Source organism: Peromyscus maniculatus, chromosome 1 (genome assembly GCF_049852395.1).
Source record: "Peromyscus maniculatus bairdii isolate BWxNUB_F1_BW_parent chromosome 1, HU_Pman_BW_mat_3.1, whole genome shotgun sequence".
Lineage (NCBI taxonomy): Eukaryota > Metazoa > Chordata > Mammalia > Rodentia > Cricetidae > Peromyscus > Peromyscus maniculatus.
Genome location: NC_134852.1, coordinates 39,095,184 through 39,239,362, shown reverse-complemented (window position 1 = coordinate 39,239,362; position 144,179 = coordinate 39,095,184). Strand labels below are relative to the sequence as shown.

General features: G+C 41.8%; 1 protein-coding gene and 1 long non-coding RNA gene across 6 annotated transcripts; both read left to right on the top strand.

The window, feature by feature from the left end:
* Positions 1–29,264: 29,264 nt before the first annotated feature.
* LOC102913081 (uncharacterized protein C2orf78 homolog) lies at positions 29,265–35,526 on the top strand. 4 transcript variants are annotated; one of them, XM_076576997.1, is made up of 3 exons: positions 29,265–29,443; positions 31,283–31,623; positions 33,425–35,526. In XM_076576997.1, the coding sequence occupies exon 3, from the start codon at positions 33,433–33,435 to the stop codon at positions 35,236–35,238; it is 1,806 nt and encodes a 601-aa protein (XP_076433112.1). In that variant the 5' UTR covers positions 29,265–29,443; positions 31,283–31,623; positions 33,425–33,432; the 3' UTR covers positions 35,239–35,526. The 4 variants fall into 4 exon arrangements, with proteins under 4 accessions (XP_076433112.1, XP_076433107.1, XP_076433108.1 ...); XM_076576992.1 differs by having other exon boundaries at positions 29,305–29,443; positions 31,283–32,044; XM_076576993.1 differs by having other exon boundaries at positions 29,309–29,443; positions 31,283–31,558.
* A 36,218-nt stretch (positions 35,527–71,744) lies between these two features.
* LOC143274327 (uncharacterized) lies at positions 71,745–120,022 on the top strand. 2 transcript variants are annotated; one of them, XR_013052929.1, is made up of 4 exons: positions 71,745–71,995; positions 74,049–74,101; positions 113,339–115,470; positions 117,827–120,022. It is a non-coding gene; the product is annotated as an uncharacterized LOC143274327 (long non-coding RNA). The 2 variants fall into 2 exon arrangements; XR_013052928.1 differs by lacking the exons at positions 113,339–115,470; positions 117,827–120,022 and adding an exon at positions 89,841–92,034.
* Positions 120,023–144,179: the final 24,157 nt, after the last annotated feature.

Here is a 144,179-nt window from a genome sequence, read left to right as displayed (position 1 = left end):
GTTGTCCAGTGGCTAACTTTTGCCTCAATGAAAGTTAACTCCATATGCTGTTTCTTCAATGCTGGTATTTTCTCTGAAGTAGATTGGTGTTGCCAGGAGCTGACATGTCTCATAATCATAACAAAAAAGAAAAATTTTCTAAGTTATTAAAACATTTAAATGCCATATTCTGTAGATCTGAGGGGTTTGAAGATGACCTGTCTATCTTAAATATATCTGCTGAATTTTTAAAACATACCTAATGTGACTACAAGTTCTATTATAATGTCTAACTACTAACTTTCATTTCTTGATATCCTAATAGTTGGTAATAATAACATTCAAGGATCAGAAAATTGCATTACATTGTTAAATGAACAGTATAAGTACAATTAATAATATACATATAGCATTTTCTAACAAAATCAATTTCAATGTATATAATTTGTATATAAAATAAAACTTTCCAACCCAATGTAAAGTATTTAAACTAGTAATTGTCTTTTTCTTTTCTTTGTTTTTAAAACAAGAACCTTAAATCTAATCTCCTTTGCTTAGTCTTTTTCCTAACCCTTGACAACAACTTGTAATCAACCCCCTTAAACAATTAAAATTATCCCAGACCCAAAACCCATTAAAAAGACCAAAAAACCACCCACCCCACACCATTTCTTTGGGAATGTAGGCGTCATATTCTTAAAATTGCCCCATGCTGGGTATGGGCGAAGGTATCTTTATTCTGAAAAGAAAAATTTTAGGTTAATTGTCAAATTCTAGGAAAGGTAACTACATCCGTCATTATCCAGTCTGTGTATAATGCCAAAGTTCAGGGTTATCTCAAGTCCTTATTCAAGTAGTCTTTGAGACTGGATCATCTCAGGTAGCCATCTCAAAATTGCTCTGAGCACTTTGTAGTCCAAAGCTGATCTGTACATGATGTTTGTCAGCTTAGTGATATTATTATTGTCCACATGGAATTGTTGTTGTTGTGGGGCCCCATCTTCTTCCTGGAGACTTCAGTTGATGTTAGGCCTGGCCATAATTTCCTGCAGAAAACTGATAAGAGACTTGAACACAAAGACATATATATGCAGCTAATTGAAGCCTTTTTTTTAAAGAATTAGTTAGTGCTCTATATAACCTTTCATATCTTAACAGAGTTTAAAATGTGTATAAATATATATATATATAAATCTTGTAAATTTTGATATAAAATTTATACTTTAAGAAAAGTTTAAAGAATCAAAATAGAATCAAAGAGGTGAGATTAGTAATAGAATAGTCCCTTAATTAATTTGGCTTTTCTCCTGTCCCATAGCAGAAAATGGCGCTTTTCTTCTGGCATGATACAGGGAGTTTGCATTTTCCTTTTAACAACATGCTTGAGTTTAAAGAAGGAGAGAGCCATTCTCCAACTCCAAAGTCAGCTTTAAATTGTAATTGAACTGGGACTACTAGAAGACCAATAGTGTTAAATCTTTAGAGAAAAGCAGAAACAAACATTTAGGAAGACATGAATTTTTTTTTACATAATATACCCATACGCCATATCACTCTGTTTCTTGGGATAGATGATTTGTCCCTTTTCTTCAGTTGTCTCATTTGTCCTGTGTCCTTCAGATTCCTTAACCTTCATTCTCCTAAAAGACAAAAACAAAAACCTTTCCCCAAGACTAATTTTGGTGATGTTCCTTTTTGGCAAGTTATTATCTGATTAAATGAAAAGGCATGTGTTACTGGTATAAGTTAGTTTAAATTGGATGTTCATGCTGGTTGATGAACTATCACCTCCTCTAATTAAGAGGTCTCTCCTTTTCAAATCGAACCTTTATCAATTTTGATGCTAATCTTCTCCTGTAAAAACAAAAGCTAAACCTTGTCCCCAACGTAACACATATCCTGGTTTCCATTCTGAGGTTAGCACATCCTTAAAGTATATACGCTGATTTAATTCTGTAGTTTTTTTCCTATTATCCAAAGTCTCTCTGCAGCTGTTGTTCCTTTCTCATTGGCATTGAGAAAATTCAAAGTTAATACAGCATTATGCAGTCTATTTCTGGGGGGTTTTGTTACCCCTTTCTGTTTATTTAGCATATCCTTTAGAGTTCTGTTGGATCTTTCTATAACTGCTTGACCTGTAGGATTATGTGGTATACCTGTAATATGCTTTATATTGTAATAAGCAAAAAACTGTTTCATTTTAACAGAGACATATGATGGAGCATTGTCAGTTTTGATTTGTGCAGGTATACCCATGATGGCCATAACTTCTAGCTAATGAGTGATTACAGAATCAGCATTTTCAGAACTCAAAGCAGTTGCCCATTGAAATCCTGAATAAGTATCGATGGTATGGTGAACATATTTCAATTTTCCAAATTCTGCAAAGCGAAACACATCCATCTACCAGATTTCAATCCTCTGACTACCCTTTGGGTTACATCCTGCTGGTAATGGCATTTGATTGTAGAAGGAACAAGTAGGACATTTCTTTACTATTTCTTTGACTTGTTGCCAGGTTATGGAAAAATCTTTTTTTAAACCTTTACTATTGGCATGATGTTTTTTATGAAATTCTGAGGCCTCCAGCACATACCCTATCAATAATTGATCAATCTCATCATTGCCTTGTGCTAGAGGGGCTGGCAGACCAGTATGGGATCAAATCTGAGTTATATATAAAGGATGACTCCTTTTCCTGATTGTATCTTGTAATTGAATAAATAGTGAAGTTAATTCTGAAGCATCAGGGATAAATTCTGCAGTCTCAATATGTAATACCACTCTTTCAGCATACTGAGAGTCATTTACTATGTTGAGAGGTTCTGAAAAATCCATTAATACCAACAGAATAGCATACAATTCTGATTTTTGAACTGAATTAGGACTTTGAATCACTTAACTTAAATTTTCTGATGTGTAACCTGCCTCTCCTTGTTTTTGGCATCTGTATAAAATGTACGAACTCCAGATCTGGGTTTTTCTCATAAAATTTGAGGCAAGATCCAATCAGCTCTCTTTATAAGATCAATTCTATCGCTTTTGGGATGTTTACTGTTAATTTCTCCCAAAAAATTACTGCAAGCTCTTTGCCAAGGTTCACTTTCTGTCCATAATTTTTCAATGTCCTCCTTAGTTAAAGGTACGACAATTTCTGCTGGGTCTATTCCTGCTAATTGACGAAGTCTCAATTTTCCTTTCCAAATCAAGTCAGAGATTTTTTCCACTTAAGTTTTAAATTTTTTATTTGGTTTATTTGGTAAAAATATCCATTCCAGTATAATATCTTTCCTCGGGCTAGAGAGATGTCTCAGAGGTTAAGAGCACTGACTGCTCTTTCACAGGTCCTGAGTTCAATTCCCAGCAACCACATGGTGGGTCGCAATTATCTGTGAGATCTGGTACCCTCTTCTGGCCTGCAGTAATACATTCTGTATACATAATAAATAAATAAATCTTTGAAAATAATAATAATAATAATAATAATAATAATAATAATAATAATAATAATATCTTCCCTCAGCATTAATATTCCTGTAGGAGAATGCCTAGAAGTTAAAATAACCAAATGCAATCCAGCTTTGGATCAATACGATCCACGTGCTCTTCATGTACCTTCTTTTCTACCAAGGCCAATTCTTTCTCAGCTTCAGGTGATAATTCTCTTGTACTATTTAAGTCCTTGTCACCTTCTAAGGTTTTGAACAAATTATTTAGTTCATCATTTCTTACCCCAACAATAGTTCATAGATGAGAAATATCTACAAATAATCTTTGACAATCATTAAGAGTCTGTAGTCTGTCCCTCCTAATTTGCACTTTCTGGGGTCTAATTTTTTGTAGTTCTATTTTATTTCCTAAATAATTAATAGAATCTCCTCTTTGTATCTTTTCAGGAGCAATTTGTAATCCCCAGTAAGGCAAAATTTTCTTTGCTACTTCAAACATTCTTTCTAAAGTATCTGCATTTGAGTCATGTAGTAAAATATCATCCATATAATGATAAATTATAGATTTAGGGAATTTTTTACGTATCACTTCCAATGGCTGTTGTACAAAATCTTGGCACAGAGTTGGGCTATTCAACATTCCCTGTGGGAGAAACCTACATTGAAATCTTTTAACTGGTTGAGAATTATTATAAGTAGGCACTGTGAAAGCAAATCTTTCTCTGTCTTTTTCTTGAGAGGGTATTGAAAAGAAACAGTCTTTAAATCAATAACTATGAGAGGCCATCCTTTTGGTAACAGAGTGGGCAAAGGAATTCCAGATTGTAGAGAACCCATTGGCTGAATTACTTTGTTAATTGTTCTAAGGTCTGTTACCATTCTCCATTTACCAGATTTCTTTTTAATAACAAATACAGGAGAATTCCACGGGCTGGTTGATTCTTCAATATGCTGAGCATTTAACTGTTCTTCCACCAGCTCTTTTTCTGTTGTTAAAAGGCCATTGCTGAATCCATACAGGCTTGTCTGTTAACCATTTTAAAGGTAGAGCTGTTTGGTGTCTTTGGAAGATCATCAGTTGTTGTGCCCTGTTCTTGTATAATATGGATGGCTGGTGACCACTCATTAGAATAATATCTTCTAATATTTCTGTCAGAAACAGGTGCTAGTTTATGATTTGTTTCTGAGATTGGAGGGTTGTTAATCTGAATATTCCATTGTTGCAACAAGTCTCGACCCCACAGGTTCATAGCTATGTTAGTACCATATGATATTAATTTTCCTCTCTGTCCTTCTGGACCTATACATTCGAGCCATCTTGCACTCTGTTTTACTTGAGATAATGTCTCAATTCCTAACAGTTGAATGTTCACCGCCTGAAGAGGCCAAGTTGGATGCCAAAATTCTGGTGCAATTATGGCAACGTCCGCACCTGTGTCTACCAGACAGACAACAAAACACCATTAATTTTATTGCTAATTTTGGTCTTTGTTCATTAATAGAGGTTTGCCAAAATTTTTTCTTTATGTTTTCTCCTGAATTTTCTATTCTCTCTGTTTCATCATTCTGACCAGCATGATTTATTCCAATAGGCATTTGGTTATATAATTGCTCTGAGTAAGGGTTTCCTCTATGACTGCACGAAAGGTTTGAACTGGATTTGCTATGAGGGCCTACATGAGGCCCCTCTGGGAGTTTCCCGAAGACTGAGACAAAGGTGTCCTAGCCTGTCCCTTGTTGATCTACATTCGTTGGTCCAGTGTTTTCCCTTATACACCTTCTGCATACTCCAGAAGAAGGGGGCATTCTGTAGCCATTGTTCCTTGAAGAAACTGTATCTAGAAATGACCTGTTTACAGTCCCTTTTCAAATGTCCTTGCATTCCACATCCAAAACATCTAACATTCCTCAAACCTTTTGAAATTGTTTCTCCTACCCACATATCATCATGGTCATGAGCCTCAACATTGACCATGTCTCTAATCCAAACTTCCAAAGGTGCAGATCTTGCCTTTAATGGCCTGATAATTTTTTGCATGCTGCATTCGCATTCTCAAAGGCCAAAGATTCAATTATTTTCTGACTAGCTTCTGAATCCAGGACCATTCTCTTTACTGCTGAAGACAGTCCTGTAAAAAATCTTTGAAAGATTATTTTGGGCCTTGTATAACCTTTGCAAATGACTCAGTTTTTTTCCCTTGGTTCTTCAACTCTGTCACATGCATTCAAGGCTGCTATTCAACATACAATTAGGGTTGGGATATCATATAAACATTGTGTTTGTACTGAAGCATATTGGCCTTCTTGAATAAGCTGATCCTGGAAGACTTGTATTCCTTTATCCCTCTATTGTTTTTCTGTTTTTGCCTCATCTCTGAACCACATTTGCCACTGGAGCCTTTGACTGGGTTCCAGAATAGCCAGTGCCAGCTCCCGCCAGTCCTGAGGTATAATCCTACTATATGTTGACCAAGAGTTTAACATTTGCTTTACATATGGGGAATGCATGCCATAAGATACTATTGCCACCTTAAACCTTCATAAATCTAACATTTCAATTGGAACCCAAATATTTTATGTAGTCATTGATTAGGCAACTGCTTTACGGCTACTGGATAAATTAAGGGTGACTGTGTTAAAACAGGCTTTCTTTCTGTAACCTTATGATCCAATCTTGAAACAACTTCACTGTTAATTTCTTCTGTCTGAATTTGAATTTCTTTATGATTCATTTTTACAGGTTTAACAAGTTTTTCTAAACTGTTATCCTGGCACTTAAATTGACTATCTTTTTAAATAGTAAAATGGGGATAAGCATAGTAATAAAATGCATGATTCAATCAACGTTAATCTTCTCATATAGTTGTTCCATTGTCAGACTGCCTAAAATTTCAAACAAAACCCAATTTTTTCCAATGTACACATAAAAAACATTTTTAATATGGTAAAATTTTCTCTTGTAAATAGTTTCCTTTAAAATACCTGATGTGTTAAGTGACTTACCAAGTCTGCGTAGAACAGTAGAAATCCAAGGAATTTCAAAACAGCTACCTAGTGTCCGAGGTGTGAATCCAGAGAGAGAGAGAGAGAGAGAGAGAGAGAGAGAGAGAGAGAGAGAGAGAGAGAGAGAGAACGGAGAGAGAGAACAGGGGAGAGAGAAAGAGAGAGAGAGAGAGAGAGAGAGAGAGAGAGAGAGCAAGAAAGCATAGCCACAAGTTCTGACTAAAAGGTTGAATCCAGCCACATGTTCCTGCTTGATCAGAGTCAAGTCTTGGCTCTGACTTCCTTAAGCTCCGACCACATGCTTTGGCTTTACAGGCAGGGGCCCTGTTCGGGCAGGGCAGGCCTGAGTTGTTTGTAGCACTGGATTTAAGCAAGTAGCTCCAATTGAGTGCAACTGCCTGGGGCTACAGTCAGTCCAGCCTGAGGCCAAGCTGACCTGGGCCGGAGCTGGCCCAAGCTAGGGAGCTGGGCTGACAGGAACTGCCACCAAGCCAAGCAGTTTTTAATGGATTTGTGGCATGTTGGGCACCAAATGTAGATGTAACTAACTGTCTTATTTAAAAGGAAACACAGAACCAATGCAAAGAAGAAAGCCAAGAGATCAAAGCTAAGAGCCTTACCCGCCTGCTGCAGCTAGCCTCTCCAGCCAAGACATCTCTCTGAAAGAGAGCTACTTCCTGTTTGTTTGTCTTTATATAAACTTTCTGTTCTGCCTTCTCATTGGTTGTAAACCCAACCACATGACCGCCTCTTCACTGCCTGTTTGTACAGTCATCCAGGTCTTCTATGGTTGGTATTGAGATTAAATGTGTATGTCTCCAATCCTGGCTGTATCCTTGAACACACAGAGATCTACCTAGCTCTGCCTACCAAGTGCTGGGATTAAAGGCATTCACCATGAATGCCCAACTCTGCTATGGCTTGCTATTAGCTCTGACCCCCAGGCAACTTTATTTATTAACATACAAATAAAATCACATTTTGGTACAAATAAAATATAACCATACTCTTGACATTTTAATATGTGGGAGAAACAGCTGACATCCTAATAGCACAAATCCAGACAATTCTTCCCCAAAATGATGGAAGAGCCTGGCTTGGTCTATGAAAGCCAGCCTGCTATCAGGAGGGGGTTCCTGCTTGGGGCTAATCTGAATCCTTCATAGCCTGCTACTCAATCAGTTTGGTGCTATACTACGTTTGGCTCAAAACTTAAACAGGAATGAAACAGCTTTCATATTATAGGAAGTCCTAAGGATATTCTTAGCCAACCTCTCCTGAGGCTTAAGCCCCCTTGTAGATGTATCCAACTATCTTATTAAATAAGAAACACAGAACCAATGTAAAAGAGAAGGCCAAGAGGTCAGAGCTCAGAGATAAAACCTTATGCTTCCTCCTGTGGTGCTCCTACCTCTCCGAAAGAGAGCTACTTCCTGTGTGTTTGTCTTTAATATAGTTTTTCTGTTCTGCCTTCTCATTGATTGTAAACCCAAACATATGACTGCCTCGTCATTGCCTGTAAGTACAGCCCTCCAGGTCTTAAAGGTGTATGTCTCCAATGCTGGCTGTATCCCTGAACACACCGAGATCTATCTAGCTCTGTCTACCAGGCACTGGTATTAAAGGCATGGGCCATCACCGCCATGCTCTTGCTATGGTTCTAATAGCTCTGACGCAGGGCAACTTTACTTATTAACATACAATTAAAATCACATTTCAGTACAAATAAAATAGCACCATACCCCCCCTTGGCCCTTAGCATTTAGCAGGAATATGTCTTCAGGGAGTGCCATTTTTTTCATCCATGCAGGATACCATCTTTCAAATTACTGAACTTACATTTATTTTCCTGGAGATCCTGTCCCAAAGTTTTAATTACCATATTTATGTATTACCTCTTGAAAGCCTTTTCTTTTCTTTCTGAGCAACAGAAAGATAGTAGGAACTGACAAGTGGGGACATGGAAAAGAATTAGGAGTAGAGGGTTCAGAAACTAAAACCACTCTAGGTTGTTAGAGAAAATGAGTTTATTATGACACTGAATGAAAAATAATGTGCAAATGTTAAAAAAAAATAGAAAACACTGAAATAATGGGAATTAAACACAGAACACATTTCTAACTAACTATCTATCTATCTATATATCCATCTCTCTTATCTATGGATCTCTCATTTTTGCTCCACTCTAAGACTTCTCAGTAACACGGGCCCAGTGTTCTACTCACCTGGGTCTATGCTACTACAAGAACACATTTTTTTTTTCAGAATGGTCTACAACCAGGAGCCTGGAGGAACCTTCCAACTTTCAGTAATTGCCATTTGGAATGTGTCACATTATCTGACAAGTGGTCAGTCATAAAGGAAACTGGAAGGGTGAAAGACAAAGCAGCCTACTGTCCTATGAGAAAAGACACTCTTATTGCAGAGCATTGCCAAGCACTACAAAACATGAAACAATCTGCATGGAGGAACAGTTCTGCTGAGCTGGGCGTGTAGCTGCAAGCTACAGCACTAGCTCAGTGTAAAAGAGGTCCCAAGGGAAAGTGCTGACCACTCATGTGAATGCAGGAGGAGGGCTAAACAGGCTCCAGGGTCATTTTCAATGAGGACTGACTGACAGAAACTGTCATAGTAGTGCTTGTTGAGGCAGTTAGAATAAGAAAGGTATATAAATGCACACTACACCCATGCCATGAGACAGTCTATGAACCCACCAGTGAGTGCCCAAGGAGAATGATAATAATCTAAACCAAAGTGAGGAAACACACAAGATTTACCCATATTGATTCCCACCAGCAGGCTTGTACAACCACTTTGGAAATCAATATAGCGCTTTCTTTGCTGTGGGATGGTCTGTATGTCAAATTGCTCTGATTGGTCAATAAATAAAACACTGGTTGGCCAGTGGCCAGGCAGGAAGTAGGTGGGACAAGGAGAGGGGAGAATTCTGGGAAGCGGAAGGCTGAGGCAGAGAGACACTGCAGCCACTGCCAGGACAAGCAGCATGTAAAGACGCCGGTAATCCACCAGGCACATGGCCAGGTATAGATTTATAAAAATGGGTTAATATAAGATATAAGAACAGTTAGCAAGAAGCCTGTCACAGCCATACAGTTTATAATAATATAAGTCTCTGTGTTTACTTGGTTGGGTCTGAGCAGCTGTGGGACTGGCGGGTGACAAAGATTGGTCCTGAGTGTGAACAAGGCAGGAGAACTCTAGCTACATTCTTAGAAAATTGGGAATCAATCTCCCCCAAGATCCAGCTATACCACTCTTGGGCATATACCCAAGAAATGCTCAATCATACCACAAGAGCACTTGCTCAGCTATGTTTATATCAGCATTGTTTGTAATAGCCAAAACCTGGAAACAACCTAGATGCCCTTCAACTGAAGAATGGATAAATAAATTGTGGTACATATACACAATGGAATACTACTCAGCAGAGAAAAACAATGACATCATGAGGTTTGCAGGCAAATGTATGGATCTAGAAAAAAATCATCCTGAGTGAGGTAACCCAGACTCAGAAAGACAAATATGGTATGTGGTCACTCATAGGAGGATACTAGATGTGGAACAAGGATGACTGGACTGCTACTCATATCACCAGTGAGGCTACCTGGAAAACAGGACCCCAAGAAAGACACGGGGATCACCCAATGACAGAGAAATGGATTAGATCTACAGGAACAGCCTGGACATGAGTGGGAGCAATGAAGGGCGAGGGTCGAGGGAAAGAGAGCGGGAGATCCCAGCTGGATCAAGAACAGAGAGGGAGAACAAGGAATAGGAGACCATGGTAAATGAAGACCACATGAGAAAAGGAAGAAAAAAAGTGCTAAAGAGGCCCACAGAAATCCACAAAGATACCCCCACAAAAGAAAGCTGGCAATGGTCAAGAGACAGCTGGGACTGACCTACTCTGGTGATGGGATAGCCGAACACCCTAATAGTTGTGCCAGAAACACCATCCAAGGACTGAGGAATGTGGATGCAGACATCCTCGGAGGCCCCGGATGGAGTGCTGGGAGTCTAATTAGTGAGAAAGAGGAGGGTTTATATGAATAGGAATTGTTGAAACCAAGGTTGGATAAGGCAAGGGACAAATAGCCAAATGAATGGAAACAAATGAACTATGAACCAAAGGCTCAGGGGCCCCCAGCTGGATCAGGCCCTCTGAATAGGTGAGATAATCGATTGGCTTGATATTTTTGGGAGGCATCTAGGCAGTGGTACCAGGTCCTGGGCTCATTGCATAACTTAGCTGTTTGAAACCTGGGTCTTATGCAGGGACACTTGGCTCAATCTGGGAGGAGGGGACTGGACTTGCCTGGACTGAGTCTATCAGGTCGATCTCAGTCCTCAGGGGAGACCTTGATCTGAAGGAGGTGGGAATGGAGGGTTGGCTGGGGGGAAGGGGAGGAGGGCAGGAAGGGAGAGAACAAGGGAATCTGTGGCTGTTATGTAGAACTGAATAGTATTGTAAAATAATAAAAATAAAAAAGAAATCCCAAACTGTCACTTGAAACATAGGCACTAAACATGAAATGTTATCAGCAGGTTGTATTCATGTAGTCATATTGGATATGTGCTGAATTTATATTAAAATATAAGAAGTAACAACTTACATAAAAAGTAGTGGGGAACAGGGGGAGTTAGATGACAAAGGGATTCTTAGCTAAATAATGTTCTTCTCTATGAAAGTCCTGATATGTCATTTCATTAAGAAAGCTCAGAGTAGAGCCAAGCCTGGTGGGCATGGAAAGAACCTACAATGACAGCACTCTAATGCAGAGACAGGCCAGTCTGTGTGATTGCAAGGCCAGACAGATCTAGGTAGAGACTCTCTCTCTGTGTCTACATTAAGGAAGATCTGCAGAGAACAGAACAAAGGCACAGGCATGAGAAGCTGTCTAAGGTTCTCCTACTTTAAGCACTACTGTTCTGGGACACAGGTGTGAGGCAGTGCCACAGCAGGAATCAGAACAAGACAAAGCAGGGCAAAGAAGGCTGTTGTCTAGGTTAGAGCAAGAGTCAACGTGGATCAACTAGGAAGTCCATGCCAGCACAGGAAGAACAGGCAGCTCACTAAATGAGTGCCATCCTATCCTTTAGCAAGAATCATTCTGAACCATTTGTTTGGGATATGTGAGGGAAAATGGGTCTCAGACTCTCCCAGACTGTACAAACAGGAGTTAACAAAGATCTTCAAGGAAAGCCACACAGATTCCATATCACCCTTTTCCCATTTTCCTCTTGCTTCCTATAGAAATTTTCCAAACTGCACCTTCCTTTGGAACAGAATGTGCACTTCAGGACTCTGTGCCTGGGCTGAGGAATGCCATGCCCTTAGCAGGAAGTGTGTGCAACTTCTCCAGGGTCTCCACCCCAGCTGTGAGTGCAGCATGGCTCCTGCCATCAGACTCCAGTGCTTGTTGCCAGCAGCTCATGGACAGTGCCTACCCCTACGTACCAGCTGGCACAACCATGGTGACTTCACTGACTGACCAGGGCCAGATCTCTGCCTCACCACTCTCCTATCCAAGTGTTCTCCAGGGGGATCCCACGGGAAGCACTGACCGGTGGCGAGCTGCACTCCAGGACTTCACTGTAACTATCACTGACCAGAATACCACATTCTGCACCTTGTCTAGGACAGCCCAGGGTGATAATATTTTAGATCCCAATGCCTTAGTCCTCTCCTATCCAACACTTTCTGCCAACCTTGTGCAGGCCACACCACCACAGGTATCAAATCAAGGATACAGCCTGGCACCTTCCTACCTGGAGGGCAGCCAGGTCTATTACAATGACTTCAACAGCCTGGGCCCTCTGATGACTGGAGAGCTCAGGCAGTGCCTGCAGGCCTGTGGCTCTGTGTCCTACTCTGGGGGTCAGGCCTCTGCCCTGCAACCAGCGATGGTGATGATGCCAAAGGAGATTCAGTCAACAAATGTCCAAACACCCTTCTCTACCTCTGCCATCTACTATCCCCACCTGCTCAAGACATGCCAGACACCAGTCTTCAAGGTGAGTAGAGCCAGGAGGGAGGACTGATATCAGCACTCAAAGCAACACAGCTCAAACTTTCAGGAGTGAATGTCCTCAGGGAGGAAAAATGGGAGTCCTGAGAGCTCAGCCTTGTTCTGGTTCACCATCCCCATCTTCAGTCTCTATAATGACTGACAATGCAGGGCAATGAGTGGCATCCATCCTCCATTAAGACATGTACAAGGACACCACCACAGACACACATGTCACTGACCTAGCTAATCAGTCCCATGCACCATTACACAGCAATCGCCTCCTTCCTAATCTATTACTCGGGGCTGTAGAGGACACCAAGGCCTTTCTTTTTGCTAACACTTTATTTTCTCTCACTTGAATTCTGACTCTAGAGCAGTGCACTGAAAATCTGTCCTAGAAGAAATATTACTTGGGGATTCCAAGTGCTGGCCCTGCTGTTCTCTTTCAAACATAAGTGCATTGAAAGTCCAGTATACCTGGTATATCAGAGTACAACTGCTAAGTTGAGCAAAGCTTCTCTCTCATTCTCCCTCCTCTCTCTCCTCTCTCTCTCTCTCTCTCTCTCTCTCTCTCTCTCTCTCTCTCTCTCTCTCTCTCTCTCTCTCTGTCTCTCTCTGTCTCTTTCTCCTTCTCATTCCCCCTCTCTCTCCCTTTTTCTTTTGCTATGGTTATTCAGAGGTCATCCAAGGCTATGCATGATCAATAGGTTATGTTCTAAACTACAAAGATAACCCAAGCTAAAGATTTCACCTTCTTAAACCAATTTTCAAATCATCTCTATGGCTGAAAACACTTCACGTTCAATGACCATCCCACTTTCTTCACCCATGTCCATGCTGTTGGACACCATGCTTGGTTCCCTAATATTCTTGAAACGGTGCTACAGTCAACACTGATGGGCAAGTACCTCTCTAATATATTGAGTTCTTTCTTTGGAAAGGCATATATGAAACATGTGCTGGGCCAGGTTTTGGCTTTTGGAGGATCCTCCACACTGACATCCAATCAGGCTGGAAATCTTTCCATCCTCTCCAGCATTCCATAGCATTCCTTTTTGCGAACTCTCTCAGGGGTGGCTGTCATTTCTTTTTTAGTTGGCCTTGGATAGGATCTAGGAGGTTCACTATGCATTTCCCTGAATCTTCCTCAATCTGAACCATTGAATGTCCTCACTCTCTTTGAAGAAATTAGGGAGGACTGTCTTTCTCTTTGCACTGTACTACCTGGGTTGCCTTCTTTCTTATGATTTATGTATTTTATCTAATTCTAAATAATCTAATATTAATCTTCTTACTGGGGTAGCAACAGCAAAGATGTCCTCCTCCTCTCTAGGATCATCTCTCAAATAAATGTTTCTTTTTTTTCTGGGATCAAATGCTTTACTTCCCTGCGAGACCATCTGTCAACTACAGCCAGGATTCCTTGAGTGGCCCATGTGTTGCTCCATTCTCGTCTGTCTGTGAACATTCAACACTTTGGCACACTCTGTGCTCTAATATTATCAGGGATACTCACACTATTGCCTCTGAGGCATTTGGCACTTCTTTGAGGGGGTGACACACAGGAAATATAACCAATTGATTTGTTACTTTGCTTTTAGTTTATGAGACAGATACTTTCTCCATAACCCTGCATGTTCAGGAACTATCTATGTTCATCAGGCTAGCCTTGAACTCACAAACATCATCCTGCCTCTACCTATGCCACTACCTTTGCCTCTGTTTATGGCTCTGCCTCTGCCTCTGCCTCTGCAACTTCCCAGGTACTGACCCTGCCTCAAGAGTGCTGAGACTAAAGGAATGCTCCAACAAGCCAAATGGAATCAAGTCTCTTTCGGTCTTTGTGGATATCCAGTTTTCCCAGTATGATTGGATGAAGAGGCCATGTGTAAGCGAACATGCATTTTTGGTACATACCCAAAACCTGAAGAGATTTAACTGAATATGTTTACAACTGGAACTCAACTCAGACTGATGTTTCTGAATATCTGCAGTTAAAGCAGAGTTCCTAAGAATGTCATCCAGCTGTTGTAGGGGCCTAAGTGCAGAGGTGCACTGAAAGGAGGGGGCATCCCACTTACCAGGTACTGGTTCTTCCTTGACTCTTTTTCAGTGATGAAAAGGGAGACTTCCGTGAAAATCACACCTCAAGCCAGATATTCTGTCTGCTGCAGAGCAGAACTCTGCTACTCCTGCACTCTGGATTTCCAGATGAGTACACCACCTGTTGATAGGCACAAGTCATTAACTGCCCCCATCCACAACCTTCAGAATTCCTGGCATTGCCACAAACCCCATGCCTGGAACAAACAGAGAATGACAACCTGCATGAGATGGCAGCAAATCTGTCATTGCCTCTGGATGCCTATGAGTGCACGAAAGAACACCAAGACCCATCTCTCCTCCCTTTAGCACACCCTGACATGTCTGCACTTCACTGATGCTGGGAGCCTAGGTCAGAAGCTTGCTTCTGACAATACCACATAGGGAAGCAGCAGTCTTGGTCAGGATGAGCCCAGGTTGCACATGTGTTGGCCTCCAGCATAGACTTGCAGACATGACTACACTGGTGGCAGATGTTCACATTCCTCAACTGCTCAACTCCTTCACTGAACTACATTAATTCCAGGTTCCCACAGTCACCCAATCTACAACCTCCATAGTCATCAGGAGCAATCACTTCCAGTAAAGATAGGGTATCATCAGCACATCATTAAACCATTTGAGGAAAAATGAAGAGAAAGTTTCTAATCTGCTTTAAGGAGCTTCTGTGAGCAGAATCCAATGTTAGGCTCTGGTGGAGGGAAAGAGGCTGGGACCAGTGTTGTGCCCAGACAAGGGGCTATTTACAACATGGCCAAGCAAATAGAGGATAAAGCTCAGAAAGCCATACTCTGTAGGCCCAACAGACCAAGGGTTCATGGGCAAGACCAGACAAAGAGAACTAGAGAAAACAACTCCAAGAAAGCTGAAGGAGCTTAAGCCATGAAGTCATAGAGTCACACCAAGAGGAAGCAGGATCTACCTGAGCTCAGCCATGATACCTGTAAAAAGCCTCAAACCAACCTCTTGTGCACATGCTGGAGTCTGTGAAGGTCTGTCACTCACTGTGGAAGAAGGGAGAGAAGAAAGCTGGCATCTCCTGAACTTTCAACTCTTTGTGCTACTCTGTGTTCTAACAGTATCAAAGTTTGTTACACTTTGGCCTCTGAGGCATTAGGCATTCTCTGTTTCCAGGGTTACATATAATAAACAGAATTCATTTATTTACTAACTCACTTTTAGATTCTTGAGACAGGGATCTTCTCCATAGCCTAGCATGTCCTGAAACTATATGCACTGCCCAAGTAATCATTGAACTCACAAAGATCTTCCTGCCTCTACCTCCTCCTCAGCCAATGCCTCAAGAGTGCTGGGACTAAAGGAATGCTCCAACAAGCCAAGTGGAATCAAGGTTCTTTCTGTACATGTGGATAACCATGTTTCCCAGCAAGCCTCAATGAAGAGACCATTTGTAATTCATGGTGCATTTTTTATACATACCTAAAATCCAAAGAGACTTAGCTGCATGTGTTTACAACTGGAACTTAACTTGGATTCATTTTTTTTCTGACAATCTGTTTTGTTTCAGTTGTAGGCTGTACTTGCTACAATGTCTGTGAAGCACTGACCTCTAATGAGGTAGGCTTATGCTATGTTGGGGACTTTGTGCTTTTGTGGTGAAGTTTTTATTGCTTTTCTACTTCTAAGAAGTAGGGCATCACAATTTTGCTGAGCGATTATATTCAAGCTGTCAATATAGTTTCATCATGTATCTATCTTAAAAATATCTAAACCCCAACTACTGTGTAGGCCCCAAATTGTCCATTCCAACAAAGGTTATATACAGAGTCACCCAATTAGAAAATGCTAACAAAGACACCATGAAAAGATCCCACCTTCTGTATGCAATGATCCTCACAGGAACAATTTGCGAATAATAGAATGATGAATAGCAATGGCTTAGGAAGGCCTCTGGTTTTATCTCTCTCTGTGTGTGTTGCTTTAACTACAGACATGGACACTGCCATGAGACTACTGTGCTTCAATTTACACCTTAGGAACAATAGAAAGGTATTTGGACAGATATATTCCAATCTTGATATTATTATTTTAATCTTTATGCTTTCAAATAAAGTATCTCATAGAACAATCCTCATTAAATAAATCTCAGGAAGCATTTTTCTTATTAAAGCTATTAATACAATGCTCTTCTTATTTGGAATTCTTCTCAGTGACTATTAATTCTCATTGTACTATTCATTGAATATGTTTTTCTTAAAATATGACATTGTGTACTGAGCCAAGAAACTCGGTTACCTATACCTACTCATTCCTTACCTCTCAACACAAATCTTAGCAATTGTTCTGCTCCATAGAATTGCCTCCAGTGTCATGAATGGAACCATGTAGGTGTGTGTAATCTAGGATTGATATATAGGGACAGCATCAGGAGATATTTGTCTGGGATTGGATATACTTGGTACAATAAGATTATCTTAACTTAAAAGAACTCTCCTGCAATCACTTTGACTGCATTCATCACTTGACGTGAAATGAATGGTGTGTAGACATCACACATTCCTTATCCATTGCTCTGTTATTGGACAGCAAGATCAGGCCCTAACATAGATATTCCTGGAAAAGGCTGCAATCTGCACTGATGTGCAAAGCAATAACATGATCAATTTCTTGTAATAGTAAGGATGGGATATGTGGAAGACCAGGTGTTGGTGTTTAAAGGCTCTCCACACTGAAATTCATAGAAGGTAGAATATTTCACATTACACCCACCAACTTATTGGTGTTTCATGTGGAAGCAATTCTTAGAAGCCCCCTACTTTCAGTTAACTCTCCAATTCTATTCTCAAAACGACCATTTTCCACCAGGGCCTGGTGTTCAAATGCAAGTAATGTCTAGAACGACAAGTTTTCATGAATCTCCATGGCTCCTTCTACTATGTACAGTTAAGCTTCACAGCCACAGAACTGGCTATCACTGCGTCCATCTCTTCAATTACTTTCTAAGGTCTCCATCCATCTAAGGAAATCACTTCTAAGATATCACAATGGGATGTTCACTTGATTTTGGAATAGAAAGCCATGCTACACTATTCTACCCTACTGCTCTAGCTCTCAATTCCATTGGGCTCCTACTTGCAGGACAATCCCGGAGCTTTGGGTGGACTGCTTTGTGCATGATCCATTTATGAATACCAGCCTGCCATCTCACCACAGCCACTAAGTCTCAGCAGCCTAAACAATGTCAACTCTCTCCAACAGCAACAGAAACAAATACCAAAGGAAGAACAGCAAGGAGTCAGACTGTAGCAATTACATCTGCACCTGAAACTACATTAATCTCTTACAAAAGCAAGGTTCAGAAGGGATAATAGAGACCCAGACACTCCAGTGAATGAAACATTAGCAATTGTCTTCCAACTGTGACCTAGAACCTGCTCACTCAAAGGAGATTTTATGGTGGATCATATTACAAAGATAAGAATTCCCTTCTGTGGATGTGCACACATATCAAATTGGAGAGTTGTTGCGAGTATACCTAACCAATGTGCATTCTCTGCACCAGTGTATACATCTCTCTTGACATTTTACTATATGGGGGAGGCAGCCAACAACCTAATAGGACAATTCTTGAGCATTCTCCCCCAAAATGATGGAAGAGCCTGCTTGGTCTATGAAAGCCATCCTGCAATCAGAAAGGGGGTTCCAGCTAATGGCAAGTCAGATTATTCATATCAGATTGGCACTATTCTACTTCTGGTTCATAACTTACAACAGGATCGAAATAGCTTTCATAATTTGGAAGGACCTAAGGACCTTCTTGGCCAACATATCCTGAGGCTTAAGCCCACCTCTGGCACTTAACATTTAGCAGGCATATGTCTTCAGGGAGTGCCACTTTCCACCCATGCAGGATACCATCTTTCAAATTCTTAACTTACTTTTACTCTTCTTGGAGATGCTGTCCCAAATCGTCAGGCACTTGGAGGATATAATGATACCATCCAGGAAAGACTGATTTCCTAACAGGGTGCCTAGGGTCTGTGAAGACCTACCACTGCCTATTCTATCAGGGGACAGGCTTCCTGCAAAGTCACACACTAACCAGATTCTCTAACAAGGGGGGCAAATCTTGTCCTCTACAGCTGGAAAAGATCCAACCCTTAGAGCTACAGATTCCTCACTAGGACAGAATTCACAACAAGGGTAGGTATGGATAGGAAGTCCTATCTTAAGAAATAAAAAAGTCTTTGTATTCTAGATCCTAGACTTCTATGACAAGTCTCTTTAACTCCTAGTTTTCATGACTCTAGTAGGGCCATTGTGGATCATAACATCTCTTAGGACTCTGGTAACATTAACCCAACCTCTTCTCACTGAAACAAATACAAGAGCATGGCCACCATCTGCAATCCACTTGAGTTTATGCACACATATGACACACACCACAACACTGAAGAAGCAGGTGCCTCACTCTCTTTTCCTGAACAAACCAGGCCACTGAGAAGGCTCAGAATGAGCAAGCAATCTCTGACCCCAGCACATTATCTCTAATGAAAACATATATCCAGGTTATTCTGTGTGTATTGCTAAACACAACATGGCATGTGCTTACTTTGCTCTCAGAAGTCAACATTTTACATGCATGTTTTCTATCTATTCTGATTTATGGACTTCAGAAGCCCACTAGCTTGGCATGTGATTTTCTTCCTGAAAATTTAGCCAGCACAAGTATTATCACATGTGTGTCTCCATAACCATATCTAATCCTACAGTGGGGGGGGGGGACAAAGGTCTTCTCACCTGACATAGAACACCATTGATACAGCAAGAAATAATTCCACCCAAGTCAACAATAATGAACTTGCTAAATACCAAAGTTATTTAAAAGTGAATGGTGGATGAGTTACTTGCACCAGGTACCATGATTTAGATGTAGCTGCACGAAGCAAAACCTCACATGTGCATCAAATAAAGAACAGGAAATCCCTAAGTGCTTTTTCATGATTGGAAGCCATCAAGACGAGTGTGAAAATTGTCTCCCAGGTAATGCATTAAAAACTTCGAAGAGCTTAAGGAGGATTCCTGTGCAATTTGCACTTCAGTTTTTCTAAAACTGGGAATTCTAGCTGCTTTGAGTCTCATAGGATCCTCAACCTCCACAAAGAAAGTTACAGTGTGGAGGAAGCTGTTACTCAACAAACAGGGATGGCCCTGATCTCTTGGCTTTCCCTCTGTTGGCTTCCTTTGGTTGCTTTACCTCTTTAGATCACCAATGTGCACATTGGATTGAATCGTGCACAACTACCAAGGCCTCCCATAGCTTCCAAAAAACATAACAAACCATAGGATCAGCAAATGTACCAAAGACCCATAGCACTCCAAGGATCCAGTTGAATTCATCTCATTCCTAAGACTAGCATGAATACAGGCCCATCCATTTCTGGGAACTATACCTCAGAGACCACCCACAATGTACTCTTCCATCAACAAATCTATCCACTGTTGCCTTTTCAGAACCTGTTTTTAACAGGAACCCCAAAACATAAAGAATAATAAACAAACGGGCCAGAAAAATGCTTATATTTTCATATTATTTTGAACACACCTGAGGGGCCATGCTGACTACTGCAATTGAAGTACCAATGCACACTGTCCTACTGAGCTTTTGTTAATATAACACAAACCAGAGTGCTGAGGAAAGACAAAAAATCAACTCAGCAGTTGCCTACCTGATTTGAGCTTCTAGGAATGACTATGGAACATGATCTTTAATAATATTTGATAGACAATGTTGGGCAATGTTGGGCAATCCTATACCAAAACAGTTGGATTAGAAATATATAAGAATGGTCACTGAGCAAGCCTAAATAAGCATGCCAGTAAGCAACAATCCTCTGTGGTCTCTGCTTCAGTTCCTGCCTCAAGGTCCTGCCTTGTACTCTGGTTTGGATGCCTAGACAATGGGCTATAAATTATAAGCAGAAAGACACTCAATCCTGCCACAATTTGATTTTGCTCAGTGCTTTATCATAGTCATGGAAATGCAACATAGACCACACACAAACACACATATACACACAATCACAAACACATACACACACACACCCCAAAACAAAAATTCTCGTGCATTCTAATGCACTACATTAAGAATAGAATCCTCAGCTCAAACTGTAAATAAAAAGAAGGCATAGAATAATCCATTTAAACACACAAGGAGACAGACAGCTCACCTACATTAATATGTCCACCATAAATAAGCCTTGGTTAAAGGAGAAAGTAGAACTTTCCTTGAACACACAAACTACAGGAATTAATAACCACTCAGTCATGATTTAAAAGATGACCTGTGTGGGAGCCCATTGTCAGATTCCTCGTGGCTTTACCAGCAGGTCCTCATAGAGAGGATGATTAGGACCAGGGGCCTGAGTACAGGTGTCTGAGGTGGTCTGCACTTGGCTGTGCTGGGGGGGGAGGTCTTTTGCTCCACCCCCTTGGCCTCTCTATAAATACCCTGGGACAGAGACAGTTGGTGCTCATTGGAAAAGGTTCCAGGCCCTCTTGAGGCTATCCTTTATTTTCTATATGTTTATCTCTGCAATATGAATCCTTCTATCTAATATTTCCTGCTGCTCACACTCAAGAAAACTCTGGGGAACTATGGGGTTGGTGGGTAAACACCCCACAGACCTGAAGATGACTTATGCACTGAGAGAGAACAACAGCCCTATGAAGTCACAGGGTGAAATAAACTGCGCTACAAGCGTAAAGAAGCAAATGAATGTTTGGGAATTGACAAACTGCAACATCATGTGAATCAACAGTCACCCATTAATCTGAACTCTGAATGATAATGGGGTCAAATATCTATGAAAGTCTCAAGGCCATGCCTGATGGAAACCCATGTAGGCTGCCTGCAAACCTTCTCTTCTCTCTCTAATGCCCAGATCCAATCCCACAAACTCATCCTGAGTTCTGTAACAGAACACACTTACAAACCTGGCCTTCTGACACATGCTACTCTATAAGATGGATCCCACAGCTATATCCCTTGGGCAACAAGTAGGAAGAGGGGAGAACAACAACACTCAGACATCCAATCCTTCCAGTCTCTAGCCTGCTCCATTGCCTAGGATAACAACCCACACACAAACTGAGCATGAACATTTTAACCTGGTGCCTACATGGAGCCTTAACCCCTACAATCAAGGGTCGTTGGTGTGAGAAGGTATTCTGCAGGTTGATGAACGAGAAATTGGAAAACCAACAGAGCCACAAACCCTTTGACTTCATCTGTCTTGCCTGAAAATTACTGTAGGACAATGGTGACACAGAACATGGTGGAGGAGCCAATCAATTTCTGATTTAATTTAAGGAACACCACAAGAGGGAAACTATACCCAACACCACTTGTATCACAAAGAACCAGGAATGAGATAGCCCAGTGTCTTAGGCTAAGGGCAGACACTACTCATCCAAATATAAAGTAAAAAATTACCAATCAGTGTATGTATTGTAGCTATTAGCTTAGAATTTCATGGTACTCTGAACTCAGAGAACAAATGGGTCTCTGATTCATGTGCCAGCACTCACAACCCTTTCCTCCCATTGGGTAACCATGTTCAATTTGGTAAAAATAAGTGTACATTCATCTTATTTTACTTTAATTCATCATATTTGGTTATTATCTCTTGAAAACCTTTTCTTTTCTAAAGAGGGACAGAAAGGGAGTAGGTACTGAGAAGTGGGGACTCGGAAAAGAATTAGAGGGAGTAGAGGTTGGGGAAACTAAAATCACTATAGGTTGTTAGATGAAATAAGTTCATTGTTACATTGAAGGAGAAATAATATGCAAATATTTAAAAATAAAAAACACAGAAATGAAGATGGCGGACACAAGCAGACGCAGGTAGGCCTGTGGCAGCGGCCCACGGAGGTAGACGGGTCGGCGGCAGTGGCTGACAGGGACATTTAGGCCCAGCGGCAGCTGGCGGAGACATTCAGGCCTAGTGGCAGCCCACAGAGGTGTACAGGCCCTGCAGCAGAGATAAGCAGACGGAGGTGGACGGGCCCGGCGGCGGAGATAAGCAGACGGAGGTGGACAGGACCGGCGGCGGCGGCCGACAGAGACATTCAGGCCTGGCGGTGGTCCACAGGTGGACAGGCCACGCGGCAGAGACAGGCGGATGCAGGTCGGCAACTTGCAGAGGTGGAAGGGCCGGTGGCAGCGGCTGACAGGGACGTACAGGCCCAGTGGCAACCAGCAGAGACATACAGGCCCCGTAGCAGCCGGTGGAGATATACAGGCCCCGTGGCAGTTCACAGAGGTGGATGGGCCCTGCAGCAGTAACAAGCAGAGGTAGGTAGGCCCGCGGCGGCAGCCGGCAGAGACATACAGGCCCATTGGCTGCCCGCAGAGGCAGACAGACCCAGCGGCAGTTGACAGGGACATACAGGCCCAGCGGTGGAGACAAGTGGACGCAGGTGGGCCTGTGGCGGTGGGCCACAGGGGTGGACAGGCCCGGGGACAGAGAGGGGCGGACACAGCTTGGAACGGGGACGCCCCAGCCCCAACACCTGGGGAAGAGGCTATCTCCGTGGGTCAGAACCAGGATGAGTCTGGACACTCCGTCTGGGGACAACCCAGGGCCCAACTGCTGATCCTGTGAAACCCAACAACTTGGAGGTGTTGGTGAGACTACCCCGCTCAGCTGAAACCCATCTGGGAGAGGATTCAGATGCCTACAGTTTGAAGTCTGAAGAAACAAGATCAGCTGAGGAGTTGACCAATGAACAAAACGTGACCTGGGAACACAGAAGGCGGCGCTACCCAGTCACCAAACCAGATCACGAGAATCATAAGTATATAATTCACCGACTGAAATCAGCTGTCCCTGAAGAAACAGCCAATAGCACCAATTTAACCAAGAACCCCTACTAAACCAAGACTAAAAATTAGAACAAGAGAGGCACTCTCAGACACAGACACCACCTGCACCGCACAGAGGAAAAGATGAGTAGACGCCAGTGCAAAAATACAGGCAACAACATAAAGACCTATATGGCAACATCAGAACCTAGTGATTCTACACCTGCAAGACCTAAACATACCATGACAGAAGAAACAGAAGAGATCAACCCTAAAAATGACTTTAAGAAGATGATAGAGGCCCTTAAAGAAGAAATAAAACATTCCCTCAATGAGGAAATAAAAACTTTCCTTAAAGAGGAAATGAAAAACTACCTTAAAGAGGAAATAAAAACTTTCCTTAAAGAGGAAATGAAAAACACTCTTAAAGAGGAAATAAAAACTTCCCTTAAAGAGGAAATTAAAAACTCCATTAGAGAGGAAATTAAAAACTCCCTTAAAGAAATGGAAGAAAAAACGAACAAAAAATGGGAAGAAATCAAATCAAGCCAAGAAAAAGCAATTAAACAGATGAAAGAAACATTCCAAGATCTGAAAAATGAATTTGAGACAATAAAGAAAACACATGCTGAGGGAATGCTGGAAATAGAAATCCTGACAAAACGAACAGGAACTACAGAAATGAGCATAACCAACCGATTGCAAGAGATGGAACAGAGAATCTCTGACACTGAAGACATGATAGAGAAAATAGATTCGTCAGTCAAAGAAAACACTAAAGACAAAAAAGTCATAACACAAAACGTCCAGGAAATTTGGGACACCATGAAAAGACCAAACCTAAGAATAATAGGGATAGAAGAAGGAGAAGAATACCAACTCAAAGGCACAGAAAATATATTCAACAAAATCATAGAAGAAAACTTTCCTAACCTAAAGAAAGAAATACATATGAAGATACAAGAAGCTTACAGAACACCGAATAGGCTGGACCCAAAAAAAAAGTCCCCTCGCCACATAATAATCAAAACACTAAACACACAGAACAAAGAAAAAATATTAAGAGCCGCAAAGGAAAAAGACCAAGTAACATATAAAGGTAAACCCATCAGAATAACACCAGACTACTCAATAGAGACTATGAAAGCTAGAAGATCATGGACAAATCTCATGCAGATACTAAGAGACCACGGATGCCAACCCAGACTATTATACCCAGCAAAACTCTTAATCACCATAGGTGGAGTAAACAAAATATTCCAGGATAAAACCAGATTTAATCAATACCTGTCTACAAACCCAGCCCTACAGAAAGCACTAGAAGGTAAAATTCAACCCAAAGAAGCTAAACACATCCATGAAAAATCAAGCAATAGATAATCCCACACCAACATACACCACAGAAGAAACAAGCTGGTGTAGCTATCCTAATATCTAGAGAAAAAGGATGTTTCAAAAGAGAAGAAGTCTTGTGGCAATGCCTCAGTGGTCCAGGTAACTACCAGAACTCGGAAAAGTTGGTTGAACTTGGGATTGACTGGGAGGCCAAAGATTTAAAAAGCAGAAGATTCTCTCAAGACACAAGTTGTGTGATAATAGTGTGTTTTGTGTGTGTGTGAATGAGAATTTGTAAATGTTGAATTCTAGGCTTCGACAATCATTGTCAGTGCAGATTAAGCTGCAAGTATTTATGCTTTAAAACTTAAATTATAAAGCTAGTTACGTCTTTCTAACAACTAGTTTTAATGTTTATGAGCATATTTTACCTACATTACCTTTTCAGGATGTTGAGAAAGATGCATCACAAGCAAAGGCTGGAGGCTGGGGGCTAGATGGTTTTGAGGAAGAGGTCTTGGTGGACTCTTTCATAGAGCAAAGGGAAGCAATGCCTTCTGGGAAATGAGTTAAGTTTTAATCTAGTCTTTAGGATTAGAAGTCAAAAACAAAAATATTAAGGAAAGGAAAACCTAATTGATCTTTGAAGTATTGTTATATGGAATTGAGTGGGACTTTTGAGGCCTTTCTTCCAGAAAACAAGGACTTGGTGGTCAGGCCTATATTAGGCCTAAACCTTGTTGCCATGTAGTTGTACTTAAATCATTTCAATGGAAAGTGTCTTAGTGATTGGAACTTCTAGTGCAGTTTGGAGTTCTTCCATTTGAAAAATGTGATATTTGCATGGGATTGTTTGAATCTTGTTTTCTAGTCCCTCCCCATCACCACCCTCGTAGTCTGAAGGTAGATTTTTCTCTTGATAAAGAAACAAAAAAGGTGAACATCTTGTTTGTAAATAGGTATCTAGTAACTAGTGGTAATCTTGAAATGGTAGAATTCTTTAAAGCCTAATTCTAGATAGCCTTAAGAAAATATATCTTAATTACTTTTGAACCTGTATTCACCTTGTTTTTTTTTTTTTTCAAATATCTTAAGTTATATTTTCTTTTTCAGAGCTGCTTCTTATTTGGGGCTACTTTTTTTTTTAATTGAGGCATAATTCATAAAAGGGTATATTGTTTTGATGAGACTTTTTACAACTGTGGCTGGATGTCTTTCTTTAGTCTTCCAAGAAGGGCCATTTTACTTTTTTAGAGTTACTTTTTAAAGTCATGAGGTCAACAACTTGGACTACTATGCATGTAAGTGCTAATGCAAATTAAAGCCCAAGTTGACCTCCAGCAGCAGTTCATTCTATGTTGACAGTGAGAGAACACTTTGCCTGTTAGGATACTGTTACTCGTGGACTGAAATGCTGAAGAAACCCCTCCCCCTATTTTGTTTTTTTTGCAAAAATCAAGGTATATTCTAGGGTTTCCTGGTTGACCTCAACAGATAAACTGAGATGATAGTCTTAGTTCAGAAATGATCTGAATGTAGATTTACAGTCTACGTGTACAGCTGGCTAAGTGAGATCGCTTTCACAGTTCTGCATGTATCCCATCGGCTCCTCATTAGTCACTGAACTCTTAAAACTGGTATTGTAACATTATTACAATGTTTTGCACCAATTTTATAAACTTTACAGTACAATATGTGTTCCTTTTCTGAGGCAAACCAAAGGTATATTTCTCAAGGTTCTGCTGCTATCAGCAGCGTTGATGGAGGATTTCTTATACATTTGTAATAGATAGAAATAAACCAGAAAAAAAGAAGAAAAAAAAGTGGTGGAGGAAAAGGTGAACACTGCAAGAATACTCAAAAGGGCTGAGAGTTGCAAACGCCAAGATTGGCTTTGCATAGTAAATGGAATAGAACAGCTCTGAACTATAGCTTACTTTTCCTGGTTTGGTCTGACAGAATGATTGAATGCTTTTGTACAAAAATCAGAGCCTTAAAAACAAGGATTTGGTGAGATTGTAAAATGGTGTGCCACTTTGGCAAAACAGTCTGGTGGTTGGTCAAAATGCAAAACATTGTTACTCTGTTACTCAACAATTCTACCCTTAGAAATATAACCTCAAACTACTGAAAATGTGCACCTATGAAACATGTACATGAAGGTTTACAGCAGTGTGTTGCTAATAGTAAAAAAGTTAAAACAACTCAAATAGCTATCAAATACTGGAGAGAAATAAAATGTGGCTTATTCATACAATAGAATATTATTAAGACATAAAAATGAATGAGAAACTGACAGATTAAATGACTTTGGTGAACCTTCATAATTTCATTTGTAGATCTTTCCATTTCTAATTTATAAATACATTTGGGGTTATAAATTATAAATGTACTGCCTCCTGTCAACATTGTATACTTCTATTTGATGATTTCTGTGTCAAACATTATATGGAAATGTTTCCAAGTTAAAAAAAAAAAAAAAAACACAGAAATGATGGGAATTATAAACAGAGCATAGTTCTATTTTTCCATCCATCCATCTATCTATCTATCTATCTATCTATCTATCTATCTATCTATCTGTCTATCATATATATATATATATATATATATATATCTCATTTTCTCTCCACTTTCAGACTTCTCAATAACACAGACCAAGTGATGGTCTACTCATTTGGGTCTACACTGCTACAAGAGGACACTTTTTTCCTGAAAGGTCTACAACCTGGAACCTGGATGAAACTTCTGACTTTTAGTCATTGACACTTGGAATGTGTCACATTATCTGACAAGTGGTCAGTCATGAAGGAAACTGCAAGGGTGAAACACAGAGGCAGCCTGCTGGACTATGAAAAAGGACAGTCATTGCATAGTTTTGCCAAGAACTACAAAACATGAAACAATATGTATAGAGGAACTGCTCTACTGAGCTATGCGTGTAGCTGCATGCCCAGTAATAGCTACAGTAATAGCTCAGTGCAAAGGAGATCCTGAGTGAAAGTTCTGACAACTCATGTGAATGCAGGAGGACATATAAACAGGCTCCAGGGTCAATTTCAGTAAGGACTGATGGACATTGTCATATTAGTAATTTTTCAGGCAGTTAGAATAAGAAATGTATATAAATGCGTACTACAAACATGCCAATATACAGTCTATAAAACCACCAGTCAGTGACAGAAAAGAATTAAAACAATGTAAACCAAAATGAGGAAACACAAGATTTCCCCATGTTTCAACAAAAGATCACATTCCTGTCTGAGAAGATACACTGAGATGGGAAACTGGTTGTTCTTTTCCATACATACAAAGAAAAATAAATACTATGTTTTTTTCATGTCACCCAGCACCTAGTACTAAAAAAATGTCCTCTTTCTCCAGATGTTCTACTCTCTATTTATCCTGATCTCAGACTTATGCTTGGCAGAGAATGCTAGAGGCCCAGGATTCTGTAGAGACTGTTGCCAGAAGGAAGAAGGTTCAGTAACTGTCACATTCAATATACTTGTGGATGATGAGAGAAGGCAGCCAGAATCAATGGCTAACAACCTCAATATTGTAAGAAAGGAGGCAAGATACAAAGAATGCCCACATATCTGAATGCAGGGTGAGACACACAGTGAGTTTCAGAATAACAGGGGCTACACAGACTTGCCTATCTCAGGAAAACAACAGTCAAGAAGGAGAGAAAACAGCCAGAGGTATACGAGTCTGGGCAGCAAAAGAGCAACAAGTTTGAAAAAGGTAACATGTGCAGCAAGGTTCACCATCAGCCCCTCAAGCGTACGCTTCAATGACCAGCACCCAATTACAAGCATCTTCACGATGAATAGAAGACCACTGCTTCTGGAAGTTCACCATGATACTGCCCACCACTGTAAGGATATAGGTTCTCACTTGTCCAAGGATCAAACCCTACCAAAAGGGGGTGAAAAGCAGAGAAGAGAGATGTAAGTCCTGCCTGGAACAACACAGACTAAGGCAGGCCTCTAGGAGAACACACCCAAAGAGAAGATTCTTGGAGTTCATCATCCAAGGTGCACTCAATACACTCAGTCCTGTCCTTCAACAAAGTCACAAAGGAGACCTTTGATCTCTTTCTTGGGTCATGGACAGAGGATGACAGCTCATAAATCTGATCAACTGAAATGGTTTCTCACCTGAGTTCCATCCACCTAGGTGTTCACCTCCTTCCTGCCCAAGACTACTGACTGTATGTACAGTGCATGCTCATGGGACACTGTCCGCTGCAAGGTGATACCTCAAAGAAACAGAAGACACAGCTTCGACATGGAACCTTATTTAAAAAACTCTGCCAATATCCTAGAGTAAACCTCATGGGAAGGGGGACTTCCATGCCAGGATTGCCTCATTTCACTAGCATACACCTCAGCCTCCATGGCTACTGTTGGTCTCCTGGCATCCTCTCTAACCAAGTCCATCTTTTAGCTCAGAATCCAACATTCCTATTGGCTGCTGCCCTGTTTATGACATCATTGACCCTTCAATCTTACCACCACCTGGTAGGTTCTTGGGGTTTCCATGGAGATGCCTGTAAACACATTTGGACCATCACAGGTCACCTGTGACAAGTAAGTGCTGTCTGATACCGGACACACTTGCCACTCAGGTCAGCTGATCAGACAAGGACAACCAATTATCTTCCTCTATTGTACTGTGGGTTGCTGATACTCTTCCTCCAACCATGGCAGGTAAGGAAAGAAACTTTAAAATGGTTCATTTGATCATACCTCCCCTTATTTTTACTATTCTTTTAAATCTTTGTTTTGGGGATATCACTTGTGCTAATAGTGATATCTTGAATTGAATGTCACATTTAGGTTTGGTTCTGACTAGGTATGTGAGCTTGGACAGACAGTTTAATCTCAAGTGTTTTCCATCAACCTCAGGGAGATGAGAGTGTCACTAAGCTCTGGGCTCTGTACTGTGGAGTCTCAAGAGGCAAGTGAACAGGGAATATAATCAGGCCCTTCTTGACGATGCTAAGTTCAAGAGACACAGGAAAACAAACAAGATGTGCAGAGATCTAGCACTCAACAAGAATGGGACAAGCTCCCTTGCATACTATTTCCCATTTATTATTTCAAGTTCAGGGCTGCTCTAAAAGTAATGTTCACACCAGGAATGGTGACACACACGTGTAATCACAGCATGTAGAGCTTGAAGGGATGAAGTTCAGTTCAAGTATAACTTGGTCTACACTGGCCTGTCTCCACATTCACCAAAATAAATATTAAAAATAGACAAAGAGAATGGCTGCCATATTTTAGAGTTACTTGGACTTCCCTAGATTAAAAAAGGAAACTGGGAGAGACTTAGAAGGCATGGATTCTCAGAAGGCAGTTATTGTAGTGGAAGATATATTGAGGGAGTTACATGTAAGACAGACACACAGGAAATTGGGGAAGAAGAAAATAAAGTATGAGGAGTGAGAAAATATAGATATACAAGAAGGCACACTGCAGAGTGTCCCTGGAGGCACACAAAGGTAGTTTGGAACAGAAGGTTGCAGACAACCACAGATGTTAAATCAAAATAACACAAGGCATTATATACATTGTACATATATACATTTTAAAATTCCCAAGCCATGTACAGGCAACCACACTGTTAAAATCAGTCTGAAAAAGGTTCCATGTCACATACACAAAACAATATCCTGCTCTGTTTCCGGCTGTCCAGCTAAATTCTGCAGCACTCCTGGTGTCATATGGGCACTGGTGGTGTTGGATATTGACAACTGGGGCTGGGCACTCTGACAGACAGTTGTACACTGCACTATGACAACTGGCATGCCATTGTGTGGGAGCAATTCTCACAAGGGTTCCTCACTAGAAGAGTTATACGAAATTAACAGTTACTGAGGAACTAGAAAAAAAAAATTGTCCAAGAGTTAAATTGAGAAACAATCTAATTCAGAACGCAATATGGATTAGAAATATCAAGAAGTCACACTACACAGGTGCAAACAAGACAAAAATGTTATCAGTTGGTTGTATTCATGAACTCATGTACCCATATGTGTGTAGGGGTTATATAAATAGCAAGAACATCAATTATAGAAGGCATGCGACAGGAACAGTAGGATTTAAGAGGAGAAAGAGATTCTTGTACCTGTCTACATTGAGGAAGATCTGCACAGAACAGGACAAAGGCACAGACATGAGAAGCTGTCTAAGGTTCTCCTACTTTAAACACTTCTGTTCTGCGACACAGGTGTGAGGCAGTGCCACAGCAGAAATCAGAACAATACAAAGCATGGCAAAGAAGGCTGTTGTCTAGTCAGAGCAAGAGTCAACATGGATCAACTAGGAAGTCCATGCCAGCACAGGAAGAACAGGCAGCTCACTAAATGAGTGCCATCCAAACCATTACCAAGAATCATTCTGAACCGTTTGTTTGGGATATGTGAGGGAAAATAGGTCTCAGACATTCCCAGATTGTACAATCTGATGAAAAGAAAGCTCCTCACAGGAAGGTACTCAGATTCCATCTCACCAAACTTCTTATTTTCCTCTTGCTTCCTACAGAAAATTTTCAAAGTGCACCTTTCTTTGGAACAGAATGTGCTCTGCAGGCCTCTGTACCTGAGCTGAGGAATGCCATACCCTTAGCAGGAAGTGTGTACAACTTCTCCAGGGTCTCCACCCCAGCTGTGAGTGCAGCATGGCTCCTGCCATCAGACTCCACAACTTGTTGCCAGCAGCTCATGGACAGTGCCTACCCCTACCTACCAGCTGGCACAACCATGGTGACTTCGCTGACTGACCAGGGCCAGATGTCTGCCTCACCACTCTCCTATCCAGGTGTTCTCCAGTGGGATCCCATGGGAAACACTGACCAGAGGGGAGCTGCACTCCAGGACTTCACTGTAACTATCACTGACCAGAATACCACATTCTCCTCCTTCTCTAGGACAGCCCAGGGTGATAATATTTTAGATCCCAATGCCTTAGTCCTTTCCTATCCAACACTGTCTGCCAACCTTCTTCTGGCCACACCACCACAGGCACCAAATCAAGGATACAGCCTGGCACCTTCCTACCTGGAGGGCAGCCACTTCTATTACTATGACCTCAATAGCCTGGGCCCTCAGATGGCTGGTGAACTCAGGCAGTGCCTGCAGGCCTGTGGCTCTGTGTCCTACTCTGGGGGTCAGGCCTCTGCCCTGAAACCAGAGATAGTGATGATGCCAAAGGAGATTCAGTCAACAGATATCCAAACACCCTTCTCCACCTCTGCCATGTACTATGCCACACCTGCTCAAGACATGCCAGACACCAGTCTTCAAGGTGAGTAGAGCCAGGAGGGAGGACTGAGATCAGCACTCAAAGCAGACACAGCTCAAACTTTCAGGAGTGGATGTCCTCAGGGAGGAAAATGGGAGTCCTGAGATCTCAGCCTTGTTCTGGCTCACCATCCCCATCTTCACTCTCTATAATGACTGACAATGCAGGGCAATGAGTGGCATTCATCCTCCATTAAGACATGTCCAAGGACATCACCACAGACACACACGTCCCTGACCTAGCTAATCAGTCCCATGCACCATTACACAGCAATCGCCTCCTTCCTAATCTATTCCTCAGGGCTGTAGGGGACACCAAGGCCTTTCTGTTTGGTAACACTTTATTTTCTCTGAGTTGAGTTCTGACTCTAGAGCAATGCAACTCCAAATCTGTCCTGGAGGAGGGATTACTCACAGATTCCCAGAACGGCTGACCCTGCCATTCTCTTATAAGTGCATTGAGAGTCCAGTATACCTGGTATACCAGTGTACAACTACTAAGTTGCGCATAGTTTCTCTCTCTCTCTCTCTCTCTCTCTCTCTCTCTCTCTCTCTCTCTCTCTCTCTCTCTCTCTCCTCTCCCTCTCCCTCTCCCTCTCCCTCTATCCCTCTCCCTCTCCCTCTATCCCTCTCCCTCTCCCTCTCCCTCTCCCTCTCTCTCTCTCTCTCTCTCTCCCTCTCTCTCTCTCTCTCTCTCTCTCTCTCTCTCTCTCTTTCTCCTTTTCTTTTGCTATGGTTATTCAGAGGTGAGGCAAGGCTATGCATGATCATTAGAATATGTTCTCTATTACACAGTCAAGCCCAAGCCTAAAGACTTCACATTCTATAACCAATTTTCACATCTTTAATAACAAGACTGAGAAATGGGGAGGTAAAGTAAATTTAGGGTTGTTGAAAAGATTGCCTTGCAGGAGTGAGGAACTGGGTTTGGATACCTGAACCCATTTAGAAAGTCAGGCAACAGGGGGAATTTGAGTAATGCCAAGAGTTGGAAGACAAGAGCAAGTTCTTGAAAATTATGGACCAGACAACCTGCCTGATAGCAAACTTCCACGGAAATGAGGGTCACTCTTTCAAAGACATGGGAAAGGAAAGAGGACCACACCCCCAGGCAATTCTGTCACCACCCCATGATCACTATGCATGCACATGACACACAAACACCGAGGAAAACACAAACATCTGAGAAATGATGATATCACATGGTAACTAGAAATAAGAGAGTGGTCACAAGTCTCCCAACAGAGGTGCCGCCTGTGCTACTCAAGCAGAGCTCACAGGAATGCCTTCCCCACTGCCGTAGGGGTCTGAGTACTGAGGAGCACTGAAAAGTGGGGAGCACCTCACTTACCAGGCACTGACTTCTTCCTTGACTCTTTTTCAGTGGTGAAAATGGAGACAACCCTGGGATTGACAGCTGCAGGCCAGACACTCTGTCTGCGGCAGAGTCCAGACCTCTGCAATGCCTGCACACAGGATGTCCAGAAGTCACCACCTGTCCATGGGGACTGGTCATTAACTGCCCCCAGCGACAGTCCTTCAGAATTCCTGCCCTTGCCTCCTGCTCCAATCTTGGAACAAACAGAGAATAACGACTTGGATTTGATGACACATGATCTATCAACTCTTCTGGATGCCTATGAGGGCATAAAAGAAAACCAAGACCCATCACTTCTCCCTTTAGCACATGCCAACATGCATCAGGCCCTGAACTACACTGATTCAGGGATCCTAAAACAGAAGCTTTCTCCTGACAATGCCACCTTGGGAAGCAGCAGCCTTGGTCAGGATGAGCCTGGGGTGCTGCAGAGTGCGATGGACTCCAGCATGGACTTTGCAGACATGACTACACTGGTGGCAGATACTCACCTTCCCAGATTCTTCAACTCAATCACTGATATGAACCCATTGCAAGATCCCACAGCAACCCAATCCAAAGATATCAGCAGGGATCAGGTCCAGGAAAGCTCCAGCACCATCAGTGTACCCATGGACCAAGTGAGAAAGAATGGCCAGAAAGCTTCTGAGGTGCTAGATGGGTCTCCTCAGGCCAGAATCCAGCTCCAGGACCTGGTGAAGGAAGAAGAGGCTGTGGGCAGTGCTGGGTCCAGTGAAGGGGCTATTGACAACATGCCTAAGAACTTGGAGGGCAGAGCCCAGAAAGCCATACCCAGCACGCCCAGCAGAGCAAGGACTCAGGGGCAAGACAAGACCAAGAGATCCAGAGAAAACAACTGCAAGAAAACAGAGGAGCTCAAGCAGTCAAGGAACAGAGTCAAGGCAGATGAAAACACCACCATGCCAAAGAACAAGAGGAAGAGGAATCCACCTGAGCTCAGCCACAACAGCTTTAAAAAGCCTCGAACTCGCCTCGGCATGCACATGCTAGAATCCGTGCAAGTCTTTCACAGACTGGGGAAGAAGAGTGAGAAGAAAACTGGCATCTCTTCCTCCCGGGCTCGGCTAAACTTCAGCAGCAACAAAGATCCCAGGGCAGGCCCAGCCACCACATCACTTCTGGATGTGCCATGTGATGGCCGAGGCCCTGGCAAAACCCCGAGCAATGCTCAGAGACCAGAGAGCAATGCTCACAGGGAGTGTCATCCATCTCCATCCCAGTATGAGCTGCCCCCTCCTGGCAAGGTGAAGTTAGTACCTCTGCCTTTTCCAGCCCTGGACAAGCCTCAAGCCAGACTGGTTTCTAAGAAGCCTCTCTCCCTGGCTTCACATGGGACCCCTACACTGTACCCTGTGAGACCTCATTCTAACTCAGCTCAGTCTACCACACCCAAGCCATCTAAACCAGCTCCTGCCAGCACTTCTTTGATGGCCTCTGACAAGCTAGTTCTGCCTATTGCTACCAGTGCCACACTAGATAACATAACCAACCCCATCCAGTCTTGCACTGGGCCTCAGCCAGCTGTCCATAGGCCAGTATCCTACAGGGCATCATCTCACCCTTCACTACAGAGGGAGCTTGCCTCTGCTGACAAGAACAAGGCCCCATCACCTCCCAAACCTCAAATCCAACATCTGCTGCAAGACTTCAGCCGCCAACCAATTCCATGGGGGAAAGTTGACATTCTAGGGCCAGTCATCTCACAGCCCATCACAGAAGAGCAGAGGCCAGAGAGGGAGGCCATGAAGAGGCGGGCTCAACAGGAGAGAGAGAATGCCGCCAAGTACACGTCTCTGTGAAAACTGCAGCTCTTCCTTCAGAGGGAGAAGGATATGGAAATTTCCAGATATTATGGCTATGCAATGTAAGAGCAGGCCAGGTTTTTAGAGCAAAGTGCTTTTCAATGTGGATAAGAAGAGATATAAATACCAATACACATGTATACAAGGTGTATAACAACTTAAATGAAATGTATAGATACATCGGTCCAAATGTAGTAATACAGATGACTATGTAGATATAGATGGATATACAAAATGTCTATATTCACATATATTTGAGTACTTAGTAAAACTCCCTAAAAAGTCTTAAGTCTGTTATTTCATCTGTGAGTAAGGTGTCATTCAATATTTATCTTAACTTTGATAATTTAATTTTTACATTTTCTAAGTACACTATCATATTTTATATAAAATAAAGCTCACAAAATACTTTTTAAATATTAAATCAAACATGCTGTAGTAGTATTAAAATTATTATCCTGGAGTTTTTCATTCACAGGACATGGTATGTCTTGAAGCACCGACTGAGAATCGAGCACACTTCCTCTTTGACCACAGTCTGACCATTTCTCACCTCTCCCCACAGCACTGAGACATCATTTTTCTGCTACAGAGCTATGCCTCTAATTTCATGAAACACAAACATAGGATTTCATTTATGTAAATATAATCTAGGAACCACACATGAAAGAAAACATGGACAGTTTACCGAGCCTGGTTAATTTATATGATAATCTCCACAAATTCTTTTCCTTCACAAAGCATAGTTTCATCCATTTTATGAATTAATAATTTTCCACTGTGTTAATACATCACATTTTCTTTATACCTTTCTCTGTTTTTGACACTCAGGCTATTTCCCTAATGTTGCTGCTGTGGACTGTTGCAAAACCTATTTTTGGTGTCAACCTGAATGCATGTGGAATTAGTTGACTGGGTATACCTGTGAGGGATTTTTCTTAATTAAAAAAATTTTTAAATCATCTGAAGTAGAAATATCCAACTTTATCCAGATCTTTTGAGATGGGAAGATCTGCCTTTAGTTTGGGCCACACCTTCTGGTGGCAGCCTATATAAAGGATATGGAAGAAGGAAGCTCTTTGCTCTTTGCTTGCTTGCCCTTGTTCTTGCTAGCATGTCCTTCCTTCACTGGCATTAGATCTTACTTCTTCTTTGGGATTCCAGAGTATGCTGAAGACCAGCTGAGATATCCAGCTTCATGGACTGAACCACTACTCCACCCTTGGACTTTCAGTTGGTAGATATTCATTGTTGGACTAAGTAGAACATGGCCTGTAAACTACTCTAATAAATCCCCTTTCTATATAGAGAGATGGATAGATTGAATGATTCTATCAGTTCTGTTCCTCTAGAGAACCCTGGCTAGTATAATTCTGCTGTAATCAATATTGATGTGCAGATATGTCCCTAATATAATGAGTTGAACTCCTTCTTGTAAATACCCAGAAATAGTATAACTAGGTCATGTGGAAGATTCATTTTTAATTTTTTTAAGAACCTCCATTGTGATTCTGTTATGTGGCGATTCTAGAAATGAGCACATATGAACACTCTTATGGCTGAATAGAAAGTCTGTATTTCTGCCCAGCAGCAGCATGGGAAACTTGCACAAATCATGCAGCCCCAAGCATCACTGCCTCTGGTCTTTTAAGCACAAAAACTATGTCCTGGGTTGACATGCTTTAGTGAGCAAGAACAGTTAGCAAGAAGCAGAACTACAGAAGCCACAAATAGGCAAGGCTAGTACATTGATGGGCTTTCCTGGATCCTGGAGCTATTGACTTTGTCTTTCATGGATTAGGTCTTTGTTCCCATTTCTGCAGGTGTTGGGACCTACATGCTGGGTTCTGAAGTCAGAAAGATGCCTCCAACCTGGTGTCCATTGTGCTAAGGTCTGCGGGCCTGTTACAACCCCTGTACTTGATGTAATGGCTTATATCCTCATCAGTGACATATGTTTTTCTTCACTTTGTGTTCTTGACACCATTTGACAGTTCTTGACTTAATCAGTGTCATTCTAACTCAAGTTAAAAGAGTCTCAATGTAATCTTAATTTAGACTTCCCTGACAACCAGTGAGGTTGAACATTTGTGTGTGTGTGTGTGTGTGTGTGTGTGTGTGTGTGTGTGTGTGTGTGTGTGTGTGTGTTGGCCAGGTGAATTCCATCTTTTTTTGTTTGTTCGTTTTTGTTTTTCATTTTGTTTTTTTCCTGGAACTTGCTTTGTAGACCAGGCTGGCCTTGAACTCATAGAGATCTGCCTGCCTCTACCTCCTGAGTGCTGGGATTAAAGGCATGCGCTACCACCGCCTGGTGAATTCCATCTTTTGTGAACTATCTTTTAATTCATGAGTTATTAACTGGGATGTTTTCTGTTAACTTTTTAGTTCCTTGCACTCTAGATAGTAATCCTCTATCAGATGTAGACAGCTAAAGACTACCTTCCTTTCTATGGGCTGCCTCCTCATTGTTTCTCTTGCTTGGCAGAAGTATTTGAGTTTATGAGGTTCCACTTGTCAACAGTAGGCATCACCTCCTGAATGGCAGAGGCTATTATCAGTCATTGTCTGGTTCTGTATTAAAAGTTGTTACTTTTTTTCTCTAACTGTTTCAAGCACTGAATTAAATTCTTAGGAGCATTTGGACTTGAGTTTAATACAGGGTAAGAGATAGGAATCTAGTTTTATTCACCTACAAGTGAGCATACACTTTTCCTAGCAAAAACTGTGATTCTGTTTTTTCTGCAAGACCTATGCTTGGTATTATTGTCCAAAAACAGTTCTCAGTAGCTGTGCAGGTTTATATCTCAGTCCTCTATATACCATAAATGGATGTGTCTGTTTTTCTGCCAGTGCTATGCTGATTTTGTTACTGTTGCTCTGTAATATTACTTCATGTCAGGACCGGCGATTCACCAGCATTAATGTTTTGCCCAGTATTAATTAAGTTTTCTGGGGGACTTTGTGTGTCCATACTGTTCAGAGTTTTTTCCTACACCTGGGAAGACTTGTATTTGGATTCTGGTGGAGATTACTGTTGAAATTACATACTGACTTGATAGCCGTTTTCACAATATTAATTCTTGCCATCATAAGTATGGCACAGTTTTTGGCCTTCTAGTATCTTCTATGTTGTTAGTTTAGTGACCATGAATGACTTTTGCCAGTTTCTACAATGGAAAGGTTTTCTTTCTGCTTCAGTTATGGCAGAGTCTTGCTAGCTACAGTTCAATAGGTCACAAGTTGTCTTCCAGAGTATGAAATATATTATTCCTATCCCACCAGAATTTTCAATTTTATGTTCTTCTTATGGGTTTCCCATTATATACCACATGGTATTACTCTCTTGCATCTTTCAATGTCACATGTTTCATATAGTTAGTATTTTGAATATATGGTTACCTGGGGAGAACTTTCATTGCAGTTATCACTTTGATATTCATAGTAATAAATACCTCCTCTGCATAAACTGGTATATCTTCCCCAAGATTTGAGACAATTTGTTATGAGTTTATTGAAAATGCATTTAAAACAGAATTCTTGCCTCTTTTCCATGCTCATGATTTATAGAGTTGGGGTCTTAGTTTGGTTTCTAGTGGTGTGATAAAGACCATGACTGCACTGGCTAGTTTTTTGTCAACTTGAAACAAGCTAAAGACATCTGAAATGAGGGAACCTCATTTAAGAAAGTGCTTCCATGTTTAGTTATTCAAACATCCTTCCTTTTGGCATATTGTTAATGAATGTGCTGAATTCATTTATGTCTTCAAAATATTAAAAATCAATTAAAACATTGATTCCAAGAAAGCAAAAGAAAGAAAATGCCTCCATAAGATCAGGCTGTAGGCAAGCTGTACGGCATTTTCTTCACTAGTGATGGATGGAGGAGTGCACAGCCCACTGTGGATAGGGCCATGCCTGGGCTGGTGGTCCTGCAATTTACTAGAGAGCAGACTGAGCAATATATGAGGAGCAAGCCAATAAGTAGCACTCCTCTGCAGCCTCTGCTTCAGCTCCTGCTTCCAGGTTCCTTCCGTGACTTCCTTCAATGATGGACTATGATGTGGAAATGTGAGCCAAATAATCCCTTTCCACTCTGACCTGCTTTTAGTCATGGTTCAGCATCACAATCATAACCGTAACGAAGACAGAAACTGGTACCAAGATCATGCGGGTATTGCTGTGACAGATATGACCTTGTTGTTTTGGAAAGGAATGTAGAATGACTCTGGAACTCTGGGCTAGAAAAGCCTTTAAATATTGAGGACACAGTTGGCTGTCCTATGGAAACTTGGAAAATAAGAATGTTGAGAGCAGTACAAAAAATGGAGTCCAGGCTTGTGAAGTTTCAGAGGGAAATAAAGACTTTTCCAGCTCCTTTGTAAGAAGAATCTGTGATGTCTGGTCAGCTGGACCTGGAGAATCAGCTATGATTAACAAGAGACCAGAACCACTAATGTAAAACTTACGCTTTCCTGGAACAATTGATGCTGGTTATCTGGAGCTGAGGTGAAATCTCTGGGTAAGTGTTTCCTCAGAGTCAGCACACAGAAGCTGTGTTCTAGAGGCAAACAAGGTTGAACCTCATGCTGGCAGCCAAACGTTAGTCTAAGAGTCTCCTGGGAGACTGGTTTTAAAGACATGAATGTGTCATGGGAGAAAATTTGAGGCTGTGTACCATGAAGAGAGCCCAGGAGAAGCTATGGGAGAAAGCACAGCCCACTTGCAGCAGAAGACACAAGTATTTTAGATATCAGTACCATGATACCACCACCAAAAACAGCAGCAGTAGTTCAATAGAGCTAGCCTGAGCTTAGAAGACAAGCTATGTATGATGCAGATGGCAGAGCCAGAGAAGTGACACAAGCCTTTTGGGAGAACCCCAGAAGACCATCATTAGATCCCAGACAATGGATATTGTGGTATTTACATAGTTAGTTTGGTTGGCTTTGGCCTGCTTGTCACTGTGCCCTAGGTCTTCTCTCTTAAAGTAAAAGAGTAATAATTATTTTTTTTATTTTACAGGAGCCCACAGTTGAGACTTTAAAATTTTAAAGAGATGCTGGAGTTTTACAAAGAATTTGGATTCTAAAAGAAAATTGGGATTCTAAAAATTCTAAAAGAAAAACTTTTTTGAAGTTTTAAAGAACCAAGGCATTCTGAAAACTTGGAATATTTTATATTGTGACATTAATGATCATGTGAGATCTTGGGGATGAATAAGAAAGAAAAGTTATAACTTCAAACTGATGTGTTTGTGTCAAGACAAGGGTTCATTTAAGTTGACTAGTTTTATCTCAACCTGACTCAAGCTAAAGTCATTTGAGAGGAGGATCTTCCATGTTCCTGGTCTGTCCTTTAATGATGGACTATGATATGGTAGTGTAAGCCAAATAAACCTTTACCTCTACAACCTGCTTTTGGTCACAATGTTTCATCATAGCCAGAGTTACCCTAACTAAGACAATGACCACAGCAACTTGGGGAGAAAAGGATTTATTTCATCTACAGCTTACAGTCCATCATTGAAAGAAGCCAGAGCAAAGGAACTCCAAGAAGGAACCTGGAGGCAGGAACTGAAGCAGAGATCATGGAGGAATGCTGCTTACTAGCTTACCCAATGAGCATTATTACAGCATCCAGGACTACCAGCCAAGGGGTGGCAATGCGCATAGTGAGCTGGTCCCTCCCACATCAATCATTAATTAAGAAAATATCCCCACAGACTTGCCTAAGGAAATCTCAATTGAGGGTTATCTTCCTCAATAACTCTCACTTGTGCAGAGTTAACAAAAGCTTAACCAAGATGGTGGGTGTTTCATATCATCACACAGACCTCAAATGTCCTGTTTATACCAACTTACAGACCTCAAACTTTCTGCTTTCCCATCCCATGGAACCCAAGTGTTCTGTTTATCATCCCACCTACTTATCTTCACCATGGTCTGCAAGTCTCACTTCCTCCCCTGTCCTCAGGCCCTGATACAGTGATCTCCCTGACTCATTCTTCTGCTGAAGCTTTCCCAGGAGCTTTGTGATTGGTTTGGTTGTTACTCTGTATTTCTCTTTATTGAATTACAATTTCATATCCTGTATTAGCTTCCTTTTTGTGTACCTTGGAATACACTCAGAAGTTATTTGTGTCCTTTGAGTTCTTTAGACATACTTAGAAGCATTCTTTTGTATTCTTTGTCTGAGATTTCATCTATTTTTTTCTTTTTTTTATTATTATTATTATTATTTTACAACACCATTCAGTTCAACATAATAGCCACAGATTCCCCTGTTCTCCCCCTCTCGCCCACCCCTCCCCCCAGCCCACCCCCCATTCCCACCTCCTCCAGATCAAGGTCTCCCCCAGGACCGGGGTTGACCTGGTAGACTCAGTCCAGGCAGGTCCATTCCCCCCTCCCAGACCGAGCCAAGTGTCCCTGCATAAGTCCCAGGATTCAAACAGCCAACTCATGCAACGAGCCCAGGACCTGGCACCAATGCACAGCTGCCTCCCAAACAGATCAAGCCAAATGACTGTCTCACCCGTTCAGGGGGCCTGATCCAGTTGGGGGCCCCTCAGCCTTTGGTTCATAGATCCTGTGCTTCCATTCATTTGGTTATTTGTCCCGGTGCTTTATCCAACCTTGGCTTCAACAATTCTCGCTCATATAAACCCTCTTCTTTCTCACTAATTAGACTCCCAGTGCTCCACCAGGGGCCCAGCCGTGGATGTCTGCATTCAGATTCCTCAGTCCTTGGATGGGGTTTATGGCACCACTATCTGGGTGTCTGGCCATCCCATCACCAGAGTAGGTCAGATCCTGCTGTCTCGCGACCATTGCCAGCAGTCTTTTGCGGGGGTATCTTTGTGGATCTCCGTGGGCCTCCCTAGCTCTCTGCTTCCTCCCCTCTCACCTTCTCATGTGGTCTTCATTTACCATGGTCTCCTATTCCTTGTTCTCCTTCTCTTTTCTTGATCCAGTTAGGATCTCCCACTCTCTTTCCCTCGACTGTTGCCCTTCATTGTTCCCACTCATGACCAGGCTGTTCATGTAGATCTCGTCCATTTCTCCGTGTCTTTTTTTGGGGTCCCGTTTTCCAGATAGCCTCACTGGTGATGTGAGTAGCAGTCCAGTCATCCTTGTTCCACATCTAGTATCTTCCTATGAGTGAGTACATACCATATTTGTCTTTCTGAGTCTGGGTTACCTCACTCAGGATGATTTTTTTCTAGATCCATCCATTTGCCTGCAAACCGTGTGATGTCATTGTTTTTCTCTGCTGAGTAGTATTCCATTGTGTATATGTGCCACAATTTATTTATCCATTCTTCAGTTGAAGGGCATCTAGGTTGTTTCCAGGTTTTGGCTATTACAAACAATGCTGATATGAACATAGCTGAGCAAGTGCTCTTGTGGTATGATTGAGCATTTCTTGGGTATATGCCCAGGAGTGGTATAGCTGGATCTTGGGGGAGATTGATTCCCAATTTTCTAAGAAAGCGCCATATTGATTTCCAAAGTGGTTGTACAAGCTTGCATTCCCACCAGCAGTGGAGGAGAGTTCCCCTAGTTCCACATCCTCAGGGAAAAGATCTTCACCAACCCCACATCTGACAGAGGACTGATATCCAGAATATATAAGGAACTCAAGAAATTAGACATCAAAAGGACCAACAGTCCAATTGAGAAATGGGCTTTAGAAATAAACAGAGAATTCTCAACAGAGGAATCCCAAATGGCTGAAAGACATTTAAGGAATTGCTCAACTTCCCTAATCATCAGGGAAATGCAAATCAAGACAATTCTGAGATACCACCTTACGCCTGGCAGAGTGGCTAAGATCAAAAACACTGAAGACACTTTATGCTGGCGATTTCATCTATTTTATTATCAGTAGAGGGCATTATTGTGGAAAGAGTAATTTTAGAGATGTCACGTTGCCACCACATCCAAATTGATTCCATCTAGTCCCTGTGTTTCACAGCCTCACCACCTAAGATGTAAGAGAGCATTTCATTTCCTGCTTTAAATCCTTTCCCCTTCATACTTAGCTGGCAGGGGAGATACCATGATGAAGATGTTCTTCCCAAGGAAAAGCGTATCCATTGAACTTGGGATGTGCTAGCCTCAGCAATTTCCACACACACAAAAAAAGGGAATTTGGAAGGAAGCAACAAAAAGCAAAAACAAAAATCTATCCTAACTCAATCATTTCAGAGTCAGATAAATACTTCCTGATTATCATGGTTTCACGCACCTAGCCATTTGGTTTTTGGTGTGTGTGTGTGTGTGTGTTATGGTGAAATGTGGAGCATCCATGTCTTACTTATGGTTTCCATTGCTGGAATGAGACACTAGTACCAAAAACAATTTAGGAGGAGTGTTACACTTACAATTCTATATCATGGTCCATGATTGAAGGAAATTGAGGCAGGAACTAAAGGCAGGAACCTGGAAGCAAAAGCTGATGCAGAGACCATGGAGGAGAATTGCTTACTGGCTTGTACAGTAGGCTTTCTTATAAAACCCAGAGCCACCAGCCCAGACATGCCTGCATCTGCAGTGGGTTTGGCCCTCTCCCATAAATCAAAAATTACAAATATGCCCTGTTCATTTGCCTGACTATAGCTCAACTTGATGGAGGCATTTTCTCAATTAAGATTTCCTCCTATCAGATGACTCTATCTTGGGTAAAGTTAATGTGGCAACTAGTCTGCACAACACAGACACAGATATTATACATTAATTTTAAAAAACCACAATCATGCAGAAGTACTCTATCAGCAAATAGACAGAATGGTTGAGATAGATTTTACCTCAAAAGCTTGGCTTTTACAAACAGAAACATGAACTCAGAATTACCTGTGGAAATTTGAAAAAATATTTCATGCCTCACTGTTTGGGTATTTTTAATTTTACATACACAAGTCTGCATGTCTGTATGTACTTCACATGGTTGCAATGCCCATTGAGGCCAGAAGAGGGGGCAGGAATATTGAAACTGGAGTTACAGATGACTGTGAATTACTGTATGGAAGCTGGAAGCCAAACTTGAGTCCTCTGCAAAAGCAGTAGCAGCTTCTAGCTATTAGGCTATCTCTCCAGGCTTCACCGGGCAATTAATAAAGTCTTCCATCTGAATGATGAACCATGGATTTTTTTCCCTTCCCTGTGTTCAGCATCAGACAGGAAGAGTATCCTCCATCACCTTTACCTTGTTCTTATACATTCCAAGTACTGGGATCCCAGGATGGGCTCTTTAATACCAGTCTAGTATGGATTCTCTTTCCCTTCCTGCTTTCAGCAGTAAGAAAGAAACATCAAGTGAACACTTGTGTCTCATCCTATTTCTTATCCAATTACTCATCTCTTGAGAAGATAACATGGAAGACACTAGCCACAAGTCTCTTTCTTTAATTCCTTCCTTACAGAGCAAATTCTTGCTGGTCAGCCATCTCAGCTTCAGTCGCAAGTCTTACGTTGATTGGCAGCAGCCACTATACAACCTCATAGATGGCTTTCCAGCAATACTGTCCCATACATGCTAGTCTTAGTGACTGCAAATCATGCTCTAGTCAATGAACCTCATCAAGAAGGTACAACATTCATACCACATAGAAGAAGACAGCCAATGGAGTGTTAATAATTCCATTACCATCACCTTAAACCTAGCTATTGCTATACTTTTCTGTTCTGTTAGTTGCCATGGCTACCAGAACCAAGTAATCTAACTGGAAAATGGCAAGGAGGCAATCCTGTTAAGCCATACTATAGCAGAGAGATGAGAAGGACAGAGCTAGCGTACTGAATTGACATTGGATCATAAAAAAAGGAGGAATCAATTTGGAGGAGAGGGAGTTGAACGAAAGTATAGAATCTCAGTTGTGGATTGTTTCTTGCAGCTTAGATGTCCATCTCCAGCTCCCAGATACCTGTTGCAGCCCTGGGTAGCCCTTTATGAGGCCAAGTCACACATGCAGGTCCTGTCACTTGATGGTCCTTCAGGGGATAGACTGCAAATGCCTATCTTGCCTATGAGTAGTTTCTGTGGGATTAAGATCAGGTCATAGATACTGGTCCCATTGGTGAACAGTCCTTCATGAGATAAGTCACAGATACAATATCATCACCAGGTGGTCCTTCAGGAACTGTTTGTGAATGTCAGTCCTGCTTCTAGGTAGTATTTCCCACATCACTGAGAACCTGAGTCTGTTTCCTTGAAGACTCTGTCTCTGCCCAGGTTTCTACCTTACTGAATTGCAGGGTTGTGTTGCAAAGATTCTTCCCTGCAGTCTAGACATTCTGTTTGCCTGATCTCAACACACACTCACATGACTCACATATTCACGTAAATTATTGCTCTGAATTTCCCAAGAGTTGAGCATTGAGCATCTAGAGCTGGCAAGCCTCTGACTCAGTGAGAGGCTCTTTTGGTTTTTTGTTTTGGTTTTGGGTTTTTTTTCTGGGTTTTTCAAGACAAGCTTCCTCATGTAGTTTTGGTGCCTGTCCTGGATCTTACTCTGTAGACCAGGCTGGCCTCAAACTCACAGAGATCTACCTGTCTCTGCCTCCTGAGTGCTGGATTAAAGGTGTGTGCCACTGCCACCCAGCTGAGAGACTTTTTAAAATTATGTGTCTTGAGGGGCTGGAGAGATAATCTGTGATTAAGAATGCTTGCTGCACAATCATGAGGCCCAAATCTGTCTGATAAAACCAGTTGCATCTTGATTAAAAAAAAAACAGTAATAACACTAAGCAAATTCATTCAGCCAGGCTATGGTGGTGCACACTTTTAATCCCAGCACTTATAAGGAAGAGACAGGTAGATCAGGTAGATGAGAGATTTACAGAGTCTACAGATATTGAGTTCCATGATAACCAAGGATACATAGAGAAACCCTGTCTTAAAAAAATAAACAAAAAAATTTTGGCCAGTCTTGCTAATGAACGTGGAAGCAAAAATTCTCAATAAACTGGTAAACCAAATTTAATGACATATCAAAAACATCATCCACCATTATCAAGTTGGATTCTTCCAAAGACACAAAGTTGGTTCAACATATGTAAAACAATAAATGTAAAATATCACATAAATCAACTCAAGGATGGAAACCACATGACCATATCAAAAGATTCAGAAAGGTCCTTTGACAAAGTCCAGTACCCATTTATGATTTAAAAAAACAAAACACTGAAGATCCTTGAAATAAAAGGAACATACCTCAACATAATAAAGACTACAAAAGTATAGCCACTACTATACCAAGGGAAAAAATCAGCACTTTGACAAGGGTGCCTATATTTTCCACCTTTTTGAATATAGCACTTGAAGTCTTAGAACAGAAAGAGGGAAAGAAAAAAGGGATATAAACAGAAAGGGAAGAGTCTGTCCCTACTTAGAGATAACACGATCTATATGTAAGAGGTTTCATAAACTATACTAGGAAATGCTTGGAACAAATAAGCATTTTCCGCAAAGAAGCAAGATATAAAAATAAACATATAAAAATTATAATCTTTCAACCCCTACCCATTTCAGCCCCAGTTGCAGGCCAGCAGGCAGGACTCCTACAGGCAGACTTGACGACCCCCAACCCCTACCAGACAGTGTAACCTACAAACCCCACTCCACCCTCCAAACTCACCCGTCCTCTGAGACCACAGCTGCTCCCTGAAACACAGACTCTGCCAGCTCCATTGGGACCAAGAGGTAATTCTTTATTCTCCTAGCCGATCACCCTAGCCTCTAGGCTTTAGGCCCAGGGTCACAATCCATGCCCCCATACCCCCACCCATTGCAGCATCAATTGCAGGCCAGCAGGGGGGACTTCTACAGGCAAGTCTGACTACCACGACCCCCACCAGACCCTGTAACCTACAAGTCCTACTCCATCCCCCAAACTCACCCATCCTCCCAGACCACAGCTGCTCCATGAGACACAGACTCTACCAGCTCTGATTGGACCAAGAGGTGAATCTGTTCTCCTAGCTGATCACCCCAGCCTCTAGGCTTTAGTCCTATGGGCAAAACTCATGACCCCAAACCCCCACCAATTGGAGCCCCAGTTGCAGGCCAGCAGGCAGGAAACTAATAGCGAGCTGGGCGGTGGTGGTGCATGCCTTTAATCCCAGCTCTTGGGAGGTAGAGCTAGGTGGATCTCTGTGTGTTCAAGGATACAGCCAGCATGGAGACACACACCATTAATCTCAATACCAACCATAGAAGACCTGGAGGTCTGTACAGACAGGCAGTGATGAGGAAGTCATGTGGTTGAGTTTACAACCAATGAGAAGGCAGAACAGAAAGTCTTTATAAAGACAAATACACAGGAAGTAATTCTCTTGGCTGAAGAGGATAGCTGCAAAGTGAAGGGTAAGGCTCTTAGCTCTGACCGTTTGGGCTTTCATCTTTGAATTGGTTCTGTGTTTCTTATTGAATAAGTGAGTTACTTCTACAAGGGATGATGCAGAGAGGTTGTGCAGGAGTAGAGGAGAAGATAGAAGGGAGAATGTTAAAAAGAAATCAAGGAGTAGGAGATGAAGTGAGGCCAGAGTACAAAGGAAATAAAAAGGAGAGGGGGACATGGAGGAAGAGGGAGTGGAAGGAAAGGAAAAAGGAAGAGGAGGAAGAAAAATAGAGACTAGGACTAGTAGAAGGATGAGAAAGTAATGAATGTAAAAAGAAGAACAAGAGACACAGGATAAGAAGGAAATACTTGGAAGTGAAGGAGAGTGACTAGGATGATAAAGAGTAGTAGAATAGGGAATGAGAGGAAGATTAAAAGGAGACAAAAGAAGAGCAGGAGAAAAAGCAGATATAGTGAGATATAAAATGATATAGGAAGATGAGAAAGTGGAAGGGGAGGAGAAAGAAAAGTAGGAGAAGGAAGGTGAAAGATATCACAGGAGGAAGAGGACAAGAAGAGAGCTGAAGAAGGAAGAAGAGGACAAGAAGAGACTGAAGAAGGAGGAAGAGGACAAGAAGAAGGCTGAGCAAGGAGGAAGAGGACAAGAAGAGAGCTGAGGAGGGAGGAAGAGGACAAGAAGAGAGCTGAGGAGGGAGGAAGAGGACAAGAAGAGAGCTGAAGAAGGAGGAAGAGGACAGGAAGAGATGAGGAGGGAGGAAGAAGACAAGAAGAGGGCTGAGGAAGGAGGAAGAGGACAAGAGGAGAGCTGAGGAGGGAGGAAGAGGACAAAGAGAGGGCTAAGGAAGGAGGAAGAGGACAAGAAGAGAGCTGAGGAGGGAGGAAGAGGACAAGAACAGGGCTGAGGAGGGAGGAAGAGGACAGGAAGACAGCTGAGGAGGGAGGAAGAGGACAAGAAGAGAGCTGAGGAGGGAGGAAGAGGACAGGAAGACAGCTGAGGAAGGAAGAAGAGGACAGGAAGGCAGCTGAGGAGGGAGGACAAGGAGGTTTTAGAAAATGTCAAGAACATGGTGAGGAAGAGAAAGGAAAGTGAAGAGGCAGAGGAAAGAAAGGAAGAGGAGTGAGGAAAGGAATGAGGATGGGGAGGAGGAAGACAAAGGAGAGAGAAAGAGGGCAAAGAAGAGGAGGAGCCATAGGACTAGAATAAGGAAATGCAGGAAAAGGAGAAAGTGAAGGGAAGACAAGAGGATGAAGAGAAGGAAGGAAAGGATGCAAGAGGGGAAAAAAGGGAGCAGAAAGAGGAGGAGGAAGTGGAGGGACAGAAGGTGGAAAAGGTGGAAATGGGGAAGACAATGGAGGAAGAAGAGGGGTAGAAGAAGGGAGGATGAGCAATGAGGAAGTGGAGAAGTCATAAAAGGAGAAAGAGGAAGTTGAAGAAGAGGGAGGGGAGGAGGGTGGATGGTAAATGAAAAAAGGATAGGAGAGAAGGGGAAAAAGGAAGCAAAGAAGAGAAGGAGAGAAGACTTGGTGAAGAAGAGGGGGAGGAAGTGAAGGAGCAAGAGACAAAGTGAAATGGAAAAGAAGGGAGAAAATGAAGGCAGGGAAAGATGGAGGTGGAGGCAGATGTGAAGGAGATGAAGATGGATGAAGAAGGAGGAGTTGGAGAAGGAGAGTAGGGGGATGAAGACAGATGAGGAGAAAAAGTAAAATATAGGTGAGATGGGAGAGAAAATGAGAGGAACAGAACAGAGGAAGTAGGAGAAGATAGAAGAAAGGAAGAAGATGGAGGAGGGAATAGAGAACAGGGGGAGGATATGGAGGAGATAAGCAAAGAAGAGATACAAGGGGAAGATATGGGGGATTAGGATATGAAGGAGAGGAAATGGAGGAGGAAGTGATGGAAGAGGATGAGATGAAGGGATCACAGAAAGAAGAGGAGATGGATAGAATAGTAAGAGACAGTTGAGGATGAGGAAAAAGACCAGATGGAGAAGGAGAAGATGGAGCAGCAGGAGGAGACAGAAGGAGTAGGAAAAAGATGAAGGAGGAAGAGAAAATAGAGGAGGAGAAGATGAGGCAAAGGAAAGATGGAAGAAATGAATGAGGTGAAGATGAAGGAAAGGACGAGGTAGAGGAGTGGGATACAGAAGAGAGAAAGCAGAAAAGGAAGTCAGAGAAGAGGAAGATAATGGAGGAGGAGATGGAAGGAAAAGCAAGGTAAGGAAGATATGAAGGAGGAAGAGTAGAAAGACAAGATGAAGAAGTGGGGAATAAGATGGAGATGAGGAACATATAACGAAGAAGTGCAGATGGGAGATCATGGAGGAGATGAAGAAGGTGATGGAGAAAAAGAAGATGTGATGGAGGAGCACGTGGAAGAGAGGAGGGTGAGGAGGAGATGAAATAGGACAGAATGTTGAAGAGTAGAATGATGAGGAGGGGAAGGAAGGCATGAATGAGGATGTTGAAAAAGATGGAGATGAAAATGGAAAGGGAGATGGGGGAGGTCAGGAGTGAGGAGATCATGGAGTTAGAGAAGAGGGAAGAGGTGGAGGAGAGGGAGATGGATGAAGAAAAGGAGATACAGAAGAAAGGTGAATAAGAAAAAGGAGATGGAAGGGGTGAGGGATGCAGACATAGAAGACAGAGATTGAGGAACATCTGACAGAGATGGATGAAATTAAAATAGGTAGAGAATAGGAAGAAATAGATGAAAGATAGTAGATAGAGTAGGTAGGAGATGAAAAGGAAGAGGTGGAGAAGAAGGAGGAGAATGAGATGGGGAAAGAACAAGAGATAATATGAGGGTGGAGGAAGTGAGAATGTAGGAGGAGAAGGAAATGGGAGAGAAGATGGAGGAGGACCTGGAGAAAGAGAAGATGGAGCAGGAAGCAACAGAAGGGAGGTGGAGGCAATGGAAGAGGAGGAAGAAATAGGAGGAGATGTAGGAGGAGGAAATTGAGAAATATGAGGAAAAATAGAAGAGAAGAAGGAAGAAGAAGAGATGGAGGAAAAGGAACAGTCAGAAGGAAGAGAGATGGAGAAGAAAGTAAAGGAGTAGATGGAGAAAGAAGGGATGTAAAAATAGGAGATCAAGAAAAGGAGAAGATGGAATACAAGTAAGAGATTGATAAGGAAGAGGTAGACAGAAAGAAGAGATATAGGAGAAGGAAGAGCAAGAGATAATTGTGAAAGATGGATGAAGAAGAGGAGATAAAAGGGGAGGAGGAGATGAAGAGTTAGGACAATGATGAGGGGAAGATAGAGAAAGAAGAAAAGGGGAAGAGAAGAAAGAGGAGATAGAAGAAATGGAGGAAGACAATAAGAGGAGATGAAGGAGGATACAGTGGTAGAAGAGAAATGGAGGAAGAAATAGAAGAGGAAGATAAAGGAGAGGAGTAGATAAAGGTAGTGAAAGATGAGAGGTAGAAAAGATGGAAGAAATAGAAGAGGAAGATAAAGGGAAGAGGAATAGAAAAAGGTAGAGAAAATGGGAGGAAGAAAAGAGGGAGAAGGAGGAAGTAATAAAGGAAATGGACAAAGAGGAGGAGGACAAAAAGATGAAGTAAGAAACTAATTAGTAGGAGGGAAAGTATGAGATGGAGAAGAATGAGGAAGGTAAGGGAGATAGAAGAGGAGCTGGAGGATATAGGAAAAGAGAAGGAGAAAGAAAATGATATGGAGCAAGAGAAAAGGAAGAAGAGGAGGAGATAAAGAACAGGAAAAGGAAGAACAGGAGGAGATGGAACAGAAGGAGAAGAGAAAGAGGAGCAGATAGGAGAAAGGAGAAAATGAGAGGACAAGGAGAAAGAAGAGGAGGAGAAAGTGATGGAAGAAAAGGAAGAAGAAGGAAGAGAAGAACCAATGACTAGGAAATGGAGGAAAGGAAAAGATAACATGAGAAGGAAAAGGATGAGGAGGAGAAGAAAAATATGAAAGAGAGTGGGAATAATGAAAGAAAGAATGTAGAGGAAGAGGTAAAAGGGAAGAGGGTCAGGGAAAGGAAAGAAGGAGGTAAAGAATTAGGAGGAAAAGAAAGAGGAGGTAGAAGGAGGAAATGACAGAGAGTACAGGAGATGACATGGGATATGGAAGAAAGGGAAGGGGGAAGAGAAGGTCATGGAGGAGGAGGCAGACAAGGGAATGGAAGAAGATAGAACACGGAAGAAGAAGAAGAGGAAAGGAGAGGAGGGAAGAAGAGAAAGGAAGGATTAGAAAGAAGTAACAGAGGGTAAAGAAGAAAAGATGATGAAGGAGATTAGAAGCAGAGAAGGAAGAGAGGAATATGGAGGAGGAAAGGAGAAAGAAGAAAACAGAGGAAGAAGAGGAAGCAGAGAAATAGGAGGATATGGAGATGGAGGAAGAGAAGAAAATGGAGGAGGATAAGGAGATGAAGGGCAAGCAGAGGGAAGAAGGGAAATAGATATAGAAGATGAGTTGGAGAAGGAGGAGGAAGAAAGGAAGAGGATGTATATGAGATGAGGAGAAGGTGTTGAAAAAACAGGAGAAGGAAGAGAGGGAGGAGATGGAGGAAGAAGAAATGATGGAGGAAGGGGATACTATAGAAGACTGGATGGGAAATTGGGAATCAGGGGATTAAGAGATATAATTGGAGGGGGAGATGGAGGATGAGGAGAAGGGGAGCCAGTGAAGATGAAGAGGTGAAGGAAAAGGCTGAGATGGATAAGAAAATATGTAAGAGAAAGGAGAAAATGAGGAGTACCTGTAGAAAGAGGAGAGGGGGAAAGTAAAGGAGCAGAAAGAGAAGAGATAGAGGAGGAAGGGCATAAAGACTGGGAGGAGATGGAGAAGAAGCAGGAGATGGAGGAGGAGAAGAGGATCAAAAGACACAGGAGGAAGTCTAGGAAGAGGAGGAGATGGAGAAGGAGGAAGAGATAATGGAGGAGATGGAAGAGTGGGGTGAATAGAAGTAGAAAGAAATGGAAAAGAAACCAGGAAAGATGAAGGAGGAGATAAAAGGGAAGGAGGAAGAGGGGGAAGATAGAAGAGGAAGAGGCAGAGAAAGAAGATGTGGAAAAGGAGGAGGTGAAGGAGATGGAGGAGTACCAGGATGACACTGAGAAAGAGGAGGAGGAGATGGAAGAGAAGGAGACCATGGAGGAGGAGAAGGAGGTGGAGCGAGAGAAAGGGATGAGGAAGATCAGAAGATAGAAGAGGAAGAGATGGAGGAAGAAGAGGAATAGGAGAAAAAGTAGATGAAGGACAAGGTGCTGGAGGCAAAGGAAGAAGACATAAAAAAGGAAGAGAAAAAAGGAGTAGAAGGAGATGGAGTAGCAGAAGCATGAGGAAGAAGGAAGGAAGAGACATGAGAAAATGGAGGGAGGGAATGAAACAAAGAAGGGGAGAGACTAGATGGAGGAAGACAAGGAAGAGATGGAGGAGATGCAGGAAGAGAAGATGGAGGAGGAAAAGGAGCAGAAAAGGACAAGGTGGTAGGAGGAAAAGAATTAGGGGGAGGAGGAAGAAATAGGAGGAGAAAAGGCAACAGAGGAGATGGAGGAGGAAGAGGAGGAAGGAAAGGAGATGAAGGTACAGGAGGAGAAGGCAATGGAGAGGAAGAAGAGAAAGAGCTGGAGGAGAAGAGGAAGACATTGGCAGAGGAGGAGGGGGAGGAGGAGGAGGGGGAGGACAAAGACATGGATGAAGAGGAGGAAAAGGAAACAGAGATGGCTGGCCTGGGAGGAGGCTGCAGCACCTGAATTGGGTGATGATGGGAGTGCCCAAGCATCAGGTACTGCATTGCATGTGAGGAGCTTTGTGGGACCATATCACGTGGGCAGAGATGGGAAGAGGTCAGAGAAAGATGGCATGTGACAGAGAGTGTGAGATACACAGAGTGGGGATCACATTGGGAGGAGGAAAGAGGGGAGTAGGGGACCCAGGCCAGCTGTAGGGGGTGCACCCTCTTCCCATCAGCCTTAGTTTCCACATGTGTTCCTGGAGATGAGTGCTGGTGCATTCTTACCCTCGCTGTACTCCCAAAGTGCACCCTATCCCTCTTTCTGGAATAGTTGTAGCTTCCCCTGCAGAAGAAGAAAGCCAAGAGAGGCATAGGTGTGGATTGCTTGGTACACAGTCAGTGCTCAAATACTGCCCCTTCCTTTTCCTGGGGTATGTGTGGGGGAGCCAGTAGGAAGCAAAGGACAGAAGGGAGGAAGGGAAAGGGAAAAAAGTGTTTATTCAAAGCTTAGCATACTGCTGGTGCCCAATAAATGCCCATATTCTCCAGGAAGAGAAGCAAGAAGCAGAGGCTAGCATAGACCATTGTAAGTGGGGATTGGAAGACAAGAGAGAGAAAGCATACTAGCAGTACTCAATAAATGTATTCTTTGTCTTGGAAGAGAGTAAACAGAGAGGAGAGAAGAGGGAGCGAGAGAGGGAAGGGTGTAAAGAGATAAGAGAGGGTGAGTGAAGTGCCTGGTATACAATAGGGGTCAAAGTGTGTTCATCCTTCTCCCAGGAGGGCAGAAAGGGAGGAGACGAATAAGAGATGACAATGGGTAGGGGTACAGGAGGGAAAGGAGCCCAGAGTCTGGGACCTCATACACAGCAGGTGCTCACAAGATTCCTAGTGGGGAGGGCAGGAGACTGGAGGTGGCAGATGCCCCAGGCCTGGTCCTCAGGGTCACTCCCCTGCCTGGGGCAGAACAGAAAGCCACTGGCTTCTCTGCAGGAGCTGGAGGCAGGAGCCCCCAGCTGTCAGGACAGGAGACAAGGGTGCATTGTTGTAGCTAGAGTTTTCCTGCCTTGCCCACAGTCAGGACAAGTCTTTGTCACCCGCCAGTCCCACAGCCACTCAGACCCAACCAAGTAAACACAGAGACTTATATTGCTTACAAACTGTATGGCCATGGCAGGCTTCTTACTAACTGTTCTTATAGCTTAAATTAACCCATTTCTATAAATCTATACCTTGCCATGTGGCTTGTGGCTTACCGGCATCTTCACATGCAGCTTGTCATGGTGGCAGCTGGCAGTGTCTCTGACTCAGCCTTCCACTTCCCAGAATTTTTCTCCTCCTTGTCCCTCCTATACTTCCTCCTGCCTGACTACTGGCCAATCAGTGTTTTATTTATTAACCAATCAGAGCAACACATTTGCCATACAGAACATACCACAGCACATTGTCCTTGCTCTGGTAAAGCCTGGTCCAAGCGGGAGGGGAACCTGGTCTGCCGGGTGTGGGGTGCTGCCTAGCCTCTGCATCCCATGACCCACTGTTCCCCATCTGGGCTGACCTTCCTTCCTGCCTCCCTTGTCTTGAGTCCCTGCTCTCCACCCCTCTGCCCTGTTGTGAGGCAGGAAGGAATGACCCTGCTGCCGGGTCTGAGCCCCTCACCCAGGATCTGGGCTGGGCATGGGTGGGGGCAGAGCAGGAAGAAAGATGGAGGCAGAGAAGAGGGAGCCAGGACAGAACCAGCTTTATTCAGGAAAGAACACAGGGCCTGGGCCCCATAAAAGAGAGACCAGAAGATAGGAGATGGGAAGGAAGGGGTAGGAAACAAGCAGGCAGAGATAGAGGGAGAATCAGAGAGAGGCAGAAAAATGGAGAGAGATAGAGAAAGGCAAAGATGATAGAGACAAAGACAGACATGGAAAGAGAAATACAGAGAGAAGGAAAATCAGGTCAAGAGAGAGACAGACACATACAGGAACATCAGAGATAGAGGGAATATTGGATTGACAGACCCAGAGAGAGGGAGAGAGGCAGAGATAAAAGGAGATAGAAATCAGAGAGAGAGAGAGAGAGAGAGAGAGAGAGAGAGAGAGAGAGAGAGAGAGATGGAGAGACACAGAAGCAGAGAGAGAGGGAGGGAGACAGGGAAAAGCAGGCACAGAGATGGAGAGACAGAGAGACAGAGACAGAGAGAGACAGAAAGAAAGAAAGAAAGAAAGAAAGAAAGAAAGAAAGAAAGAAAGAAAGAAAGAAAGAAAGAAAGGAAGGAGGAGAGAGAGACAGAGAGACAGAGACAGAGAGATGAAGGGGAAGACACAGGCAGAGAGAGGTACAGAAGGAAGAGGCTGGAGGCTGTGGAAGGTAGAAAGTGCCCAGGCAGGAGAGGCAAGCAGACAGGTGGAGAGACACCGGGTGCCTTGTGGGCCACCACAGCAGCAGGACCCTCTCACCTGGTCTCAGTATCTGCATCCCCAACCCCAGCTCAAGCCCTGCAAATTTAAGGAGCACCATAGGGGTGGGTCCTGTCCCTATCCACACCTTATCTGCCTAGACCCTGGCCGTGCAGCTAAATTAAGCCTCAGCTGTCAGCACAGCCAGCAACAGCTGCACAGTCAGCCATACCACCAACCTCCCTCCCATGGCCTGTGCCTCAGGCTCCTAAAGGTCAGCACGGACCCCCATACTCATAGGCATCAGGGAACCCCCAGGAATCCACCAGCTTTAGGACAGGCCTGGTCAGGCATGTTAGGGCCAAGGTGCTCTCCTCACAAGTGAGGTGTCAATGGGGCACTAAGTCAGCCCTAAGGGCAACAGGAAGCACTGAATCTGTGCAAGCCTGCACCCTTCCCTCCACAGGCTCTTCATTTATAACCTTATTTGGTCACCGATGAGGGTGCACCTGGGATGTCACAGGCCAAGAATAGAAACACTCAGGGAGTCCTTGCAGCAGTACCCTACCCGGGACTGGACAGGCAACAGGTGGGGCAGGGGTGGGCAGGAAGGGGGGAGATGGAGCATAGAGAAGGTAAGCAGCCCAGAGACCCAGAGGGACTTCAGAGCCATGGGAAGAGATGGGGTAGTGGCGTGTGGTGGCTTACACCTGTAATTCCAGTACTTGTGTGTTGAAGATACAATAGAAGAAATAGATTCATCAAAGAAAACTTTAAAACAAACAATGCCATAACACAAAACATCAAAGAAAACTGAGATACCATAAAAAGACCAAATTTAAGAATAATAGGGACAGAAGAAGGAAAATACCAGTTCAAAGGCACAGATAATATATTCAACAAAATCATAGAAGAAACCTTTCCCAACCTAAAGAAGGAAATGACTATGAAGATACAAGCAGCTTACACAATACCACATAGACTGGACTCCCCAAGAAAAGTCCCATTGCCAGATAAAAATTGGAAAGGAAGAGGTCAAACTTTCACTATTTTCAAACAATATGATAGTATACATAAGTGACCCCAAAAATTCTACAATGGAACTCCTACAGCTGATAAACTCCTCTAGTATTGTGGCAGGATACAAGATCAATGCAAAAAAAAATCAGTAGCTCTACTATATACAAATGATAAAAAGGCTGAGAAAGAAATCAAAGAAACATCACCCTTTACAATAGCCAAAAATAATATAAAATACCTTGGGGTAACTCTAAGCAAGTGAAACATCTGTGTGATAAGAACTTTAAGTCTCTGAAGAAAGAAATTTTAGAAGTTATCAGAAAACGGAAAGATCTCCCATGCTCATGGATAGGTAGGATTAACATAGTAAAAATTTTCGGCAGCAATAAGTTTGCTGCCTTAATTTTAAATGCCCTTTTTTTGTCCTGTCCCAGTTAAAGTGTTTGTGTGAAAAATGTGCAGTTGGGTTCTGGAGGGTGCTGGGGATCAGTTCCCCTGTGGTTTTTCCTGTTTGGAAAGCAGTGTCTGGCTTGCCTCTGGATACAGAGTAGCCACTTCTTGACCCCTGCTGTTGGAGGGGTATATAAACCCATGTTGGTAGAGAGCTGCTTCCCTGATGAACTGAGATTGGGTGTCTTGAGTGCTGTTTAACCTCGGTGTCCCTTGCCAGATTTCGTGCTCCAGCTGGGCGGGTCCCCGCAAGTGGAGGTTCCACAGAGATCTGGAAAGAGGGGTAAGTGAACGAGGCTCACCCTAAAGGGAGGGGTGGAGGATTGAAACATTGGTATGTACCATGGGTAATTCTACTGCAAAAGCTCAGTTGGCTACTGAGTTAAGGTAATTAAGTTAAGTAAGCAAGGAACAGGAATTAAGTCTAGCACCGCACTCACATTTGTGGCCACTATAGCTGAAGCAAGTCCTTGGTTTCTGACGGGAGGAGGTTTGAATATTCCAGATTGGGAACAAGTAAAAAGTGATTTACAAAAGATGTTGCAAGAGTAAGGCACAGATAAATTTCCTACAGCTGCATTTTCTCTATGGAGACTTGTGGAAGATGCTCTTCTGACTGATAAAATGAAAGTGAAAGAGCAACTTTCAGAGTGCAAGCAAGCATTTACTAACGCTTAGGAGGCAGAGATTAATGAATCTTTGAAAGGGGAAAAGGAAGAAGTTGAGGTCCCCTGTAAAGAGCGTATAAGGAAATTTGTGAAGGATTTAATGGATGAGGAAGAAGACGACGATCTTGCCTCTGTCTCAGATTTAGTAGAGGAGGAAGAGCAGCTAGAAAAAGAGATAGAGGAACTACAACAGAAATTGTGCCATGCAAAAGTGAAAGAAACAGTCAGCACCTTGTGCACCTCTATTATCTCGACCCCCACCAAGAAATCCTCATTGGATAGGGGAGGAAAAATATAGGCAAAAAAAAGGGGTGGTGTGGCATGAAACATATCCAGTAATTGAAAGTCAGAATCAAGCTAGCCACATGGACCGGGATCATGTTCCTTTAACTTTCAAAGAGATGAAGCAGTTGAAGGAGGTAGTGAGTCATTATGGGGCACAGGCTCCATTCACTGTGACACAGTTTGAATCATTTTCTGCTTATCATCTGACGCCAAGTGATTGGCAGCAATTTTGCTGAGCTGTGTTATCTGGGGGTGATTATTTACTATGGAAAAGTGAAAATCATGAGAAATGCTTAGAACTCGCTCACATAAATGTTCAAGCTGGACAACCCCAGAGAAATTATGACATGCTCATGGGATCAGGACAGTATACTAACCTTCAACAACAGATTTTATATGATCCCGGTACCTATGCTCAAATAGCTGCTGCCGCAGTGCAAGCCTGGAAATCACTATCTAATGTAGCTGCAGGAGAACAGATATCAAAAGTGCTGTAGAGCCCTTCTGAGCCATATGCTGACTTTGTCTCATGCTTTTTACAACTAGCTGGAAAGATATTTGGGGACTCTGATCAGGCTATGCCCGTTATTAAGCAGTTGGCTTATGAGAATGCTAACAAATATTGCAAAAAGTTACAATTTAAAATTGCAGAATTGCAAACCTTGCATCGATGGCAGCAATTTTTAGGAGAAATTCAATGGCTTAGACCTATATTTCAGATACCTACTGGAGATCTAAAGCCGCTTTATGATATTCTTAAAGGAGATTCTTCACCTACATCATTATGGGAATTAACCCCAGAAGCAAAAGCGGCATTGGCTCAAGTAGAACAGGCTTTATTAGATTTACATGTTCAGCAGATAGATTATGGTCGGCCTTTATAATTATTAGTCTTTCCTTCCAAATTCTCTCCCACTGGAGTGTTTTGGCAGACTGGGCCTATTCATTGGGTTTATCTGTCTGCTTCACCTACTAAGGTATTGAATCCTTATTATGAATTGGTTATTCAATTACTGTGGAAAGCTAAGAAACTCACTTTGGCCACCTTTGGAAAGATGTTTGAAAATCTTGTATTGCCTTATGGACAGAAAATGTTAGATATTTTGCAAAAGGAACATGAATCTTGGCATTTGTTTCTCTGTACTTTTTATGGCCAGATAGATAATCATTATCCTAAGCATAAACTTAATGAAAGTTTTAAGGTTCATTCATTTATTTTTCCCAGGGTAGTAAAATAAAGCCCTCTTAATAATGTAAGGACTGTCTTTACGGATGCCTCTGCAAATGGATATGCAGTGGTGGTTAGTGAGAACATTACTGAATGAGTATCTACTTCCAACATGTCTGCTCAGCAAGCAGAGTTATTTGCCTTACAGCTAGCTCTTCAAATGTTTCCTACAGAAGACCTTAATATCTATACTGATAGCTGTTATGTAGCTAAGGCCACTGTGGTTACAGAAACTGCCCCATACATAGGCCGACCCTCTGCTGTGCAAAGCCAACTTCAGCAAGTTCAACTATTAATCTGGGCAAGGAAGCATCCTGTGTTTGTTGGGCATCTTAGAGGACATACAGAGTTGCCTGGCCCACTAGCTGAAGGCGATCAGTTGGCAGATCATTATACTCAACGGGAAGTACAATGGGTGCCATGAATGTTCAATTGTTTCCTGCTGTTACCGCCTACGATAATGCTCTACAATTCATCGTAAATTTCACGTTAATGCTCAGACCTTGCAACACCGTACTAGTTTTTCTAGACTTGAGGCTTTAAAAATAGTTTCCTCCTGTCCTATATGTGCACCATTTATTCATGTGCCTTCGCTGGGTGTCAATCCTCGAGAACTTATCCCAAATGAGATTTGGCAGACCGACGTTACTCATATTTCTAGCTTTGGACCATTGGCCTATGTGCATGTGTCAGTGGATACCTTTTCTCATTTAATATTTGCCTCTCTGCATAAAGGAGAGCGTGCTCAAGATGCTAAAAAACATCTAATTTCAGCCTTTTCAATATGGGGGTTACTCGGCATATAAAAACAGATAATGGTCCTGCATATACCAGTGCCAGCTTCGCAGGATTTTGTAAACACGGGAATATTATTCATAAGACTGACATTCCTTATAACCCTCAGGGGTAAGCCATAGTGGAAAGGGCTCATCAACATCTTAAAACTTATTTGCAAAAAATAAAAGAGGGTAAGATGTATAGGGATATACAAGGACCTCAAGCTTTACTTTCCATTACACTTTTTACTTTAAATTTTTTTGCTTGTTGACAGCAAGGGAGTTTCAGCAGCTCAGAGGCATTTTGGTGGCCCCTCTGTCTCTGATGCTAAGATGCGATGGAAGGATTTAGCCACCCATACCTGGCAGCCTCCTGCACTTATGTTGGCCAGGGTGAGGGGAGCTGTGTGTGTTTATCCTCCAGATGCTGAAAAGCCCATTTGGCTCCCAGAAAAGTGTATACGCCCAGCAGAAGAGATTGATAAAAATGCATCTGTGGATACTATGGCTGAAATGATGCCCATGATGATGCCTCAGGGCGAAGCTGAGCCGTTATGGAGTTTAGTAAGAAATCCACCTGTGTTACTGCCTGTGAGTATTAATAGCCCTGTTTTTCCTGCTGTATTTTCTTCTAATTGGACAATTGGTACTGCTGCCAGCAATGTAAAACTCCAAGACAGCTGGCAAGAATAATACCAATGATATCTCCTTGAATCTGAAAGGCAGCTTTCATGATTGCCTAGTCCTGAGTAATACTTCTTTGGCAGACTTTGTAGATAATTCCAGCATGTCCTGTGCTGTGGGTCTCCAGGAGATGTGGTATCCATTAAATGCAGATATCACAAGGTCCATCAATGTTAATTCTACACATGCTTTCCCTATTATTTCCATGCCCTGTGTAAGTGCTCCTTTCCTTTTTGTTGTTTGAAATGGTGATGTGGGAGGGAAGGGACTACTAAACTGTTCAGTTCTGAATTGTAGCTTGAGTAATTGCTGGAATATGGAACAATAGCTGTGGAGCTCTGTGGGACTGGACTAGGCCTGTGCATAAGCCAAACAGTTGTGTAGCTCGATCTACTTAAGGGGCCCCTGGCAGTAGGATCAGGATCCATCCCTGGTGCATGATCTGGCTTTTTGGAGCCTACAACCTATGGTATAGCCTTAATACAGAAGGAACCACTAACTGGTACAGTCTTGATGTAGGGAGCGGGGGAGGGGGAGCTTGGACCTGCCACTACTGAATGTACCAGACACTGCTGACTCCCCATGGGAGGCCATAACATGTTGGAGGAGGAAATGGAGAATGGGTTGGGGGCAGAAGGCTGGAGGGGTGGGAGGAGGGATATTGGTATATAAAATGAATAAAAATTGGTATATAAAAATTCTGTAATAAAAAATATACTTTTTAGATTCATATTAAAACAAAGAGCTGGATGGACAAGCCTAAGCTAAAGGCCAAGCTTTCACAATTAATAAGAAATCTCCCAGTCGTTGTTTAAGGGCTGGCAATCCAAAGATAGTCCCACAGGAAAGCTTGCTATAGGAGGCTGTGCCAGGGAAGCTGCATCAGCCACATAGCATCAAGAGGGAAAAGTTGATTATAGCCTGCCTGCAGGAGATGCTACAGTTTCACTGGCAGGCAGCCAGAACAGTTGTCAACCAACTGGCGCCCTTAGCACATGTCCAATGCTGCTGGACTCCTTCTACACCAAGCCTCTGGAAAGCCAAGGTGATGAAAACAAATTGGTGAGAGATCATTTCAATGTTGCCACTTTGCTTCTTGGTGGACAATAAGCATATCACATGAAGATGTGCATACAGATGCTGTAGCCATTCCAAAACGTGGAGTGGCAGACCAGAAGCTGGACCCTGCATGCCACAAGGTCCTGTGTGTGAATAGTACACCATTATTCTTCAAGCAATGGTTGGTATCAGCAACAACTTTTTGTTGTAGTCAAAATGACAGCCATAGGAAGGCGACAGGACACAAACAAGAGCCACAAGAGTTGGTAAGCTAATGAGTCCCAAAAAAGGAAAAAAGAAAAAGCACTTGCCAATCAGGAGGAGGGAGCCTAAAGACTACACATATCCAGAGCCCTGCCAGCCCTGGAACACAGAGTCCAAAGCAGAGGACACTGCAGCTCAGGGTTCTGAAGGCTCTCATTCCAGGTCACATGGCCCCACTGCTTTAGGTTTATGGCAGATGTGCCGAGTGGCAGAGACAGAAAGCACTGCTCATCATATAAGTCAAAAAGCAAGGAAAGTCAGGAAGGGCCAGGGTCTTACAATCCTCTTTACAACCTAATTTCTCCCACATCCCGACATCCTAATGGTTCCATTGCTTCTCCTTAGAGCCCTCCCTACAAGGACCAAGCCATTAAGACATGGGCCTTAGAGAGACATTCAAGATCCAGACCATTGCACCTGAGTAATAGGTCTTCCCCATCTACTTCCTGACCGCATCTGCCTTCAGGCCATAAGTGTTCATCATGAAGGTGACAGTTATGGAACCCTCTCTCAGACCACACGCGTGCGCACACACACACACACACACACACACACACACACACACACACACACACACACTGTTGGTCAGCACTCAGACTAAACCCCTGATGCTGCCTTTGCTGTTGAACTATTTCTGCTATTTCTGACTTGCTAGACTTGACACCTCAAGTGTCCCCTTTCAACTTAAAGTTTCCTCTCAATGATGACAAAATATATGGATTGGGAAAGAAAGGTTACACTGGGTGGAAAGAGGGGGTGGCTCCCATCTGGATCAGAAGGGGCAGAGTCTCCTGCAAGCTCTGCACTGTCATTTTCTTGTCACTGGAACCCAGAGAGCATAAATGGTCAGACATGTGACATTGGGGAGCAGCTTTTAAACATTTATCTTCAGACTCAGCTACCAGGGATGATTTCCCACTTCATTATCTGTTAACTAGTGGGTAAAAGAAAATGTCCTGGGCACCCTTTGTGTGTCTGTCTGTCCTAGATCTCACACTGTGATCCATCACACAGCTTTATTGTTTCTAATTAATGTCTAGTCCAGAACTCATGTACTGAAAATTAACATCATTGATTACCGTCCAGGAATTTCCCAATTCAAGAGAAGGAAGGACTTCTGTGGCCATCAGAGTGAATTTATGTGCAGATCTCATATCCCTTGGTGATGGCTCTGTGCTGAGGATTCAGCATTAACTGGGATCACTTTGGAAGCACAGTGAGAAATGCCTGTGTGCTCTGTGACTCCAGAAGAGAGGGCATCTCCAGAGAAAGGGGGAACACTTTAACAAGTACAGTGCTTGGGACAGACAGAACTCAGCTTAGAACAGACAGAACTTAGCATGCCTGCTTCAGCCAGGCAAAGCAAAGAGGTCAGTTCAGGGAAGTGACAAACAGAGGTGAGCTCCTCACAACTGTGTCCCCTCAAGTACTGTCTTCCTGCAACCCTTTACGGGGATCCTTGGTGGGTGGAGTCCAGGGTATAATGAAAGGAAACAAGCTACTTGTCCCTAGTTACATCCAACATAGGTAAGTAAGATCCCAGAGGCTCTGTCCTAGTCAGATGGAATCTATTGTTGTTAGGAAGAAAAGTGGAACCAGTGTATGTAGTCTGATGCTCAACCCAGCCCACCTCCAATTTTGACCTCTACCTGCTCCCTTGCCCCCTCCACATCATGACTCTTTCAGAGACACAGGCTACAGATGTACCTTGGGAGACGGCAGGGTTTATCTGGTACCCTGTCCAGGGGCATTTGCATTCCAGAATATGGCCCTGAAGAAAGCTGGTAACCACTGCTGATGGAAGGACTCTCCTCTCTCTTATTGGAATCTGGGGCCCTGCAGCTCCCTGGGACAATAGCTTGCTTGTTACTCCATTGACAGTGACAGAGGATGTGGCATGTTATGGAATCACACCACTTAGGAAGCATGGACCAGCTGCTCAGTCATTGCTGCATTCCTTGACAAATGCTGTCTGCACCCCACATACACACCTCAGCACTGTGGGGCCCTGCCATCCCACCTGCCTTAAGCCCCTCTCAAAAGAACTTTTCTTCCATGTTGATGAAGAGGGAAAATTGAAATCCCAATGAGATAGCACCAATAAATGTCATTTTACACACACTAAGTGCCAAAATAGATGAATAATCACAATTAGTAAAAATTTCCCTAAGTGACTTCAGTTCCCTGTCTGATATCTACCTGTTACAGGAAAATGACACTGGCACCTTAAATTTGTGAGCTCATGATCATATATAATGCACAGACACTCTGCAGATATGAATGTCCCTCCAAAGCCATAACAAGGTCACTGGGCAGAAAATCCTTTCATGGAAAAAGAGGAAAGAATACCTTCAAAAATAAAAAATAATAGACATAAAGTCCGAAGGACAAGTCAAAACCCCTTGCATTCATCAGAGCAGTCCTGTATTGGACTCACTAAAATCTACCTGTGCATCCTGTCCACTGGGATGGCCGGCCTCCTGCCCTTCCACCCTCTTGAGCAGCCACCAATTCAGGAAGGTCATCTGCAACCACGCCTCTTCTTTCTCTCTCCCTTTAACCTCTGTCTCATGGAAGCCCCCTGGCTCTGTTGAGATATTAAATCAAAATCCAGCTACAGTGTTTACAGAGAAATAACTCTGATCCTGAATGTCCCCAGCTCCTTCTTACAGGAACCAGCCATGATCCCCAGAAGTAGTGGGTAATCCTGACTTTTAACAGGCATGGAGGGAAATCACTCCTTGACTCAGGAAGAAGGTGCCTACACTAGATGTCAGTGTAGGATTGAAACTAAGGTGACATTCTGAAGACCCGCTGCAGCCAGACACTTCCATGTCCAAGATCTTCAGGGAAAGATTTCAGAGCTGGCAGAAGATGAGTGTTGCTAGGCCTAGTGATGCAAACTTGTTATCCCACCTACTTGAGAGGCTGATGCAGGGAGATCACAACTTCAAGGCTAGCCTGGGCATCCTACCCTGGGCAAATGCAAAAAGGGTAGGGATTGGGCTCAGTGGCAGAACACTTGCCTAGTACACATCCGGTGTTAAGGTCATCTCACATGTAACTGTTTACTTGACAACTAAGCAGGAAGTGTGTCTGTGACCTTGGGGGTGCATTGATGTTCAGTAATTATCCATGTGCTTACTTTATACATGAGGCTGCCAGTGAGAACCATGAGCATGGTCTTTATAGCTCTGATTGCGATCATTTGGTCACCTATTGAGTCCATCCTTTCCTCTAAACTGTTTGATGTGTCTGTCATAGTATCTTATGGGACTTTTCTTCCAGCGCAGGCAGCTAGGACGTCCACAACTCTGTCCTCTCCTGGTCTAGCCTGAAGTTTCCTGATTCTGATAGCATCATCCTCTCTTGGTCTAGCCTGAAGCTTCCTGATTCTGATAGCAATATCCACTCTTGGTCTAACCTGCAATTTTCTACATCTGTATTTCTTTCTTGTACATTGCTTTTGCATATATTCTTCTATACTGCTTTTTATACTTTAAGCTACATGTTGCACATTAAAGAACAAAAGAGACATTAGAAGCTAAAGATATTTCTGCCTTTCACAAAGCATGGGCCTTTTAAACTGTTGCAAGCACCTGTGCTGAGGGGCTCTCTTCTTCACAGAACTAGACTAACCTCGTTCCAGGTCTGCTGTAGCCCGAAGTGGAGGTAGGTCTCTTCCTTCCAGCTAGGTGATAGGACACAAGCAACACAGCCAAACTTCAGTTTTTGCTTGCATTCCTTTCTCTCTCTCACTTCGCAGTATTAGGAACCACCATGGAGGCATGCACAGGGGAAAATGAGGCCTGCAGCCAGCATCTACTTCTCTGAGACTGAACATGTCAGAAAGGAGAGTACAAGATGAACTGAGTGCATGTCCTTGCAGCCTATAGTGAGAGTCCTTGAAACTCCTCCAGTGTCTCAGGAAAAACTCCCAAATCCAAAGAGCCTCAAATTCATATGAGCCCCTCATATAAGCCAAACCAAGTTGTACTCGATGGAATAGGCTCACAGCAACTTAATCTGAAAACCTGGTATAGTAGTTCACACCTTTAATCCCAACACTCAGGAGGTAGAGGCAGGTGGATCTCTTGAGTTCAAGACCATCCTGGTCTACACATAGTGAATTCCAGGACAGCCAAGGCTACATAGTGAGCCACCGTCTAGGAAAAGAAAATCGAGGAAGCTCTACTGTACATATGGAGTCAAGATAGCCTAAAAAGTGACTTTCACAGGTTGAGAGACTAGGGAATTGCATTTGAAAAACTGATGTTGGGCTATACATGGTATGTGTCATATTCTCTACTCTTGATATGAAATTTAAACCAAATTTTAAAATATGGTGCCATCTGTTGACTAGGGGAATGCATGTGATCAGGCCTGTGATGTCTATTGACAATGTGTCAATTTGTTTAAAGCAGGAAATGATTTTCCCAGCAGAAATGCCCAATGCTGAGATGGGGTAGAGCTCAACAAGTAGACCTGTTGCGTAGCAACTAGGAAACCTGGGTTCCATCCACAACATTTTGGAGCATCACAAAACAAAGTGAGGGAAGTAAAGTCTAATGGCAGTCTCTATTCTCCAGTGGCCTCTGATGATATTATTAAACTAGAAGAATGGAGCCAACAAAATGAGGCAGTGGGGAAGGGAGCTGGCTGCCAAGCCTGACAACCTAAGTTCAGTATCCTAACGTTACATGATAGAAGGAAAGAAACAACTATTATAAGTTGTCTTCTGAGCTACACATACATGGCATGGTGAACACACAAACACACATACACCCAAACACAATAAATAACCAACCAACCTGAAGAATGCTGGTGCCATTGGGTCCATGTTCTCCTATATCAACACCTGTAGTTCTGCTTGCCAGTCCTCTGTACTGACACCAGAGTTTGGACCAAGTGCAAAACAGGGTCAGGAAGTTCATAATCTGTGACTTGCATTTTTGAGGGCCTGGATAAAGCTGGTATCTAATGTCCAGCAGTGCTGTCCTGCAGAGTAGTCCAAGCCAGCCTATGAAGCAAGAACAGGAGAACCCACAATTCAAGAAATGCAATGACCCAGAACCCAAAGTGTCCTGAAAAACCTTCAGATTTCAGATCAATTTACAGCTTTAAGTTTCAGATTAGCATTGTTCAATCAGCAAATCCATGCCAACATTGACACAGTCCAGAAAACTCCAAAGTATGAGACACTGCTGGTCCCAAACATGGTGGATAAGATGAGAAATACTCACCTTCTGCTGTTGTCATAGTATTCCACACAGGGCTTTCTAGTGTGAAGGCCCAAAAAGGGCTGTTTCTCTCACATCCATATAACCATTCAAAAGAACCAGAACTGGACCTGGTAGTGATTTCCTATAGTACTGTCACTGGGCAGGCAGAGGCACAAGTATGCATGTATGTATACATGTTTCATACAACAAATGAAATAAAACAATAATGAATAAGTTTCCAGCTCTCATGATCAATAAGTCCTCTGGTTCTAATTGCATGCTTGGAGGTAATTTCTTTCTAATCACTAATTTTTTAAGTGGTGACTAGAAATTCCAGTAGAAATGTTTCTCCTTAATCCAAAAGTGAAGTGGGCTACAGAAAGTAATTCCCACTGTCACCAGAAGTCATTAGATAAATGGATCTCTTTCACTAATGGAACACATGGTTTGAATCTGCAGTGTCTCCCAGAGGCTCATGTTTTGACCACTTGTTCCCCAGCTGGTGACACTAACTGGGAAGGTGATGGAACCTTCCAGAAGCCCTGCTTCCTGGCAGAAGTAGATAATTAGGAGTGGCCTTTAAGGTTATAGCCAAGACATAGTTCTGGTCATTCTGCTTGTCCTGGTCATCCATAACATGAGTAACACTGCCACACACTTCTGCTGCCATTGACTGAGCCACTGCACCATGCCCACCCTGCTGTGATAGACTGCAGATCACTGACCCTGCACCAAAGTTAACCTTTCCACCCTTGTTTCTGTATGCATAGTGTCAATGGCAGCAAGAAGTAAACTAAGGGGCTGACAAGATGGTTTTGTGGGTGTGCTGTCTAGTTTTGTGTCAACTTGACAAAAGTTAAAGTCACCTGAGAGCAGACAAAATGGAGGTTTCGACTGAGAAAATGCCTCCAGAAGTCAGGCTGTAGGCAAACCTGCAAGGAACTTTCTTAATTAGGGATTGATGTGGGAGGGCCGAGCCCACTGTGGCTGGTTCCACTTGGGCTGGTGATCCCAGGTTCTGTAAGAAAACAGGTTGAACAAGCAATGAGGGGGAAGTCAGTAAGAATCACTCTCCATGACCTGTGCATCAGCTCCTGCCTCCAGATTCCTTCCCATTTTGGGTTCCTGCCTTGACTTTCCTCAATGGACTGTGACTGGGGATATATAAAAGAAATAGACCTATTTCTATACCTGAATATAAGAACATCTCATCTGAAAACATTCTTTAAAAATATAGATTCTAGGGGCTGGGGAGATGGCACAGGGGTAAAGAACAATTGCTGCTTTTCCAGAGGTCCCAGAACCCACATTGGGTGGCTCTAAGCCATATGTAACTTGAGGTCCAGTGGAGTTTTCTTCTGGCCTCTGTGGCTACTAGCACATGTGTAGCGTACATGTGCCCACACACATGTATACACACACACACACACAAACATATAAACACTTTTAAAATCTTTTTTCAAAACATAGATGCTAGGTATTCATTTGCTCTAAGAGATGTCTAGGAATCAGAAAATTTGAAACCTTTAATTTGTTTGCTTTCTCAGACAGGGTCTCACTGTATCCTAAGAGGACCTTAAACACTCTATCCTCCTGGCCCAGTTTTCTGAGGGCTGGAGTTATAGGGGTACACTATTTGACCCATGTGATAAATTTAATTTACATAATAAATCAGCACATACTTCATTTGCTCAGTCCATAGCTGTCAAATATAATTCTGAGTACTTTGCTGTCATAAATAATAATCACAAAAATATTAATAAGTATCTCTCTTCATACACTGTTTTCTGAAGAGGATAAACTGGGGACATTCCTTTCTTAAAAAGCAAATATTTTAGTAAGCAGGCAACTGTGATCACTGTTGCTATGGGGAACCCACAACCCTACTGTAATCTGAGAATCACAGTGAACACTGGCAGATATTCAAAGCTATGCTTGCTATATAAAAATGATTCATTAAGAGATTCGTAATAACTGGGATAGAAAGAAGAATCAGCAGCTAAGAGCACATACTATTCTTGCTCAGGATCAGGGTTCAATACACATTGAACACATGAAGGCTTACAACCATCTCTGTAAGTCCAATTCCAGAGAATCTGGCACCCTCTTCTGGACTCTGCAGGCACTGGCCACACACAATGCACATACCACATATGTACGTACATGCAGTCAAAAAATGTAACATAGAGTCGGGCATGGTAGCACATGCCTTTAATGCCAGTACTCAGGAGGTAGGCAGGATGATCTCTGTGTGTTTGAGACCAGCCTCGTCTACAGAGGGAGTTCCAGGACAGCTAGGGCTGTTGCACAGAGAAACTCTGTCTTGAAAAAACAAAAAGGAAAACCACTCATAAAATAAAAATAATTCTTTTCAAAAAGAGAGACTCCTTTGTCTCTGTCACTATAACCACAGAATCCCTGCTACTTTTGAGTCTACAACCCACAAAATTACTCCTATATTTTCAGTTGTCTAACCCCACCCCCACCACCTGCTACTCTGGTAATTAAACTCAGGGCCTCAATGTACAAAGCAAGTGTTCTACCACTGAGCTACACCCCTAGTTCACTATTGTCTTATGCTTATCTAAGTTCATAATTGTGCAGGAGGAATAGCTCAGTGATACAAAGCATAAGTTATGTCCTGGGTTGATCCTAACCATCAAAAATAAATAAATAAATTCATTAATTAAATAAATTTTTAAAGAAAAGAAGACCAAAAGCTCATACATAATAATCTAATGTATGTCATAGCTACTATAGTAGCAGCATATACTTGAAAAAAATCACTAAAATTTTAAATGTCTCACCAAAAAACAATTATATGAGGTTATTTAGACTGATTTAGCCATTTCACAATATATAAACTTCAAAGTGTTATTTTAAATGTCATAAATACATACAATTTTTGTCAAGTAATCTTTTACCATGTTTTAATCCCAGCACTCATAAGACACAGGCAGGTGGATCTCTGTGAGTTTGTGGCCAATTTGATCTACATAGCCAGTTCCAGAACAGCCAAGACTACAAAGGGAGGCCTATCTCAAAGAAGAAATCAAGTGTTCATTACTGAGTTCACATTTATGAGTCCCCAAGAGCACTTTCTCACACAGTCTTATACATGCTAAACTAGTGTCAGGCCTTTTCAAATGCAACACATTTGGTGTCCATCCTGTTGTCAAGCTGGCCTCAAAGTCTAAAGCATATGTGTGATACCATGGCCTGTACTGCTACAGATCAAAATGGCACACAATTATCACCCAAAAACATATAAAGCCTATGTTTCTTAAACAAGAATTCAGTGCTCTTTGCCCAAGTTTCTCTAAGAATTTTTTCCCTCTTTGAAAGGAGGGAGCACAGTACTCAATATTAAAAATCACTGACTAAAGAGACGACAGGGACCATAATTCTGCTTTCTCTTACCCAACATCCAAGTTAGATCCAGCACTCATCAGAAATTAAGGGCGGTGTCTGGACAGAACCTAGGCAGGCTGAGAAGGCTGGGCTGGGCCTTTGTGTCCCAGATCTGCAGCCACAAGAATCACTTTTTGTCTTTTATCATATTGACAGAAACTAATGCTCCAAGTCTCAAGAATGCTTTCTGGGTTGGATGCAGTAAGAGGGGCCTGTAAATTCCAATGTTGCAGAGGCTAAGGCAAGAATATTGATTATACTTAGGAGCTCAGCCTCGGCTGCATAGAAAGTGTCTGGGCTACACAGGGAGACTTTGTCTTCAGAAGGAAAAAAAAATAAATTTTAAAAAGCAAGCATTCTGAGACTAAAGCCAGCTAAAGCTACTCTATTTTACTCATAGGAAAGAGAACCTTAAACGAGGTCATAAAATTACATAGTAGCTTAAATAGAAGAAAATCCCCGGCCACCATTACAAAAGATAACTAGTAATCCTGTGAGTGAATTCTAGGCCAGCCAGGGACACATGAGTCCCCTGGGAGGCAAAAAAAAAAAAAAAAATCCAGACGATGATGGCTCATGGCTTTAATCCTATCACACAGGGGGCAGAGGCAGGCAAGTCTCTGAGTTTGAGGCCACCTGGTCTACAAGAGGGAGTTCCAGGATAACCAGGGCTCTTACAAAGAGAAACTAAAACTCAAAAAACTAAACAAACAAAAAAAAATTCTAAGACCTCAATACAGCCATTACGTCCACTACTTCAAGCCCATTTCTGCCCTCCATAGTCCCAATCTCCCTCGCATCCTCTCCATGACAGTTTGCCTCTCTATACTTCATTAATCCTGAACTGCAACTGGACTGTTCCCGCCAGGAGAGCCATAAACTGAAGAGGCCACAAATAACAGACTCCACCGGCCACAGAACCGACGCTTAGCGAGCCCCTCCCTCGGCAACAGAGCTAAACCCAAGGCGCATGCACCGCCAGAGCCCGTCGCGCTTTGATTGCGTCACGCAAGGCACAGTATCCGAAATCTGGTCGTATCCATTGATGCCGCCTGGAACAAGTCTGTTTGTGTACTGTGCGCACGTTGTTTCTTGGGCACAGCGGATTTTTCCAGCGGAAAGGTAAACATGAAAGAGTCCTGGTGGCTGAAAGCTGCTGAACTAAGTGAAGAAAGGGAAAGAGTGAGTGAGACCTGACGGAGACGTCACCAAAGCGCTCCGGAAGCGTCCGACAATGAAGGGTAAGCGGGATGAGAGACACGAAATTGGGCCGGGATGAGAGTACAGAGGGTCTGGAACAGGAAGCTGAGTCAGGGATACCTGTCGCAACAGAGTCCCAAGACAGTTTCCAGGGAAACCGTGTACTATTGACTCATAGTACACAAAAGAAATCTAGGCGCAGAGTGTGAACGGCCGTATACACAGTCTCTAAGCTAGGAATAGATGTCAGGTGTTCTCCCCCGGGGAGCTAGGGCTGCTCAGGGGAACTGGAAGAGGTGGATCCAAGGCCTTGGCCAGACCTACTCACTACCTGCCTAGATAACTGCTGCCAGGACCTGCTCCCCTCTACCACCTGGCTTTTCACCCTTTGTCAAGTAAAAACCTTAGGCGCCTTATCGCAAACCTAAGGCATTGGTATTTGAGCAGAAAAGAGATGTTCCAGGAAGGGAAGCAAGCACTGGAGCAGTATAAGAGGGGAGAGAGGATACTGTAAAGATTTAGCCTCTGATCTGTTGATTTACACTCCTGCCATGTCCTTTCATCAGAGATCAAGTGCCTTGGCATATCTCAACTTCAGTATTATTTTGTACATAACTAGGAATAATTATGTTTAAAGTTCTTAGAAAGATTAATGAGATTGAAATAAATGTGTACACATACCTATGAGTGTATATATGTGTTGTTTTAAATCAACTACTTGACAAGCAGTGAGTGTACCAGAGCTATTACAAGTGTACTTCTGCAGGAAGATTTCCAACTCTGATTCTAGGCATCTGGGGTAGGTTAAAAAAAAAAGTTATTCCTAGGGTCCCAGGCCCTGCACATTAATCTCAATAAACAAACTGGAGTCTCAATCTGCAGTTGAAGGGAGAACTAGATTCTGTATGTAAAACTGGTAACTTCCTTGGTTTGTTTGCTTGATCAAACATGTACTCAGGGAAGTTCAAGAGAACAGAGGTAGATTTTTGTTTCTTTGTTTGTAATTATTGTTGCTGTTGGGATAAGGTCCGCTATATAGTTCTGACTGAGCTGGAAACAGACTGTAAACAAGGCTGGCCTCTCCCTCTGAAGTGATGGGATCAACTGTGTGTGCTACCACACAGTTGTAGTGTGAGCTAGGTTTTCTGGTCGTTTGCCCTTTCTTACCACATTTACAACTGTACTCTGTCCCTCAGTGCCACCGTGATGATTTCCTCCAAACAAATAAGAAACAGAAGCATGGAGGTTTAGACAGATTTTGGCATCATGGTGGTCATATTTAGAATTTGCAGAAAGACTGTTGTATTTTGTTTGTCGTATACATTCCAATTTTATTGATTCTAAACAGCGAAAAATCTGTTTTAAACTTCTTGTAATCAGCAAAATACAGTGTGTAAACCAACTACCCACTAACTATTACCATCACTTTAGTTTTAGTGTCTTCATTCCTTAGTGAGCAACTGCCCAAGTATAATTATAACTTGTATTTTAAATCAGAACTACTCTAAATGTGATCCAATGAGGAGTTTTTTTGAACCTTCAGAGTCTGGAGTAGGAACTAAAACCCCATGTTTTAATAAGATCCCCCAAGGTTCTTAAACACATTAAGCTCTGAGAGGTGCTCTTTTAAACCTCATCCTAAGTATTTGAAGACAAATCTGGCCAAAGGAAAGAATTAAGAAGTATCTAAGATAGTTGTGGTACTCGTCTGTAATCCCAGCAACTAGCAATTAGAAGCCTAAGACAGGAGTATTGAAGGTTTAAGGCCATTGTGAGCTACATAGCAAATTCTAAGTCAGCCTAGGATGCAAAGTAGACTGTGTCTTTAAATAAATATGTAAATAAGCAGCATTCAGTGGGACCATGGACATGGATCCATGGTGAAGCACTTGCCTGGCATGCATTAAACCCCACTGAGTTTAATCCCCCAGTACTGCAGACTAAAATAAAAGGATAATCCAAGAAAGCTTTGCCTTTTCATACTAACCAAGTATTCCATCTCTAAATAAGTGTAGGTCATACTTAGAAGAGCCTTGGATATTACACTCATTCCTAACAGGAAGTAATCTTCTATTTTTGTCTTTCATCCCCCAGCTGTGATTTACCATGCCTTTTCTCATAAAGAAGCCGAGGAGTACGATGTACAGGTACAATCTTTCAAAGGTGGGCTGGGAGCGGTAGACTTGAGAGCAAAGGTGGTTCAATGGCTTCGAAGACTGGTCTAGCTGTCCTTTCCCATGGATTACTCTTCACCTTTACAGTCAGCATATTAGGCCCCATCGAGGTCTTTTGTGCTGATGTCTTCTTGTGCCAGGCTCCTTTTAGGGTACCAGAGTCAGCTCTGAGGGACTTGGACTCCTAGATTTCATGTCATCTCCCTCTCCATGGGAAATGACAGCCTGTGCCTACCTGAAACCTGACTTGCTCTTGTATCTGTGTTCAGTGCTCAGGCCATTTCATAAGTGAATGTTATAAATTCTGTCTGTCTGTCTGTCAGCATGCTTTGTCAGTTGGATAGAAGCATCACCTGTGGCTCATAAAGAGTACATGTCCCACCAGGCTGTGTGGCACATGCCTTTAATCCCAGTTCTTGGGAGGCAGAGGCAGGCAGTTCTCTGAGTTCAAAGACAGCTAGGGATACACAGAGAAACCCTGTCTCAAAAAAGCAAAAGAGAGAGAATATCCTTGAAATCAAGATGTTAAAAGGCCTTGATTTTATTTCCCCATGAAAGAGAGACCACATAAGTGTTTAAAAGAGCCAAATTGTTCTGGTATTGATGATAAATTGTTTAGCCATCCTGACTTTGAACTACCTCAAAGATTGTGTATTCTTTCTTTTTTTAACCCCCTGCTTTAGCAGAGAGAGTGTATCGGCCACTGTTCATATGTTAACCTAAATAAAGCTGGCAGTTAGCCTCAGACTTGTTTTTACTGTCTGGTTAGTTCAAAAAGACCCCAGCAAATGGTCCAGCCAAGAGGTACGTCCTCAGGAAAGAGCACTGCCCGGGTTGCAGCAGATGAAAGCCGAGTGAGGTGCCTGCTGCCCAGTGAAGAATAGACTGTTGCTGCCCCAACTTGAGGGGTGCTGAAACTAGAGTGTCTCAGGCCTGGGTGCAACAGTGAAGTGGTTTTACCCTCCCTTGCCAGGGGTACTACAGTCCTGTGGATGAGAGTGAGTAGACCACGAGATGCCCTTCATGCTTTCTGCCTCAAGGAGAACTGGATCAGACCTCTCCAACAGCAGCCACATGGAGGCCACAAGGCAGAAAAGCAAGGAAAGGGGACTGTGGTGCTCAGTATCAGATTTCCTCCTCCTTGACCTGCCTGGAACCCCCAGGCAATTTCCCCTAGTTCTGGAATGGCTCATTTCCCTAACAACCCCAGCTCCCTTCCACTTCAAGCTAGTCTTGTGGTCATTACTTATTAAATAACCTGTATCATGCATTTCTCAAGCTTCCTTCCCCACAAGGATTAGAGAAGCCTTGCATTACAAAGGATTTTGAATGCTCAATAGAGTAACCTCAGAGAAACAGGACTGGAAGTCATTGTTTGACCTGGCTGCAGTGTAGGACAGTGTCACAGTTAGCATGTGAGTATTACTTTTACATCTTGGCAGTTGTGTGTAGCAAACACTTGGAAGACAAGAGATTTGTAGCCTAGATCATCAAAGCTGGTGGCTCTCAGGAATGGGGTCTGAGGGCCCTGGAGTCTGAGAGCAGAACAGTAAACCACACCACCTGTCTCTGAGCAGAGGCTGGGGAGCCAGCGGCCTGGGGCCTTTGTGAGGGCCTTCCTGAAGCAAATCATACCTCACTGGAGCAAGCAAGACAGTGAGAGCCATCTGCAAAGCAAGGCTGTGGTCTTGGAATACTTCACTCGTCAGAAGCCAAAGCAGCAGGAGAAGAAATCCAAAGGCCTCACTGCCGAACAGAGGAGAGACATGAGGCTCTTTGACATTAACCCAGAGCAACAGAGGTACCCCCATCTTTCCTAAAGGCCTTGTCACTCATCATTGCCTCGTCTTTCTGGTCAGGGAGTAGACTGGTGATTCCAGGGGCTCACTAAGCAGCTCTGCCCCCTTAGTCTCAGGGGCTTCCCTCCTAGGTGGCCTCCCCCTACCAATTTTTTTATGTCTTGGCTTGGCCTCTAAAAGTCAGGCATTGGTGAGCCTGAGAACTTTCATCATTTAGTGTCTATCCTAGGCTCACTAATAAGTGTGTCTGTTACCCATAGGCACAGACTGTCTTGGCTTTCTAGAAAAGAGGAACTGATATTCCTTAATATGGACTTTTCCTATAGCTTTTAATATCACTAGACAGAATCACCCACTCAAAGGTTACTGCCAAGGAGAGGTACTGCCTACACATGTCTGAAGTTTCTGAAAGGAACATATCACTTTCTTGTGGGCAGATGTCTCCTTAAGACAGTTCTGAGTTTGTGTGTACAGCCACGATTTATAGGCTTTGTATAACATGCTATAAACACATAGCCTTCCATGTCCCAGAAGGCATGAGAGTGTCACTTTACCCTGGGACTGTCTCCCTGGGGTTCTTGCAAGAAGTTCTTGTTTCAGGTTTGAGCCTGGTGTTCTTGACTCTCTGACCCTGGCTTTGTGTGAAAGGGCACCAAGACAAATGGTAACAACCTCAGAGAAAAACTTCCGTCCTCTCTGTTCACTTTCCCTACAATCCCACTACTTTACACAAGGAACTGCTTTGCAAATCTGCACCTTAACCTCCTCTGTCAGTGGGTTAAACAAGGTTGATGTTAATTGTTTTTGTTTCTCTGGGTGAATTCCTGCTGGGCTGCAGCTGCTTTGTTTCCTGAGTGTTAGCACCTAGCTTTGATCTGCTTTTTGTGATTGCTACATCTTGTCTCCATCACCTCCTGCTTGAAGTCTTATCTGAGTGTTTGCTAGGAGTTCAAAACCTATGAAAACTTGCTTTAGGGACAATCCAGAAAACTGTGGTGTTCCTTTACTGAGAATTTGCAGTTGGAATAGTCCCTTTGGAGAGGTTTAGATAAGACGTTTTGGTATATGGGATTGACTTCCTAAAGGTATTAATTGTATAACAATAAAAAGGCCCTTTGCTTATCTACAATGTTTCAGTCCGAAGAGATGGACCCCCTCTGAAGGTGGAAAAGTCTAAAAAATCATACTTAGAAGGCTCTGTGCCCTCTTTCCATGGACCCCTGTGAACACACACCAAATATACAACGTTTTGGTGTAACATTGTCATGGTGTTTCAAGAAGGACAGAGGATTCTGACACTTTTAAGAATTGGAAGAAGTTCACCCTCTGGGTAAGATGACTCCAGGATTGGCAGGGTCATGGGGAATTTAAACTCCCTATCTCAGGAGCACAAAATGTACAATTGCTAAAATGCTTGTTAAATAGAAAAGCACTAACTGTCCATTTTTTAATGATAGAAATAAAATGGCTCCGGAGACAAAGAAAAAATCAAGGAAAAAGGCCCATCCTAATAGAGAAAAGGGAAGGAAAGGAAATCTCTGGATAGTAAAGGGAGAAATGCTTAATGCAAAAAAAGAAAATGTCCTGGTAAAAAGGGGGAAATTATCAAATCAAGGACTAAAAAATAAAAATCACTGTGAACAAAAAATAAAGGAAAGAAAAAAGCCTCTTCCCAGTAAAAATAGGAAGAAAAAAGTCTCCTTTTGATATAAGAAATTGAGGATAGTTGTAACTTAGAGCTCTCCATGCCTGTCAGCTCTTTCAGAGACCTGTGGGTCAGCACAAAGAGGAGGCATCTGAACCACAAAGAATGGGTGGCTGGGCCTCACCGCTGCAGCCTGAGCAAGCACAACAGACCCAGAGCTGAGAGTTTTCTTGTCTGTTTGCTTAACTTTGGTTTAAATGATTCTTGTTTTTGTTTTTCATTACAGCAGGATAAACTCAATATTAAAGATCCCCTACTAGGAAATACTTTTTATCTTTTCTTATGGTTGGAATAAATCATTATCAATGGCCCCTTCATGAGAGAAAGAAAAAATTTTAAACAAGCCCAACTTCTAGTAAAAAACAAGTATGGTGAGGGCATAAAGTACTAAGTCAAAGCTGTTTGAATTTCCAGAGCCTTTAGTCATTCATCCTGTAAAGGCTGTTCTCTTCTCTTGATTGTCTAATCATAATGCTTAATTTTTATAGTAAATGAACTGGAAGAACAACATTCATGACTTTATAGTATTGGATTTGCTCTTCTCTGTTGGTCATTTACTGAAGATTTGGCTCCACTCTTTTAAGTTGCTTTCTAGAAATTCTTGGTTAAATTACATAAAAATGTAACACCTGAAACAGATTGGGTGGTTAGCTTATTAGAATATATGATTACTAAGGTAAAAGCTCATAAAAATGATCTCTTACTGATAAGGAGCTTACAAAAATTGTTTTTCACTAAGTAAAATATAGGTAAATTGTTTGACCCACACTGTTAATACTTAGCAAGTTACATTAACATGTTACTTAAGATCTGTAAAAAAGTATCCTCCTGTTAAAATTTTATAAAAATATTCCATAGTATTGCTTAAAGTTACCTCTTAAAATCCTATAGATATTGTTTTCAATGCTTTTAGAGATGGTTTATGTAAAAAGGACTATGCAAATAAATGCTGGTGGTAAAGTTGCTCAACTGTTATTACTTCCATATTTTAAATGCAAAGCAACTCCAATTGTAAGACATGAGATTTAAAAAATACTGGGAAAAAAAGCTGGGTGGTGGTCCACATCGTTAATCCCAGCACTCGGGGGGCAGAGCCAGGCAGATCTCTGTGAGTCTGAGGCCAGCCAGCTCTATAGAGCAAGATCCAGGATAGGCACCAAAGCTACACTGTGGTGGTAATCTAATTGTACTGAATTATTATTTTGATTGTATGTTAATAAAGTTGTCTGGGGGTCAGAGCTATTACAGCCATAGCAAGAGTGTGGCGTTGGTGGCACACGCCTTTAATCCCATAAGATCTCTGTGTGTTCAGGGATATAGCCAGCATTGGAGACATATGCCTTTAAGACCTAGGGGGCTGTACATTCAGACAGTGACAAGGCAGTCATGTGTTTGGGTTTACAACCAATGAGAAGGCAGAACAACATACTATAAAAAAAAAAACGAACCGACAGGAAGTAGGTCTCTTTTCGCGAAGCTGGGACAGCAGGAGGAAGGGTGAGATTTTAGCTCTAAGCTCTGACTTCTCCGCTTTCTCTTTTACATTGTTTCTGTGTTTCTTATTTAATAAGACGGTTGGTTACATCTACACTACACAGAGAAACCTTGTTTCAAAATAAATACATAAATAAATACTGAAAAAATATTTTGACAAGCTGCTGTTATAAATGATAAGAGGCCAAAGCTAAAATTACAAGTAAATGATATTCAGATTTCAGGCCTACCAGACACTAAAGCTGATATATCTGTAATTTTTCAAAAATCTTAAAATCCCACTTGGCCTTTACAAGAAGTCTCCACTCAATTTGTAGCCAATGGAACCTTATCTCAGGTAAAAACAGAATGTAGAGTGGATTAAATGCATATGGCCTAGAGGACAAATAGGTATGTTAAAGCCTTGTGTAGTTGATATAGCTGTGAATTTTTGGGAGAGAAATTTGTTACAAACAATGGGGAACTCAAGTTAATGTTCTTACAATTTCAGAAAGAGCCCGTAAAATAATGTTAAAATTGGGGTAAGTTCCTAGAAAAGGTATTGGAAAAAATTGTTGAGGAAAATAAGAGGATATACAACAGGATATCCTCTTTTTTTTGTCCAAGAGCAGGATAAAATAGGAATTGCCTATCCAAATTTGGAGTAGGGGCCACTGCTGGTAATCTTACTGCTCTGCCTTTAAAAGGGCTAACTAATAAGCCTACATGGGTGGGGCAGTTGCCCTTACCTAAAGAAAAATTACAGGCACTTGAGCAACTAGTTAAAGAACAGTTAGATGCTAAACACATAGAGGAAACTACTAGTCCTTAATTCTCCTGTGTTTGTAATACAAAAGGAATCTGGTAAATAGAGATTAATAATTAACTTAAAAGTGATTAATAAGATGATTCCACCTACGAGATCTTTATAGTCTGGAATTCCTTTATCTTCTTTATTATCTAAGGATTGGCTTATTATAGTTATTGATTCACAAGATTGCTTCTTTATTATTCCTTTACAAGAACAGGATAGAGAAAAAATTGCTTTTCCAATTCCTACTAATAATAATGCTCAACCAGTAAAATGATATCATTGGAATGTCCTTCTCCAAGGAATGTTAAATAACCCAACTTTATGTCAATATTGGTTACATCAATCACTAGAAATTGTTTGTAAACAATTTCTTCAATTTATTATCATAATATGGATGGTATTTTATTGGCTGCTTCTGATACAGATACATTAGAAAAAATGTTTAATATGATACAGAAAATTTTACGCTGTTGGGGACTACAAATTTCTCCTGGAAAAAAAAATACAAAGAGGAGATTCTTTCAGTTATTTAGGATTTAAATTAAGTAAATGGAGAAATCAGCTGCAAAAGGTCCAGATTTGCGGAGATCAAATGCACACTCTTAATGATTTTTAAAAAATATTGGGTGATATTAATTGGTGGCCTGTTGTATGATATTTTGTTTGTGTTCCTGCAAATAAAGCTTTCCTGGAGATCAGAGGGTGGAGCTAGCCACTAATTAACCATAGAGGCCAGGCAGTGGTGGCACACATCTTTAATTCTAGCATGTGGGATGAAGAAGCAGGAATACCAGTATAAAAGAGCAATAGAGCTAGGTAGTGGTGGCTCACACCTTTAATCCCAGCACATGGGAGGCTCAAACCTTTAATCCCAGCAGTAAGAAGGATCATGCCTTTGATCCCAGCACACGGGAGGTGGGGACAGGAATATAAGGTGGTGGGTGGAGACAGGATCTACCTACCCATTCAGTCTAAGGATTCATAGAGTCAGGATATCCCCCATTCAGTCTGAGATTTTGTAGAGGCTTTAAGAAGTCTTTCTAGCGGTTGCCTGCTCTGCTGATCTTTCAGCTTTCACCCTTGATATCTGATCCAGGTTTTTATTATTAAGGTTAATTAGGATCACACTTCAGTTGCATCCTACCATTAGATTGTGTACTCAAGAATTAAATAATTTGCTTCAGATTTTGCAAGGTGACTCAGATTTAAACAGTCCAAAGCAATTAACAGCTGAGGCTTAAAGTGAATTAGCCTAAGTAGAACAAAAATTACAAAATGCCTATGTGGATCGATTAGATCTCATAACAAAATGTATTTTAGTAATCATTTCCCTACTGGACTCATTATGGAGAGGGAGGATAATATTTTGGAATGGATTTTCCTAGCTCACAAACAGAGGACAATGTTAACGACCTATAGGGGAAAAGTTTCTGATTTAGTCATAAAGGGAAGAATAAGAATTTGTCAATTGTTAGGAATGGATCCAGCTGAGATTGTAGTACCCTATACTAATGCTGAAATTGTGCAATTATGCGTGATTAATGATGACTGACAAAGAGCTTGTAGTAACTTCCTAGGAGAACTTAAAAACAAATATCTAAAAAGTAAGTGACTTCAATTTATAAAGAGAACTGAATGGATTATTCCCTATATAGTAAAAAGAGCATCTATTTCTGGGGCTCTTATATTTTATACAGCTGTGAATAAATTAAGAATGGCTAGTTATAAAGCAGGAAGTATCAGTAAAGTTATTGAAAGTCTATGATTCAATTCAAAAATCAGAGTTATATATGAAAGACCCTAGCCCTTCAGGCTTATACCCCCAAGCCTCAGGAAAAGAGAAACTTCAAGCACCAGGAAATGAGAAACTAAAAATCTAGTTCCAAGGGCAACCTGACTTAGCCATTGTTCAATCTCCCCTGCAACCATATAACAATGTAAAAAAGATTTCTGTTAAGAGATGTGCTTAACTGTGACTGGGATAGTTGCAAGTGTTCCAGGAAGGACCACCATGACCTGTGTGTAAACTCCACTCCCGCCCTGATACCCCCCTTGAGGATTCAGGGAAAATGTACCTGTTGACGTAACTGTACCCCTTCTGTGATCACTCTGTACCCAGACCATGATCTTGTGAAATGAAATTGTATGGTAATTGTAATCATACGGGTTTTGTAGGGTTTTCCTTTATAAGCCCTTATGGGGCTGCAGTAAGATGCAACTCTTGCTCTTGGGAGCAAAGGAGCCCTTCTATACATAAGCTTAATAAATCCTGCTATTGCATCAACTGGACTGGATTCTGGGTTCTTGGGGCGCCCATTTGAGACCCTAAACTTTGGGGTCCAACAATATGCCATTCTGATGGTTTTATTAGACCTTAATGAATCTCTTAATATAATTAGTGATTCCTAATATGTGGAAATGGTGGTATTGCATATAGAAACTGCTAAACTTATTCCTAATAATTCAGAATTAACTTTATTATTTGTACTACCACAATAGGCAATCCAAGAGAGGACTTGTCCACTTTATATTACCCACATTTGATCTCATACTGGGTTGCCTGGACCGTTAGCTAAAGGAAATGAAGAAATTGATCAATTACTGATAGGAAATGTATTGTGAGCCTCAGAATTTCACAAGAAACATCATGTTAATAGTCGGAGCTTAAAGAAATGTAGATGAATTTCTAAATGGTCTTATTACATAAAAACCCGGAGCCAGATACAGGGGTGAAAGCCTGGGAGAGATCAGGGAAATAGGGAAAGCCACAGCTGAACCTTACTCACCAACTCTGCAGCTTCCAAGTGCGAGTTACTCCTGTCTACCCACATCTATATGGCTTGCTGTTCTGCCATCAGATTTGCTCTCTCCATTCACTTACATCATTTTCTCATCCTACCTAGTTCTGTCACTTCCTCTCTGTCTGTAAAGACCTCCAGAGTTAACTAGTTTTGGAGTTTATGGCATGTGCCACTACACCTGGATCTGTTTCCAGTATGGCCTTGAACACACAAAGATCCTGCCTGCCAAGTGATAGGATTAAAGGCATGTGCTACCATTGCCTGACTTCTTTGTTTATTTAAAATGGCTTGATGTTTCATCTGATCTCCAGGCAAGCTTTACTTATTAAAACACAAATAAAATATCACCACAAAGAAAAATTTTTCATTACTTGACAACAACCTAAGGAAATTAGAAAAAAAAACTGTCCTGCTTGTTCTTTGTATAAGCAAGTTCCTTTACATGCAGGAACTAATCTTAAAAGTACACAAAGTAATGAAATTTGGCAAATGGATGTATTCCATTTAGCAGAATTTGGAAAATTAAAACACATTTATCATATCCTTGATACATACTCTGGATTTTAATTGGCACCTGCATTAAGTTCTGAAAAGGCTGATTCTATAATTACACTTTTATTAGAAACAAAAGCTGTAATGGGCATACCAATACAAAATAAAAATGATAACACCTCACATATATCTCCTACAAAATCACACTTTTTGTTTTTTACAGGTTACAACATAAAACACATTACAGAGATACTATATAATCCTACTGGACAAGCAATTGTTAAAAGACCTAATAACACTCTAAAGGAGATGCTTGTCAAACAGAAGGATGATATGAGGACCCCCGGGATGGACTGCACAATGCCTGACTTACCTTAAATTTTTTAATTGCTAATGAAACAGTAACAACAGCTACTGACAGGCATTGGACCATACAAAAAAACTTGTCTGTACTGAAAGGTTGCCTTTACATCAGTATGGAAAATGGGAAAGGTGTTAGGATGGGGTTGAAGTTATGCTTATGTTTCTGGAGGAGATTAGAAGTTGTGGATACCATCAAAATTAATAAAGCTTAGACATGAGCAAGAGAAGTCTCCTGGATGCTTCCTGTTACTCAGATGCTTCTGGGAAGGAAAAAACACAGAATGCCTTTGGAGCAGACAGTTAATCCTTCTACTTGGGGACAGCTTAAGAATTTATATGACAAAGGGGACGTGGTAATTCCTATGACTCAGTTACCTCTGAATTCTAAAAATCTATTACTTGTCATGTCTCCTATGGTAACTTTACAGGTAAAAGGGACTGATCATAGTTACTGGGACTTAACTCCTAATCCTCCAATTAACTTAGCAGTAAGGTGGGAAAATATGGATATTCCTGTGGTGGTTAATCTTCTTGGCTATCTGGTCCTTATGATAACTGAGGCCCTGCTCAGCCAATGGAGGAGGGTAAATAGATTAAAAATTATACTGTGAGAGCATAAGGAATTCCTCTTCATATGGGAAATGGAATTCAGTATCTAAATATAACCTCTCAAGTAGGACTATCCATAATGAAACCTAAGGTTATCATAGTAAGTTTTATATACTTCATGCATCTGGTTTTAAAGGACAGGAGATTAATGCTACTAGATCTATAAATCTGCCATTCTGTGAGATAGGGGTTACCAACAAGGAATCTGACTGGGTACATTGGCAACAGTGCAAGATTGAGAAACCTCGAGTGCTAATTAATATCTCCTGTGGAGACATCATTGATTGGAGCCTTTATGGCTCCCCTCAAGGAAAATATTCTCACTTAGAATTAAAATTGAAGTGGTATAGTTTGAGTGGAACTGTAGAAATTAGTTCTTATGTTAATGAACCTATCCAGTGGCATGGAGTTGGAATGTCAAGTTGTCTCTTGCACTTTGGCTAACCTGTGAAAGTGAGCAAGTGTGTCCCACCCTCTTTTTTTATGAATTTTTTTTTTTTTTTTTTGGTTTTTAGAGACAGGGTTTCTCTGTGTAGCTTTGCGCCTTTCCTGGGACTCACTTGGTAGTCCAGGCTGGCCTCGAACTCACAGAGATCCACCTGGCTCTGCCTCCCGAGTGCTGGGATTAAAGGCGTGCGCCACCACCGCCCGGCATGAATTTTTTATTAATAAAATTTTTCTTTCATTTTACATACCATCCTGTTTCCCTTTCCTCCCCTTCCCCAGTTCTTCCTACCTCCGCCCCCCATTCCCACCCTGTCTCCTCATAGAGGGTAAGGCCCCCCTTGGGTAATCAACACAGGCTGGCATACCAAGGTGGGGCTGGACCTAGCCCCTCCCCACTGCATAAGGGCTGAGTAAGATATCTCACCACAGGGAATGGGCTCTAAAAGCCAGTTCATATACCCAGGATAAGTCCTGGTCCCCTTGCCAGGGGACACACAAAGACACCAAGCCACACAACTTTCACCCCCATTCAGAGGGCTTAGTGTGGTCCAGTGCAGGCTCCATGGTTGTCAGTCCAGAGTCCATAAGTTCCCACTAGCTTGGGTCAGCTATCTCTGAGATTTTTCCCATCCTAATCCTGACTCCCCTTGCTCCTATAATCCTTCCTCCCTCTAGTCAACTGAAATCCATGATCTTGGCCAATTGCTTGGCTATCGGTCTCTGCATCTGCTTCCACCAGTCACTGGATGTAGGTTCAGATGTAGGTTCAATGATGACAGTTAGGGTAGACACCAATCTCAGTGCAGGGGAAAGCTAGTTCAAGCACCCTCTCCACCAATGCTGGGGACAATCTTGTGAGTTTCTGGGGTTTTCCATAGCTGCAGATTTCTCCCCATCCCCTTCATGGAACTTTCTGTCAAGATATCTCTTTTATTGCTCTCCCTCCCCATCTCTCCCCAATCTCAAGTGCTCATGTTCCCACCTTCCATCCCTTCCTTCTAATTCCCACTCCCAGTTTACCCAGGAGATCTTAAACCTTTCCCATTCCTGGGGCAATACACATGTGTTCCTCTTGATGTTCTCCTCTTTACATAGCTTCTCTAGGGTTGTGGATTGTAGCCAGGTTATCCTTTGCTTTGCATCTGAAATTCACTTATGAGTGAGTATATTACTGTGTTGGTCTTTCTGGGTGTGGGTTACCTCACTCAGGATTATTTTTTCTTGTCCCATCCATTTGCCTACAAATTTCATGATGACATTGTTCTTTTTGCCACTGTGTAATACTCCATTGTATAAATGTACCATGTTTTCTTTATCCGTTCTTCAGTTGAAAGGCATCTAGGTTGTTTCCGGGTTCTAGATATTATAAATAATGCTGCTATGACCATAGTGGAACAAATGTCCTTGTGGTATGGTTGAACATCTTTTGGGTATATGCCCTGAAGTGGTATTACTGGATCTTGAAGTAGGTTGATTCCCAATTTCCTGAGATACTGCCATACTGATTTCCAGAGTGGCTGTACAAGATTGCATTCCCACCAGCATTGGAGGAGTGTTCCCCTTTCTCCACATCCTCTCCAACACAAGCTGTCATCGTTTTTTTTTATCTTAACCATTGTGGCAGGTATAAGATGGTATCTCAGAGTTGTTTTAGTTTGCATTTCCCTGATGGCGAAGGATGTTGAACATTTCCTTAAATGTCTTTCGGCCATTTGAGATTCTTCTCTTGAGAATTCCCTGTTAGCTCTGTAGCCCATTTTTTTTATTGGATTGATATTTTGCTATCTAGTTTCTTGAATTCTTTATATGTTTTGGAAATCAGCCCTCTGTCAGATGTGGGGTTGGTAAAGATCTTTTCCTATTCTGTATGCTGCCTTTTATCTTGACAGTGTCCTTTACATTAAAGAAGCTTCTCAGTTTGAGGAGGTTCCATTTATTTATATTTGTGCTCAGTGTCTATGCTACTGGTGTTATATTAAGGAAGTGGTCCCTGTGCCAATGCATTCAAGAGCATTTCCTACTTTCTCTTCTATCAGGTTCAGTGTAATTGGATTTATTAATTCACTTGGATTTGAGTTTTGTGCATGGTAATAGTTATGGATCTATTTGCATTCTTCTATATGTAGATATCCAGTTAGGCCAGAAGCATTTGTTGAAGACACTTTTTTTTTGGCACTGTATAAATTTGGCTTCTTTGACAAAATTGAGGTATTCACAGGTGTGTGGATTGATGTCAGGGTCTTCAATTTGATTCCATTGATCGTGTCTGTTTTTATGCCAATATCAAGCTGTTTTTATTATTATAACTATATAGTAGAGCTTGAATTCAAGGATGGTGATGCCTCTAGGAGTTCCTTTATTGTATAGGATTGTTTTGGGTATCCTGGATTTTTTGCTTTTCCATGTGATGTTGAGTATTGTTGTTTCAAGATCTGTGAAGAATTGCATTGCGATTTTGATGGGGATTTCATTGAATCTATAGATTGCTTTTGGTAAATTGCCATTTTTACTATGTTGGTCCTACATATACCATAACATGGGGAATCTTTCCATTTTCTGATACCTTCTTCAGTTTCTTTCTTCAAAGACTTAAAGTTCTTGTCATACAGGTCTTTCATTTGTTTGCTTAGAGTTACCCAAAGATATTTTATGTTATTTGTGGCTATTGTAAAGGGTGATGTTTCTCTGATTCCTTTCTCAGCCCATTTATCATTTTTATATAGGAGGGCTACTGATTTTTTGGAGTTAATCTTATATCCTGCCACGTTACTGGTACTGAATCTGTTTATCAGCTGTGGAATTTTTGGAGTCACATGTATACTATTATATCACCTGCAAATAGTGCAAGTTTGACTTCTTTTCCAATTTGAATCCCCTTGATCTCCTTTTGTTGTCTGTCTTATTGTTCTAGCTAGAACTTCAAGTGCTATATTGAATAGATATGGGAAGAGTGGACATTCTTGTCTTATTCCTGATTTTAGTGGAATTGCTTTGAATTTCTCACCATTTAGTTTGATGTTGGCTATTGACTTGCTGTATATTGCCTTTATTATGTTTAGGTATGTTCCTTGTATCCCTGATCTCTTCAAGACCTTTATTATGAAGAGGTGGTGGATTTTGTCAAAGGATTTTTTTAGCATCTAATGAGATGATCATGTGTTTTTTTTTTCCTTTCTGTTTGTTTATATGGTGGAGTACATTGAAAGATTTTCATATGTTGAACCATCACTGCATCTTGAGCATAAAGCCTACTTGATCATGATGGATGATTTTTTTATGTGTTCTTGGATTTGGTTTGTTAATATTTTATTGGGAATTTTTGTATCAATGTTCATGAGGGAGATTGGTCTGTAATTCTCTTTCCTAGTTGTGTGGTTTGGGTATGAGAGTAACTGTAGCCTCGTAAAAAGTGTTTAGAAATATTCCTTCTGTTTCTATCATTTGGAACAGTTTTAGGTGTATTGATATCAGTTCTTTTTGAATCCTGGCAGAGTTCAGTGCTAAAACCATCTGGCCTTGGGCTTTTTTTTGTTTGTTTTTTTGGGAGACTTTAGATGACTGCTTCTATTTCCTTAGGGGTTATAGGTCTATTTAAATTGTTTATCTGATCTTGTTTTAATTTTGATATATGGTACCTGTCCAAAAACTTGTCCATTTCTTTTACATTTTCCAATTTTGTGGAGTACAGGTTTTCAAAGTATAATCTAATGATTCTCTCCATTTTTTCAGCATCTCTTATTATGTCCCCCTTTTACTTCTACTTTTGTTAATTTGGATATTCTCTCTCTGCTTTTGGGTTAGTTTAGATAAGGATTTGTTTACCTTGTTGATTTTCTCAGAGAACTAACTTTTTGTTTCATTGATTCTTATATTTTGGTTGTGAGCCTAGTATGTCTTTAAACATACTCTTTCAAAGTTTATATATTCTTAGAGCAAGGACAACAATCTGGATACCAGTGAAGTTGTCAATGCCATGTCAAGGTACACACATTTGATGAACCTGGTACAGAAGCTAGTTGAAAGAATATTAAGAAGAATACATCAAATGGTTGGATTGATTATTGCAGGTATCATGGGAATTATTGCATTGACTGCTACTGATGCAACAGCCAGAGTGGTGCTTCATAAAAGAAATTCCAACTACTGAGTTTGTTAGAAACTGGCATAAGTATTCTACAGAAGTTTGGACTGAACAAAATAAAATAGATAATGAGATAGTTAATGAATTAGCTGATTTGAGACAAGCTGGTATATTGTTGAGAGATCAGTTAGAACTATCAAAGGAGCAAATAAATTTAAAATGTGATTGGAATGTTATGTATTACTCCTTTAAAGTTTAATGAAAGCAAGTATGGTTGGGAAAAGATAAAAATGCATTTGATGGGTCACCCTAACTCTTCTCAAATGATTTATGATTTACAGCAAGAAATTAAGAATTGTTAAATGTTACCTGATATGACAAGAATGGATGTTATGGAAAGCCTTGCAGATACTATAGCCTCATTCAACCCTGCACATCACTTTAATAGATTTCTTGTTTGAGCAAGGGTTGTTCTTTTGCTAGCAACAGTAACCTTATTGGCTTTAAGATGTGTTTTGATTTACTTACATAGATTGTAAAACAGAAAGATAGAGAAAAGGCTGTATTTGCTGTGGAGCTACATAACCTCCAAAATAATTAATTGTTGCATGTAAAAAGGGGGATATGTTGGGAGAAATTCTGCAGAACTGCAGCTGGTTTGATTCCTGAGTGTTAGCACCTAGCTTTGATCTGCCTTTTGTGATTGCTACCTTCTGTCTCCATTATCTCCTGTTTGAAGTCTTATCTGAGAGTTTGCTAGGAGTTCAAAGCCTATGAAAACTTGGTTCAGGGACAACCCAGAAAACTGTAATATTCCTTTCCTGAGAATTTGCATTTGGCATAGTCCCACTGAGGGGCTTAGATAAGAGGTATATGGAATTGACTTGCTAAAGTTGTGAATTACATAACAATAAAAGGGTCCTTTGCTTATCTACAGTGTTTCAGTTCAGAGAGATGGACCCCCTCTGAATGTGATAAAGTCTAAAATCATTCTTACAGTGCTCTGTGCCTTCTTTCTTTGAGCCCCAATGAACACACATCCAATATACCACAGTTTCTCTTAGGAAAAGGAGATTGAGTGAACAGCACCTGAATTTTTACTGCTGATGTTATTATCTCCACCTTCAGATCCTATTCCTGGTCTGAGCCAGGGGCTCCACCATCACATCTACAACTGGCCAGCATGAAGAAATCAAAGCAAAGGGCCCCCTCTTCCCTTCTCAAAAGCAGAAATTTAGCCTTGAGAAGGTTCTGCCAGGGAAGAAACTGAGGTTCAAGGAGGGAAATACACTCGGCCTTGGCCACATTGTCATTGGGGATCCTAGGGCTTACAGGCAGTCTCAAGTGCTCCTCATGCTCATTTTCAGCCCTGAGCCCAGCTGTCTTCCTGAACACTGGAAATCCCAAGCTCATGTTTCTGACTTTGTACCTGTTCCTGACTTTATGACAGATACAGTCTCTTCCTCCCTCTGCATGAACTCTGGAAGCAGTACATCGGCGACCTGTGCAACAGGCTCAAGCCAGACATGTGAGTTTATTTCTGAAGCCTGCCATGGGATTAGACCCCAAGTCTTCAGAGCACTAGAGATGCAGCCTGAGAAACCATCTGGCTGTGGGTGTTTGTGATCCTGCTTGCTTTGTTACCAATGCGTCTTTGTGGGCTCTCTTCACCACCTAGGCAGCCACAGATGATTCAGGCCAAGCACATAAAGGCAAATCTTCATGGTGCTATTATCTCAGGTAATTTCTATGAGAGCATATGTTCATCTGGGCAATGTTATTCAGTGGCAGTATTCTGCCTGTCATCTGTCACTTGGTATCCCTGAGTTATCTCTAAGTTACAAACAGTGAAGATCTAAGATGGTTGTGACCTGACCCATCTTGAGACATTGTTAAACACACTAAGTGCTCTCTGCATGTCATCGGCTCACACTGTTGGAACCTAGCTGGGACTCTTGGGGGCAGATTCTCTCTCATCATGGTTTCCCGTGTGCCATCATCAGTGCAGACATTTCCTGTGATTGCCAGACTCATTCACCTCATTGCACCCAACAGCCACCTGGACATCCAGGAGGTACCTCAAACTACCTATCTAACACAGAACCCTTGGTCTCCATTTAGGTCAGCTCTCTGTGACTTGAATTCCCCATCTGCAAAAATGACACATCACTGTATACAATTTGTTCAGCCTAGAAACCTAGAAACACACACATCACCTCTTTCCTAATCGTCCACCTCAAGTCATTTAATACCATGTTTTTTAATCTAACTTACCTCCAGCTCCCTCAAGATGGTATGGAAGCTTTTCCTCCCCCTTCCACATACTGTTTTTTGCCACATACACATTAGATGAAATTCCCAAAATGAAGGTTGTTATCAGACATCAGACTACCAACTGTCATTTGCCTCTTCTTTAGCAGCTTCCCATCCAGTCAGAGTAAAAGTTTTCAGTGTTCGTGGCTGGCCTCTGTGTTACTAGCCCATCAGGTGCCTTTGCTTAGGTCCTTCTCTTAATCAGGGTACTCTGCAGGTTTGTGTATTGATTCCTGTTCTGCCTACTGTGACCAGTGCCACACAAGCTAACATAACCAACCCCATCCAGTCTTGCCCTGGGCCTCAGCCAGCTGTCTGTAGGCCAGTATCCTACAGGGCATCATCTCACCCTTCACTACAGAGGGAGCTTCCCTCTGCAGACTAGAACAACGCCCCATCACCTCCCAAACCTCAAATCCAACATCTACTGCAAGACTTCAGCCGCCAACCAATTCCATGGAGGAAAGTTGACATTCCAGGGCCAGTCATCTCACAGCCCATCACAGAAGAGCAGAGGCCAGAGAGGGAGGCCATGAAGAGGCGGGCTCAACAGGAGAGAGAGAATGCCGCCAAGAACACCTCTCTGGGAAAACTGCAGCTCTTCCTTCAGAGGGAGAAAGATATGGAAATTTCTAGATTTTTTTTGGCTATGTCATGTAAGGTCTGGCCTAGACTTTGGAACTCATTACTGTTCAACATAGATAAAGGGAGATATAGACACACATATACATGTACACATTGGATTTAAAGATCTGGGTATATGTGTATATACGTAGGTACATATGGAGTTAAGGAGATTAATTGGTAGATGCAAGGATTTATATATATAAATGTCAGACAGAGTTTCTATACTTGTAAAAGACACTAAAAGTGACTGAAGAAAAAAAGTCAGTTATATCAACCATGAGTAAGAATATATAGGAGTCTTTGATGGTTTCTTTATACCTATGCTACTGTTCATGTTGCCAAACTAAAATATGTGTAATATAAATAAAATATACTATAAATCACTGGTATTGTTTATTTAAGGTAAAAATAATTATTCCCTTTGACTTTTATTTTCAAATAAAATAAAAGTCTTTGAACTTGGTATTTTTCCTGTAGGAGTTACTGTGAACTGTTACAGTAAACACATCCCTGCTCTTATCACACTTTCTCCCATTTTAAACCACTCACCCCAGTCCTTTAATCATTAATGGTCTGGGATAGCGCTCCTTCTGAAATTTCATGAAATGAAATACAGGATTCCATGAACCACTATCAAGCACGCACTTTAAAGAGAAAATATACAAGGTTGACCATCTTCCTGAGAAGAGTTTCATTTCATAACTATGTTTATCTCTAGTTGTTTCCATCTTTGAACTCAACCATTTAATACTTTAATTTATTTTGCATGTGTGTGTGTGTGTGTGTCATCCACCTGAATTCATGTGGAACACATATGTGGAGTGCCCACAGAGGCCGGAAAAGGGCATCATCTCTAAGGTCTGGAATGAAGAGAGTTAGAAAGCCACCAGGAGGTGCTCTGAAGCAGGCCTGGGGATTCTGCAATCACTCCAGTGTTCTTATTCACTTAGCCATCTCATGGAGCCTGAGTTGAATCTACATACTGCAAACAACATAACTTCATTTTCCCTATGGCTGAAAATACTTTACTTTCTTCAGACATCCCCTTTTCTTCACCCATGGCTATGCTGTTGGACACTATGCTTGTTCTACAAACAGTGCTACAGTCAACATTGATGGGAAAGTACATTTCTAATAGATTGAGTTCTTTGGAAAGGCATATGAGAACCATGTGCTGGGCCAGGTTTTGGCTTTTGGAGGATCCTCCACACTGACATCCAACAAGGGAGAAAAACTTCGCATCCCTGCCAGCACTGTTTAACATTCCCTTCTGAGAACTCTCTCAGTATATCTGTCATTTCTTTTCTAGTTGGCCTTGGATGGCATCGAGGAGGTCCACTGTGCATGTCCTTGATTCTTCCTCAACTTCTTCCTTAAATTTCAGAAGGAGCTCTATCCCAGATAAGGACATCAACTATTCTTGGAGACAAGTCATTGAATGCCCCAATCCACAACCTTCAAAAATCCTGGCATTGCCATAAGCTCTATGCCTGGAACAAACAGAGAATGACAACCTGCATGAGATGACAGCAAATCCGTCAATGCCTCTGGATACCTATGAGTCCACGAAAGAAAACCAAGACCCATCTCCTCCCTTTGGCACACCCCAACATGAAACATCCCTTGTACTTCACTAACCCAGGGAGCTTAGGGCAGGAGCTTGCTTCTGACAATGCCACCAGGGAAAGCAGCAGTCTTGGTCAGGATGAGCCTGGGACATGCACAGTGTTTTGGCCTCCAGCGTGGACTTTGCAGACATGACTACACTAGTGGCAGAAGTTCACCTCCCCAACTGCTCAACTCCCTCTCTGAACTAAACCAATTCCAGGTACCCACAGTCACTCTATACAAAGACTCCATGGTCATCATCAGTGATCAGACCCAGTAAAGTTAAGGTGTGTTCAGCACATCCTTAAACCAGTTGAGGAAGATGGAAGAAAAAATCTCTAATCTTCTTCACATAGCTTCTCTGTTCAGAATCCTTTATCAGGACATGATAGAGGGAGAGGCTGGGGTCAGTGCTGTGGCCAGAGAAGGCGATATTGATAACATGGCCCAGGAAATGGAGGGCTAAGCTCAGAAAGTCACACTCTGCAGGTCCAGCAGACCTAGGAATCATAGAATACAAGACCAAGAGAACTGGAGAAATAACTCCAAGAAAGCTGAAGGAGCTGAAGCCATCAAGTCACTGTCCTTAACACCACAAGGAAGCAGGAATTACTGGAGCTCAGCCATGATAGATTTAACAAGCTTTAAATCCACCTCAGCGAGCACATGCTGGAGTCTGTGAAGGTCTGTCACTCACTGTGGAAGAAGGGTGAGAGGAAACCTGGCATCTTCTGAACCTTCAACTCTTTGTGCCACTCTGTGCTCTAACAGTATCAGAGTTTGTTACACTTTGGGCTCTGGGACATTGGGCAGTAATTATCTTTGTCCAGGGTTAATTGTAGTAAACAGAATTCATTTATTTACTAACTCATATTTACTTTCTTGAGAAAAGGACCCTCTCCATAGCCCAGCCTATCCTGGACCTGGCTAAATCGAACAGGCAAACATTGAACTCAGAAAGAGCTGCCTGCCTTCCCCTCTGCCTCTGTCTCCATGTCAACCACACCCTCCCCTTCTGCCACCACACCTGCCTCTTCCTCAGCCCCTGCCTAAAGAGTGCTGAGACTAAAGAAATGCAGCAAGAAGCCATGTGGAATCCAGGTTATTTTTGTACAGGTGGATGACCACGTTTTAGTGCATGACTTGATGAAGAGTCCATGTGTACTCCATGGTGAATTTATGGTACATACCTAAAGCCAAAAAGACTAAACCACATGTATTTCCAAATGGAACTTAACTCAGATTCATTTTTTTTCTGGCAATCTACCTTGTTTCAGTTGTAAACTATACCTGTGAATCACTAACCTCCTATGAGATGTGCTAATACTATTTTGGATATTTAGTGATTTTATGTTAAAGTTATGATTGCTTTTCTACTTCTATGAATTCGGGCATCTGATTTTTATAGAGGAATTGTATTCAGCCTGTAAATAGAGTTTCATGGTATAACTTTCTTCACAATATCTACCCCGCAACTAATGTGTAGGCCCAAAGGTGTACATTCTAAAAAGGGCTATGTCCAGACTCACCCATCTAGAAAATGTTAACAAACCTAGCATGGAATGATCCTACTACCTGTATGCAATGATCCTCACAGGGACAAATTTGGGTACAACAGAATGATGGAAAGCAATGGATTAGGAAGGCCTCTGGTTTTATCACTCTCTGTGTGTGGTTTTAATTACAGATTTGCACACTGCCATGAGATTACTATGCTTCACTTTACACCTTAGGAGCAGTAGAAACACATTTGGATGAATATCTTTTGACCTTGACATTATTTTAAGCTTTATGTATTCAATCTAAGGGTCTTGTAAAATAATCCTTATTAAAGAAACTCAGGAAGCATTTTTGGCACTAAAGCAATTCACACAATGTTGTACTTGTACTGAATCCTCAATGTCATTATTTCTCATTGTAGTATTCATTGAACCTGTTCTTTTAAACTATATATTGTATACTGAGCCCAGTAACTTTATGACCAAGGTTCACCCATTCCTTAACTCTCATCAAAATTCTTAGGCATGGTTCATATGCTCAACAGCATTACCTTCAATGTCAGGAATGGAACCAGGTAGGTATGTGTAATCGAGCATACATATAGTGAGATAGCATCAGGAGATATTTGTCTTGGACTGGATACATATGGTATAATATGATTATCGCGAGTTAAAAGAACTATCTTGTAATAACATTGACAACACTCATCACTTTAGCTGAAATGGTTCTGTTGTGTGTAGACATCACATATTCCTTATCCATTGCTCAGTTATTGGACAGGAAGATCAGATAACATAAATATTCCTGAAAAATACTGCAATCTATACTGATGCGAAATGCAGTAGCATGTTCATTTCCTTGGAATAGTATAGATGGGATATGTGACAAACCGTGGGTTGGTGTTTAAAGTGACTCCATACTGAAATAGAGAGAGAGTAGAATACTTCACACTATACCCACCAACTTATTGGTGTTTCCTGTGGAAGCAATACTTGGAAGCCCCCTACTTTCAGTTAACTCTCCATTTCTATTCTCTAGAATCAAGAAATACCATTTTCCAATGGACCTGGTGTTCAAATTCAAGTAATGTCTAGAATGACAAGTCAAGTTTTCATGAACCTCCATGGCTCCTTCTACTAAGTACAGTTAAGATTCACAGCCACAGAACTGGCTATCACTGTGTCCATCTCTTCAATTACTTTCTAAGGTCTCCATCCATCTAAAGTAATCACTTCTAAGGCATCACAATGGGATGTTCACTTGATTTTGGAATAGAAAGCCATGCTACACTATTCTACCCTAGTGCTCTAGCTCTCAATTCCATTGGGCTCGTACTTGCAGGACAATCCCTGAGCTTTGGATGGACTGCTTTGTGCATGATCCATTTCTGAGTACCAGCTGGCCATCTCACCACAACAGCAGCCACTGAGTCTCAGCAGCCTAAACAATGACAGCTCTCTCCAACAGCAACAGAAACAATTCCAAAGGAAGGCCAGCAAAGAGTCAAACTGTAACAGTTACAGCTGAACCTGAAACTACATTAATCTCCTGCAAAACCACAAAGGTTTAGAAGGGAAATGTAAACACCCAATCATTCTAGTAAAAAAAAAAAACAATAGAAATAGTCTTTCCTCTGGGACCTAGAACTCCTCAGTCTGAAGAAATTTTGTGGTGAATTGCAGTACATGATAAGATTTCCCTTCTGTGCATGTGTACAGATATCATTGGAGAGTTGTTGTGAATGTACCTAAAATCTGTGCCTTCTCTGTAGCAGTACACTCAACTGTCTTGACATTTTATTATATGAGAGAGACAGCCAACAACCTAATAGGGAAATTTCTGAGAATTCTCCCCCAAAGTGATGGAAGAGCCTGGCTTGTTCTATGAAAGCCAGACTCAGGAGGGGGTTCCAGCTTGCGGCAAGATGACTCCTTCATAGCCGGCTACTCAGTAAGTTTGGTGCTATTCTACTTTGGGCTCATGACTTTAATAGGAATAAAATAATTTTTCCTATTCTTGGAAGTCCTAAGGACCTTCTTGGCCAACATCTCCTGAGGCTTGAGCCCTCTCTTGCCCCTTAGCATTTAGCAGGCATATGTCTTCAGGGAGTGCCATTTTTCCCCCATGCAGGATACCATTTTCAAGTTATTTAACTTACATTTATTTTCCTAGAGATGCTGTCCCAAAGTTTTATTTTTCCATATTGATTTGTTACCTCTTGAAAGCATTTTCTTTTCTAAAGAGCAACAGAAATATAGTAGGAACTGATTAGTGGGGACATGGAAAAGAATTAGGAGGAATAGAAGGTTCAAAAACTAAAACCACTATAGATTTTTAGAATTAGTAAGTTAATTATTACACTGAATGAAAAATAATATGCAAATGTTTAAAAATAAAAAGTACAGAAATGAAAATTAAACACAGAAGTCAGTTCTATCTATCTATCTATCTATCTATCTATCTATCTATCTGTCTATGTACCTTATCTATGTATCTCTCATTTTTAATCAACTCTCAGACTTCTCAATAACACAGTCCCAGATTCACTTCAGTCTATGCCGCTATAAGAACACACATTTTTCAGAATGTTCTATGACCAGGAGCCTGGATGAACCTTCCAAATTACAGTCATTACCACTTGGAATGTGTCACATTATCTGAGAAGTGAACAGTCATGAAGGAAACTGCAAGGTTGAAAGACAAAGGCAGACTACTGGCCTATAAAAAAGGACAGTCTTTTTACAGAGCTTTGACATGCACTACAAAACATGAAACAATCTGCATGGAGGAACAGTTCTACTGAGCTGGGCATGTAGCTGCAAGCTACAGCACTAGCTCAGTGTAAAGGAGGTCCCAAGGGAAAGTGCTGACAGCTCATGTGAATGCAGGAGGAGGGCTAAACAGGCTCCAGGGTCATTTTCAATCAGGACTGACAGACAGACACTATCATAGTAGTGCTTGTTGAGGCAGTTAGAATAAGAAAGGTATATAAATGCACACTACACCCATGCCATGAGACAGTCTATGAATCCACCAGTGAGTGACCGGAGAGGATAACAATCTAAACCAAACTGAGGAAACAAAAAAGGTTTATTCATATTTAAACAAAATATATTCCTGTCTGTGTTATACATTGAGATGGGAAATGGGTTGTTTTATTTTTCAAATATGAAGAAATATTGTAGGACAGATGAGCCAGTCAAAGAAACACACCCCAGCCCTGAAACCAGAGTGAAAACTGTAAAAAAGGGCCTGTGAAAGATACACACTTTTGCCCTGAAACCAGAGTCGATGACACACATTCTGCCCCTGACCCAATCACCACAAAAACTAACCAATCCCTGAGCGTGAAAACCTACAGAACATAATCAAACCAATCTCTGGGTTTGTCCAAACTCAGGGATTGAAATCTGAGCAATTCTTACCCTGCAATGATTCACCCTGGAAAGACTCCCCCACTAAGAAGCCCTACATAAGCACTGTACCTGTTCAATTGGTAGGTGCCTTATTTCTTCCTGCAGAGGGAATCACCCTCCTTGACTCTTCCCCTAAAATAAATCTATTGAATGAGGGTTGAGTGAGACTGTTTTTTTTTTTTTTTGTCAGAAGGGAGCAGAGCAGAGGGAGATCATTATCCACACAGGAGCAGAGCAGAACAGAACTGTAACATTTCCCTGGGGGATACCTTCCCCTAACAAAGCAGAGTTGTTACATTGCTGAAAGCTTTCCCTGGAGCAGAGATTTAAGGTGCTATGTTTAAGTTCACTTTGTGCTCTTCATTGGTTCTCAACAGCCAAGATCCCTGTCCATCAAGCTGCAACACTCACAAAAACACCTACTTTGGTTTTTTCATGTAACCCACCACCACATACCAACAAATGCCTTCCTGCTCAAGGTGTTGCAGGATCTATTTAAACCTTTCTCAGAAAAAAAGCATGTCAGAGACTGCTAGAGCCCAGGATTCTGCAGAAACTGTTGCCAGAAGGAAGAAGGTTCAGTAACTGTCACACTCATTATACTTGTGGATGAAGAGAGAAGGCGGCCAGACTCAATGACTAACAACCTCAGTACTGTAAGAAGGGTGGCAAGATACAAAGAATGCCCAAGTGTCTGACACCAGAGTGAGACGCAAGATGAACACCCTAACTACAGGGGCTACCCCTCAAGTGCTTGCTACAACCAGCAGCATCCAATTACAAGCATCTTCACAATTACCAGAAGACCACTGCTTCTTGAAGTTCACCATGATACTTCCCACCATTTTAAGGGTACAGGTTCACCCTAATCCAAGAATGAAATCCTACCAAAAAAGGATGAAAAGCAGAGAAGAGAGATATGAATCCTGCCTGGAACAACAAAGACTAAGGAAGCCATCTAGGAGAAGAAACCCAAAGAGAAGATTCTTGGAGTTCATCATTCAAAGTGCTCTCAATACACTCAAGTCTGTCCTTTAACACAGTCACAATGGAGCCCTTTGATCTCTTCCTTGGGTCATGGACTGATGATGATGGCTCATAAACCAGATCAACTGAACCTGAGTTCCCTCCTCCCATGCTGACCTCTCCTTCCTGGCCAAGGGAACTGACTGTATATAAGAAGCTCTGCCAATATCCTGGACTAAATCTCCTGAGAGGGGGACTTCCATGCCAGGGTTGCCTCCTCTCACTAGCACACACCTCAGCCTGCATGGCTACTGTTAGTCTCCTGGCATCCTCTCCAACCATTCCACCTATTAGCTCAGAATCCGGCTTTCTTATTGACTGCTGCCCCGTTTATGACATCATTCGCCCTTCAACCCAACCTACCAACCTGGTAGGCTCTTGGGGTTGCCACGGTGATGCCTGTAAACAAATTTGGATCATCATAGGTCACCTGTGACCAGTGACCAGTAAGTGCTGTCTGATACTGGACACACTTGCCACTCAGGTCAGCTGATCAGACAAGGACAATTCTCTTGCTCCATTGTACCGTGGATTGCTGATAGTCTCCCCCCCCCCCCCGACCATGGCAGGTAAGGAAAGAAATTTTAAAACATTATGAAATAAGGGATCACTTCTCCCTTATTTTTACTATACTTTTAAATTTTTGTGTAATGGGTATACTGTTGATGCTGATAGAGATATCTGCAATTGAATGTCACATTTAGATATGGTTCTTACGGAGGCTGGAAAATATGGATCTAAAAGAAGACAAACTGCAGAGATGACCCTGGATGTACACAAAGGTAGTTTGGAACTAATGTAATAGATAACCACAGAGTAAATAAAAAGGCACAAGACATTATCATTTCCCAACCCATTATTAGGCAGCCACACTGTTGAGATTATTATAGGTAAAGGTTTCCTGTCACATATAGAAAACAATGTCCAGCTCTAGGCCCTGGCTCTTACACTCTATCTTACCCATCTTCCACAGCATTCTCCTCCTCTTTTGGTAGGGTTGGATGTTATCAACATGGGCTGGCTACTCCACAGTCAGTTGTTCTCTGGACAAGAACTGACACACAAGTGTGTGCAGGGATTCTCACAAGGATTCCCAAATAGGAGAGTTACAAGAAATTAACAATTACTGTGGAAGTGTTCATTGAAGAATCAGTGTAACCAACTTTTAATTAAGAAACAATCTCATTCAGAGATGAACCCCATGCTACATTAGAAATCCTAAACTGTCACTTGAAACATAGGCACTCAACATGAAATGTTATCAGCAGGTTGTATTCATGTAGTCATATTGGATGTGTGCTGAATTTATATTAAAAAATAACAAGTAGTGACTTACATAAAAAGTAGTAGGGAACAGGGAGAGTTAGATGACAAAGGGATTCTTAGCTAAATACAGTTCTTTTTCTTTTTGTTTTTTTTGAGACAGGGTTTCTCTGTGTAGCTTTGTGCCTTTCCTGGAACTCGCTTTGGAGACCAGGCTGGCCTTGAACTCACAGAGATCCTCCTGCCTCTGCCTCCCGAGTGCTGGGATTAAAGGCATGTGCCACCACGGCCCGGCAACAGTTCTTATCTATGAAAGTCCTGATACGTCATTTCATTAAGAAAGCTCAGAGTAGAGCCAAGCCTGGTGGACATGGTAAGAACCTACAATGCCAGCACTCTGATGCAGAGACAGGCCAGTCTGTGTGATTTCAGGCCAGACTGATCTAGGTAGAGACTCTCTCTCTGTCTACATTGAGGAATATCTGCACAGAACAGAACAAAGGCACAGGCATGGGAAGCTAAGGTTCTCCTACTTTAAACACTTCTGTTCTGGACACAGCTGTGAGGCAGTGTCACAGCAGGAATCAGAAAAAGACAAAGCATGGCAAAGAAGGCTGTTGTCCAGTCAGAGCAAGGGTCAATGTGGATCAACTAGAAAGTCCATGCCAGCACAGGAAGAACAGCAGCTCACTAAATGAATGCCATCCTGTCCTTTACCAAGAATTATTCTGAACCATTTGTTTGGGATATGTGAGGAAAAATGGGTCTCAGACTCTCCCAGACTGTATAAAGAGGAGAAAACAAAGATCTTCAAGGGAAGACACACAGATTCCATGTCACCCTCTTCCCATTTTCCTCTTGCTTCCTACAGAAAATTTCCAAAGTGCACCTTTCTTTGCAATGGAATGTGCTCTGCAGGCCTCTGTGCCTGGGCTGAGGAATGCCATGCCCATGGCAGGAAGTGTGTGCAACTTCTCCAGGGTCTCCACCCCAGCTGTGAGTGCAGCATGGCTCCTGCCATCAGACTCCAGCTCTTGTTGCCAGCAGCTCATGGACAGTGCCTACCCCTACCTACCACCTGGCACAACCATGGTGACTGCGCTGACTAACGAGGGCCAGATCTCTGCCTCAGCACTCTCCTATGCAGGTGTTCTACAGTGGGATCCCACGGGAAACACTGACCAGAGGGGAGCTGCTCTCCAGGACTTCACTGTAACTGTCATTGACCAGAATACCACATTCTCCTCCTTGTCTAGGACAGCCCAGGGTGATAATATTTTAGATCCCAATGCCTGAGTCCTTTCCTACCACAGTTGCCAAATCAAGGATACAGGCTAGCAGCTTCCTACCTGGAGGGCAGCCAGGTCTATTACAATGACTTCAACAACCTGGGCCCTCCGATGCCTGGAGAACTCAGGCAGTGCCTGAAGGCCTGTGGCTATGGGTCCTACTCTGGGAGTCAGGCCTCTGCCCTGCAACCAGAGATGGTGATGATGCCAAAGGAGATTCAGTCAACGGATGTCCAAACACCCTTCTCCACCTTTGCCATCTACTATCCCACAACCGCTCAAGACACGCCAGACACCCGTCTTTAAGGTGAGTAGAGCCAGGAGGTAGGACTGAGATCAGCACTCAAAGCAGACACAGCTCAAACTTTCAGATATGAGTCCATTCCTGCTGTTTTACAGGTACTCATTATCTGCTTTGTCTATGATATGGATTTTGGTATATATTGGTAATACTAATATATCTAAAATTTTAAGGACTTTATGAAGAATTTGTATAGGCTTCAGAGGACAAAAATTCATAAAACCAAGATCCACTTCACAGAGGTCAAATGGACTCCAGATAAGTAGAGCCTAAATTTTCCCTACCTGTCTATTCTTGAGGATGATATTTTTGTCTCTCCAGGTCTTAGAACTCCTCCCCTTTCTACTTACTACATTTAAAAGTTCAAAAAGGTTCATAAATTTTAACTTTTGTTCCTACTTTAAATTTGTCTCAACAGTTTTCCACTTGGCTGACAGAAACATCCAAGCATCAGTTGATAACTAATAGCTCTGGACTTGCTAAAAGCTAATGTGGACCAACTTAACCAATGTCATTGTTCCCTGTCTCTACTGCTGTGTCAGATAAGCCCATACTTCTGACAAGTTCCCCACTGCCCAGACTATGACTGGCCTTCCAGATTTTGACTAGTCTCTCAGCCTTTTAGGGCCTTGACAACTATGCCCCTGTATCAACTGGAAGCAGTTACAGAGGAAAATACATTGTCCTGTACTCCCTGTCCATAATAGGTTGAAATACTGAGTCAAAAAGAAACTCCCTGGCATAGAGAACAAAATTGCTAACTATTATGCTCATTGACATACCAGGAAAATGGGCCCAGAACTGTCAATTGATGGGTTCATTAACTACAATAATTCTACAGTAAGATAAGACACTTGACCTTCTTTATGGAGAAACAAAGAGGTATTATATGGCCTTAAGAAATTATTATTTCTATATAAATCATTCAAGATTATATTCTAGTTGTGTGCAAAGATTAGAACTACAGGGCATTAAGAATGGTAATAGATGAAAATGTCACTGCTCTAGAAAAATCTGTTAGCTAATAGTTCTTAGTTCCGAAAAACCCTTGAGCCCCAGGACAGATAGGTCTCATGACTGAGTCTTGTCATTGGTGCTTGTGAAGTCGGGGAGAGATATGGGGACTGAGGCAGTTGCCATGACAAGCTTAATAGAAACCAACTAAAAAGTAGGCCTGAGTTTGCATGCAGGCATCACCTGGATCTAGAAAATGCCATAAGCTGACCCCACCCAGGGAGGGCCAGCAACTAAGGGGATATACCTCAAAACAACCTCAATACTATAAGAATGGAGGCAAGATAAAAAGAATGCCCATGTGTCTGAGGCTAGTATGAGATACAAGGTAAGCTTCTGAAAAACAGGGGCTACAGAGACTTGCCTATCTCAGGAAAACAAAAGACCAGAAGGATAGAAAACATCCAGAGGTAGACAAGTCAGGGCAGCAAATAGCAACAAATTTGAAAGAGGTAACATGTTCAACAAGACTCACCATCAGCCCCTCAAGTGCTTGCTTCTACCAACAGCATCCAATTACAAGCTTCTTCATGATGAACAAAGACCACTGCTTCTGCAAGTTCACCATGATACTGCTTATTACTTTAAGGATATAGGGTCATGCTGGCCCAAGAATCAAACCCTACCAAAAAGGAATGAAAAGCAGAGAAGAGAGATGCGAGTCCTGCCTGGGGAAACACAGACTAAGGAAGGCCTCTAGGAAAAAACCCAAAGAAAAGATTCTTGAGTTCATCATTCAAGGTGCACTCTATATATTCGGCCCTGTCCTTCAACACAGTCACAAAGAAGCCCTCTGATCTCTTCCTTGGGTAATGGACAGATGCTGACAGCTCATAAACCAGATCAACTGATACAGTTTCTCATCCAGCTTTCCTCCACTTAGGTGATCCTCTCCTTCCTGTCCAAGGTTGCTGACTCAATGTACAGTGAATGCTGGTACAGACACAGTAGGACAGCTCAGGTCTGGAGGGAAAGATATCCTGATTTGTCAGGAAGCTACGGTATACCTAGAGTATCCAGAGGACAGATCTGGTGGGAGAGGTATCCTGACTTGTCAGTAAGTCTGGAGATATCTGAAGATAGGGGTGGGATGAGACATGGTCTTCCTGCAGGATGTAGCAATCCTGCTCCTCTCTGAGAGAGAGCCTTTACACCTGAACCTCACTCTGCCTTCACTTAAGAGCTCTGCTTCTTCTCTCTGGCCCAAGATGTTGCTGCTTCTGCTTCACTCTGCTAAAGGGGAAACCTTGCAGAAATGTAGCAATCTCCTCTGCCTCCAGGGAAAAGTTGTTACTTTTTTCTGCTCAGTGTTGCTCAACCCAGGTAAGGGAATGTCTCCACAAGCATTTTTTTTTTGGCTCAGTCCCCCTAGGGAATGTCTTGGCAAGGTTCTTCTGTTCTGTGCAGGCTAATGAAGATCTTTACCCAAGACTCTTTTAAGAAAGAGATTCATTTTGGAATGAGGTTTTCCAGGAGAATGGCTGTCTCTGCCAGGGTGGGAAAGAACAACCCACAACTAAGCAGGCAGAAGAGCTTTTTAGGGGAAGAATTTCTCCAAAGAGATTTTCTGTTCAAAGATTGATTTGTTTTCCTGCTCACAGATTGGTTGGTTTCATTGGTCAGGAACAGAGTTGGCTTTAATTTCAGGGCCAGGGCATATTTCTTTCACTGGCAGAGCTGGCTCTGGTTTCAGGGCCAAACTGTGTTTTGTTCATTACTTTTTTTTTCATTTTTTTATTTTATTACGAAATTTTCTACTCACTCTACATACCACCCACAGATTTCCCCCTCCTTTCTCCTTCCACCCTCCAGCCCTCCCTCCCAAGCCACCCCACATCCCCCAAATCAAGGTCTCCCCAGGGGAGTCAGCAGAGCCCAGCACACTGAGTCTAGGCAGGTCCAAGCCCCTCCCCACTGCACCAAGGCTGTGCAAGGCATCACACCAGTCACCGGGCTCCCAAAAGCCTGCCCATGTACCAGGGACAGATCCCGATCCCCCTGCCTGGGTGCCCCCCAAACAGTTTGAGCCAAAGAACCGTCTTCCATATCCAGAGGGCCTAGTCCAGTCCCACGGGGGCTCCACAGCCAATAGTCCACAGTTCATGGGCCTCCACTAGTGTGGCCTGGTCATCTCTGCATACCTTCCCATCATGATCTTGATATCCTCCTCCTGCAGAATCCCTCCTCTCTCTCTCATTGTTTTGATTCCCGGAGCTCAACCTGGTGCCTGGCTGTGGATCTCTGCATCTGCCTCCATCAATCATTGGACAAAGGCTCTGTGATGACGGATAGGTTATTCACTAGACTGGTCACCAGAGTAGACCATATCAGGAACCCTCTAGACCAATGCCAGCATTCCAAGGTGGGGTCATCCTTGTGGATTCCTAAAAGCACCCTACCTTTTCCTATTCCCATGATGTCCTCATCTGTCATGGTATCTCCCTCCCTGCCCTCTGACTCTGTTCCTGTTCCAGCTCGACCCTCCAATTTCCCTATGTTCTCATGCTGCACTCCTCTCCTCTGCCACCCCTCCCCCCATTCCCAGCCTGCTCATGTAGATCTCATCTACTTGTTCACTGGGTCATCCATGTGTCCCTCCTAGAGACTTTCCCTGTTAGCTAGCCTCTCTGGAGCTGTGGGTTGGAGTCTGGCCGTCCCTTCTCTCACATCTACGAGTGAGTACATACTATGTTTGTCCTTCTGAGTCTGGGTTACCTCACTCAGTATATTCTCTAGTTCCATCCATTTGCCTGCAAATTTCATGATGTCATTTTTTTTACTGAGTGGTGAGTAGTACTCCATTGTGTATATATGCCATATTTTCTTTATCCATTGTCAGTTGAGGGGCATCTAGGATGTTTCCAGGTTCTTGCCATTACAAATAATGCTGATATGAACATAGTTGAGCATGTGTCCTTGTGGTAAGATTGAGTTTCCTTGGGCATATGCCCAAGAGTGGTATAGCTGAGTCCTGAGGAAGACTTATTCTCAATTTTCTGAGAAACCACCATACTGATTTCCAGAGTGGATGTACCAGTTTGCATTCCCAAGAACAGTGGAGGAGTGTTCCCCTTGCTCCACATCCTCTCCAACACAATCTGTCTTCAGGGTTTTTGATCTTAGCTATTCTGACAGGTGTGAGATGGTATCTCAGAGTTGTTTTGATTTGCACTTCCCTGATTACTAAGGATGTTGAGCTATTCCTTAAATGCCTTTCAGCCATTTGAGATTCTTCTGTTGAGAATTCTCTGTTAAGCTCTGTGGCCCATTTTTTAAATTGGATTGTTCAGTATTTTGATGTCTATTTTTTTTTAGTTCTTTATATATTTTGGAGATCACCCCTTTGTCAGATGTGGGTTTGATGAAGATCTTTTCCCATTCTGTAGGCTGTCGTTTTGTCTTATTGACCATGTCCTTTGTTCTACAAAAGCTTCTCAGTTTGAGGAGGTCCCATTTATTTATTGTTGCTCTCAGAGGCTGTGCTACTGGTGTTATATTTAGGAAGTGATCTCCTGTGCCGATGCATTCAAGACTACTTCCTACTTTCTGTTTTATCAAGTTCAGTGTAACCAGATTTATGTTGAGGTCTTTGATCCACTTGGAGTTGAGTTTTGTGCATGGCAACTCATATGGATATATTTACAATCTTCTGCATGTTGACATCCAGTTATGCCAGCACCATTTGTTGAAAATGCTTTCTTTTTTTCCATGGTACTTTTTGGCTTCTTTGTTCATATGTTGATAGGTATGTGGATTAATGTCAGGGTCTTCAATTTGATTCCATTGGTCCACATGTCGATTTTTATGCCAGTACCAAGCTGTTTTTATTACTGTAGTAGCTCTATAGTAGAGCTTGAGGTCAGGGATTGTGATGCCTCCAAAGGTTGCTTTATTGTTCAGGATTCATTTAGCTATCCTAGGTTTTTTTGTTTTTCCACATAAAGTTAAGTATTTTTCTTTCCAAGTCTATGAAAAGTGTTGGGATTTTGACAGGGATTGCATTGAATCTGTAGATTGCTTTTGGTAAGATTGCCAGTTTTACTATGTTAATCCTGCCTATCCATGAGCATGGGAGATCTTCCCATTTTCTGACATCTTCTTAAATTTCTTTCTTCAGATACTTAAAGTTCTTATCATACATGTCTTTCACTTGCTTAGTTAGAGTTACCCCAAGGTATTTTATATTATTTGTGTTATTTTAAAGGGTGGTGTTTCTCTGATTTCTTTCTCAGCCCATTTATCATTTGTATATAGGAGGGCTACTGATTTTTTTTGTGTTAATCTTGTATCCTGCCACATTACTGAAGGAATTCATCAGCTGTAGGAGTTCCATTGTAGAATTTTTGGGGTCACTTATGTATACTATTACACTGTCTGCAAATAGTGAATGTTTGACTTCTTTCCAATTTGTATTCCCTTGATCTCCTTTTGTTGTCTTATTTCTCTAACTAGAACTTCAAGTACTATGTTGAATAATTATGGAGAGAGTGGACAACCTTTTCTTGTTCCTGATTTTAGTGGAATTGCTTTGATTTTCTCTCTATTCAATTTGATGTTGGCTGTCATCTTCCTGTAAATTGCCTTTATTATGTTTTGGCATGCTCCTTGTGCTCCTAATCTCTCTAGAATCTTTACCATGAAGGGGTGTGTAATTTTGTCAAAGGCTTTTTCAGCATCTAATGAGAAGATCATGTGTTTTTTTTTCTTTCAGTTTGTTTATATGGTGTATTACATTGACAGATTTTCATATGTTGAAGTATCCTTTCATCCCTGAGATGAAGCCTACTTGGCTGGTAGATAATTTTTTTATGTCTTCCTGGATTCAGTTAGCCAGTATTTTATTGAGTATTTTTGCATCAGTGTTCATGAGGGAGATTGTTCTGTAATTCTCTTTCTTTGTTGCATCTCTGTGTGGTTTGGGTATGAGGGTAACTGTAGCCTCATAAAAAGAGTTTGGTAATGTTCCTTCTGTTTCTATTGTGTGGAACAAATTGAAGAGTATTGGTATTAACTCTACTTAGATAATTTGGTAGAATTCTGAGCTAAATCATCTGCTCCTGGGTATTTTTTTTTTTTGGTTGGGAGACCTTTAATGACTGGTTCTATTTCCTTAGGGGTTATAGGTCTATTTAAATAGTTTGTCTGGTCTTGATTAAGTTTTGTATGTGCTACCTATCCAGAAAATCATCCATTTCTTTTAGAGTTTCCAATTTTGTGGAGTACAGGTTTTTGAAGAATGACCTGATGATTCTCTGGATTTCTTTGTTGTCTGTTATTATATCTCTCTTTTCATTTCAGATGCTCTCTCTCTGCTTTTGTGTTAATTTGAATAAGGGCTTATCTATCTTGTTGATTTTCTCAAAGAACCAACTCTTTGTTTCATTGATTCTTTGTATTGTTCTCTTTGTTTCTATTTTATTGATTTCAGCCCTCAATTTGATTATTTCCTGGCGTCTGTTTCTCCTGGGTGAGTTTGCTTCTTTTTGTTCTAGAGCTTTTAGATGTACTGTTAATTCACTAGTGTGAGATTTCTCCAACTTCTTTATATATTCATTTAGTGCTATGAATTTTCCTCTTAGCACTGCTTTCATAGTGTCTCATTAGTTTGGGTATATTGTACATTCACTTTTGTTCAAATTCTAGTAAATCTTTAATTTCTTTATTTCTTCCTTGACCCATTGGTGATTCAACTGGGCATTATTCAGTTTCCATGAGATTGTAGGCTTTCTGTAATTTTTGTTGTTGTTGAAATTTAACTTTAGGCCATGGTGGTCCAATAAGACACAGGAGGTTATTTAAATTGTTTTGTTTCTGTTGAGATTTGCCTTGTGGCCAAGTATGTGGTCGATTTTAGAGTAGGTTCCATGGGGTGCTGAGAAGAAAGTATATTCTTTTTTGTTAGGATAGAATGTTCTGTAGATATGGATTCAGTCCATTTGAGTCATAACATCAGTTAAGTCCTTTATTTCTCTGTTAAGTTTCGATTTGGGAGATCTGTCCAGTGGTGAATGTGGGGTGTTGAAGTCTCCCACTATTAATGTGTGGAGTTTTATATGTGGTTTAAGCTTTAGTAATGTTTCTTTTACATATGTGGGTACCTTTGCATTTAGGGCATAAATGTTCAGAATTGAAACTTCATCTTGGTGGATCTTTCCTGTGATGAGTATATAATGCCCTTCTTGATCTCTTTTGATTGATTTTAGTTTAAAGTCTATTTTCCTGGGAATTAGGATGACTACACCTGCTTGTTTCTTAAGACCATTTGATTGGAAAGTCTTTTCCCAGACTTTTATTCTTAGGTAGTGTCTATCTTTGAATTTGAGGTGTGTTTCTTGTATTCAGCAGAAAGCTGGGTCCTGCTTTTATATCCATTCTGTAAGCCTGTGTCTTTTCATAGGTGAATTAAGTCCATTTACATTAAGTGGTATTACTGACCAGTGATTGTTCATTCCTGTTATTTTTTGGTGGTAGTGTATGTGTACTTCTCTTCTTTGGGGTTTACTGCTGTGGCATTATCTATTGCTTGTGTTTTTGAGGGTGTATCTGACTTCCTTAGGTTGGAATTTTCCTTCTAGTGCTTTCTAAGTAGGGCTGGGTTTGTGGGTAAGTATTGTTTAAATCTGCCTTGACTTGGAATGTCTTGTTTACTGTGTCTATGATGATTGAAAATTTTGCTGGGTATATTAGTCTAGGCTGGCATCCATTGTCTCTTAGTGTCTGATTTACATCTGTCCAGGTCCTTCTGGCTTTCAAAGTCTCCATTGAGAAATCGGGTGTTATTCTGATGGGTTGCCTTCATAAGTCCCTTGGCCTTTTTCCTTTACTGCTCTTAATATTCTTTCTTTATTCTGTACATTTAGTTGTTTAAATATTATGTGGTGAGGGGACTTTTTGTGGGGTCTAGTCTGTTTGGTGTTCTATAGGCTTCTTGTATCTTCATAGGCATTTCCTTCTTTAAGTTGGGAAAGTTTTCTTCTATGATCTTGTTGAATATATTTTCTGTGCCTTTGAGTTGGTGTTCTTCTCCTTCTCTATCCCTATTATTCATAGGTTTGGTCTTTTCATGGTGTCCCAGATTTCTTGGACATTTTGGGTCATGACTTTGTTGGCTTTAGTGTTTTCTTTGACTGATGAATCTATTTCTTCTACCGTATCTTCAACGCCAGAGATCCTCTCTTCCATCTCTTGCATTCTGTTGGTTATACTTGCATCTGAAGTTCCTGTTTGTTTACTCAGATTTTCTATTTCCAGCATTCCCTCTGTTTGTGTCTTCATTATTTTTTCTACTTCCCTTTTCAGGTCTTGGACTGTTTCCTTTATCTGTTTCATTGCTTTTTCATGATTTTCTTTCAAGGCTTTATTGTTTTCTTTTGCTTTATTGGTCCTTTCCTCTAGTTTTCTATAGTGTTTTCCCATTTTTTTTGTTTGACTTTTCTTCAATTTCATTTGTGATTCCTTCTATATAAGCCTCTACCCTCTTCATTATGTTATTCATAAGGCTGGTTTCTTTTGCTTCTTCCATTTTTTGATGTTCAGGTCTAGCTGTTGGAGGAGGGCTAGGTTCTGGTGATGGTGTATTGCTCTTCATTTTGTTGTATGTACTTCTGCCTTGATGTCTGTCCATCTCCTTGTGGATACGTTCTTGGTCTTATTATCGCACTTGGTCCAGACAGAGCTGACAGATCTCTTGTCTAGATGGGAGCTCCAGGGCAGGATGGGAGGTCTTGTCCAGATGCACGGTCTGCCGGGGTCTTGGAGAAGGTGAGCCTTCCCAGTGGGGGTGGAGGGGATCCTGCCTGATGGCCAGAACATGGGGCCAAGTTGGGCAGGTCTTCCCCAGAATGGCTGGTGCCCAGGGATGGGATCTAGTCTGAGCCCAGGCACTCACCTCTTGTCCAGATGGGAGGTCTGGGGCAGGATGGGAGCTGGGGGCTGGTCTCTAAGTCTCGGGAAATGGCTGCGGTCTTAGGCAGATGGGTGTGCAGGCAGGGTGTGGAGATTGCAGGGTTTGCCAGGGGTCTTGGAGAAGGGGAGCCATCTGGTGTGGGTGGAGATGATCCTGCCCAATGGCCAGAACCTGGGGCCAAGTTGGGCAGGTCTTCCCTGGAATGGCTTGTGCCCAGGGATGGGATCTAGGCTGAGACCAGGCACTCACCTCTTGTCCAGTTGGGAGGTCTCATGAATTCTTATTAGCATTTTGGATCTAATTTTAGGGCCAGGGTATATTCTTTCATTGGATCTGAATCGAGGGACAAAGTGTGTTACTTTTGCTCTGGTGTCAGGGTTAGGGTATGCTTCTTAGGTTCTGTGTTGAGGGTTAAAGTGTCTCTTCCACTGGCATAGGTCCCAGGGTCAGAGTGTGTTCCTATCACTAGCTCTGGTTTCTGGGTCAGAATGGGTTTCTTTGATTGGCCCCATTTCCTTACATAGCACCCCCCAGGAAACTAGAAACCTGCCATCTCATCATTTTTCCCACTGTCCTCTTGCTTTCTACAGAAAATTTCCAAAGTGTACCTTTCTTTGGGACAGAAAGTGCTCTGCAGCCCTCTGTGCCTGTGCTGAGGAATGCCATGCCCTTAGCAAGAAATGTGTGCAACTTCTCCAGGGTCTCTACCCCAGCTGTGAGTTCAGCATGGCTTCTGCCATCAGACTCCAGCACTTGTTGCCAGCAGCTCATGAACAGTGCTTACCCCTACCTAACAGCTGTCATGACCATGGTGACTGAGTTGACTGATCAGTGTCTACCTTGGCACTGTCCTATCCAGGTGTTCTCCAGTAGGATCCCATGGAAAGCACTGACAGAAGGGAAGCTGTGTGGTGATATCGTATTTGTGCGGAAATGTGACATTTTATTTGTATGTGAATAAATAAAGTTTACCTGTAGATCAGAGGTCATAGACAGCTATAAACAGAAGTCAGGCAGTGGTGGCATGTGCCCTTAATCTGATCACAAGCAGACAGAGTCTCTGTGTGTTCAAGGACACAGCCAAGCATGGTGGCATATGCCTTTAATCCCACTACCAACCATAGAGATCTGGAGGTCTGTATAGAGAGGCCGTGTTGAGGAAATGAGTTGGCTGTGTTAAGAGCCAATGAAAAAGCAAAACAGCAAGGCAATTAAGGTACAGGTTACACAGGAAAAGGATCTCTTGGAAAGCTACAGTGACATGTTTAGCTAAGGTAAGTTGGTGGCTATCACTCTGATCTTTATGGCTTTTACCCCTGTATTTGGCTCTGTGTTTCTCATTTAATAAGACTGTTTAGAAATTTGTCTACATTTGGCACCCAAAGTGGGGACATGTTGAGTCTCATTATCATGATGATATGTGGATAGGAGAAGCAATTACAAAAGTTTTGAGGATGTCATATGTTTTGGGAGTGGAAAAGAAGGTCATTTGAAAAGGGAATGTAAACAGGGCATTCCTAGAAAGATGGTTTATTCAAGGAACAATGACAACAGAATATCCCTCCCTTCTGGATTATGCAGAAGGTGTGGAGCAATGAATGCAGATCAACAAGGGACAGATAAGGTAATCCTTTGCCTCTGTCCTCAGGAAACTCCCAGAGGGGCCTCATGCAGGCCCCCACAGAAAATTCACTTCAGACCTTCCCTGCCATCATAGAAGAAACCCCTTCTCAGAGCAATTAAATAACCAAATGCCTATTGGAATAAACTAGGCTGCTCAGAGTGATAGAACAGCGGAGGCAGAGAGAATAGAAAATTCAGGAGAAACCGCAAAGCAATTTTTTGGCAAAATTTTATAAATGAACAAAGAACAAAATTAAAAATATGAATAAATAACATTTTTGGATGGTTTAGTAGACACAGGTGCAGTTGTGACAATAATTGCACCAGAATTTTGGCATCCAAATTGGCCACTTCAGGAGGTAAATGTTCAGCTGTTACGGATTGGAACATTATCTCAAGTGAAACAAAGCACAAGATTGCTTGAATGTATATGTCCAGAAGGACAGCGGGGAAAATTAAAACAATATGTGGCTAGTATAGCTATGAAATTTTGGGGCCATGATCTTACAACAACGAAATACTCATATTAACATTCCTCTGAAACAGGACAGGGAATATTCACCAGGAACAACTGAGTAATTACTAAGTGTCTGTAAACTGAGGTGGTGCCATTGCTACTCAAGCACAGCTCATAGGAATGCATGACCCACTACCGAAGGAACCTGAGGGCTGATGTGTACTCTCTAGGAGGGTATCATCTCACTTACCAGGCACTGACTCCTTCCTTGACTCTTTTTCAGTGATGCAAATGGAGACAGCCTGCAGATTGACAACTTCAGGCCTGACACTGTCTGCTGCAGAGTCCTGACTGCTGCAATGTCTGAACCCAGGCTACCCAGATGAAGATACCACCTGTTGATGGGGACAGGTTATTAACTGCCCTCATTCAGAGTCCTTCAGAACTCCTTCCTTGCCTCCAGCTTCAAGCCTGGAATAAACAGAGAATAACAATGTGGAAGAGATGACTGCTGAGCAATCAAAGCTGCTTGCTGAATGCCTATGAAGGCAGTAGAGAAAACCAAGGCTCATCCCTCCCCCCTTTAGCACACCTGGACATGCAGCAGCCCCTGAACTACACTGATACTAGGAGACTAAGTCAGAACTGAGCTTCTGATAATGCCATTTTGGGAAGCAATAGCCTTGGTCTAGAAGAGACTGGGTCTTTGCAGAGTATCATGGTCTCAAGCATTGACTTGGAAGACATGACTACAGTATGTCAGATATTCACCTTCCCCAAATCTTAAACTCCCTCACTGACCTAAACCACTGGGAAAATACCACAGCAATCCATTCTAAGGACTCCACAGTCACCAAGAGGTATCGGGTTCAGGAATGCTCCAGCATCATAGGTCTCCCTGAATAGGTGAGCAAGAAAGACCAGAAATTATCTCATCTTCTTCATGAAGCTCTTCAGGCCCAAATCCAGCACCAGGACCTGGTGGAGGGTAGAGAGCCTGGGGCAAATGCTGGGGCTAGTGCAGGGGTTATTGACAACATGAACAACAATCATTTGGAAGGCAAAGCTCAAGAAGCCGCACCTAGCCGGCTCAGGGTAGCTAGGGTACAGGGGCAAGATGGGACTAATAGGACCAGAGAAAACAATTTCACAAAATACAGCAGCTGAAGCCATCAAGTCACAGAGTCAAGACATAAGAGAAGCACACCATCCCCATACCAAGAGGAAGAAAGTATACGTGAGCTCAGTCACGGCAGCTTTAAAAAGCCTCAAATAACCTCAGAAAGCAGATGCTCCATGCAGGTCCTTTCACACACTGGAAAAAAGAGTGAAAAAAATTGGCAACTTAATCACTCAAGCTCTGCTAAATTTCAAGTGCAACAAACATCCCAGGACAGACCTAGGAACCACATCATTACAGGATGTGCCATGTGATGGCCTGAGGCCCGTTAAAAAGCTGGGCAATGCTCAGAGACCAGAGAGCTGTGTTTGCAAGTAGCTGTCTCCCTACCACTATGAGCTGCCCCCACCTAGGAAAGACAAGTTAGTACCTCTGCCTTTGCCAGCCCTGGACAAGCCTCAAGCCAGACCTGTTTCTAGAAAGCCTCTCTCCCTGGCTTCACACAGGCTCACTACATTTTACTCTGTGAGGCCTCATTCCTACTCGGCTCAGCCTACCATTCTCAAGCCATCTAAACCAGCTCCTGCCAGCACTTCTTTGATGGCCTCTGACAAGCCAGTTCTGCCTATTGCTACCAGTGCCACACAAGATAACATAACCAACCCCATCCAGTCTTGCACTGGGCCTCAGCCAGCTGTCTGTAGGCCAGTATCCTACAGGGCATCATCTCACCCTTCACTACAGAGGGAGCTTGCCTCTGCAGACAAGAACCATGCCCCATCACCTCCCAAACCTCAAATCCAACATCTACTGCAAGACTTCAGCCGCCAACCAATTCCATGGAGGAATGTCCACATTCCAGGGCCAGTCATCTCACAGCCCATCACAGAAGAGCAGAGGCCAGAGAGGGAGGCCATGAAGAGGCGGGCTCAACAGGAGAGAGAGAATGCTGCCAAGTACACGTCTCTGGGCAAATGGCAGCTCTTCCTTCAGAGGGAGAAGGATATGGAAATTTCTACTATTTTGGCTATGTCATGTAAGGGCTGGCCTAGACTTTGGAACACAGTACTATTTAACATAGAGAAAGTGAGATGTAGATACACATATACATGTATACATTGGATTTAAAGATCTGGGTCAATGTGTTGATAAGTAGGTACATATGGAGTTAAGGAGATTAATTGGTAGATGCAAGGATTTATATATATAAATGTCAGACATCTTTTCTATTCTTGTAACTATTTGAAGACACTAAAAGTGACTGGAGAAACTAAAGTCAGTTATATCATCCATGGGTAAGTATATATAGCATGTTTTGATGGTTTCTTCATAATTTTACTACTATTCATGTTGCCAAAGTAGAAATATGTGTTACATAAATATATCATATACTATAAATCACTGGTAGTGTTTATTTAAGGTAGAAGTAATTATTCTCTTTGACTTTTATTTTCAAATAAAATAAAAGTCTTTCAACTTGGTATGTTTCCTGTAGGAGTTACAGTGAACTGTTATAGTAAACACACTCCTGTTCTTACCACACTTCCTCCCATTTTAAACCACTCACCCCAGTCCTTTAATCATTACTGTTCTGGGACAGAGCTCCTCATGAAATTTCATGATATGAAATACAGGATTCCATGAATACACCATCAAGCACCCACCTTAAAGGGAAAATATACAAGGGTGACCATCTTCCTGAGAAGAGTTTCATTTCATAACTATGTTTATCTCAAGTTGTTTCCATCTTTGAAATCATCCATTTAACATTTTAATTTATTTTGTGTGTGTGTGTATGTGTGTGTGTGTGTGTGTGTGTGTGTGTGTGTGTGTTGTCCACCTGAATTCACGTGGAACACATGTGTGGAGTGCCCACAGAGGCCGGAAAAGGGCATCATCTCTAAGGTCTGGAATTAAGAGAGTTAGAAAGCCACCAGGAGGGGCTCTGAAGCAAGCCTGGGGATTCTGCAATCACTCCAGTGTTCTTATCCACTTAGCCATCTCATGGAGCCTGAGTTGAATCCACATACTGCAAACAACATAACTTCATTTTCCCTATGGCTGAAAACACTTTACTTTCTTCAGATATCCCATTTTCTTCACCTATGGCTATGCTGTTGGACACTATGCTTGTTCTCCAAACAGTGCTGCAGTCAACATTGATGGGAAAGTACATTTCTAATAGATTGAGTTCTTTGGAAAGGCATATGTGAACCATGTGCTGGGCCAGGGTTTGGCTTTTGGAGGATCCTCTACACTGACACCCAACAAGGGAGGAAAACTTCCCATCCCTGCAAGCACTGTTTAACATTCCCTTCTGAGAACTCTCTCAGTATATCTGTCATTTCTTTTCTAGTTGGCCTTGGATAGCATCTAGGAGGTGCAATGTGCATGTCCTTGATTCCTCCTCAATCTGAACCTTTGTATGTCCTCACTCTCCTTTTTATGAAATTGGGGAGGACTGTCTTTTTCTTTGGCCCTTACTACCTGGGTTGTCTTCTTTCTTATGATTTATGTATTTTATCTAATTCTAAATAATTTAGATATTAATCTTCCTGCAGAGGTAGCAATAGCAAAGATGTTCTCCTGTTCTCTAGGACCCCCTCTTGAATAACTATTTCTTTTTTTTCTGAAAACAAATTCTTCACTTCCCTAAGAGACTATCTGTCACCTACAGCCAGGATTTCTTGAGTGGCTGGTGTGTTGCTTCATTCTGGCCTGTCTGTGAACATTCAACTGTTTACCATACTCTGTGCTCTCATACTATCAGGGTTACTCACACTAAGGCCTCTGAGGCATTTGGCATTCCATTTTACAGGGTGATACATAGGAAATATAACACATTTATTTATTAATTTGCTTTTAATTTCTTGAACTGCTTCTCAAAAGCCTCAATGCTTAACCAGCCTAGTTCCTGGTTTTCATGCCTTATATACCTTTCTGCTTTCTGCCCTTACTTTCTGGGATTAAAGGCTCACTTTCTGGGATTAAAGGAATGTATCACCATGCTTGGCTGTTTCCAATGAGGCCTTGAACTCACAGAAATCCAGAGGGATTTCTGCCTCTGGAATGCTAGGATTAAAGGCGTGAGTGCCACCAATTTCTAGCCTCTGTATCTAGTGGTTGTTCTGTTCTCTGACCCCAGATAAGTTTATTAGGGTGCAAAATATTTTAGGAACACAATACCACCACACTATGTTGATAAGGCTAGTCTTGAACTCACTGACATCAGACTGCCTCTACCTCTGCCACTACCTCTACCTCTGCCTATGACTCTGCCTCTAATATAGCCCTGGACCTGACCCTCGTCATGGACCTGTCTCAAGAGTGTTGAGACTAAAGGAATGCTCCAAAAAACTAAATGGAATCAAGTTTCTTTCTGTCTATGTAGATATCCAGGTTTCTCAGAATGATTGAAAGAAGACATGTGTAAGCCCAGGTGAATTTTGGGTACTCACCCAAAATCCTCAGATTTGTGAATGTACTTACAACTGGAACTCCACTCAGACTGATGTTTCTGAATATCTGCAGCTGTGGCTGAGATCCTAAGAATGTCATCCAGCTCTTGTAGGGGACTAAGTGTAGAGGTGCACTGAAAGGAGGGGGCATCCCACTTACCAGGTACTGACTTCTTCCTTGACTCTTTTTCAGTGGTGCAAAGGGAGACTTCCCTGGAAATCACACATCAAGCCAGAGACTCCCTCAGCTGCAGAACAGAACTCTGCAACTCCTGCACCCTGGATTCCCAGATAAGGACACCAACCATTGATGGAGAAAAGTCATTAACAGTCCCCATTCACAACCTTCAGAAATCCTGGTATTGCCACAAGCTCCATGCCTGGAACAGAGAATGACAAACCGCATGAGATGGCAGCAAATCTGTCAGTGGCTCTGGATGCCTATGAGTGCACAAAAGAAAACCAAGACCCATCTCTCCTCCCTTTAGCACACCCCAACATGAAACATCCCTTGTACTTCACTAACCCTGGGAGCCTAGAAGAGGAGCTTGCTTCTGACAATGCCACATTGGGAAGCAGCAGTCTTGGTCAGGATGAGCCTGGGGCATGCACAGTGTGTTGGCCTCCAACATGGACTTTGCAGACATGACTACACCTGTGGCAGAAGTTCACCTTCCCAACTGCTCAACTCCCTCTCTGAACTAAACCAATTCCAGGTTCTCACAACCACCCAATGCAAAGACTGCATCATCATCAGGAGCGATCAAGCCCAGTAAAGATAAGGTGTCACCAGCACACCCTTAAACCAGGTGAAGATGGAAGAAAAAGGCTCTAATTCTCTTCACATAGCTTCTCTGGTCAGAATCCAATATCAGGACATGGTAGAGGAGAGAGGCTGGGGTCATTGCTGTGGCCAGAGAAGGGTATATTAATAACATGGCCTAGCAAATGGAGGGGAAAGCTCAGAAAGCCACACTCTGCAGGCCCTGCAGACCTAGGAATCATAGAATACAAGATCAAGAGAACTAGAGAAATAAATTCCAAGAAAGCTGAAGGAGCTAAAGCCATCAAGCCACTGTCCTCAACACCAAGAGGAAGCAGGAATTACTGTGGAGCTCAACCATGATAGATTTAACAAGCTTCAAACCCACCTCAGCGAGCACATGCTGGAATCTGTGAAGGTCTGTCACTCACTGTGGAAGAAGGGTGAGAAGAAACCTGGCATCTCCTGAACCTTCAACTCTTTGTGCTATGCTGTGCTGTAACAGTATCAGAGTTTGTTACACTTTGGCCTCTGGGAAATTGGGCAGTAATTATCTTTGTCCAGGGTAAATTATAGTAAACAGAATTCAATTATTTACTAACTCATATTTAGTTTCTTGAGAAAAGAACCCTCTCCATAGCCCAGCCTACCCTGGACATTTCTAAATCGAACAGGCAAACATTGAACTCAGAAAGAGCTTCCTGCCTTCCCCTCTCCCTTTGTCTCCATGTCAACTTCAGCCTCTCCTACTGCATCCACCTCTGCCTCTTCCTCAGCCCCTGCCTCAAGAGGGCTGAGACTAAAGGAATGCAGCAAGAAGCCGTGTGGAATCCAGGTTATTTCTGTACAGGTGGATAACCACGTTTTAGTGAAGACTTGATGAAGAGGCCATGTGTACTCCAGGGTGCATTTTTTGGTACATACCTAAAACCAAAGAGACTAAACCACATGTATTTCCAAATGGAACTTAACTCAGATTCATTTTTTATAGCAATCTACCTTGTTTCAGTTGTAGGCTGTACTTGCTACAATATTGTGAATCACTAACCTCATATGAGATGTGTTAATACTATTTTGGATATTTAGTGCTTTTATGTTAAAGTTATGATTGCTTTTCTAATTCTATGAAGTGGGGCATCTGACTTTTATAGAGAAATTGTATTCATCCTGTAAAAAGAGTTTCATGGTATATCTTTCTTCACAATATCTAGCCCATAACTAATGTGTAGGCCCAAAAGTGTACTTTCTAAAAAGGGCTATGTTCAGACTCACCCATTTAGAAATGTTAACAAACCAAGCATGGAATGATCCTACTACCTGTATGCAATGATCCTCACAGGGACAAATTTGAGTACAGCAGATTGATGGAAACAGTGGCTTAGGGAGTCCTCTGGTTTTATCACTCTCTGTATGTGGTTTTAATTACAGATTTGCACACTGCCATGAGATTTCTGTGCTTCACTTTATAACTTTGGAATAGTGGAAACATATTTGGATGGATATCTTCTAACCCTGATATTATTATTTTAATCTTTATGTATTCAAACTAAGGGTCTTGTAAAATAATCCTTATTAAAGAAGCTCAGGAAGGATTTTTCATATTAAAGCAACTCAAATAATGTTGTACTTGTATTGAATCCTAAATGTCATTAATTCTCATTGTACTATTCATTGAACACGTTCTTTTAAAAACTATATATTGTATACAGTAACTTTGTGACCAAGGCCTACCCATTCTGCAACTTTCACCAAAAATATTAGGCATTGGTCAAATGCTCAACAGCATTGCCTTCAATGTCAGGAATGGAACATATAGGTGTGACATGGAACATTGCCTTCAATGTCAGGAATGGAACATGTAGGAGATTTCCCATCCATATAGAGAGAATCGGGAGATATCTGTCTGGGACTAAATACATATGGTATAATATGATTATTACGAGTTACAAGAACTCTCCTGCAATCACCTTGACTACATTCATCACCTTAGCTGAAATAGTTCTGTTGTGTGTTGACATAACACATTACTTCTCCATTGTTCTGTTATTGGACAGGAAGATCAGCTAACATAGATATTGCTGAAAAATGCTGTGATCTATACTGCTGTGCAAAGCAATAACATGTTCAATTGCTTGGAATAGTAGGGATGGAAAATGAGATAGACCTGGTGTTGGTATTTAAAATGACTCCATACTGAAATAGAGGGTAGAATACTTCACATTATACCCACCAATACCTTATTGGTGTTTCCTGTGGAGGCAATACTTGGAAGCCCCCTACATTGAGTTAACTCTCCATTTCTATTCTCTAGCATTAAGAAAGACCATTTTCCAATGGGCCGGGTGTTCAAATTCAAGTAATGTCTAGAATGACAAGCCAAGTTTTCATGAACCTCCATGGCTCCTTCTACTATGTACAGTTAAGCTTCACAGCCACAGACCTGTCTATCACTTCATCCATGTTCAATTACTTTCAAAGTTCTCCATCCATCTGAGGACTGCTATGGACTGATCCACTGCTAAGACATCACAATGATTTGTTCCTTTGATTTTGGAATAGAAAGCCATGCTACTCTATTCTTATCCCACTGCTCTAGCTCTCAATTCAATTGAGCACCCACTTGCATGACAATCCGTGAGCTTTGGGTGGACTGCTTTGTGCATGATCCATTTCTGAGTACCAGCCTGAAGTCTCACCACAGCCACAGTCACTGAGTCTCAGCAGCCTAAACAATGACAACTATCTCCATAGCAGTAGAAACAAATACCAAAAGAAGGCCAGCAAGGAGGCAATCTGTAACTGTTATATCTGCACCTGCAACTACATTAATCTCCTGCAAAACCACAAAAGGGAAACATAGAGACCCAACCATTCCAGTCAACAAAACAATAGCAGTTGTCTTCCCTCTAGACCTGGAACTCCTCTGTCACTGGAGATTTTGTATTAGGTTGCAGTACAAGAAAAGAATTCCCTTCTGTGCATATCAAATTGGAGAGTTGTTTTGAATATACCTAACAACTCTGCCTTCTCTTTACCAAGGTATATATCTCTTGTGAGATTTTAGTATGTGGGAGAGACATCCAACATCCTAATAGCACAAATCCAGTCAATTCTCCAGCAAAATGATGGAAGAGCCTGGCTTGGTCTATAAAACCAGCCTGCTGTCAGAAAAGGGATTGAAGCTTGGGGCTAATCTGACTCTTTCATAGTCTGCTACTCAATCAGTTTCGTGCTATTCTACATTTGGCTCATAACTTAAACAGGAATAAAATAGTTTTCATATTCTGGGATGTCCTAAGGACCCTCTTGGTCAAAATCTCCTGAGGCTTAAGCCCCATCTTGGCCCTTAGCATTTAGCAGTCATATGTCTTCAGGGAGTGCCATTTTTTTCACCCATGTAGGATACCATCTTTCAAATTATTTGACTTACTTTTATTTTCCTGGAGATACTCTCCCAAAGTTTTATTTTACCATATTTATGTGTTACCTCTTGAAAGCCTTTTCTTTTTTAAAGAGCAACTGAAATATAGTAGGAACTGAGATGTGGGAACTTGGAAAAGAATTAGGAGTAGTGGGTATAGAAACTAAAATCACTATAGATATTTAGAATTTATAAGTTCATTATTACACTGAATGAAATATAGTGTGCAAATATTTAAAAATAAAAAGTAGAGAAATGATGTGAATTAATCTATGTACCTTCTCTGTATCTCTCATTTTCGCTCCACTCTCAGACTTTTCAATAACAGTGGCCCAGTGTTTGGTCCATGCTGCTACAAAAACACACATTTTTCAGAATGGTCTATGACCAGGAGCCTGGATGAACCTTCCAACTTTCACACATTGCCAGCTGGAATATGTCACATTAATGACAAGTGGTCAGTCATGACAGAAACTGCAATGGTGAAAGACAAAGGCAGACTGCTGGCCTATGAAAAAGGACAGTCTTATTGTAGAGTTTTGCCAAGCACCATAAAACATGAAACAATCTGCATGGAGGAACAGTTCTACTGAGCTGGGCATGTAGCTGCAAGCTACAGCACTGGCTCAGTGTAAAAGAAGTCCCAAAGGAAAGTGCTGACAGCTCATGTGAATGCAGGAGGAGGGCTAAACAGGCTCCAGGGTCATTTTCAATGAGGACTGACAGACAGACACTGTCATAGTAGTGCTTGTTGAGGCAGTTAGAATAAGAAAGATATATAAATGCACACTACACCCATGCCATGAGACAGTCTATGAACCCTCCAGTGAGTGAACGAAAAGGAAAACAATCTAAATCAAAAGGAAGAAACAAACAAGATTTCCCAATCTAAAAAAAAAAAATTGCAATCCTGTCTGTGAAGATACATTGAGATGCGAAATGGCTTGTTCTTTTTTTCAAATATAAAGTGAAATTGTAGGATAAAAGTGGCAGCCAATGAAATACACCCTACCCCTGAAACCAGAGTGAAAATGGTAAAAAGGGCCTGTGAAAGAAACACACTATGGCTCTGAAACCAGAGTCAAAGAAACACATTCTGCCCCTACCCACTAAGCACAAAAACCAACCAATCCATGAGCAGGAAAACCTACCCAACATAATCAAACCAATCTCTGGGTTTGTCCAAACTCAGGGATTGGAATCTGAGCAATTCTCACCCTGCACAGGTTCACCCTGGAAAAACTCCCCCACTAAGAAGCTCTGCAAAGCCCTGTACCTGTTCATTTGGTAACTGCCTTTTTCCACTCTGTTAGAGGAACCTTCCCAGATTCTTCCCTACCAATAAATCTCTTGAATGAGGTTTAGGCAAGACCTTCTTTTTTCAGAAGGGAGCAGAGAAGAGAGGGAACATTAGCCACAGGAGAACAGAGCAGAGCAGAACTGTAACTTTTGCTGGGGAAATCTTCCCCTAACAAAGCCGAGTTGTTACATTGGGGAAAACATTCCCTGGAGCAGGAATGTAAGCTGCTATGCTTAAGTCAACTTTGTGCTATTCCTTGGCTCTCAACCGCCAAGATCCCTTTCTAGCTACAACACTTACAAAAACACCTACATTTTTTTTTTCATGTAACCCAACACCACATACAAACAAGTGCCTTCTTACTCCAGGTGTTCCGGTCTCGTTTTACCTTTCGCAGAAAAGAAAAAAAAAACGTGGTGGAGAATGCTAGCAGCCCAGGAATTCTGCAGAGACTGTTACCAGGAGGAAGAAGGTTCAGTAACTGTCACACTCATTATACTTGTGGATGAAGAGAGAAGGAGGCCAGACTCAATAACTAACAACCTCAGTACTGTAAGAAGGGAGGCAAGATACAAACAATGCCCATGTGTCTAACTCCAGAGTGAGATACATGATGAGCACCCAAAAAACCTCTCACGTTCTTGCTACAACCAGCAGCATCCAATTATATGCATCTTCACGATGACCAGAAGACCACTGCTTCTAGAAGTTCACCATGGTACTGGCCTCCACTTTAAGGATACAGGTTCACCCTAGTCCAAGAATCAAACCCTAACAAGAAGGGATGAAAAGCAGAGAAGAGAGATGTGAGTCTTGCTTGGGGCCACACAGAATAAGGAAGGCATGTAGGAGAAGAAACACAAAGAGAAGATTCTTGGAGTTCATCATCCAAAGTGCTCTCAATACACTCAACTCTGTCCTTTAACACAGTCACAATGGAGCCCTTTAATCTTTTTTTTCTATTTTTTTTTAAATTTTTTTAGTAAATTTATTTTACAACATCATTCAGTTCCACATAATAGCCACAGATTCCCCTGTTCTCCCACTCTCGCCCCCCTCCCCTTCCCCCCCACCCCACCCCCCATTACCACCTCCTTCAGATCAAGGTCTCCCCTGAGGACTGGGATCGACCTGGTAGACTCAGTCCAGCCAGGTCCAGTCCCCCCCTCCCAGACCGAGCCAAGCGTCCCTGCATAGGTCCCAGGATTCAAACAGCCAACTCAAGCAATGAGCCCAGAACCCGGCACCAACACACAGCTGCCTCCCAAACAGATCAAGCCAAATGACTGTCTCACCCGCTCAGGGGGCCCTTTAATCTTTTCCTTGGGTCATGGACTGATGATGATGGCTCATAAACCAGATCAACTGATACAGTTTCTCACCAAGTTCCCTCCTCCCATGCGGACCTCTCCTTCCTGCCCAAGGGGACTGACTGTATGGACAGTGTATGCTGAAAGCACACTCACTCCTGGAAGGTGACACCTCATAAGAACAACAGACACAGCTTCATCGATGAATGTTATAAGAAGCTCTGCCAATATCCTGGACTAAACCTCATGGGAAGGGGGACTTCCATGCCAGGATTGCCTCCTTTCACTAGCACACACCTCCGCCTGAATGGCTACTGTTAGTCTCCTGGCATCCTCTCCAACCAATTCCAGCTTTTAGCTCAGAATCCGACCTTCTCATTGGCTGCTACCCTGTTTATGACATCATTCACCCTCCAAACCTAAAATCAACTGGTAGGTTCTTTGGGGTGCCATGACAATTCCTGTAAACAAATTTGGATCATCACAGGTCACCAGTAAGAGTTGTCTGATACTGGACACACTTGCCACTCAGGTCAGCTCATCAGATAAGGACAACCAATTCTTTTACTCCATTGTACTGTGGATGGCTGATACTCTCCCCGGACCATGGCAGGTAAGGTAAGAAATGTTAAAGCATTAAAAAAGTAAGGGATCACTTCTCCCTTATAATTACCATACTTTTAAATTTTTGTTTAATGGGTATATTAATGATGCTGATAGAGTTATGTGGAATTGAATGTCACATTTAGATCTGGTTCTTAGTGGGGTTAGAATACATGGAAATAAAGAAGGCACACTGCAGAGATGACCCTGGATGTACAGAAAGGTAGTTTGGAACTGATGTTACAGATAACCACAGAGTAAATAAAAAGGCACAAGACATTTTCATATCCCAACCCATTATTAGGCAGCCACACTGTTGAGATTAGTCTAGGTAAAGGTTTCCTGTCACATATAGAAAACAATATCCAGCTCTAGTCCCTGGCTCTTACACTCTATCCAGCCCATCTTCCACAGCATTCTCCTCATCTTTTGGTAGGGTTGGATGTTATCAACATGGGCTGGCTACTCCACAGTCAGTTATTCTCTGGACAAGAACTGACACACCAGTGTGTGCAGGGATTCTCACAAGGATTCCCAACCAGGAGAGTTACTAGAAATTAACAATTACTGAGGAAGTGTTCATTGAAGAATCAATTTAACCAACTTTTAATTAAGAAGTGTTCATTGAAGAATTAATTTAACCAAATTCAATTAGGAAACAATCTTATTCAGAGATGAACCTATTAGAAATCCCAAACTGTCACTTGAAACATAAGGAGTCAACATGAAATGTTATCAGCAGGTTTTGTTCATGTAGTCATATTGGATGTGTGCTGAATTTATATAAAAAAATAAGAAGTAAAAAAATAAGAACTAATGACTTACATAAAAAGTAGTGGGGATCAGGAGGAGCTAGATGATGACGGGATTCTTAGATAAATACAGTTCTTATCTATTAAATTCCTGATACATCATTTCATTAAGAAAGTTCAGAGTAGAGCCAAGCCTGGTGGCCATGGAAAGAACCTAAAATGCCAGCACTTGTATGTAGAGGCCGACCTGTCTGTGTGATTTCAAGGCCAGACTGATCTAGGTAGAGACTCTCTCTCTACATAGAAGATGATCTGCACAGAGTAGGATAAAGGCACAGGCATGAGAAGCTGTCTAAGGTTCTCCTACTTTAAACACTTCTGTTCTGGGACACATGTGTGAGGCAGTGCCACAGCAGGAATCAGAACAAGACAAAGCAGGGCAAAAAAAGCTGTTGTCTAGTCAGAGCAAGAGTCAACATGGATCAACTAGAAGTCTATGCCCACATTGGAAAAACAGGCAGCTCATCAAAGTGAGTGTCATCCTATTCATTACCAAGAACCATTCTGAACCATTTGTTTGGGATATGTGAGGGAAAATAGGTCTCAGACTCTGTCAGACTGTACAAACTGCAGATAACAAAGCTACTCACAGAAAGCCACACAGATTTGCTCTCAGCATTTTTTCCATTTTCCTCTTGCTTCCTACAAAAAATTTCCAAAGTGCACCTTTCTTTGCACATCTCTGTGCCTGAGCTGAGGAATGCCACGCCCTTAGCAGGAAGTGTGTGCAACTTCTCCAGGGTCTCCACCCCAGGTGTGAGTGCAGCATGGCTCCTGCCATCAGACTCCAGCACTTGTTGTCAACAGCTCATAGACAGTGCCTACCCCTACTTACCTGCTGGCACAACCATGGTGACTGAGCTGATTGACCAGGGCCAGATCACTGCCTCACCACTCCCCTATCCAGGTGTTCTCCAGTGGGATCCCATGGGAAACACTGACCAGAGGGGAGCTGCACTCCAGGACTTCACTGTAACTGTCATTGACCAGAATACCACATTCTACTCCTTGTCTAGGACAGCCCAGGGTGATAATATTTTAGATCCCAATGCCATAGTCTTCTCCTATCCAACACTGTCTGCCAGCTTTTTTCAGGTCACACCACCACAGATGTCAAAACAAGGATACATACAGCCTGGCACATTCCTACCTGGAGGGCAACCAAGTCTATTACAATGACTTCAACAGCCTGGGCCCTCTGATGCCTGGAGAACTCAGGCAATGCCTGCAGGCCTGTGGCTCTGTGTCCTACTCTGGGGCTCAGGCCTTTGCCCTGCAACCAGAGATGGTGATGATGCCAAAGGAGATTCAGTCAATGAATGTCCAAACACCCTTCTTTACCTCTGCCATCTACTATCCCACACCTGCTCAAGACATGCCAGATACCAGTCTTCAAGGTGAGTAGAGCCAGGAGGGAGGACTGAGATCAGCACTCAAAGCAGACACAGCTCAAACTTTCAGGAGTGGATGTCCTCAGGGAGGAAAAATGGGAGTCCTGAGAGCTCAGCATTGTTCTAGCTCACCATCCCCAATGTCCATCTCAAAAGTAAGAAACATTGCTTGATAGGGACTGACATCTATCCTCCATTAAGGCATGTCCAGGGCCCACACCACAGACACACATGTCACTGTCTAAGTTAATCAGTCCCTTGCTCCATCACACTATAATCACCTCCTTTCTAGGATATTGCTCAGGGTTCTAGAAGACATCAAGAATTTTATATTTGGTTACCACTAGATTTTCCCTGATTTGAAATCGGACACATGAGCAACACAACTACAAATCTCTCTCTCTCCTCTCTCTCTCTCTCTCTCTCTCTCTCTCTCTCTCTCTCTCTCTCTCTCTCTCTCTCCTTTACTCTCATACTTTCTCACTCTCTTGTTGTATCTTCTCTTATTCTCTTTCTTTTTCTCTGTGATTGTTCAGTGATAACACAAGTCCATGATCATGTACCCATGTTCTCTATAACAAAGTCACACTCAAGCCACAATATTTCACCTTCTTCAAGTAATTTTCATATCACTTATAACATGTATGTGAAATGGGAGCTCGAGGAAATTTGGGATTCTTAAATGGCTTGCATTTCAGGAGTGAAGGACTGGGTTTGCACACTGAAATCCACATAAAATCCAAACACCTGGTTGCACATGAATAATGCCACTACTTGAAAGAAGTCAGCAGATTTTATAATTTTTGGAAATTATAGACCAGACAAACTGCCTAATAGCACACTTCCAAATAACTGAGAGGAACTCTTTCAAATTCAAAATGAGGGCAATGAAGGACCACCCGCCAGGAGAATTCTGTAACCTCCCCATGACCACTATGCATGCTCACACCAATAAATGATATGGAACACACAAACATTTGAGAAAACAAGACATCACTTGGTCACCAGAAACAACAGAGTAGGTGTAAACAGAGATGCTATACTTGTCACTCAAGCAGAGTTCATAGGAATTCCTGGCCTACTGCTGCAGGAGCCTGAGTGCTGAGGTGCACTGAAAGAATGGGATCATCTCACTTACCAGGCACTGACTCCTTCCTTGACTCTTTTTCAGTGGTGGAAATGGAGACGGCCCTTGTATAGACATCTTCCGGCCAGACACTGTCTGCTGTAGAGTTCTGACCTCCGCAATGCTGCACCCAAGATACCCATAAAAAGACACCACCTGTTGATGGGGACAGGTCATTAACTGCCCTCATTCACAGTCCTTCAGAATTCCTTCCTAGCCTCCAGCTCCAAGCCTGGAATAAACAGAGAATAACAATGTGGAAGAGATGACTGCTGAGCAATCAAAGCTGCTGAATGCCTATGAGGGCAGTACAGAAAATTAAGGCTCATCACGCCTCCCTCTAGCATACCCTGACATGAAGCAGTCCCTGAACTACACTGATGTTGGGAGATTAAGGTAGAACCCAGATTCTGATAATGCCATCTTGGGCAGCAATAGCCTTGGTCTAGGAGAGCCTGGGTCTGTACAGAGTGCTATGGTCTCAAGCATTGACTTAGAAGACATGAATACAGTGCTGTCAGATATTCACCTTCCCCAAATCTTAAACTCCCTCACTGACCTAGACCACTGGGAAAATCCCACAACAATCTATTCCAAAGAATCCACAGTCATCAGGAGGGATCAGGCCCAGGAAAGTTCCAACATCATTTGACTCTCCGTAAAGGTAAACAAGAAAGACCAGAAAGTGTCTCATCTGCTTCAAGGAGCACTTCAGGCCCATATCCAGCACCAGGACCTGGTGGAGGGAGGAGAGGCTTTGGCCAATGCTGGGGCCAGTGAAGGGGATATTGACAACATGGACAACAAACACTTAAAGGACAAAGCTCAGAAATCTGCACCCAATAGGCCCAGGGTAGCTAGGGTGCAGGGGCAATTCAGGACCAAGAGGACCAGAGAAAACAACTTCAGCAAAATACAGTAGCTGAAGCCATCGAGTCACAGAGTCAAGGCACAAGAGAAGCCCACCATCCCCAAGACCAAGAGGAAGAAGAATCCACCTAAACTCAGCAATGACTCCTTTAAAAAGCCTCGAACTCACCTCAGAAAGTACATGCTGGCACCCACTCAGGTCCTTCACCCACAGGGGAAGAAGAGTGAGAAGAAAATTGGCATCTCCTCTTCCCAGGTTCTGCTAAAACTTCAGCAGCAACAAAAATGTCAGGACAGACTCACCCACCACATCACTACAGGATGTGCCCTGTGATGTCCAAGGCCCTGTTAAACCCCTGAGGAATGCTCAGAGACCAGAGAGCAGTGTTTTCAAAAAGTATCTGTCTCTGTCCCACCAGAGCTGCCCATACCTGGGAAGGTCAAGTTAGTATCTCTGTCTTTCATAGCCCTGGAGAAGCTTTAAGCCAAACCTGTTTCTAGAAAGCCTCTCTCCCTGGCTTCACGCAGGCCCCCTGCAGTGTACCCTGTGAGGCCTCATTTTCACTCTTCTCAGTCTACCACACTCAAGCCATCTAAACCAGCTCCTGCCAGCACTTCTTTGATGGCCTCTGACAAGCCAGTTCTGTCTATTGCTACCAGTGCCACACGAGATAACATAACCAAACCCATCCAGTCTTGTACTAGGACTCAGCCAGCTGTCTGTAGACCAGTATCCTACAGACCATGTTCTCACACTTTACTTCAGAAGGAGCTCATTTCTGCTGCCAGGAAAAAGGCCCCATCACCTCCAAAACCTCAAATCCATTATCTGGTGCAAGATATTGGCCGACAACCAATTTTATGGAGGACAATCAAAATCACAGAGCCAGTCATCTTACAGCCCATCACAGAAGAGCAGAGGCCAGAGAGGGAGGCCATGAAGAGGCGGGCTCAACAGGAGAGAGAGAATGCCGCCAAGTACACGTCACTGGGAAAACCACAGCTCTTCCTTCAGAGGCAGAAGGATATGGAAATTTCTAGATATTATGACTATGTCATGTAAGTCCTAGCCTACTTTTTGGAACATAGTACTATTCAACACAGCCATGGTGAGATATAAACATAGATATACATGTATACATTGGATTAAAATCTTGGTGAGTGTGTAGATAATTCGGTACATATGGAGTTAAGGAGATTAATTGGAGATCCAGGGATTTATATATAAATGGTCAGACAGTTTCTATACTTGTAAATATTTGAAGACACTAAAAGTGATTGGAGAAATTAAGGCAGTTATATCATCCATGATTAAGTATATATAGAAGGCTTTGATGGTTTTTTCATGCCTTTGCTGTTGTTCTTTAATGTTTCCAAAGTAGAAATATGTATTACATAAATTCATCATATGCTATAAATCACTGCTAGGGTTATTTAAGTTAAAAGTAATTAGTCAAAACCTGTAGCAGTTATAAAATTATTCTCCTTGACTTTTATATTCATTATAATGGTTTTTGAACTTGGTATGTTTCCCATAGTGTATACTGTATAGTGAACACACTCCTGTTCTTCCCGCACTTCCTCCCATTTTGAACCACTCACCCCAGTTCTTTAATCATTACTGGTCTGGGACAGATATCCTCCTAAAATTTAATTAAATATAATACAGGATTCTATGTATACACTATCAAGCACCCACCTTAAAGAGAAAATATACAAGGTCAAGCATCTTCCTGAGAAGGGATTCATTCATAACGATGTATGTCTGAAGTTGTATCCATCTTTGAAATCATCCTTTTAATACTTTAATTCATTGTGTGTGTGTGTGTGTGTGTGTGTGTGTGTGTGTATGTGTGTGTCATCCATCACTATGCATTTCCCTGATTCCTCTTCAACCTGAACATCTGCATGTGCTTATTATCTTTTTATTATATCAGAGTAGAATGTCTTTTTCTTTGTCCTTTACTACCTGGGTTGCCTGATTTCTTATGTTTTATGTATTTTATCTAATCCTATATAATCTAGATATTAATGCATTTACTGAGGTAGTAATAGCAAAGATGTTCTCCTGTTCTCTAGGAATTCCTCTCAAATATCTGTTTCTTTTTCTAGCAACAAACGCTTCTCTTCCCTGAGAAACCATCTGTTAAGTACAACCAGGAATTCTTGAGTAGCTGGTGTGTTGCTCCATCCTGGCCTGTCTGTGAACATTCAAAACTTTGACATACTTTGTGTTCTAATACTATCGGGGTTACTCACACTATGGCCTCTGAGGCATTTGGCATTTCATTTTACAGTGTGACACATAGGAAATATAACTCATGTGTTTATTAATTTGCTTTTAGTATCTTGAGACAGGTTTTCTCTCCATAGCCCTGCATGTTCATAAATAATTTGACCAGACTAACTTTGAACTGACTAACATCAGCTGGCCTCTACCTCTGCCACTATCTCTGCCTTTGCAATTGCCCTTGCCCTGGTCCTGGTCCTGCCTGAAGAGTGCTGAGACTAAAGGAATGCTCTCACAAACTAAATGGAGTCAAGTTTCTTTCTGTTTATGTGGATATCCAGATTTCCAAGCATGAATGGATGAAGAGGACATGTGTAAGCCAAGGTATATTTTTGGTACCTACCCCAAATCCCAAGAGACTTAACTGAATGTGTTTACAACTGGAACTCCACTCAGACTGATGTTTCTGAATATCTGCAGCTGTGGCTGAGATACTAAGAATGTCATCCAGCTGTTGTAGGGGCCTAAGTGCAGAGGTGCACTGAAAGGAGGGGGCATCCCACTTACCAGGTACTGACTTCTTCCTTGACTCTTTTTCAGTGGTGCAAAGGGAGACTTCCCTGGGAATCACACATCAAGCCAGAGACTTCCTCAGCTGCAGAAAAGATCTCTGCTACTCCTGCATCCTGCATTCCCAGATAAGGACATCAACTATTGAAGGGGAAAAGTCATTAACAGTCCCCATCCACAACCTTCAGAAATCTTGGCATTGCCACAAGCTCCATGCCTGGAACAAACAGAGAACGACATCCTGCATGAGATGGCAGCAGTGCCTCTGGATGCCTATGAGTGCACAAAAGAAAACTAAGACCCTTCTGTGAGTGCCTCTGGATGCCTATGAGTGCACAAAAGACAAGACCCGTCTCTCCTCCCTTTAGAACACCCCAACATGTAACATACCTTGCACTTCACTAATGCTGGGAGCTTAGGGCAGAAGCTTGCTTCTGACAATGCCACATTGGGAAGCAGCAGTCTTGGTCAGGATGAGCCTGGGGCATGTACAGTATGTTGGCCTCCAGCATGGACTTTGCAGACATGACTACACTGGTGGCAGAAGTTCACCTTCCCAACTGCTCAACTCCCTCTCTGAACCAAACCAATTCCAGGTTTCCACAGCCACCCAATGCAAAGACTCCAGGGTCATCAGCAGCGATCAAGCCCAGTAAAGATAAGGTGTCATCAGCACACCCTTAAACCAGGTGAGGAGGAAGGAAGAAAAACACTCTAGTCTGCTTCATCTAGATTCTCTAGCCAGAATCCCGTATCAGAACCTTGTGGAAGGAGTAGCTGTGGCTAGTGCTCTGACCAGAAAGAGATGTTGACAACACAGTCAAGGAAATGGAGGGCAAAGCTCAGAAAGTCACAATCTGTAGGCTCAGAAGACCTAGGATTCATGGGCAAGATGAGACCAAAAGAGCTAGAGAAATCAACTCCAAGAAAGCTGAAGGAGCTGAAGCCATCAATCAGAATCATGGCAGAAGAGAAGCCCACTGTCCTCCACAATGAGAGGAAGTGGAATCCACTTGAGCTCAGCCATCATAGCTTTAAAAAGTCTCAAACACACCTCAGCGAGCACGTACTGGCGTCTGTGAAGGTCTGTCACTCACTGTGGAAGAAGGGTGAGAGGAAAACTGGCATCTCCTGAACCTTGAACTCTTTGTGCCACTCTGTGCTCTAATAGTATCAGAGTTTTATACACTTTGGCCTCTGAGACATTTGTCATTACCTTTTTCCAGGGTTACATATAGTAAACAAATTAATTTATTTATTAACTCACTTTTAATTTCTTGAGACAGGGACTCTCTCCATAGCCCAGCATGTCCTAGAACTGACTACATCAAACAGGAAAGCACTGAACTCACAAAGATCTGCTTGCTTCCCCCTCTGCCTCCACCTCCATCTCAGCCTCTCCCTCGCCTTCTTTCTCCACTTCTGCCTCCTCCTCTGCTGCTGCCTCAGGAGTGTTGGGACTAATGGAATGCTCCAAGAAGCCAGCTGGCATCCAGATTCTTTCTGTACATGTGAATAACCACATTTCCATGCATGTCTTGATGAAGAGGCCATGTGTACTCCAGGGTGCATTTTTGGGTACATACCTAAAATCCAAAGAGACTAAACTGCATGTGTTTACAACTGTAACTTAACTTGGATTCATCTTTTCCTGACAATGTGCCTTGTTTCAGTTGTAGGCTGTACTTACTACAATACCTGTGAAGCACTGACCTCTAATGAGGTGTGCTCATGCTATTATGGGTATTTTCTGCTTTTGTGGTAAAGTTATGATTGCTTTTCTACTTCTAGGAAGTGGGTTATCTAAATTTTACTGAGGAATTGTATTTACCCTGTTCATAGAGTTTCATGGTTGTAAACGAATTTGTAAACGGTCTTATTAAATAAGAAACACAAAGCCAAATATAGGGGTGAAAGCCTTAGAGATCAGGGAAATACTGATAGCCACCAACCTTACCTCTCCAGCCCTGCAGCTACCAAAAGTGAGCTATTTTCTGTCTTATCCTCGCCTTTATTGCCTTGCTGTTCTGTCTTCGCATTGGATCTTAGCCTTGCTACCTCACTTCCTTGTCAATGCCTGTCTGTACAGGTTTCTATAGTTGGTACTGGGTTTAAAGGCACCACACTAGGCTGTTACCTAGTTCCTCCTTGAATACATAGTAACCCTGCCTGCCTTTTGATGGGATTAAGGGTATCTGCTACCACTGCCTGATTCCTGTGTTTACTTAAAAGTGGCTGGCCATTTTCCTTTTGATCTCCAGGCATGCTTTATTTGTTAGCATGCAAATAAAATATCACCACAATTCAGCACAAATATCACCACATTTCCCCCTTTTGTCCATTAAAAATAAAGAATAAAATTTATAAATAATATAAGAAAAACTATATACAATAAGTACAATAACTACATACAATATATACAAGCAATAAATACATCACCAATTCGACAAATTAAGAGAAAATATTACATTATCTACTCTATTTTTTGTGAGTTTAAAATGTGCCTAATTCACTTTCTACCCAATCTTGTATTACCAACAGAAAATTGTCCTATGATGTTCCTTCAAACTTATATACTTTTCACCTCTTAGTGAGTTGCTTTTTTTTATTTTTGAAATTTCTTAAGAAGCAAAAAATGTAACTACAACTATCTAATCTTCAACTCCCTCAGAGACCAAGAAGGAAATAATATTACCTAGAAAAACAGGAATTGCAAACAAGCAACTTCAAGAAAATTGTGAGTTGACAGAAGCAGCCAGCTGCCTGGACAGTCACTTGAGGTTTTCCACAATGTTGGGGCATCATCTTCAGCCTACAGGTTTAGCATATCTGACAGACTCATTTATGAAGTAGGATATACACAAGGCCTACAGCTCGACCTCACATTTGGCATGAGTATTCCATGTACCAGATAAAATTGAATTCTACCAGTGTCCTGTCATGATTCAGGGTTTTAAATTCTGAAAATTGCTGGTGTTTCTGGAATTCATCTGCTTATTCTTCTCAGCTTGTGGATGGCTTCATCTCAGCATCCTGTTCTTCTCCGCATCCCATTCTTCTCTGCTTGTGGGTGGCCTCATCTCCTTTATTAAATGCCAGTCTACCTTTGAGAGGTTAGACTCTATCAGGCTAGTTACTCTTTCAAGAGTAACTGTTTCAGCTACTGTTCCACTGCATACCAGAAGACATTGGTCCATTGCCTGTTGAGCTGCCTTCTTAGAAAGGGGCACTGTACCTTTTCCAGATTGCAAAGACCACTTTAGCGATGGTTCCATATAGTTTTGGCATCATAGGATGCCTGTTGCTAAAGCCACAACCACACTTGTTTTGGCAAGGATCGGTAGTCATTTGTTTTGTGTCCTCTTTGTCCATTTTGGACAAAGTTGATGTGAGGGCACTTTGTTGCCCAGTGGCTAACTTTTGCCATAATGAAAGTTAACTCCATATGCAGTTTCTTCAATGCCCATATCTTCTCTGAAGTAGATTGGTGCTGCCAGGAGCCAACATGTCTCATAATCATAAAAAAAGAAAAATTGTAAATTATTAAAACATTTAAATGCCATATTCTGTAGATCTCTGAAGGATTTGAAGATGACCTGTCTTTCTAAAATATATCTCTGCTTAACCTTGAAAACACCCAATATGACAAGTTCAACTGTAATGATTAACTACTAATTCTCATTTCTCTATATCCTAATAGTTGATGATAGTAACTTTCAAGGATTAGCAAATTGTTAAATGAACTGTATAGGTACAATATCCTGAACAAGATTAGAAATGTACATATAGCATTTTCTAACAATATCATCTCAATATATATAATTTGTATACAATATATAAAAATCCAATCCAATGTAAAGTATTTAAATCTAGTAGTTGTCTTTTAAAAATAGATTCAATAATCTACTTTTTTATCTATATTATATCTATATCCTCTCATTTTTTCAGAGTAGATTCAATAATCTACTTTTTATTCTATCATTTAGATATCTTTTTTCAGATTAGATTCAATAATCTATGTCTTATCTATATCATCATTTTTTATAATCAAGAATCTTAAATCTAATGTTCTTTGTTTAGCCCTTTTCCTGACCATTAACTACAACAACTTGTAACCAAGCCTCCTAAACAATGACAACTATTCCAAACCCAAAACCCATTGAAAAACCAAAAACCACCCGCCCCACCTCTTGGGAATGTGGGCATTGTGCTCTTAAAATTGCTTTCTGCAGTTTGTGGGTGATAGCATCTTTAGAAGATTCTGAAAAGAAAACTTTTGGGTTCATCGTCAAGTTCCAGGAGAGGTAGCTATATCATTTGTTGTCCGGTCTTGGTATAATGCCAAAGTGCAGGGCTTATCTCAAGTCCTTGTTCAAGTAGTCTGTGAAACAGGATCATCTCAGCTAGCCATCTCGAAATTGTTCTGACCAGTTTGTAGTCCAAAGCTGATCTTTGGGTGATGTTTGTCAGCTTAGTGGTATTATTATCGTCCACATGGAATCATTGTTGTGGGACCCCATCATCTTTCTAGAGACTTCAAATTCGAGGTTAGGCCTGGTCATGATTCCCTGCAGAAAACTGATAGAGACTCCAACACAAAAACACGTATAGGCAGCTAATTTAAGCCTTTTTCTAGAATTAGTTAGTACTCCAAATGACCAATAATATCATGACAAAAGTTATATACATATATAAATCTTATAAATTTTGATATAAGATTCATAACTTAAGAAAAGTTTAAAGACTCAAAATAGAACCAAAGAATTGAGATTAGTGGAAAAAAACAGTTCATTAGTATTTTGGTTTCCTTCTGTCTTATATCAGAAGATGGCTCTTTTATCTGACATGATACAGAGATTTTTCCATTTTCCTTTTAACAACGTACTTGGGTTTAGAGAAGGAAAGAGCCATTCTCCAACTTCAAAGCCAGCTTGAATTGTTAATTGAACTAGGACTATAAAAAGACCATTTGTGTTAGTCGTCTGTAAAGAAGAGCAGAAACAAACATTTAGGAAGACTTAAGAAATTTTACATGTGATACACAAATAGGCAAAATTACTCTTTTTCTTGGGACATTTTTCTAGATGATTTCTCCTTTTTCTTCAGATGTCTCATTTGTCCAGTGTTCTTCAGATTCCTTGGCCTTCATTCTCCTGAAAGACAAAAACAAAAACGCTTCCCCAAGCCTAACTTTGGAGAGGTTCCCTTTTGGCAAGTTATAGCTGATTAAATAACAAAAAAGCATTTGTTAGTGGTATAAGTTAGTTTAAATTGGATGGTCATGCTGGTTGCTGAACTATCACCTCTTCTAATTAAAAGGTCTCTCTTATTCAAATTGAATCTACATCAATTTTGATGGTATCCCCAGCTTATCTTCTCCTATAGAAACAAAAGCAAAACCTCGTTCCCAACGTAACACATATCCTGGTTTCCATTCTGAGGTTAGCACATCCTTAAAGTATACAGGATGATTTAATTCTGCAGTTTTTTCTATTATCCAACGTCTCTCTTCAGCTGTTGTTCCTTTCTCATTAGCACTGAGAAAACTCAAAGTTAATATAGCATTATGTAATCTATTTCTGGGGGTTTTGGTTACCCATTTCTGTTTATTTAGCATATCCTTTAGAGTTCTATTTGATCTTTCTAAATCTGCTTGGCCTGTAGGATTATGTGGTATAACTGTAATATGCTTTATATTGTAATAAACAAAACAAAGTTTCATTTTACGAGAGACATATGCTGGAACATTGTCAGTTTTAATTTGTGCAGGTATACCCATGATGGCCATAACTTCTAGCAAATGAGTGATTACAGAGTCAGCATTTTCAGAACTGAAAACATTTCCCCACTGAAATCCTGAATAAGTAGCAATGGTATAGTGTACATATTTAGTTTTCCAAATTTTGTAAAGTGAAACACGTCCATCTGCCAGATTTCATTCCTCTGAGTACCCTTTGAGTTACATCCTGCTGGTAGCAGAGTCTGGTTATAAAAGGAAAAACTAGGACATTTCCTTACAATTTCCTTAGCTTGTTGCCATGTTATGGAAGAATTCTTTTTTAAACCTTTACTATTGACATGAGTTTTTTATGAAATTTTGAAGCCTCCAGCACATTTCTTATCAATAATTTATCAGTCTTGTCATTACCTTGTGCTAGAGGGCCTGGCAGACCCATATGGGATCAGATGTGAGTTATATATAAGGGATGCTTCCTATTCCTCATTATATCTTGTAACCAAATAGGGAAGTTAATTCTGACTCATCATGGATAAATTCTGCAGTCTTGATATATAATACTACTCTTTCAGCATACTGAGAGTTGGTAACTATGTTGAGAGGTTCTGAAAAATCCATTAATATCAAAGAATATCATACAATTCCATTTTTGAACTGAATTTTAATGACTTTGAACCCCTTTACTTAAATTTTCAATTTTTTTCCCTGCTTCCTCAATTCTGTCCCATGGCTGCCATGCGGCATAGAATTAAGGTTTGGTTGTCATATAAACATTGCCTTTGTATATCAGAGTATTCACCTTCTTCAAGAAGTTGATCCTGGGCAATCTCCACACCTCTAGTTCTACAAGGTGTCTATTGCCTTAACCTCCTCCTTAAGCCATTGTTACCACTGGTATTGTGCTCTGGATTCTAGAATATCTGTTACCAACTCTTTCCAGTCCTGAGAAATAATCCTATTACGAGGTGACCACTAGTTTAACATTTGCTTCACAAATGGAGAATGCAATCCATGGGATACTATAGCTTCCTTAAATGTACTTCAATCTAACATTTCCACTGGAGTCCAATTAGCTTGTACATGCACTCGAGCAGGTAGTTCCTGTAAGGCTACCAGATGAATGAAGTTAGATTGTTTGAAAACAGGCTGTCTCTCTATAACCATATAATGCACTCCTGAAATAATTTCACCTCTAAAGTCTTCTGCCTGGGCCTGAAATTCTCTATAATTCATTTTAACCTTTTTTTTTCTCAAGCTTTTATCTTGGCACTTAAGTTGACCAATCATTTTAATACTAAAATAAGGATAATTAAACAAATAATACTTATAACTGATGTTTCCTACATCCTATCAACATTAATTATCCTCTCATTTATCTGTACAGCCTTCAGACTGTCTAATGAATTATCAAACAAAGACTAATTTCCTTTTATTGAAAAATATTTCCTATTTTTTAATATGGAAAAAAATGTTCTCTTTTAACTAGTTCCTTCCTTTAAGATATCTGATATCTTAATTGACTTACCAAGTCTGCATAGGACAGTAGAAGTCCGAGGGACTTTCAAAGCAGCTACCTAGCATGGTGGAAGTCCAAAATGGGAATCAGAGAGAGAGAGAGAGAGACAGAGACAGAGACACAGAGACAGAGACAGAGACAGAGACAGAGAGAAAGCACCTACTAAAAGCTAAAAACTAAATACAAAGTCCAGCTATGTGCTCTGGCCTGAACCAGGAGCTCTGTAAACACACAAGGAGTCCAGATGCTTGCAGCTCTGCAACCTTGCAGTTCTAGCAACATGAGTCAGAGATCTGGCTGCAAGGAGCTCCAGCTGCATTTAGCCAGATCTCATGTAGCTCTGTCCAAGCCAGGGGGCCTGTATACCCTGGCCTATAAGGCCATCAATGGTTTTATTTAATGAATTCTTGCCACATGAGCACGAATTGTAGATGAATTTCTAAATGGTCTTATTAAATAAGAAACACAGAGCCAAATATAGGGGTGATAGCCTTAGAGATCAGAGAAATAGAGAGCCACCAACTTTACATCTCCAGTCCTGCAGCTACCAAAAGTGAGCTATTTCCTGTCTTACCCACACCTTTATTGCCTTGCTATTCTGCCCTCTCATTGGCTCTTAGCCAAGCTATGTCACTTCCTTGTCAATGCCTGTCTGTACAGACCACCAGGTCTCTATGGTTGGTACTGGGATTAAAGGAGTGTGTCACCATGCTTGGCTGTTCCCTAGTGTGTCCTTGAACACACAGAGACCCTATGCCACATGATTGAATTAAGAGCATGTGCTACCACTGCATCACTTCTATGTTTACTTAAAAGTGGCTGGCCATTTTCCCCTTGACCTTCATTCATGCTTTATATATTAACATACAAATAAAATATCACCACAAATGGTGTATCTGTCTTCACAATATCTAACTGCCAACTACTGTGTGGGACCAAAACTGCTCATTCTAAAAAGGGCTATGTCCAAAGTCATCCATGTAGAAAATATTAACAAACCCATCATGAAAAGATCCTACTACCTGTATACGATGATCCTCACAGGGACAAATTTGGGTACAACAGAATACTGAAAAGCAATGGCTTACAGAGGCCTCTGGTGTTATGCTCTCTTTGTGTGGCTTTAATTACAGATTTAGGCACTGCCATGAGACCATGTGCTTCACTTTACACCTTAGGAGCAATAGAAATGCATTTGAATGGATATCTCCTTGATATTATTATTATTATTATTATTATTATTATTATTATTATTATTTTGGTTTTTCAAGACAGGGTTTCTCTGCGTAGCGTTGTGCTTTGCCAGGAACTCATTTTGTAGACCAGGCTGGCATCGAAGTCACAGAGATCTGCCTGCCTCTGCCTTCTGAGTGCTGGGATTGAAGGCATTTTAATCTTGATGTTTTCAAACTAAGGGTCTTGTAGAATAATTCTTATTAAACAAATCTCAGGAATCATTTTTCATATTAAAGCAACTCACACAAAGCTGTACTTGTATTGAATCCTTCTCAATAACATTAGTTCTCATTGTACTTTTCATTGAACATATTCTCTTAAAACTGTATATTGTACACTGAGCCCAGTAACTTTTCTTAATTGTCAGCAAAAATCTTAGGCATTGACAGCATTGCCTCCCAAGTCATGAATTGAACCATGGAGATATGTATAATCTAGGATCCATATATACAGACAGCATCAGGAGATATTTGTCTGGGACTAGATACATATGGTATAAAATGATTACCCCAAGTTATAAGAACTCTCCTACAATCACCTTGACTACACTCATCACTTTAGCTGAAATGGTTCTGTTGTGTGTAGACATCACATATTCCTTATCCATTGCTCTGTTATTGGACAGCAAGGTCAGATAATATAGATATTACTGAAAAATGCTGCAATCTATACTCATGTGCAAAGCAATAATGTGTTCAATTCCTTGGAATAATAGGGATGGAAATTGAGATAGATCTGGTGTTGGTATTTAAAGTGACCCCATACTGAAATAAAGGGTAGAATACCTCACATTATACCCACAATACCTTATTGGTGTTTCCTGTGGAAGCAATACTTGGAATACCCTTACTTTCAGTTAAGTCTCCACTTCTATTCTCTAGCATCAAGAAAGACCATTTTCCAATGGGCCTTATGGTCAAATGCAAGTAATGTCTAGAATGACAAGTCAAGTTTTCATGAATCTGCATCGCTCCTTCTACTATGTACAGTAAAGCTTCACAGCAACAGACCTGTCTATCACTGCATCTATCTCTTCAATTACTTTCTAAGGTATCCATCCATCCAAGGTAATCACTGCTAACATTTCACAATGGGATTTTCACTTGATTTTGGAATAAAAAGCCATGCTACACTATTCTATCCCATTGCTCTAGCTCTCAATTTGATTGCACTACTTGCAGGACAATTCCTGAGCCTTGGATGGACTGCTTTGTGCATGATCCATTTCTGAGTACCAGCCAACCATCTCACCACAACAGCAGCCATTGAGTCTCAGCAGCCTAAACAATGACAGCTCTCTCCAACAGCAACAGAAACAATGCCAAAGGAAGGCCAGCAAGGAGGCAGACTGTAACAGTTACAGCTGCAACTACATTAATCTCCTGCAATTTTACAAAGGTTTAGAAGGGAAATGTAGAGACCCAACCATTCCATTCAACAAAACAATAGCAGTTGTCTTCTCTCTGGGATGTAGGCACTACTCAGTCACAGAACATTTTATGGTGGATTGCAGTAAAAATAAGAATTCCCTTCTGTGCATGTGTACACATAACAAATTGGAGAGTTGTTACAAATATACCTAACAACTGTGCCTTCTCCCTACCAGTATAAAATTCTCTCTTGACATTTTACTATGTGGAAGAGCCATCCAACAACCTAATAGCACAACTACTGACCATTCTCCCCCAAAATGATGGAAGAGCCTGCTTAGTCTATGAAGGCCACCCAGCTGGATATAAGAAAGGGGTTCCACCTCCAGGCGAGTCTGTAAATTTCATATTCTGCAAATCATTCAGTTTGTCCCTTTGCTACTTCCTGCTCATAACTTACAACAGGGTCACAATAACTTTCACATTTTAGGAGGTACTAAGGACCTTCTTGCCCAACATCTCCTGAGGCTTAAGCCTACCTCCAGCACTTAGCAGGAATCTGTCTTCAGAGAGTACCATTTTTCCACCCATACAGGATACCATCTTTCAAGTTATTTAACTTACATTTACTTTTCTTGGAGATGCTGCCCCAAAAAATATTTTATTATATTTGTTTGTTATATTTTGAAAGCTTTTTCTTTTGTAAAGAGGGAGAGAAAGGTAGTATATACTGAGAAATGAGGACTTGGAAAATAATTGGAAGGAGTATGGGGTGCAGTAACTAAGTTCGGTATATGTGGTTAGAGGAAACAAGGTCATTGTTACACTGAAAGAAAAATAATATGCAAATATTAAAAACTAAAAACAGCCTGGTGGTGGTGGTGCATGCCTTTAATCCCAGCACTCGGGAGGCAGAGGCAGGAGGATCTCTGTGAGTTCGAGGCCAGCCTGGGCTACCAAGTGAGCTCCAAGAAAGGCGCAAAGCTACGCAGAGAAACCCTGTCTCGAAAATCCAAAAAAAAAACTAAAAAACACAGAAACGGTGAGAATTAAACACAGAACACAGTTCTATCTATCTATCTATCTATCTATCTATCTATCTATCTATCTATCTATCTATCTACTTGTCTATCTATCTCTCATTTTCTCTCCACTCTCAGAATTCAAATGACACAGGCCCTATCATGTTCTACTCATTTGGTTCTAAGCTACTATAAGAGGACACTTTTTTCTGATGGATCTACAACCAAAAGCCTGGATGAACCTTCCAACTTTCAGTCATTGCCAATTGGAATGTGTCACATTATCTGAAAAGTGGTCAGTCATGAAGGAAACTGCAAGAGTGAAAGGCAAAGGCAACCTACTGGCCTATGAAAAAGGACAGTCTTATTGCAGAGCTTTGCCAAACACTACAAAATATGATACAATCTACATGGAAAAAAAGTTCTACAGTAGTAGCTCAGTGTAAAAATGGTCCCAATGGAAAGTGCTGACAGCTCATGTGAATGCAGCAGGATAACTAAACAGGATCCAGGGTCATTTTCAATGGGGACTGACAGACACTGTCATAGTAGTGCTTTATGAGGTAGTTATAATAAGAAATGTATATAAATGTACACTATATCCATGCTATAAGACAGTCTAGGAACCCACCAGTGAATGACCAAAAGGGATAACAATCTAAATCAAAATGAGGAATACACAAGATTTCCCCATATTTCATCAAAATTTTGCATTCCTGTCTGTAAAGATACACTGAGATGGGTAATGGGTTGTTCTATTTTTTTCAAATATAAAGGGAAATTGTGGAGCCTAAAACCATGGCTCTAAAAGCAGAGCCAAAAGCTTAAAAAGGGCCAATAAAAAAGACGGACAATAGCCCTGTAACCTGAGCCAACCAATCCCTTATAAAGAAAACCAATACCTGAGCACAAAATATAATAAATCTCCAGGTTTGTCCAAACTCAAGGATTGGAATCTGAGCAATTCTTACCGTGAAAAGCTTCACCCTGGAAAAGCTCCCCCACTAAGATGCTCTATTACATAAGCCCTGTATATGTTCAGTTGGGAAATGCCTTTTTCCACTCTGTTAGAGGAAGCAACCTTCCTGGATTCTTCCCTACCAATAAATCTCTTGAATGAGGTTTAGGCAAGACCTTCTTTTGTCAGAAGGGAGCAGAGCAGACAGGGAACATTAGCCACAGTGGAGCAGAGCAGAGCAGAACTGTAACTTTTGCTGGGGAAATCTTCCCCTAACAAAGCAGAGTTGTTGAATTGGGGAAAACTTTAAC

Coding starts and splice junctions, on each gene's coding strand:
- LOC102913081 (XM_076576992.1), top strand. Junction 32,045..33,424: donor GCCAGACACCAGTCTTCAAG/GTGAGTAGAGCC, acceptor ACTCTTTTTCAG/TGGTGAAAATGGAGACAACC.